This window comes from Lepus europaeus, chromosome 4 (assembly GCF_033115175.1).
Source record: "Lepus europaeus isolate LE1 chromosome 4, mLepTim1.pri, whole genome shotgun sequence".
Taxonomy (NCBI): domain Eukaryota; kingdom Metazoa; phylum Chordata; class Mammalia; order Lagomorpha; family Leporidae; genus Lepus; species Lepus europaeus.
Window position 1 is genome coordinate 64,467,152 of NC_084830.1, and position 144,179 is coordinate 64,611,330.

The 144,179-nt window shown below is 37.1% G+C and overlaps 1 protein-coding gene across 3 annotated transcripts; it reads right to left on the bottom strand.

Annotated features, from left to right (window-relative positions):
- Positions 1-2,354: 2,354 nt before the first annotated feature.
- Positions 2,355-95,029, bottom strand: PKIA (cAMP-dependent protein kinase inhibitor alpha). 3 transcript variants are annotated; one of them, XM_062189535.1, is made up of 4 exons: positions 94,974-95,029; positions 34,710-34,840; positions 8,298-8,475; positions 2,355-5,144 (listed from the first exon to the last, which is right to left on the bottom strand). In XM_062189535.1, exons 3-4 carry the CDS (start codon positions 8,446-8,448, stop codon positions 5,065-5,067), a joined length of 231 nt encoding a protein of 76 aa, XP_062045519.1. In that variant the 5' UTR covers positions 8,449-8,475; positions 34,710-34,840; positions 94,974-95,029; the 3' UTR covers positions 2,355-5,064. The 3 variants fall into 3 exon arrangements, with proteins under 3 accessions (XP_062045519.1, XP_062045521.1, XP_062045520.1); XM_062189537.1 differs by lacking the exon at positions 34,710-34,840 and having other exon boundaries at positions 94,974-95,027; XM_062189536.1 differs by lacking the exons at positions 34,710-34,840; positions 94,974-95,029 and adding an exon at positions 14,133-14,186.
- Between the last annotated feature and the right edge of the window lie 49,150 nt (positions 95,030-144,179).

The window sequence follows — 144,179 nt, forward strand, 5'->3', positions numbered from 1 at the left end:
TTGCTTTTTTGTTTTTTTTTTTAATTACAGTCATGACATGATCAGACTCATGCAGTAGAAAGATGCATCTGATTGCAAGATAGATGGGAAGATTGTTAGACAAGCAGGTCCTGAGCTGGCCATTGCATTGTGTTAGAAAAGCAGTTGAGTGGGTTGAACTACAGACAAAAAGAAATGGGAAATTTCAGGAAATAGTGAGGAATTAGAATAGATGGAATAAAAAACAAATTGGAGGAAGAGGGAAAAGTTAAGAGAATTTTAGGAATCTTGATTTAAGTTTGCTGGTAACCCATTGCTACCATTTTATGATGTCTATAGCATATGAGAAAAAGCAAATTTGGAAATGAAATCATATTGTGGATTTAGTGTTAGAATGTTTAAATTCAACGTGCTGTTGGGAAATCCAGGTTTAATTCTCCAATGGGGAGGGTGATCAGGATTAACTTGTGGGCTGGAGATGAGGATATGAGATTCAGCATTGTAAATGTGGTGGTTAATGCTATCAGAGTGGAAGAGGGAAGAGAAGGACTAGAGGGCAAAGGATAGAATCCCTAGGATTCATGATATGTGGTGGGATGGTAGAGAAGGAGGAGAGTGAAGAGTAATCAGAGAGAAAGGAACAACAAACAAATAAACTAATTAATTAAAACTTTTTTTGAAGAAAAGGAAAACAAATGAAGTTTAAAAATTTCCATGGTAAGCCAGGATAAATACCACTGAGTAAACTAATAAGACATGCATAAATTATCTGTTATATTTGTCAGTTGGAATTGGTATATTTGTTTATGTCTAATTCAGAGAATGCAATTGGAGTGGCATTTTGCTTATATATGACTAAGGTTGAGAATTAATGATATTATTGGCAGTCATGTCGAGTATAATGGAACACAGAACTATGTAACTATTATATATATATATAAAATTATATATAACTATATAAAGGATTATCTTGTCCACATATCTCTGGATGTCCAGTTTCCAGGTGGAATGCCCATATTTATGAAAAAATGAACATTGTAGGATCTGAGGATGTAGCAAACGAATGTAATGGGGAGATTGTAGTTACATAATAAAGACAGATCCATACATCATGGCAGGTTCTCATCCATAGAGAAAAATGACTTTCTCTTGGGATACATAGATTCCATAAAATTAACAGACCTCTTGTTAAGCTCAAAGAAAATTGTTTAAAAAACCTCAACAAAGGATGCTTCCTCTGTCCCCCAGGGACATGGGAAGAGAGCAAGCTGTATAGAATTTATATCTAAACTGATATTTCAAACAATGAATAAACATTATTATAAACTTTTTGCAGTCACCCAAAAGTAAGGAAAAGGAGGTGATTTGATTGATTGTAATTCTGCAAAGAATGTGTATGAATGTATCTCTGAATGTTAGGGGCTGATGTTGACTGGAGATTCTGATAAATGCCTGTCTTTCTCCTTATTGGACATTACCTTTCTGCAGGTAAGCAAGTAGGAAATAAATTTGTGATACTGGGGTCTACGATTTATGATGTGGGATGGTTCTGGTTGATAACATCCAGGAAATGGGCTACTAGAATGAAATAGAGGTGAAAATTAATGGAGTAAAACCTGGAAAAGGGGAACTGGAGCACTGGGTACCTCCACCACAGGATGGCTGAAGCTTTGGATTTCTCCTTTATTTTCTCCATCGCATTTACTAGCACCAAGTTTTAGTGTGTGTTCAATAAATACTCTTAATAGACTGTGAAAATTTCAGAAAAATTGTGTTGCTTTTAATATCAGTTATGTGAGCATGCAATGTTGCTAAATACATGTCATACAGGCTCACAAATGAGTTCAGAGACTGCCACTCTTAATTAAAGAACAATGTAGAGTCTATTAAGACATCATAAATTATAGATCCTTTCCTGTCTTTCCTGGAAAATTATACATTTCCTCCCTACTATTACTGTGGTGTCACTCAACAGTTTTGTTGTTCAGCAGTTACATTTGTTTACCCATTATTGATTCTCTATAATGGCAATATCATTATCTTCCAAAAGGGTGCATTACCATCATCTCTAAGTAAGAAGTACTACCTAAAAATTGGATGCTGCACTGTTACCTATTGGAAAATATTTTTATGAATTTACGAGAGCAGTACATTGGCATTAGATGCTTACAATTGATAAAGCTGATGAGTTTACACTTGTTGCAAATGAATCAAATAGCCAAAATCTTAATGTATTTTGTTAAATGAAAATAAGTAGAATAGAAGAAAAAGAGAAATATGAACCATGGTAAGTTTGTAGCTTCCCTAACAGAAAAATTTCTTCTGGAAGGTATAGTCTCCCAAATAAGAAATAATCAGATTCTTTTTTTGTTTTTTTAAAGTATACTGTCTATGATCTAGTCACATTTATATCATTATCCACCTAAGTACCTTGAGAAAGGCAATTTTTCTTTCTGGGCTCCAGTTTCCCTCTCTAAGATATGGAAGCTGAGCAAAGCCATCTCTGAAAGTTCCCAAAATTGCCTTTAATTCTATGGCAGTAAAGAGCTCCTTGGAGACAGACAAACATGGATTCAAATCTTAATTCCATCACTTTTATGTTTCTAAACTTGGAAAAATTATTCTTTACTGAGTGTTAATTTTCTAATCTGTGAAGTGGGATAACAATATCTCTTTAATTGATTTGCTAGAGAATTAAATGAGTATGTGCTACAAAGTGATTAGCATTGGCATTGGGATGGTAGTGGCATCCAGTGCCTATTATCAAACCAATGCCTTTGTTCTCTACCCTTTCTTTTCCTCCTTAAAAATTTAGATCCATGTGTATTATTGACTTGCAAGTACAAGATGTTAAAATAAAATTAGAAAGACTGTGAACTTTTGCTAAACAAAATTTATAAAATGTGGATGTATTGGAAAGTCAGTATTTACCTTCCAAGCTTGAGAATGCTTTCACAAATTTGACATTGCCTTCCCAGATTGGGATTGAATAAAGCAGACAAAGTAGCAGTAAGAGGTCAAACTAAATCAAAAGCTCCATACAAATTCACAATTTAGCACTATTTATGTATTCAAAGACAAGCATGGCACCACATGCATTAATATAGTATATCACATAGGAATATAAACCCTCCACATATACTCAGCACTGATTCTAAACTTTACAAAATCACAGGAAATCAGTTTAAAATTCCACAACTTTAAGGAAGATGAAAACTTTAGATTCACAAGAAAGCTATGGAGATAGTCATTGAGGATGTTGAAAAGTGGTTATATAGGCAGTATGTTTTAGATTGTCTAGGCCCCAGGAACATCTTTCCACATCTGTGAGTCTATTAGTAAGTAGATTTGCTTGGATTTTAGCTGGACATTTTGACCCTTTATGGGTTGGATAGAAGTCCTCTAAAATTTAATCTGTCCTCTTTCTGTTCTCAGAAAGACATTGCTAATTTTCTTCTCTAATACAGCTGTTTAAAAGTCAAATGAGACCAATATTCCTATCCCAGTAGTAGAAAAGTACTGTAAAGGGAGCTATGAGCAGACTTAGCTTCATCTTGTCTGTAAGTTTAAAGAAGAGTTGATTTCCTGGCAGAACCATATAGATCACCTGCTGAAATGCAGTTTCATCTGGAATTGTATCAAACCCGTGAAGGACAGCTAAGGGATTTCCTATTGTTGGCTTTTTGTCCAGTAATGCATGAACCATTGGCATACTACTGGTTCCTTATTTATTACAACTAACAAATGATTTCATAATACTGACCAGAGGGATTCCACAGCTCACGGCAACATTCCACACAAGTCTCATGATGTCAAAAAACAGCAGAGGCCACCAACAGTATCAATGAAGATTTTGTAAATTTCTAAGGATGGTAATTATTATTGTATCAGAATGCAATTCACACTAATTATTAATAAAAGTTTACAAACATTAAAAAGTGCATAATAACATTTGGATCTGTTAGGGCTGAAAAAAAAAAAAACATGAAAATCACAACACGAGGGCTTTACTTTTGTGATTGGTGTCCACATGATTGCAAGGAGATCATGTTCTCTGTCTGAGCCTGGTGGAGATGAGTTGTCTCTCAACTTTAAACAGGAACATACAGCATTTGAGAAATTTGTTTCCACAGAACAAAATATTTCTAGTTCGTAGCATCATCTAGGGTTTTCTTTTCTACCTTCCCAAATCTTTAAAATTCTCCTAATTAAAAATTAAAAATATTAGTTGAGAGACGTTTCTCCTCTTGGAAATAAAACAAAATTTACAAATTGAATTCTGCTCTGTGCAGACACTCAACAGATTGATTTTTGGTAAAATTCACATTAATGGATATTTTCAAATACCTGTGTAATAAAGCAAAGGAGTCTTAGGCTTAATCAATTCATCAGTATACAGTGATCAAAGAGAAAGATTATGGTTAAAAAAGTGTGTCCTATCCTGTGTACACCAACACACTATGAAAAATTAAAATAAAAATGCAGCCCTTTTAAAAATGAGTGGTATAAAAATTCACAGTAATGTACATAATTTTTTGTTTTTCATAAGCATTCAAAGAAGGGGGCAGTGCTGAGCATCTATATTGTACAATACAAAACAGTGTCAATAACACAGCAGTAACACACGGATACACAATGCTAAAAACAGTGCTTTCTGGATGGTTCATTTACTGGGTGAATACTTGAGCCAGAGATATAGAAACTCTGGGTTTCAACCAACCCTTTGCAATTAGACACAATTAAATCCTCTGACATTGTGAGGGGCCAGATGCTACAGGAAGAATCATCATCTAGGTCAGTGCTACTCTCTACAAGCATTTCATCATATGGTCAGGTGAAAGGATCCATCTGAAAATGATGTCCAAACACAAGCCACATGATTTCAACCATTGCTAATGACAGAGGTAGAGAAAAGTCTGTCTGCAGCCACAGCCTCTGCCCCCATTTTTAACATAATGAGCGGGCTCCTGGGATGCAGCACAGCCATTTTCTTTTTCCCCTTTTCACTCATGGAAACAAATGCATTCCAGCCATTCCTGGACATGTGAGACATTGTCAGGTGTTGCTGAAGGTCAAAGTGGGGCATTAGCTTTCAGATTTTGCTGCTTCCCCTTGGGCTTCCCCACTTTGTTCTGTTGAACTTCGCTGTGCATCTTCTTCACCTTCTGTAAGAGAAAATGAAAAAGAGGGTAAGGGCAAAATAAAAACTATCACTTTTATTACTGGATCTCAGTATCTTGAGCCTTACTCGGGAAGTCTAAAATCCTCATAGAGGCCATCAAGAAAATAGCTGAAGTTCTCAAGGTCTGGCTAATACTGATAACTTGGGACCTCATGAGCCTGGGATATCATGAACTTGGGACAAAATAACATTTTAATTTTCACAATTGTTAGTGATTAGCTATACTTTTGACAAATAGCTAGGAAATCTCATCACCAGTGTATAGTGTAACAGGTTACAGAAATCAGAAGTGTCTTTAATAGAAATCAGAAGTGAGAGAAATTATCTTTTTTTCTCTACCTTACTTGAAAAAATATTTTTAAATTGCATTTTCCATTATGTATAACATTTGATGATAAACAACTGACTACTCAGAGGTTATATTAGTTCAAATTAAAAGCAGTAGTGGAATATGAAGGACATATTGTAAGCTGAATAATCCCTTATCAAACAGTTACAATGGTGTCTCGTCTGACCTTAGAGAATATATGTACAGTTCCAATAATTCTACCCTTTACTAAGAACTACACCCTCAGCAGCAATCTTATCCACATAGCATACACTGAAACTGAACAATGCTTCTACTCTCTATTAGGTCACTTTATAAGAGAACAAGCTGTAGGCAATCCTTGACTCAAAAATTAAAAATTTTTCATTGCTATTTGGTTCCTAGGCAACCAATATGTCTTGGTGGAAAAAATATTTTAGGGTGTTGCAATAATAAATATTATACCAATATTTGCTAAGAGTTTGTTATCATAATTCCCATGGCTGGAAATAAATGGGTTGATATTTTTTCGGATCATAATGTTGAAAAACAGTACTCTTAACAAGTATACACCAGACATCTGACCATACTCCCAAAACAGGACATCTTTAGGAAGATTCAAAGCATTTCTTTCATATAAAAATCATATACTGTCCTAAAGAGGTTTCAAAGATATAAACAGGCATTATGTATTGTTTTCATGTACTGCTTTTATTATTAGAAAAATGATCAGGCTCCCAAGACGTGTAGAAGGTCTGATTCTGATATATGTGGATTACCATTCAGCAAGAATTTGTGAAATAGGAGAAGATCTTGGTAACTGAGGGAAAGGAGTCAAATTAGGGCAAATGTAAGACAGCAGAATATTTAAGGATGAGAGTGAATACATAAATACAAGATGAGGAATTGGACTCCAGTGGGGATTGGGATTTTCTAGGTATCTTGTGGCACTTCTTAGGGCTTAGATTTATGCTGCAAACAGAACTGTTGAGAAATAGAACTTGTTAACAAATCAAAAGGAAAACATGAGGCAGCAAAATTGTTGAGTATAAACTGAAATGAAACTGAAACTCAGGAGCTGCAAGAGGAAGCTCCTTCTAATTTTCAGGCAGCAATGTTAAATATGCTGTTTTACATTAGTGATTTTTTACATTTTAGACTTTCATATGGCGTAATTTTTATTTTAGTTATTTGTAAATTAGAATAACAGAGTCAATGCTATTTATATTTTGCCTACTTGTGAATTTTGATTGAAAGAGAAAATTTTTCAAAAGTCTAGAAGATGGCAATTAACATGAAGAAATGTTCAGAAAAGACATTTGGAAGCACAAAGATATCTGAATTAGTCTAAATTATTTAATTATAATATACTTAGTTAAAATATAAGATTATTTTATTTTTCATATTTATTAAAATGAAATATTAATTTATTATTTAGGTTATTGATAATAATTATATATTAAATATTTTCTCTAATGTAAGAAAGGTCTTGGGGCTAAGAATGCTCAACTTCAAGTAGAATGGAAAAAGAAGAAATTAAATTACACGATGAATTAAAAATATCCTAATATTAAAGATGAACAAAATTAATACAGGTTATTCAAAATAGCATATTAAGGTAAATTTTTTTTAGAAATCATATGAAAGTAATTAGCCAAGTTTCAAAGGCAGAATAAAATGTATATTTACCCATCCTATGTAATGAAATCAGAACAATTTCTTCTAATCTTTTTCAGAGCTACTTGGGAAGTGACTACTGACTATAACAAAAGAGAACAATGAATCCTGAAGGACAAATAGGTGCAAATATTTTAAAGTGGTGAGATTATAGTTTTATTATTAATTTGAATATTAAATTACCAATCTGTGACATATTGCCCTTTAGTCACCAAATAAAATGCATCCTTATGGTATTTTAAGGTAATGTGCTGGGTTTTTTCTATAATATACTTGTATATACACTCTGGTTCAATTTTCCAGTAAACTGAAGGGTTTGCCATAAAATTCTAATAGTGAAGATATATTGAATAGTTACTAGACAAGTCACACACTATGATAACTGTTTCTCACATATGTAACATTATGATTCCTTAATCATGAATTCTTTCTAGTTTTAAAGGTTATTTTTGCATAAGATTTTGAAGGGGAATGCATTCAACTGTGATAATTGTTAAAGCTACAGAAAAAAGAATTACAGGGGACTTACTCTAACACTCAGAAGGAAGATTGTCAAATATTTTAGAGTATAAAACTTGTTTTTGATTTTTACTAGTAAAGTCAGATTCCTTGAGTAAGAATTCCAGGCACAGTAAGAAGAGAAAAATTTCACAAATCATTTGTATCATGAAAGGAAAACTAAAAGACCTCTTTATCTGGAACTTATTTAACAGATTATTTTACCTCAATTCTCAATGCAATTAGTCCTAGAGACCAGTTTCTTCTGAAATGTTTCTTAGAATTAAGGTCCGTCAGACTCACCAGTGAAGCTTCTTTAATATTTACCCGTTAGACATTAGAAGTAACTAATATTGTCAAGAGTAGGAGCTCCAACTTAAATATTCTATATAAGCAATTTCAAAGCTCTTATAGTCATTAGGATTTAAAAAATCATTAAGGATTCAACATTTGAGTGGAAAACCCTATAAAGAGAATTCATTGAAAACAGAGTGGGAGTGATGAAGAGATTAGTCACAGACTTTCATCTGGCCCTATACTTTTTATAACTCTTGTCATGTGGTTACTTTCAAAGCTGGCTTTTTGTGCCTTGATCTTAGTGAAATGCTGCAAATCATTCTATGTTGATAGAGAAATGTGTGTCAAATGACTCACCTGTCTTGTTGATATCAAGACCTGCTAATTTCAAGGCTAATTCATTGCTGTTGCCACTTGCAGAGGAAACCAGGATATCATGTATTGCATTTCTTCTACCTGTTCTTCCTGAAGCAATGAAATCTGCATATGTAGTTTCCACATCAGTCATTGCTAACAAATATCCACATAGCAGGGACTACAAAAGAGAGAAAAATTAAAAGGTAAATATAATGGTAGTCAACAGTAAACATTTAACAAAGACATTTATTAAACTACTGGACTATGATATATTGCGAAACAATTGTCATCTTTACACATCCACCAAGCAAGTAGTGCTTTGATTCTTGTTCTAAGTATTTCTTGATTTTAATTTTTAATTATTTTTAGCAAATTCAATTCCTTTCCTTCCTCCCTCCTCCCTTTCTTCCCTCCACCTTCCTTCCTTCTCCATTTCTCTATTCTTTTTTTTAAGTTTTTGAGACAACATACTTTAAATTTACATTACAGTAAAAAGGCTTAATACTTCATTAAATAAAGGGACTGGTGCTGTGGCGCAGCAGGTTAAAGTCCTGGTCTGAAGTGCCAGCATCCCATGTGGGCACCGGTTCTAGTCCTGGCTGCTCCTCTTCCAATTCAGCTCACTGCTATGGCCTGGGATAGCAATAGGAGATGGCCCAAGTCCTTGGGCTCCTGTACTAATGTGGGAGACCCGGAAGAAGCTCTTGGTTCCTGGCTTCTGGCTTCCGATAGGCGCAGCTCCGGTCATTGTGGCCATCTGGGGAGTGAACCAGCAGATGGAAAACCTCTCTCTCTGTATCTACCTCTCTCTGTAACTCTATCTTTTGAATAAATAAAATAAATCTTTAAAATATAACTTCACCAAATAAGAAGTTTTACAAATAAATAGTAAAAATACCCTAGTTTAGCGGGAATATAGACAATGGCTATGAACAATCTGTGAATGGAAAAATGACCATTTCATCCATATATAGTAAATTTTAAAGTAATCACAGATCATTAAAACTATAGTAGTATAACATTCTTAACCATTGTTTTGACAAAGGTATAAAACAAAATTTTACAAATCTATATTTGCAGCATTAGTGATATATACAGATATTTCTTTTTTGTTTACTTTTAAATTCTAGCTCCCACATATAAAGGAGTACATGCAGTATTTGTCCTTCAGGGTCTGGCTTATTAATGTCAACATAATGTTCTCCAATTGTGTCCACTTAGCTGCAAATGGCAGAATTTCATTCTTTTTTTAAATAGCTGAATGGTATTTCATTGTGTATATACACCATATTTCCTTTATCCATTCATCTGATGATGGACACCTTGGTTGATTCCAAATTTTGGCTATTGTGAACAGTGCTGCTATAAAAATGGTGGTGCAGGTATCTCTGATTCATTGTATTCAGGTCTTTTGGGTGTATACCCAGTAGTGGGATTGCTGGATCATATGGCAAGTCTATTTCTAGCTTTTTAAGAAATCTCCACACTGTTTTCTACAGTGGCTGCACTAATATACATTCCCACAAACAGTGTACAAGTGTTCCCCTTTCTCCACACCCTTGCCAGCATTTGTTACTTTCTGCGTTTTGGATTTTAATGATTCTGACAAGGGTGAGGTGATATACCATTGTGGTTTTGATCTTCATTTCTCTGATGGCTAATGATGTTGAGCATTTTTTTTCATATGTTTGTTGGCCATTTGTATTTCTTCTTTTGAGAATTATCTATTGATGTCCTTTGCCCATTTCTCAACTGGATGTTTGTTGTTGAGTTTTTTAAGTTGCTGGTGTATTCAGGATATTAATCCTTTGTTAGGTGGTTTGCAAATATTTTTTCCATTCTATTGGATGTCTCTTCTCTCTATTGATTATTCCTCTTGTTGTGCAAAAGCTTCTGAGTTTGACATAGTTCCATTTCTTTAGTTTTGCTTTTATTGCCTGTACTTTGAGGACTTGTCCTAAGTATTTAGATCAAAGGTCAGGGCCTGACAGTAAATACTTAGGCTTGCAAGGTCATGAGGTCTCTGTTCAAAGTGCTCAACTCTTTCCTTGTAGTGCAGAAGCATCTGTGGGCAATATATTAGACAAATGTAATTAACTAACAAGCTTGATTTCCAGAAAGAAGCAGAGGGCCAGATTAAGCCTTCATGCTACATAATTTGTTCATATCTGGTTTAGATCATAAAATTATCTTTTTCTAATACCATTTTAGTCTCAACTCAAGAGGAAAGAACTTGGGGGTTGAGTAGAAATTATCTCTCCTAAGAATAAGCAGTGAGCAAATGCATTGTCTGCGAAAAGTCTAAGAATATTAATGACACTGACCAAAATCCAGTTATTCTCTGAACTGAAATTTTGAAATTAAATATTTGAATTTATAGTCAAAGAAGATGAGTTTTCCCAAATTTGATGACCCACATAAAGGCTTAAGGAAGAACAATATTTTCAAGGTGAAATATGAGACATGCATATTAACAAAAGACTACCAAATGCAAATCTTAAATTTCTTTTTCTATGTTTAAATTGGTAGCTTTCCCTGAAGGTCAAAGGAGGGATGGGTACTAAGATTTGAAATAATGGAGAATTTCTGTTGGGTTAATCTGTTTAAATAGCACTTCAAAATGATACACTTGCCCTCCTATCGCTAGCCTTTCCAATTACTTTTGACCACTGTTCAAAATTAAAAACACAGGGACAGGTGCTGTTTAATTATTTGGCCAGGCCATGTTGTTTTTATTTGATATATTCATTTTTCTTCCCCCCAAACATGGGGAAAGCTCCAACTAGTATTATTGCTGAATTTTATTTCCCAAATTTCTCCATGTCCCAATATATCTAAAACACTGCTATCAGAGTCACACTTTAGCTTCTCTCAAAGGTCTTCAAAGTCAAAGCCCACCCTGTAGAACACATTCTGAATGTTTTAGCATATCTTTTAGGATTTTCCACAATCTGGAAAGGTCCCATTTTTGCTGTCTTAATTTCAATCACTTGTCCTCATGCTTGTTCTGAGTACCCATGATGGTTTTTCAGAACTTCTCTGTTGTTGCCTTTGCTCACCTCTCTATTCCACCTGGAATGCCTTTCCCCAGTAATTTTGTTTATTGAAATGGATTTATCACTCAATATCCAACCAAACTTCATGTGCTGTTTTACCTCTCTTCCCTTCTCTTCAGTTAGCATGCCATGGGCCCTATTTCTGCCCGAAAAAGGGAACATACATTCTAAATAGAATTAACAATTATCTCTCCTCATAGACAGATTTTAGGCTCTGACAAGACAGGAACTGTGTTTTGCTAATATTACAATTACATACAATTCCTAGCAGAGTCCCCTTTACATAGTGCTAAATAAAAGATGTGATAAATAGAACTGACCATGAGGAAGAAATATGAGTCACTTTTCACAGTAGCTACAGAGAACTTCTCTGCTTCCTAATTATACTGAATTATCAAATCCTACAAGCTCATCTGTTCAGTTGAGAAGGTTTTATAGGTGAAGAATCTGAGGACTACAAAGCCCAGTTACACTTCTCAAATTCACATGATCAGTTAATCAGCATCCTGGAACTTGGACCTGTAATGTTCTTGTCTATTCTTTCTGCCGATCTGCTGCCTATCGGAGTAAGTTAGAGTTTAGATAAAGTTTTTGACCTTGGAATAATTCAATGCTATTTGTTGTGAAGACATTTTCATTATCTATATCACCATTAACTGACACAATATTTAGCTTCCATGTTACTTTAAAAAGGTTTGATTTGGACATGCACATTAGTTTGCCAAGTATCTTATAAATGTTTAAGGAAAGGTGAAGTTATAGTGATAAACTTTCTTCAATAATCGCTCTTTGTCTTTTCAAGGCTTTTAAAAAACACAACCACTAAAAAAAAAAAACAAAAAAACAAAAAAACAAAAAACAAAAAAACACAACCACTATTATTTCTTGGAGCAGTAAGAACAGCATTATGAAGTAGGAAACATATCCTTATTTTTCAGATGAAGATAATAATAGAGATTTTAAGTGACTGCTGAATAAAACACAGGTCATGACTTAATCCCAGGTATGTGGGTTTTACATAGAAGGCATTTAAAATAAAGGTCCGTGATTTTTGACATTATCATTTTCCTATGCAGGCTACCATAGTAATACATGCATGTGGGATTATCATCTAATTAACTTTGCTAGTGATACTTTTAAGGAAATTTGAAATATAAAGAACAAAGCAGAGAACAGTTGTGACATTTTTCATAAGAAGATACATACGATGTTCTTTATACTCTATATATGAGTATTTCAGATTGTTAACAGATCTTGGTGGCAATTCTACTTACATGAGGGAGTCACAAACTTACTTTGAATTGTTATTTGGTACACTCTGAAGTAATGGGCACAAGGAGACAGAAATAGGTTTATGAAGATTTAAATGTATGCTGTGCTCACCTTTAAAGTGTTCATAGTTAGGTTTCATTTGGATTGACTCAAAGACAGTATGACTGTTATAATCCAAAAGTTGTACCTATGAAATTTATATTTATTAAATAAAAGCTTTTTATAAAAAAGACAGTATGGAAAATTTTAAGATCTTATTACTATGAACTTGCCTTCCTCTTAAGTATTTTTGAAATCTGTTTGTTAAACTGATGTGCATCAATTTTATACCTTTAAAGTAACGTAGAAACTAAGTACTAGCTGTTCCATTACAGTAGCCATTATAATTATTAGTATACTAATAGCTATTATTATAAAAATAATACTTCATTTTTATTATGTTTCTTTCTTTCTCCAGGCAACAGATTTATTTACCAATAAAAAAACAATAGTTAACAAATGAACCACTCCAAATACATGAACGAAGGGAGAAATATGACTACATTAAAAATAAGGATAGTTTAATATTCATGATGAAAGGTTTTTAAAGTGAATTCTTGTTAGGTGCTCAAAAAGCAGTTATTTTTAAACACATGGTGGCTGTTTTCTCAGTCATGCCTTTGGACGCAGGTCTTCTATTTAGCAATATGACTACCAGGGATCTGAAAATATCTTTTACACCAAGTGCAACACTGTATAGATGACTTCTACTTTTACGTTGAAATCTGGACAACTGTCACCAAAAACTTATGTCTGACAGATATTCATTCCCTTCCCCCCTCAGAAAACAAAGACAAAATAAATGTTCAAAAAAGTCAAATAGATGTCAGCTGCGGCTAGAGCTTAAACAGAGTAGAAACTGGCACATATTTGGACCTTACAAAAATATTGTTAAAAAAAAAAAACCTGGAAAATGTATCAAAAGTAGGCTTTGATTCTTCACTAGAGTTTCCTGTTTATGTTCCTATAAGTGGAATTTTCTAGAAATGACAAAATAATAGCGTTCATAGGTAAAATAATACAATGATTTTTTGTGTGTAGTTATATAAAAGATTAACTTATATGACTATTCAGCCTGAGGGAGTGAGAAAAAAAAAGACATTTTATTGTTTAAATACCAAACTATTTGAAGTTAAATTAAACTTTATACCATAAATCTCTAAAAATTCAATCAAAATTCATGAATAAGAAATAAGTTTGCTCTTTGTTTTCCTCTTTCTTAAAAAAGCTTCCATTTTTCTTTCTTTAACAACAGAAGCAGTATGTTGGTGTTCTGAGAAGTCTTCCTTTCTATGAATTCCTTATCTGAGATTCATGATTCATGTTACTCTTTTCCTGGTTTACTCCTTTTATCTTTGCTAATATCACATGCACAACTTATTTAAAATAATAAACCAGAAAGTTTTACTCTAGTAGAATGTACAGATTTAAATAGATTTCATGAGGCTACAGAAAAGTATGTACTTACCTCTCCTAAATTAAGCAAATCAAAGTGTTCCTCATTGATGTATATCCTAGAAGAAGTTGGGCCTATGAAGCTGCTAAAATGATTTTTATAGTGACATTGAGTCATGAGCCAAATGGTGACTGGATAACATGCTAATTTTACTCCTGTAAATGGGGCACATGAAATGAGACTCACAGACTTGGAATAAAGAATGGAGAGAATGTCATCAGCGTGCACTGAAGACGTCTCTCTCCTATGAATCGTATGATTTCTTTTAAGTTTAAAAGATAAGAAAGAGAAAGAAAATTCTTCCTGTCCCAAGATTACACATGCAATTTTTTTTTACTTCCCAACTTTTACTTGACGAAATCGTAAAGTGTGTTAAAAGCTCTCAGGTAATTTACTATATGCTCGATCTAGCGCTCCTGAAATTTTTGGTCTCAGATATCTGTTACATTCTCAAAAATTATGAATTTTAATTTATGTGGAATAGCTGTATTAATATGTAACTCATAAGAAATGAAAAACTAAAAAAATTAAACTAATGCACTAAAAATAATAATTATGTGTTTATATAAATATTTTTAATGAAAATGAAATAAATTTTCTAAAATAAAGAAGTTCTTTTATTTTGTTTTAATTTGCAATTCTATGGTCTGAATTTTGCAAATATCTGGCTCAATAAAAGACATTTGGTTTCTTAAATCTGCTTTTGCATTCAATCCATCCAAATATGTTGCTTTAGTTGAAGTATATAAAGAAAATCTTGTCTCACACAGATTTTTGAAAATGAATAGAATTTTATTAACCTGTTTTCCCCAGTTAATTGTAGATTTTTCTTTCAATATGAAGTCTAAAACTATATCAGTATACTTTCCATACTTTTTTAAAATTATAATCTACGTTATCTATTTTGTAATTTGAATGGATGTTTTGCCTATACATATTTTATATATGCTAGGCATTGGTGATTTGGAAAATATTGGTTGACTAAGTTATGTAAATTTTCAAATAGCAAATTTCATTATTCAGTATCACATTTGTTAGTAACACTATCTATGTCTTTAGAAAGTCTTTAAGAATAGGGAAATTCACAATTTGACAGGAGCAAATAATAAGTCATCCAAAATTGTATTTTTTGCTCGAAAGTTCAGAAGTTGTCAAAAGCTATTGTTGGATTGTAGGGTTTTTCAAATGGGGAGACAGGACATGGGAACATCCATTCGAAGAGCGCCCCTCTGGATAGCTATGAGCCTCTATTTTTATTTAGAGGGTACCAGCAAGTGTACAAGCCGGCAGGCCTGTAGGCAAGGTTATACAACAATTTAAGGATTTGGGAAAAGGACTTCAGTCTGGTGGTCTAACATAGAGATTAGAGCTGTGTTGTAAATCTTCAGAGACAGGCCCATTTAGGTACCAATTCATGTCTATTAGCCCCCTACTGCTCCCACTGCCACATTCCTTTGGGGTGGGTGTGCCCATCCTAGGCCTTTTCTGGCATGAGTAGAAACTGAGGCCTTGCCTCTAATTTCAGGGAGGTGTGTCCCCTGAGAGGCATTTATGCAGCATCTCTACATTGGATTATGCCTCCCTCAAATTAGCAAACTCATTTAATTCATTTGCAAGAGGCTCCACTAAATGTCCTCATTTGAATGACTACAGTTTTCCTGTCAGTGTTCTTTCAAGTAAAAATGGTAATCTATGAAAAAAGTGTCTGGTTCAGCTCTCAGTCTCAAAACTGCTTAGCTAGAGACAACTATGTATTTGGGTATAAATATGCTTCAGGAAATTACCATGTCATCACACAGAATATTAAAGGTATATACTCAAGGGTTGAGATTCAAAAAAAATATTTTTACTTTCATCAGATAAAGCATAAGGATTATTAGGAGAGTTCAGTAGCAGTGACTTGATTATTGCAAAGGTGCCAGTAGTCTTCCCCACCATGCTTTTTCATCCTTAGTACAAAGAGCCATTTTTTCACGTGGACAACTTTTACACTGTTTTAGAAAACTCATAACTTGTTTAATTATATCATTATTTAATTTTTCCTCTCAAACTTTCTTTAGCCTAGACTAAGATGTTTCCCTTGCCCACACAATATTTAACAAATCAAGGCTTTAAAATGAAAAATCTTAGCCTATAAATGTTTTTTTTTTAGCCTATAAATGTTAATGAAGCCAGAAGGGCTCGCTGGCTTGCTCGCTCTCTCTCTCTCTCTCTCTCTCTCTCTCTCTCTCTCTGTTTTCACCGTCTATTTAGACAACAAGGGACCTTAAAACTACTCATAACTGTCTGCTCACTTATGGTTAACCCTTTATCATTCCAAATAATAGAATTTCTTTTTTTTTCCCCCATTATTCCTTAAATCTTATTTATAGCTTGTTTTCTTAGTCTCTGTGGAAAATCCTACCTAAACACTTTGTGGAGAAAATTAACATCATCCTACATAAGTTTCTTCAATTCCTCTTACTCTGTACACAAAGAAAGCTATCCATCTCTTTGTTCAAGAGTGCTTCTGCCCAGTATTATTACATGACTTGTGTTCTTGATTCTTATTTCCGCCCACACCTATTATTGTTCCTTTAATTCTGCCTCTTGTTTCTGGAGTTTCTTCTATTCCCTAGCTATTTCTCAAATGCTTATGAAATTGTCTACTTCTTCCCTGTTGTAAACTCTTTTAACTGTATATGTTCTTCATATACAGTCATCCTTTTTTTTTTTTTTCATTTATTCTCAAACCTACAGGAAACAAGGTAGATAATTTTTTTCCTGAGGTGTGGGGTTCCAGAGGTGGGTGGTGTGCAGCAGGCTAAGCCTCCGATTGGGACACCTAGCACTTTAGCTCCAGTCCAAGCCCCTGCCTCCCAACCCAGCTTCCTGCTAATGCTCATGTGAGGCAGCAGATGATGGCTCAAGTACTTGAGTCTCTGCCACCTCCCTGGGAGACCCAGATGGAGATCCTGGCTCCTGACTTCGGAATGACCCAGCCTTGGATGTTGCAGGCATTTAGGTGTGAGCCAGTTGATGGAGATCTCCTTCTCTCTCCTACTCTTTCTCTTGTTCTGCCTTTCAAATAAATAAAATGAACAAACATTTTTAAAAGAAGGTTTTCTACTGCAATGTTTTATTGTATTGTATTGTATTGTATTGTATTGTATTGTATTGTATTTTATTTTGACAGGCAGAGTTAGACAGTGAGAGAGACAGACAGAGAGAAAGGTCTTCCTTTCCGTTGGTTTAATTCCCTTTGTAGTTTGACTTACATATCTATCAATTTACCAGAATTGTTTTCTCAATGAAAAACTATTACAAAAACTAGCCCCCAAGTTCAACAGTCTTTTTACAATAGTCAGCCATTTCAAATTGTATACAGCATTTTATAATGTTGTTCCTTTCCCCTTGAAACAATCTTCTATTTTAACTACCAAAGATACTATTTCTTGTTTTCTTTTTACTTCATTTCTGCTTTCTATTTGTTTTAAAATGAGAGAGAGAGAAAGAGAGAGAGAGAGAGAGAGAGAATCTTCCATCCACTGGTTCATCCTCAAATGCTTGCAATAGCTGGGCTGGGATAGGCCAAAGTCAGGATCCCATAACTCAGTGGGATTGTCTCATGTAGGTGACAGAGAGCTAAGTATTTGAGTCATCACCTGCTGCCTCTCGTAGTGTGTATTAGCAGGAAATTAGAATTGGAAACAGAGATAGGACTTGAAGCAAGGCATTCTGATATGGAATGCAGATGTCTCAAGTAGCATCTTAACTGATGCACAAAATGACCACCCCACAGAGACATCATACTCTTTGGTTTCCCCATAATCTTCTTGCACTTCTGATGCATACCTATTTTCTTTGAAAGAATAGCTGTTATCTGGGGGCCGGCACCGTGGCACACTAGGTTAATCCTCTGTCTGTGGTGCCCGCATCCCATATGGGCGCCGAGTTCTAGTCCCAGTTGCCCCTCTTTCCGGTCCAGCTCTCAGCTGTGGCCTGGGATAGCAGTGTAAGATGGCCCAAGTCCTTGGGCCCCTGCACCCGTATGGGAGACCAGGAAAAAGCTCCTGGCTCCTGGCTCCTGGCTTTGGATTGGTGTAGCTCTGGCCGTTGCGGCCATTTGGAGAGTGAACCAACGGAAGGAAGACCTTTCTCTCTGTCTCTCTCTCTCTCACTGTAAACTCTACCTGTCCAAAAAAAAAAAAAAAAAAAAAAAAGAATAGCTATTATCTTTGTTTGTTCTTTATGTTCTGTTTTGTAATCCCATTTACCTCAAAAGCTTGAACTGTTACCTGTATATTGGTAACACTCAAATCTATAATTTTCAGCCCTGATAATTTTCTGAAGCATCTGAGAATTTTTACTGCTTATTCTACTATGGATGACCTTAAAATTCCAAATTAGGGTCAGACACTGTGGTGTAGCAGGTTAAAGCCCCCCCCTACAGTGCCGGCATCCCAAATGGGTGCCGGTTTGAGTCCTGGCTGCTCCACTTCCAGTCCAGCTCCCTGCTAATGCTCCTGGGAAAGCAGCAGAGGATAGCAAGTGCTTGGGCCTCTGCACCCACGTGGGAGACCCAGAAGATGCTCCTGGTTCCTGGGTTCGGATCAGCTCAGCTCTGGCCATTGTGGCCATTTGGGGAGTGAATCAGTGGATGGAAGACCTCTCTCTCTACCTCTCTCTGTAACTCTCTCTTTCAAATAAATAAAATAAATCTTTAAAAAAATTCCAAATTGAAGAAGTTTAAGCTAAAATCTCTTGCTCTCTGCATCTCTACTTCCACTCTCAAAAACTATTCATTCTCCTCATTATTTTGTTTATATTACCACTATTTTCTCAATCATCTACGACAGAAATTCAGAATTTATCTTCAATCACTTCATCTCACAAATTCTTCACATTCACACATTTTTCCAAACCTCATTGTTAAATTTCTTCCATTCAATGTTTCAAATATTCTTTATTTCCATTCTTTTTATGACCACTGTTTTATCATCTCTTTCTTGACTATTATAATTGTAGGCTAACTACTCACTCACACTTACCTGAACATATTCTTCACCTACTTACTCATTTATGTTACCACAGTAAACCTGATAGAGCCTAAATAGAATTTAAAAAAATCTTCAGTGGTTTCTTGGAATCCACAAAACATAGTTCGAAATTTTTGCACAACCTGTTGGGAGTTTGGAGCCAACCTAGTTAAGTATCCTCCTTTCCCACAATTGTTCTCCCATGCACACTGAGGTTCAGTCACAGTACCATATACAATATCCCTGCCTTTCAATTGTATTTTCATACTGTTTACTCTAATAGATGGCAACAAACATCTTTCTCTTCTTTCAGGCTCACCTTATAAGCCATTTCTTCTTCCCTGTATCTGGGTAGAATGAATCACTTCATTATAGTGCTTATTAATTCAGTTTTACATGAGAATTAATTGTTTTCAGTTGACAGCTCCTTATGATTCATTTTCCTTTCACTTTTAATACCATCACATTGCTTGACATGGAATTTTGAATGTTGCTCTTAGAGCCACTGGAAGATATCTTGAAGATTTATTCTTGATTGTCTTACTCCACATACTCATTTTTAAGTGATTTTTCTCCAGATCATAGAGTTGTTTTCAATAAAACTAAGCTGAGAAAGAATGCTATCTTATTTATATTAAGTCCATTTTCTGATCTAGTAAGATATTTCATCAATTTAAAGGAATAGAATATAATCATTTTCTTTAGCACACTTTTCAGTATATTCCCAATTATAACGTAAGATTAAAAAATGACAATAACACTAGAAATCACACTAGGATTCCTTGTAATCTATTCTGTTTTACTTAATGAAGGCTACATCTATTTAATATTTTTATCAAGTATATATATTACTAGAATAGCAAATTAATGCATGACATAATTTGTTCCATCTTCATGATAGGGCTTTTTACAGAATTTATTTAATATTTCAAAAGGCTTATAAATCACTTATCAGCTAACCTTTGAAATGCCCCTGCTGAAGCAGTCACTTAGCTGCAGAAGAACTGTTGATTGGCCAATGATAAGTAATACTACTTGCACACTACAGATGAAGAAACTAAAACAAAAGAAGTTGACTGACTGGACCAATGTCTTACATAGTCAGCAGTGGCACTAATGTCAGATGGGATCTGGACATATTCACATGAAAACCTCAATGGCATTAGGAGCCTGGGGATGCTAGTCTTCTCTGTGATATGATACTTTCTAAATTGTTTCTCTTACCTTCTCCCTTACTGGATGTCTATGAGTTCAAGGAAAAAGTTTTAACATCTATACCTTCTTATTTAGCTAAAACTTTTTTTCCTATCTCAAATAGTTTGCTTTTGAAAGGTTACTAGGGGCTGGCATTGCTGCATAGCAGGTTAAACTGCTGCCTGTGGCACCAGCATCCCATATGGATGCCAGTTCGAGCCCTGGCTCCTCCACTTTCAACCCAGCTCCCTGCTAATGTGCCTGGGGAAAGCAGCAGAGGATGGCCCAAGTCCTTGGGTCCCTGAATCCACATGGGAGACCAGGAGGAAGCTCCTGGCTCCTGGCTTCAGCCTGGCCCAACCTGAGCCACTGCAGCCATTTCGTGAGTGAATCTCTGTCTCTGTCTCTCTGTCTCTCTCTCTTTGTAGCTCTGACTTTCAAATAAATTAAAAAAAGGAAAGGTTTTTGGGGCTGGTGCTGTGGTATAGTGGGTTAAGCCGCTGCATGCAGGGCCAGCATCCCAGATGGGTGCTGATTTCAAGTCCTGGCTGCTCCACTTCCAGTCCAGCTCCCTGCTAATGCTCCTGGGAAAGCAGCAGAAGATGGTAAGTGCTTGGGCCTCTGCAGCCACGTGGGAGACCCAGAAGATGCTCCTGGTTCCTGGGTTCGGATCAGCTCAGCTCTGGTCATTGTGGCTATTTGGGGAGTGAACCAACAGATGGAAGACCCCCTCCCCCCTTTCTGCCTCTCTGTTACTCTTTCAAATAAATAAATAAATAAATCTTAAATAAAAGAATAATGAAACAGCTATTGTATAATGGCTTTATGATTTGTCATAGGACCAAATATTAAATATGTGCCAGATAGACTATGTAATTTACATTTCTTAACAACACTATCAAAATGTTAGTCTCATTATTTGAGTCTTTAGTTTAGAAACCTTAAGTCATGAAACTAGTAAGTAATTTAACCTCTTACCCACCCAACCAGTTACCATTTTCCAGCATTTAAAATTTTTTTTATTTATTTGACAGGCAGAGAGAAAGAAAGAGGAAAAAATATATCAATATAATGAGCTCTCCCATCTGGTTCACTCTCCAAATGCCCCTAACAGTTGGAGTTGGGTCAGGCTGAAGCTGGGAGAGCTCTCTCTCTCTCTCTCTCTCTCTCTCTCTCTCTCCTTTTAAAATAAATTTAAATAAATTTTTAAAAATGACTAAAAGAATTTATTATGGCAATGGAATTCCAGAGATGGGCAGCAGATGGTCTGGATATAGCCATAGCTAAGCTTATTCTACACAGAATAGAAGAGAAAATGTTTTATACTTTTACAAATCAGTGGGTAGGTGGGGGATTTGGACTCTGTTACAACACTCCTTATTATTCTTTAAGAAGAGTCCCCTTAGGCAGCTTGTTGATCCACCTGATCAGAAAGGCTCTGGAGGGCATTTAGACCTCATAGCTGGAGAGTGGAACCAGTTAGGCTGACAAGTGGTGATTTCCTTCTGTAAGAGAGTGAGAGTCAAAGTGGTCTCACTATGGCTTGCTGTTGCACAATAGTAAACACACATTCCTAGGATTATGAATTTGAGAAGAACCTGGATAAACATTTGATATCTGGAAAGAATAGTTCCAAATTATGAAAAAATTCCTGCAAAAACTGACATGAAAAACATGCTTAATTATTTCCAACACTAATATTAGTACAACATTTCGAATACAATGGCAATCAGCTTTCATATAGTCACCTATAAACTGCGTTTGACTTTGGTATATTTTATTTGATGAGATGTAGCATGGGGCTTCCGAAAGTGCAAATTGCCTAGGATGGAGCAGGGCCCTGTTCACAATGAAGCAGAAGGGACTTTAATAGGCAGGTTCGGGCTCTGAGACTGACAGAGCAGGGGTATATTAAAGAGAGCCATCTGGCTTAGGAGAGCTGGGAATTAGTGATTTAGAGAGCATGAAGGTAAAAAAAAATCCAAGGATGAGAATCCGGGATTACTTCTAGATTTCTCACTTTTAATACATGAGAAAATAGTGAATGCAAAAGGAACAGCAAAATAAGAAGTTTAAGGATATCACTTTAACATATTACAATGCTACACTTAAATTTGGTGATCTTTCTTGTTCTGAATGAGTAAAAATGCAAGAATTAAACACACACACATTTTGATGTATTAATATCTGCTCTTCTGCAAATATCTACTCCAATAGAAAGAATGCTTAAGTATTCCACATGTCTCTTTTCGGGCAAAGAGAAAAACAGTTGCTATGACCATGTTTAACATATTTTAAATATATGTGTCATCACTGCCAATTCAATCTGCTTTGCAAATTCTGGTTTTCTATGTAGTATTTATCATCTGCCTTAACTACTAAACTGTCATCGCTTGGCATTATAATTAATGTTTTTCACTATTATTTTATGTCCTGTTAGGATATATTTTATTCATTTTTATTAATAAAATAATAATAAATAATTTATCAATAGAATGCCCTTTAGAACAGTGGTGAATATTCTTCTCTGCTATTGTTCTACATTATTTCAAGGATTTTTCATACATTTGCTTTAAATCAGGCTTTCAAACTTTTGGACTATTTTTAAGTCAACAGGATAGGCTCTAGAGAGAAAAGGAAATTATGAACAAAGGTTATTGGAATTAAACAAATTTAAATGTAATTAAGAAAGTAATAGCTTGCCATTGAGAAATACATCCATATGTAATATATAATGCATATACATGCATCAAAATCAAAACAGCTTGAAAACGAGATAATCTATTCAAAAATATTTTAAAATATTAATGAGAAGGTGTGGTAGAATCAGTAAATTCATAAAATACAAAAATATTTGTAAAGTAAGCAATTGGTCAAGAGATAAGTTTTAATCTGGAAAATCATGACATTTTGAACTTTATGAAGAACACACTTTACTATGAGTGCTGAGTATTGTTACTATTGTCTGTTATTAGTACTGGAAATTAACATGATTTTATCCTGTAAAATATTCTAGAAACTATTTAAAAGGCTAAACATTGGGGTTGGTGATGGCCAACTAGTGGCCTGTGATGCTGGCATCCCATGTAGGCACTAGTTTGAGTCTTGGCTGTTCCACTTCTAAACCAGCTCCCTGCTAATGGACTGGGAAAGGAGTGGAAGATGGCCCAAATGCTTGGGCTCCTGGACCCATGTGGGAGACCCAGAAGAAGCTTTGGATTGCCCCAACTTCGGCTGTTGTGGCCATCTGGGGAGTGGACCAGTAGAAGGAAGACCTCTCTCTCTCCATAAATCTGCCTCTCAAACAAATAAATAAATCTTTAAAAAAATTCTAACTGTTGGTTTTAACAAATAAAAAGCAACTCAACTGATGTTGGAATGAACTAAGAAATGAAACTATGGCAAAATAGAGATTGCATTGATTATAGTATAAACTACTTGAGAATACAGAGTTTCTATTTTCCTACTCTGTGCTCCAAATTTCAGAAAGGGTTTTATGCACAGTGCAAGGTACAAAATAAATATTTAAAAATATTGAACTCATTATCTTGTTTTACAATTATTAATTTCTTTGGAACTTCTATAAGGTTTTTTATTTCAACATAATGAATTAATAATTTCTGTAAATAATTCCATGAAATGTTATGTCAACCAAGTTCATTTGAACAATAATTAGAAGTGGTACCCATCACGTCATGTCCTTAATTCATACAAACTCATAAATTTTTACAATAAAACCAAAGGCTCCATAAACACAGAATAAGCACTTGCCAAATGCTTCAAAAAAAAAACCAAAACCAGGTTTGAGACATTGTTGAATGCTGTATACTTGGTTATACTTCCAACCAAACACTTCATCTGAAGCAGTGTGTTCAATCTGGCTGCACATATATTTAACATGAGGTGAACTGTAATCTTACCAATACCTAGTCCCATGATCGAGTCTGATGTTTGTATACATGAAAATAATAACTTTTCAATTAACAGCTTTTTTCATTAGTTGCAAAAGGCAGCCCACTAATTTGCAAAATTTGATAGCAAATGTGTGTCTGCATATGCACACACCAAAATCTAAGCTGTTAAAAACTGGAACATGGTTAATTACAGCTATTGAATTGGATGTCATTTTTAAAAGATTTATTTATTATTTGAATGGCCAAGTTACAGAAAGAGAAGGAAGGAGGGAGAGAGAGAGCAAGAGAGAAAGAAAAAGAGAGTGACAGATCTTCCATCTGCTGGTTCACTCCCCAAATGACCACAGAGGCAGGGATTGTGCCAGGCCAAAGCCAAGAGCCAGGAGCATCATCCAGGTCTCCAATGTGGATTCAAGGGCCCAAGCACTGGGCCTTCTTCTGCTGCTTTCATAGGCACATTAGTAGGAAGCTTATTCGGGCTTGGAACCAGTGCCTTTATGGGAAGTCAATATCACAGGCTGTAGGTTAACCCACTGTACCACAATGCAAGCCCCAAGCTTGGATGTAATTTACCAACTTATTAAAATAAAAAAAACAAGCAAGGAAAATTAAGAAGACAATTTTTAATCAATTAATTAATTAATTTTTTATTTATTTGACAGAGTTAGATAGTGAGAGAGAGAGGCAGAGAGAAAGGTCTTCCTTCCGTTGGTTCACCCCCCAAATGGCTGCTATGTCCGGAACTATGCCGATCCGAAGCCAGGAGCCAGGTGCTTCCTCCTGGTCTCCCATGTGGGTGCAGGGCCCAAGCACTTGGGCCATTCTCCACTGCCCTCCCAGGCCACAGCAGAGAGCTGGACTGGAAGAGGAGCAACTGGGACAAGAACCCAGCGCCCATATGAGATGCCAGCACCACAGGTGGAAGATTAGCCAAGTGGGCCACGGCACCGGCCCGACAATTTTTAATTTATTAAAAATAGCAAGTCTTTAGAAATCTTAAGGAAATTAAAATGAGAAGGCAAAACATAAAAATCTGGGTGCTTTGTTTACTCCCTAGGCTATGGCAATACAAATAAGGAAGCTACCCCATAATTAAAGGAAGCTATAATGTATAATCGGTATCCAAACTTCATCTAACTTGCAAATCTTTGTTTTTATTTTCAATTTTGTTGCATTTAAATATTTTATCTTTTCTTTGGTCAAATTAATTTTTTTATTTAAAAGAATTCTTTGTTGACATATAATACTTACAATGCAGTACATATTTCTACAGATACCTACAGTGAACAAATCAGCCCATTCATTTTTTAAAATTAAATATTTGTTCTCTTCTGTCTTTCTCCTGTAAAGAATGACCCCAGGGAGAACATCTGATCTAGTCGTTATGCTCCTAGCTCAGACATCTGCATCCCAAATCAGAGTACCTGGGTACCAATTCCAACTCTGCTCACTATTCTAACTTCTTGCTAATGCACATCTTTGGGAGGCTGTGGTGATGGTTCAAATAGTTGGGTCCCTGACTGAGTTCCTTCCGGCTCCAGGCTTCAGCCTTGCAGGCAGCTGGGGAGTAAACAAGTGGATGGAGTCTCCCTCCCTCCATCTCAAATTTCCTAAAAAGCTTTTAAAGTCCTGTCAAAGTATATCAACTCTACTCCCCACCTCATTGTCACCAACATTTACATTTCTTCCTGTACAAGAGTGTGTTTCTGTACTTACTGTTATATAATAGCTTCACATTAAAAGACTATAAATACAGGGTCATTTAAAGAGAGAGAAAAAGAAATAACTCTCACAACATTTTAAGATACAGGAATAGCGTTTCAAAAGTGACTTTCAAGAATGTAAAATTAAAAAAAATGTTACAGCACATGCCTTCTTTCAGCTAATGTCATCCTTGAGAAGCAAAAGAGATGCAGCATGGAGGGAATATAAGGTTAAGGGCAATGAAAATAAGTTACTATTATAGTCTGTCATGTATCATATTCAAGGGAATTAGGAGACAGAGAGGTTTGAAAATCAAAATTATTATTTGCTTGCCATTTGTTGTTGGGCAAAATATTTCATTCTATTGGCTTAAATTTTCATGTCTCTGAAATGTGGGTTCTCAGTCTAAAGAAATAATTTAAATATTTTCTAAGTCTAAGGATCTCTGACCTTAGTGTCTGTGTGCCCTTTATAAATGCCAAGTATTCACAAAAGATAGCATTCTTCCAAAAGTCTTTGGAGAAAGGCTTCCTATATTTAGAAAGTCCATTGGTGCCCTGGGGTGTTCTCATGTCTTACTGCTATTTATAACCAAGTATAGGCCAGTAGGACAACAGATTTGTTTTAACTAATAATTTCCCGAGTTTCTGGAAGCTGAAGTGAAGTTTTTCATTATTTTCAGTGTCAGGAAATTGTTGAAAGCAAAGATTTTTAAAAATTCATTTACTTAATTGCTTAGGTTCCTGCTTCTGTTTGGCCATGAAGTTGTCTCCCTGCTTATTGCAGACCTCTTACAGGAAAACCATGTTCAGCTGTTGTGTGTTGCCAAATGTGTGTATTCCTTATGGCTTCTTTTAAATGACAATTTATTCCAATTCAAATGCAGATAGCAATATAAAGTCTTCAAAAATTCATTTTTTATTATGAATCTTGTGGCTTTTGTTTTATTTTACTGAGAAAACACTGTATTTGCAGCAAAACTGATACTTATAGGATTTTCTTTTTTTGTTTAAGATTTTTTTGTTTTAAATTTTAGCTCCCACATATAAAGGAGAACATGTGGAATTTGTCTTTCTGTGTCTGGCTTATTTCACTCAACATGATGTCCTCCAGTTAAAACCATTTTGATGCAAGTGATAGATTTCATTCTTTTATTTTAATACAGAGGAATTTACCAATTTGACAGGATTTTAACAAAGTAAAAAAAATTATTGAGAAAAAAGCCCACCAAAATCTCAAATAGAAATGAGATATTGCCAGAATTAGATGGTGTTAGTAATAAAGATTAATTATTACAAGTATACTAGAAGCTGGCTACCATTATAAACAACTTTAAATTATACTAGTTGCCCAGAGAAAGACTATCATTTAAGTGTAAGCTGTACTATTGGCAACCCTAATACTTAAGTGTTTCCCACAAACATATATACATATATATGGAGAAACATATATACATATATATATACATACATACATTTCTCCATGCGGGAGACCCGAATGAGGCTCCTGGTTCTTGGTTTATGTCTGGCACAGCTCTGGCTGTTGTGGAGATTTGGGGGAGTGAACCATCTGGTGGAAGATCCCATTCCCCATCTCTCCTTTTCTCTCTCATTCTCTCTCTCTCTCTCTGTAACTTTGACTTTCAAATAAATAAAATAAATCTTTAAAAATTTTATTTGAAAGAGAGAAATCGAGGCGGGGAAAGAGAGAGAGAGAGAGAGAAATTTTCCATCCACTGGTTCACTCCCTGAATGCTTGCAAAAGCCAGGGATACGTCAGCTTGAAGCTGGGGGCCAGGAACTCAATCCAGGTCTCCCACATAGTGGCAGGAAACCAAATGCTTGGGTCATCACTTGCTATCTCCGAGGATCATTGGCAGGAAGCTGGACTGGAAGTGCTGTGTAGTTGTACTTAATCCAGCACTCTGGTAAGAGATGTAGTCATCCAAAGCAGCATCTTAACCCACTCTGCTACAATGCCCACCTCAGAAACCTCTTCAATTTGATGTGTACTCAGAGATTCTTTGGTATTTTCCCATCATTCTCTATCTTTTTAGATCAATATTGTATTCTAGGATCATTTTATATTTTCCCTGCTCAAGTTTTGGAGTCAACTATGTCTTCAAAGGCCTCTCATTACTCTAATTGTAGAATGGTATTTAGAAACCAACTCTAAACACTAAGTAGGCTCATTTCTAATAAAGAGTAGCTACCCCAGACCCTCAGTACAGAGATGGGGTGGGGCTTGAGGGTGGTGCTGTTGCAAAGCAGCTAAGTCTGCCGCCTGCAGCACAGGTATCCCATGTGGGTGCTGGTTTGAGTACCGTGTGAATTCTGGTTTGAGTCCCAGCTGCTCCACTTCTTTTCCAGCTCTCTGCTGATATGCCTGGTAAAGCAGCAGCAGATGGTCCAAGTCTGTGGGCCCCTGCACGTATTTGGGAGACCCGGATGAAACTGCTGGCTCCTGGCTTTGGTCTGGCCCAGCCCTGGCTGTTGCGGCCATTTGGGGAGTGTACCAGTGGATGGAAGACTTTCTCTCTCTCTCTCTCTCTCTCTCTCTGTCTCTCTGTCTCTCTGCCTCTGCCTCTCCCTCTCCTCTGTGGCTGATTATCAAATAAAATTTTAAAAAATAGATTGGGGTATTACATATATTGTATATATAAAAATACGTATTTCAGTATACATATTGAAAACTATGAGCTCACCATAATATCAATAAACATCACATCATTAATATCATCCAAAACCACAGAGCTCATTCCAGTTCTTGTCTTTTGCTTATTATTTTTTTTTTAATTTGGAAGGCAGGATTGCAGAGAGAGAAGAAGATGCAAAGAAAAAGATCTTTTTAATATTTTTTAAAAGATTTATTTATTTATTTGAGAGGCAAAGTTATAGACAGAGAAAGGGAGAGACAGAGAGAGAGAGATCTTCCACCCACTGGTTCATTCCCAAAATGACTGCAACATGGCTGGGCCAGGCTGAAACCAGGAGTCATCAGGGCCCCAACCACTTGGGCCATCTTCTGCTGCTTTGCTAGGTGTATTATCAGAGAGCTGGATTGTAAATGGAGCAATCAGGACTCGAACCTGCACCTATATGGGATGCCAGCATCTCAGGTGGCAGCTTAACTCGCTATGCCACACCACTGGCCCCCTTTTCTATACTTAATCTCCCTCCTCAGACAGGGAGATACACTGATTACCATAATTTTTACTGTCCTTACTTATTGGATCAATACACATTTTAAACATATTCTTGTGCCCGCCACCTCCTATCCCATACAATGTTCTTCATACCTAGCACAGGGCATAACTCTGTATTGCATGGTTGCTGTGGCTACTTCTCGATATAAATGCAGTAAGACTTCAATATCTCAATTAGGCTCTTGTGTAGACCCCTTCCCTCCTTTCTTGTGTTCCGTTCCCAGTGCCAACCTGTTGTGGTTCCCTTTATGCCCATGTTCCCCATGGTGAAAAAGGCTCACTTGGCCTTATCTAATGGCTTTTGGACTAAATGGTTCAAGAAAGGAAGAGTCAAGAAGAGGATGAGGAAAGGGGAGTAGAAAAAGATGAAAAGAATTTTCTTTTTCTAAAGTATATTTGAAGAGGTTATTTACTTAGGAAATTATAAAGATATTATGAAGTATCAGTTGAAGAACTCAACCTAGATTATATATTATTTACATATCTGTGTATCTATTTATATGTCCTTTATCTATACATTTATCTGTATGAGAGCACTTCAGAAAGTTCATGGAAATGGAATTAAAAGATACGTTTATTGTGGTGCAGAAAATTTGAAGTCTATGCATAAGAGGAATCTTCAAAAAGTTTATGAAAAATGTGCATTATGAAAAAATTATACATTGATATCAATATTTTTGCAGTAAAATAAATGTTATCTCTTAATTCTATTTATTATGTGGTTTTGAAAACACACATGTACACTTAATTTGATGCTAGCAAAATATATGTAACAAAATATATGATATATATCTAGATATTTTAATACAGATACTTTATATAGTGTCACCTGGTAGATAACTATAGTCCATTTCTATGAAAAGATTTGCAAAATCCCCAGCTAAGAGCACTTGAGATTGTAGTTATACTGTTCTTATTCCTCTTTTGTCACTGAGCTTTTATGCCATCTATTGATCTTCAGTTGCACCCTTTTGTTGACCTGCAAATGCCATGCCTATCCCTTCTTTGTATCTGAGCAGATATGCTACAGTAGTGTCTCTCACAGGGCTGTATAAAAGCCAATGGCAGCAGAATCTAGTGAAGTGCAGGTGCCTAGGCCCATCCTGATTTTCTGTTGAGAATTTCTGTGGGTGGTAGTGGGTATCCAGACCTCACCTCAGGTGATTCTCATGCTTTTGGTATGGAAATGAAGATAAAACTCACTTTCTACAATGTCTCAATGTTCACTGTTTAAAACAGGCAGGTTTCACCAGTGGTAATTTTGTTGTTCTGGCTCTTTTGACTTTTTTATCTAACAATGAACAAAATGAAATGTAAATGCTTTCTGAGATCTTGATTGGAGGAATCTTATAGACAGATCTTTCAGAATTTGGGAAATTACAAATGCAAAGGGTTTGTGCTGAAAGAGCCTTTTAGAGAAAGAAAAATTCTGGAGGTGAGTGTGTGGGAGAGAGTTGTAAGTTTAGGGAGCAAGGCAGGAGAAACATGGAATAGGGCCATGTAGGACACAGAATGCAGTTTAATTTTTATTCTAAATGATAGCGGATTGTGAGCAATGATATTATCTGATTTATTTCTCTTTAGAAGATTATTTTTGCTACTGTACTGGTTATACTATAAATATTGGAGCAGTAGGGAAAGGAGGGAGATCAGGTGAAAAGCTGGGTCATGTTTTTGGTGAGGCAAACAATGATACTTGGAGTAGAACAGTGAGGTGCAGATGGTGAGAGGCAGATGGATTCAGGATAGATTATGAAGTTAGAGATGAAAAGAATTTATGATGATGAGGTGTAGGAATTGGCAGAGAGAATTTAGTAAAGAAAACAAGGTTTCTCATCTGAGCAATTGTATGAAAAATTACATATATATATATATATATATGTAGAGAGAGAGAGAGAGAGATAGTACAAATACATTAAAAAATGAATGTTGACTCTAAAACCAAGAGCAAAGTTACTTTGATGATGGGAGAAAGGTGGAACCAGACTAGAGCACAAGTGAAGGTTCAGCAGTCTCATTCTAATTCTGAATGTTGGTAGTATGTTTACAGATTATTCATTATCATGTGTCATAACTTTCATAGATTTGTCATAGTACTTTATGTGCATTAATTATGTAACAATATTTTAAAAAATCATCTAAGTAACAAATGTGATCCTTAGCAATTAATGATAAAAATGGGCATCCACTTCAAAATAAAATATATTTACTCATAACCTTTTGTATTATGAGGCCTTTCAACTACAAAATTCTTTCATTATTATATGAGGACCTTATGCTGTATAATAAAGCTTCCTATTTTAGGATAATTTCCCATATTTAGGTGATACTATTTCCTCATCTGTCTAGAAATTTTATTTTATTTATATTTTTTAGAAATTTTAAAAACAACTGATAATTTTATTTTCTGTTTCCAAGGGAATACAGGAAAAGAATAGAGCATGGGAGACAACCTCATAAATTGTTAATAAATACATACAAAGACAATTAGAATAGATAGCATCCTAGCTAGCTACTTAGAATTGTTATTAGTGAATACATCTGAGTATGACATGTGGATAAAAAATAAAATGCTCTAGTATGAGTACACTTCCTCCTATTTTGAAATAAGCATCATAGTGATATTTTAGAGCATTTCTTTACTGCTATATCTGGACGTGTGTGCATATAAGTATGTGTGTTAGTGTGTCTATGTGTTTTGGTTTGGTGTTGTGATAACTGCATCATGCTATACTTTACATTTCTTCCCTTAATGAAATGGCGTTTGTTCTTGGGAATGGAGAAGATAGCAAAGGCACTTTACAGAGAAGTAGCTGTAGCAGCATATGGCTATACTAACAGTGGAAAAAGTAAAAATAATGATTGTAGCAGCTAGTGATTCTGAAATTACCCATAACTATGCCATTTTTATATGACCTTAAAAGCCTGTTTTGCAAATAAAATAGTTTAGAAACTTACCTACTCCTGGCAGCTCTGCCAAGAGTTGGATCACTGGAAATGGACCTGCCCTGGAGTCGAAGGATGCCCAGGTCAGAGCCACAGATCTTATTGGCTCTAAGCTGAAAAGCCCTTCACTCAGCCCAACTTCCAAAGTGACCACTGCAGCTGAGGGGATGGTCAAGTAGGGTCAGCAACATTGCAGGCAGAACTATAAATTTCTTGTTAGAGACGCCACCTGCCTTTACCTGGCCAGCTCTCCTCCCAGGCCAGCCAAGTCATGAAAGTCAACAGAGTGCCTTCCCCTAGGAGGTTCACACCTCCCTTAGGATATACCCCATGTGAAGAGATAGGTAGGTCTGGGCCTCTTAACTTACAAGGCCTAAAGCCCACCAGATTATTATCAAGCCCCTTCTGTCAGGTTCTATTTGCCTCTCAATCAGAAAACTTCATTGTAGCTTAGACAGCACCTTTCTTAGCTCCTCTAATAATGACTCTGTCCTTTGTTCTAGGCCCTGTCTAGTGCACTTGGGCCTCATTCCTGTGTAATCATAACCTCTACTCTACCACCAATGGCTCTACTCCCAACCTGTGTGTACTGAGGGTCCTCTTCCCCACTTAATGCTGTTTAATTGTTCAAACCTGGTAAATGCCACTCTTAGGATCATTGGTTACTATCCTCATTCTGTCTTTTATGACCTTGTCTAAATATGATCAGAGTCGGCAAACTTGGAAGGCTTCCATAGCCTTGGCAACTCATGAAGACAGCCTAGGGTGGTTACTGGCGCCATAAACTAGAGTGTCAATTTGTTGGGTCAACAACAGGATCCACTGTGCACTTGCTCCTCATGTGGGATCTCTGTCCTTAATGTGCTGTACATTGTGATTTAATGCTATAACTAGTACTCAAACAGTATGTTTCACTTTGTGTTTCTATGTGGGTGCAAACTGTTGAAATCTTTATACTAAATTGATCTTCTGTATATAAAGAGAATTGAAAATGAATCTTGATGCAAATGGAAGGGGAGAGGGAGCGGGAGAGGGGAGGGTTGCGGGTGGGAGGGAAGTTATGGGGGGGGAAGCCATTGTAATCCATAAGCTGTACACTGGAAATTTATATTCATTAAATAAAAGTTAAAAAAAAAAGAAACTTACCTACTTTCTACTCATATTTTAGAAATTCAATAGTCAGTGTAATGTAGGAAATATGCTTAGAGGTAAATAATGATAAGCAAATTATAAAAATAAGTCTCCAACTGGAGAAATTGTAGGCTACATCAGTAGTCTGAGGTCCTGGCTTTAACATGAGCAATACCTCTGCCACAGACATTGATAAATATGCATCTAGGTTGGTCTTCTAATTGTCTTTAGGATCATGAAGACTCATTCATTCATTCAATAAATGTGACTGCTTACAGTTCATGTGTCAGTTACAGAAGTCTACACACTATTCTTGATCTTAGCCAAAAGGACGAGAAGTGATAGAAGTCAATACACCGATAGGGAGCAAGTGCTATACTAAACACTGAGCATACAACTGTAAATGAGAAAACTAGCTCCTGATTTCTACGTCATTATTGTCTTTTATCTTGCCATAAAATGGGATGTCCTTTCACCATAAGATTTAATCTCAAATTTTTTTTTTTTTTTTTTGGACAGGCAGAGTTAGACAGTGAGAGAGAGAGACAGAGAGAAAGGTCTTCCTCTTTGCCGTTGGTCCACCCTCCAATGGCCGCTGTGGCTGACGCGCAGTGTACGGTGCACTGTGCTGATCTGAAGCCAGGAGCCAGGTGCTTCTCCAGGTCTCCCATGCGGGTGCAGGGCCCAAGTACTTGGGCCATCCTCCACTGCACTCCTGGGCCATAGCAGAGAGCTGGACTGGAAGAGGAGCAACCGGGACAGAATCTGGCACCTCGACCGGGACTAGAAGCCGGTGTGCTGGTGCTGCAGGTGGAGGATTAGCCTATTGAGCCACAGCGCCAGCCTCTCAAATTTCAAATGAAAATTGTCAGTGGATTCTGACTTGTAAAGGTAAGTGAAAATAGGGCCTCTTCTTCACATGCCACACTTTCCTTTCTTTCATCATCTGCACTCACATGGATCATGCAAAGGGCTGGATAAAGAAGTGCCCCTAAAAAAAAAAAAAAAAAAAAAAAAGTGCCCCTAAAAAGAGCCAATCAATTTCCTCATACCATTTACTTGGACTGTTCCTCACTTTGAAAACTTGATGCCACAATGGCTCTTAATTTTGATAAGCAACTAGAGGCTCATGGGTTCACCTATGAAAATGATTTGTCTTAGAAGGAAGATACCAAAAGGGTTAATTTGCTGCTCCACATGCTTAACCTTCTGGGATCTCCACAGGCAAGGAGCTCATGAAGTGTGCTTAGTAACAATGAGCTAAAAATGGAAAAAAGCATAGTGCTGTTATTGTGTTCCTTCCCTCTAAGGCTTTGTCTGATAAACATCACAGCATCCAAGGGAATGATGAATAGCTTTCTTGTAGGGTAGGTTAGATAACCATCATTTCATCAAATAGTCATACCATATCATATCATATCCAGTTCTAACACTCTTAATTTGAAATGATTAAATGTGTGCATTTTAGTGCTCCTACCTGATTGGAAACCTTTTTGTCCTTAATTCATCGACTATATTGGATTTCTTTTTTCCTTAGAGATGATCTTCAGATTTTTATCAGACTTCACTTCATTGGGGGAAACCAGGACTTCCCAGAAAGTCAGGAAACTGAAATGGAGACACCAAGCAAAGGAAAATTGTCTGTACATAGAGTTTTCCTTTCTGACATTATCACAAGAGCACAAGTTGTATGTTGGGCTTTCAAGTCAAGCAGACTTCAACGCGAGGGCAAAAAGGGCATATTTCCTGTGCGTTTTTCTTAAAAATCACATCTAGTCTTAAAAAATCAACTAGACCACCTTTTGTTAGTTTTTACTTAGATCTTCAGGAAATTAACTTAACTAAACCAATTCATAAAATAAACACATGGACTTGTAGAAGGACACTTCACAACCATCTTTAATATGTTCTTAAGCTTTCATACACAAAAGTATTTGTGTGTATGTATGTGACAATTTTTTTGATTATGTGGTGGAGAGAGAGAAAAAATCTGTTGGTGATAATCAGTGATCTAGAAAGAGGAGCATTAGGACAAAGGGAGTGAATGAAGCAATAAAGTCCTGAGGTTGTGATTCCAAAATGATAATAACAGGCTTCTTAGTTACTAAGGAATTGGTCTTCTCCAACTGTAGTCACACCTGTGATAGGCCATCTGCCCACATAGACCACTTCATCATTAATGGAAAACAAGTGCACCATCTTTCCTTCTTTGTACCTATTGGCCATTGTTGTATAAATCATTTTTTTCTTTAAGGTCATGTTCTTTCCCCTTTGTCTGAAAACACTAGGATCCAGGAAGAGAGACGCATACTGAGCCATCATTTGGTAAATGTACCAGTGACGGTCTTATGAGGGAAATGTTTTGGGGATTATTTGAGGTTGTGTTTGCCCAAAAGCTGAACCTATGATAAGAATTTGAATGCAAAGTATTTATCTGGAGGGTCATCCCAGGAAACTCAGGATTCATGTGAACTGTGAATGGAAGCATGAAAGAAGTCAGTAGAGGTGCATCACCAACCAGGCTACCCTTCTGGTGAAGTATTGCTAGGCTTTCAGAGGAATTCTGTGAGATTCCGTAAAACTCTACTAGAGTTATCCCCCAATCAGTCCTTGAGAAAGCTTATGTGCTTATATCCCAAATTCCTGCTGTGGTTGGTTGAAAGCTATACCCAGATACATTAACTCTTGTTTTTTCTGGTCTGCCCTAAAGTAGAGAGCTATAGGTGAAAGAACAATTCTGTAAGTATGCACTGGAATGATGAGTGCTGGGGCGATTTGTGTGAAGAACTGACAGCCTGTGACACAGTGGCAGTGGGGTATTAATCATGGCTTTAAGTTCAAATGGATAATCTTAAATTCCTGAGTTAATGGTTTTCTTTTGATGTAATTAAGTATTGACATACCAATAACAATTCTCTCTATTAAATCATATTAAGGCCCTAAGCCCCTGATTTGCTAAAAATCTGTTAGAATATTTGATAGAATTCCATGGAATAATGAAAAACTATTAAGATTTCAAGTTGACCATTAACTCATTCATTCAACAAACATTTACCAAAAGCTAATGTATGCCACAGATTAAGCTAGACACCAGTGTAAATATCATTAAAATTATTATCCTGCCATCTAGAATTCATTCTATTGTGGCATCTAGATAAGTCATAATTACATCAAAAATGATTACAGGTGCCTGTTCTGTGGCAAGCAGATTAAAGCCCTGGCTTGCAGCGCCAGCATCCCATATAGTCTCCGGTTTGAGTCCAGGTTGCTTCACTACTGATCCAGCTTCCTGCTAATGTGCCTGGGGAAGCAGCAGAGGATGGCCTAAGTCCTTGGGTCCCAGCACTCATGTGGGAGACCCAGAGGAAGCTTCTGTCTCCTGGCTTCAGATCAGTTCAGCTCAGGCCATTACAACCATTTGGGGAGTGAATCAGAAGATGAAAGATCTATCTCTCTCTCTCTCTCTCTCTCTCTCTCTCTCTCTCTCCTTCTCTCTCTTTGTCTCTGCCTTTGTCTGTAACTCTTTCAAATAATAAATAAAACAAATCTTAAAAAAATGATTACAGAGTGAAATGAGAAGACACATATAGGACTTTAACTCACTCAATATGCCTGTAGTAAATGAAGACTATTAGTAGGTCCCTCTGCAGAATGCAATCCTCAAAATTAATTTGTAATGTGAAAGAGAAGTGAATTTTTTATAGTGGCAAGAAAAAGAATGGTTAAGGAACAAAACAGAAAGGAGTATCATATACAATGGGTATAAAATGTACTTAGAGGGATCTAAGAAAAGAAAACATGGAGAGGATAGTAGCAGCCAGCTAACTAATGGCTCACGTGTGTATTATAAGGATGTGGGATTTAGATCTACAGAAGACTGGAAGATTTTTTTTTTTTAATTGTAAACTTGACATTAGAAGGGAAGAAGAAAGAAAAGTTGATTTGCACAACATGATTCAGGTTTTTTTTTTTTTAATTTCTGATTTGTTTTAGAAAGATGATTTGGGAAATACTATTGGGGATTGTAGGAAAAGTGTGGTTAAAAATAAATCCCGGATACAAAACATTAGTTAATAGTCCATTAGTATAAGTCAAACAAGAAAATGGACATAAAGGGGGCCAGCACTGTGGCTCCTGGCCTGAAGTGCTGGCATCCCATATGGGCACTGGTTCAAGGCCCGATTGCTCCACTTCCAATCCAGCTCTCTGCTATGGCATGAGAAAGCAGTGGAAGATGGCTGGGGTCCTTGGGCCACTGCACACATGTGGGAGACCTGGGGGAAGCTCCTGGCTCCTGGCTTTGGATTGGCGCAGCTCCAGCCATTGCGGCCAATTGGGGAGTGAACTATAGGATGGAGGACCTCTCTCTCTCTCTCTCTCTCTCTCTCTCTCTGCCTCTTTTCTCTCTGTGTAACTCTGACTTTCAAATATAATAAATAAAATCTTTAAAAAAGAAAAAGAAAATGTATATAGAGTTCATGACTGATTGTTCTTCAGTACTTGAAAAATGTTATGACAACACGTCTAGCTTCCATAGCATCAGAACAGAAATTAACTATTATTAAAATCAGCATTTCTGGGACTGGCACCATGGGTTAAGCCACTGCCTGCCATGCCAACATCCCATATGGGCACTGGATCCAGTCCTGACTGCTCTACTTCTGATCCAGCTCCCTGTTATTGTATCTGCAAAATCAGTGGAGGTTGGCCCACGGATGGGCCCCTGCACCCACATGGGAGATTTGGATGAAACTCCTGGATCCTGGTTTTAGCCTACCCCAATTCTGGCTGTTGTGGCCATTTAGGGAGAGAATCAGCAGATGGGAGATCTCTCTCTCTCTCTCTCTCTCTCCCTCTGTCTCTGTAACTCTGCATTTCAAATAAATAATGAATAAATCTTTAATAAATCAACATTTCTATATGTAAAATGCATTATTTATCTCTATATTCCACATTTTTTTCTCTGTATTTTTCATTAATTTCATTATGCTATGTCTTGAAAAGGATATCTTTAATTACAGTGTTTAGAGTTTGCTCAAGTTGTTGAATCTGTAGGTTTATATCTTTTGCCAAATGTGGGACCTTTTCAGTAATTATTTTTCAAATACATTTTCAGTCTCACTTGATCTCTCTTTTCATTCTGAAATTTTGAAGAAAAGTTAGTCTTTTTAAAATTGTTCTACAATTTCCGGAGATCTTGTTCTACACACTAGGAAGTCTATTTTTTGCTGCAAAATTTGGTAAATTCTATTTTTTAAAAAGATTTATTTACTTAAAAGGTATATTTACACAAAGAGATGGAGAGACAAGAGAGAGAGAGAGAGAGATCTTCCATCTGCTGATTCACTCCCCAAATGGCTACAAGAGCTGGGGCTGGGCCAGGCCAAAGCCAGGAGCTTGGAATTTCATCTGGGTCTCCCATGTGGGTGCAGGGGCTCAAGGCTTTGAGCCATCTTCCATTGTATTCCCAGGTACATTAGAAAGGGAGCTGGATCAGAAGTGAAGCAGCCTGGAAACTTGAACCAATGTCCATATAGGATGCTGACATTGCAGGCAGCTTAACCTACTGTACCACAACGCCAACATCTGATAAATTCTATTGATTTGCACGGATTTTATACTACGTAATCTTCACCTTACTCAATGAGGTCTTTATTTTGAGCCTATCCATTGAGGTCTTTATTTTGATCATTTTAGTTTTCAGCTATCATTTCTGCTTGTTTTTATGTTTATAACTCCTATAATTTTTGCTTACATTTTATATTTTTTCATTCATTTCAGTAATTACATAATTATTTGTTGGAACATTTATGAGATAGTTTAATTAAAATCCTTTTCATATAATGCCACAGCTGATTTTTCTCAGTGTTGATATATATATAGATTGTCTTTTATCATTCATTTTGTGTTTTCCTGGCTCTTGGAAATGATGAGTAATTTTCAGTTATATTCTGAATGTTGTGACTATTATAGACATTGGATCCTATTTTTGTTTGTTTGTTTGTTTGTTTTTTAAAAGGAATTTTCCCTAGACTGAGGTTGGTGAAAACATACTTTTCACTGGGCTCTCCTGATACTACATGTGATACTGCCTCACGTGGCCTTTCTGCACACAGATGAGATGCAAGTTCAGTTCTCCATTTGGCTTTGCTTGACACCTTTCCAAAGAAAGTTGGGGTTACTCAGATCATCTTATTTCTTACGAGTCAGAGTAGAAACTCAGCTCCCTATAAGGCTTCCTGACCCCAGGAGAGGGAAAAGTGAAATGTCAACTGTCTTCCTTCCTACCACTTATTCCATTTATTTTTTGCAACGTTTGGGTAGAGCTTAGCTTCTTACTGCACCCTATTTACACCATGTATAGGGGAAAGTGGAATGTCAGTTAGCTCCAACTTGCATCGTAATGTAATTGATGTTAAGTAGAGCTGGAAGCTAAGTTTCCCGTTGGTCCCCATAACTGTGTTTGTGGAGCTTAGTGGTAACTAGCCCTTTATGGACTTGCCACTTTAAGTCTCCTTCCTCAGCAGGGGCTCAGCTCACCACTGGACCATGCTGAAACAACCCTGTTGGAGGAATCAGAGTGCTGACTGATTGTAAAGAGGGCAGAAGGGGGTGAGGTGGCAGATCAACTCTTCTCTTGATTTTGCTGAAAACAAAGGAACAGGATGCAATTGTTCATTAGTGTTTGGCTAGAGTAGTTCGTGTAATGACAATTTTCTGATGTCAGCAGCCCCTTTCCTCACACTTTGGCCAAAGAGAACATACTTTACTTGAAAATTTTTAAACTATGTCTGTTGGGGTGATGGATGAGAGGTTCCTGTTAGGGAGTCTGGAATATATGAGAAGCAATAACAAAATATGGAACTCACTGTTTTGTCATTTCTCTGAAGTTCCAAGGTTCTTAATAACTCTACCTTCTAATTTTTGACTTTCAGTGTCTCCTATTTTATTTTCTGTGTTAAGATCAAGATTTTAATTGTAAGTGGGAAGACTTGAAAGAAATGATGATACTCCATCTTGTCAGAACTGGAAACCTGGAGGTCAATTGATGTTAAAAAGTGGTGCTGGACATAAACAGAAGCTTGATAATATACACTATGCTCTTTAGGAATTATTCTGCTAGATAATGTGGATTCTCAAGGCTTAACACAATTGTTACAATCTGATTATTTGATTTTCACACTTAAGAGTCAAGTGTTCCTTGGAGTTGAAATTTAAGGTAAGCAAGAGAATAAGGCTAGAATGATCTGTGTAGTAATGAATTTAAGTTGAATACATCAATAAAAAACTCAAGCTTAGCTTAAAATAGATAATATGGCTAATACATGGATATTATCAATATCCATTTGTGTGCATATAATTAGTATATATGCACACATTTCTTTACTTAGTCATCTGAAAAGATTTAGAAGCAGTCACACCTAGCACCCAGATTGGTGTCTAGTACCATTCTCCAATAAAATGAATGAGACTTTCTTGGAGAAAATGTCAATTCTAGGACTAGGGTAGGAAATGTAAAAGATTAGTCTACACTATCTTTTAGTATTAGAAAATAGAAAGTTTCTTTAAAAAATGAGGTGACGTTGAGTGCCATGACAAAGTAGTACAGAAGTCAAATGAAAAGGCACTCAGCATAATGATTTAATTCCAAAAAGTACAATATGGAAATGGAAAAAAGGAATAACCTAACAGTGGACACACCTGACAACCATTACGTCAGCCTGATGACTAAGGCTGACATCAGCAGTCCTAAGTCATGTTGATAGAATGTACCCTGAAGTGATGTGACAAAATGGCTCTCATCTCTGTGGTCTTTCTCTTTAAAACATATAATCTCAATATTATCATGAGAAAAACATTGCATTCCAATGTGTGGCATCCTACAAAATTCCCTACTGGTAGTATTCAAAATCATCAAGTTCTTCAAAAATAAGGAAAGACTGAGAAATTGTTAAAACCAAGGGGAGCCCAAGGGATACAGTGACTAAATAGAATGTGGTAGCCTGCAGAAATCCTGGAGAATGAAAAGAACATTAGGTGGAAACTAAGGAAATACGACTGAAATATGGGCTGTACTGATTAAGCTTAATGATGATGTATCAGTATTAGTTCACTGACTATAACAAATGGAACAGAGTATGTTGTCAATAGTAAAGGAAGATGGGTATAATGCATATTGGAAATCTCTGAACTATCTTACTATCTTGTCAACTTTTCTGTAAGATTAAACCTATTCTGAAAAAGAAATCCTGTTTTAAAAAGTCAAGTGTCTTTTACACCACAGAAATAAAAAGAATCATCAGAAATTACTACAAGGACTTGTATGCCAGCAAACAGGGAAATCTATCAGAAATGGACAGATTCTTGGACACATACAACCTACCTAAATTGAGCCAGGAAGACATAGAAAACCTAAACAGACCCATAACTGAGACAGAAATTGAAACAGTAATAAAGGCCCTCCCAACAAAGAAAAGCCCAGGACCAGATGGATTCACTGCTGAGTTCTACCAGACATTTAGAGAAGAACTAACTCCAATTCTTCTCAAACTATTCAAAACAATCGAAAAAGAGGGAATCCTCCCAAATTCTTTCTATGAAGCCACCATCACCTTAATTCCTAAGCCAGAAAAAGATGCAACATTGAAAGAGAATTACAGACCAATATCCCTGATGAACATAGATGCAAAAATACTCAATAAAATTCTGGCCAATAGAATGCAACAACACATCAGAAAGATCATCCACCCAGACCAAGTGGGATTTATCCCTGGTATGCAGGGATGGTTCAACATTCGCAAAACAATCAACGTAATACACTACATTAACAGACTGCAGAAGAAAAACCATATGATTCTATCAATAGACGCAGAGAAAGCATTTGATAAAATACAACACCCTTTCCTGATGAAAACTCTAAGCAAGCTGGGTATGGAAGGAACATTCCTCAATACAATCAAAGCAATATATGAAAAACCCACAGCCAACATCCTATTAAATGGGGAAAAGTTGGAAGCATTTCCGCTGAGATCTGGTACCAGACAGGGATGCCCACTCTCACCACTGCTATTCAATATAGTTCTGGAAGTTTTGGCCAGAGCTATTAGGCAAGAAAAAGAAATTAAAGGGATACAAATTGGGAAGGACGAACTCAAACTATCCCTCTTTGCAGATGATATGATTCTTTATTTAGGGGACCCAAAGAACTCTACTAAGAGACTGCTGGAACTCATCGAAGAGTTTGGCAAAGTAGCAGGATATAAAATCAATGCGCAAAAATCAACAGCCTTTGTATACACAGGCAATGCCACGGCTGAGGAAGAACTTCTAAGATCAATCCCATTCACAATAGCTACAAAAACAATCAAATACCTTGGAATAAACTTAACCAAAGACGTTAAAGATCTCTACGATGAAAACTACAAAACCTTACAGAAAGAAATAGAAGAGGATACCAAAAAATGGAGAAATCTTCCATGCTCATGGATTGGAAGAATCAATATCATCAAAATATCTATTCTCCCAAAAGCAATTTATACATTTAATGCAATACCAATCAAGATACCAAAGACATTCTTCTCAGATCTGGAAAAAATGATGCTGAAATTCATATGGAGACACAGAAGACCTCGAATAGCCAAAGCAATCCTGTACAACAAAAACAAAGCCGGAGGCATCACAATACCTGATTTCAGGACATACTACAGGGCAGTTGTTATCAAAACAGCATGGTACTGGTACAGAAACAGATGGATAGACCAATGGAACAGAATAGAAACACCAGAAATCAATCCAAACATCTACAGCCAACTTACATTTGACCAAAGATCCAAATCTAATCCCTGGAATAAGGACAGTCTATTCAATAAATGGTGCTGGGAAAATTGGATTTCCACGTGCAGAAGCTTGAAGCAAGACCCGTACTTATCACCTTACACAAAAATTCACTCAACATGGATTAAAGACTTAAATCTACGACCTGAAACCATCAAATTATTAGAGAGCATTGGAGAAACCCTGTAAGATATAGGCACAGGCAAAGACTTCTTGGAAAATACTCCAGCAGCACAGGCAGTCAAAACCAAAATTAACATTTGGGATTGCATCAAATTGAGAAGTTTCTGTACTTCAAAAGAAACAGTCAGGAAAGTGAAGAGGAAACCAACAGAATGGGAAAAAATATTTGCAAACTATACTACAGATAAAGGGTTGATAACCAGAATCTACAAAGAAATCAAGAAAATCCACAACAACAAAACAAACAACCCACTTAAGAGATGGGCCAAGGACCTCAATAGACATTTTTCGAAAGAGGAAATCCAAATGGCCAACAGACACATGAAAAAATGTTCAAGATCACTAGCAATCAGAGAAATGTAAATCAAAAGCACAATGAGGTTCCATCTCACCCCGATGAGAATGGCTCACATTCAGATATCTACCAACAGCAGATGCTGGAGAGGATGTGGGGAAAAAGGGACACTAACCCACTGTTGGTGGGAATGCAAACTGGTTAAGCCACTATGGAAGTTTGTCTGGAGATTCCTCAGAAACCTGAACATAACCCTACCATACAACCCAGCCATCCCACTCCTTGGAATTTACCCAAAGGAAATTAATTTGGCAAATAAAAAAGCCATCTGCACATTAATGTTTATTGCAGCTCAATTCACAATAGCTAAGACCTGGAACCAACCCAAATGCCCATCAACAGTAAACTGGATAAAGAAATTATGGGATATGTACTCCATAGAATACTATACAGCAGTAAGAAACAACGAAACCCGGTCATTTGCAACAAGATGGAGCAATCTGGAAAACATCATGCTGAGTGAATTAAGCCAGTCCCAAAGAGACAAATATCATTTGTTTTCCCTGATCGGTGACAACTGAGCACCAAAGGGGAAACCTGTTGAAGTGAAATGAACACTATAAGAAACAATGACCTGATCAGCTCTTGTCCTGACTCTAGATGTACAATGTAATACTTTATCCTTTTTAGTATTTGTTATTGTTGTTGTTGTTGTTCTAGTACTAGTGGTTGAACTCTGTAATTAACACACAATTATTTTTAGGTGTTTAAATTTTAACTGAAAAGTGATCCCTGTTAAATTTAAGAATGGAAAAAGAGAGGGAGGAGATGTACAATTTGGGACATGCTCAATCGGACTTGCCGCAAATGGTGGAGTTAGAAATGTGCCAGGAAATTCCAACACAATCCCATCAAGGTGGCATGTACCAATGCCATCTCACTAGTCCAAGTGATCAATTTCAGCTCCCAATTGATGGCTCTGATAGGTCTAAGAGTCAAAGGGATCACACAAACAAGACAAGTGTCTGCTAATACTAACTGATAGAATCAGAAAGGGAGAGAAGGATCCAACATGGGAAGCGGGATACACAGCAGACTCATAGGATGGCAGATGTCCTAAACAACACTCTGGCCTCAGAATCAGCCCTTAAGGCATTCGGATCTGGCTGAAGAGCCCATGAGAGTATTGTAGGCATGGAAAGCCAAGATACCATGGAAAAAAAAAAAAAGACCTAAATGAAAGATCTCTGTGAGTGAGATCCCAGTGGAAACAACGGGGCCATCAAAGAAGGAGGTACCTTTCTCTGCAGGGAGGAGAGAACTTCCACTTTGACTATGACCCTATCGGAATAAGATCAAAGTCAGCGAACTCTAAAGGCTTCCATAGCCCTGACAACTCATGAATAGAGCCTAGGGAGATTACTGACGCCATGAACAGGAGTGTCAAATTGTTAAGTCAGCAACAGGAGTCACTGTGTACTTACACCCCATGTGGGATCTGTTCTTAATGTGTTGTCTAATGTGAAGTGATGCTATAACTAGTACTGAAACAGTATTTTTATACTTTGTGTTTCTGTGTGGGTACAAATTGATGAGGTCTTTACTAATTATATACTGAATTGATCTTCTGTATATAAAGATAATCGGAAATGAAAAAAAAACCTGGTGTTAAATTGGAAATGGCATAGAAAATTAATTAATTTTTAAAAAAATATCATGTAGGATCTCTGTCTTTAATCTGCTGTACACTGTTATATAATGCTATATATAACTAGTACTCCAACGGTAGTTTTTTCACTTTGTGTTGCTATATGGGGCAAACTGTTGAAATCTTTACCTAATATATACTAAACTGATCTTCTGTATATAAAGAGAATTGAAAATGAATCTTGATGTGAATGGGAGGGGAGAGGGAGGGGGAAGGGGGAGGGTTGCGGGTGGGAGGGAGGTTATGGGAGGGGGGAAGCCATTGTAACCCTTAAGCTGTAGTTTGGAAATTTATATTCATTAAATAAAAGTTTAATAAATGAAAAAAAAAAGTCAAGTGTCTTTTGTTTATATTTCTGTATTCCTTAATGAATGTTTAAATTTTCTTGACCTTGCTGATACTGATATAGAAAAAAACTAAACCCTAAAAGTGTTAATATGCAACCAATATGCAGTCCAATATGCAACCACTCTTGGTATCAACTTTTTTGGAAGAACCCACTGAATAAGTCACAGAAAACTCTCTTTAAATGCTGAATTCAAGCTCAGTGCTTCTTTTGATTTGATTAATGTGTGTGATGGGCCTGATTCCACTTTGGAGGCAACAATTCTCTTAAATATTGAGTATAAGCAATGTTTAATGAATGGCAAGATATTAATACAAGATACTGTATTAACTCTAGTGTATTTTACAATTTCAAAATAATATATTGTTATTTCAGTCTACAAATGTTTCATTATTACACATTTTCTACTCACCTTTTCACAGGGATATAATAATAATCAACTTAAATGGAAAACTGACTGGTTTGATGCTTGGTTGTCTTTGATACTAGTATGTGTGTTTCTTTTGCAAATTCTTTCATGGCAAAAAAAAAAAAACACAAAAACAAACAAACAAACAAAAAAAGTGCCAGCGTCGTGGCTCACTAGGCTAATCCTCCGCCTGTGGCGCCAGCATCCCGGGTTCTAGTCCCGGTCTGGGCGCCAGATTCTGTCCTGGTTGCTCCTCTTCCAATCCAGCTCTTTGCTGTGGCCCAGGAAGGCAGTGGAGGATGGCCCAGGTCCTTGGGCCCTGCACCCGCATGGGAGACCAGGAGGAAGCACCTGGCTCCTGGCTCCAGATCAGCACAGCACGCCAGCCATAGCAGCCACTTGGGGGGGTGACCCAATGGAAGGAAGACTCTTCTCTCTCTCTCTCTCTCACTGTCTAACTCTGCCTGTCAAAAAAACAAAACAAAAAAAATTCCTTCATGGAAAAAATTGATCTCCACAGGGGAGACTGTTGCCGCAGTCGATGCCTAAGAACTATATGGGATATAGCTTTATAACTAGACTTAGGAAGATCTTATTCACAGATACAATAGAAAAAGTTGCTTTGCTTTCTGTCTATTCAAAGGACACTCACCACAGTACTTTTTGTACTCAGGAAGTTTCCACAATTACAGACTATGTAATTGTAGGTCAACATTCTATCTTTATTGTGGCTAATTCACAGAGTTGTTATTAGTGCAAAATATAAAAATCATCAGAGAATTTTGTCTTAAACTTTAAAAATTATTAAATTAAGATATTCAATACATTTTTCTTTTGTGATCTTTTTCAAAACAGAGCAATTCTACCTATGCTGACTCTGGGCATGTAAGTGAGTCGGTCATTTTTCTTTTATTGTTTTTATCTCTTCCACCATATCATAGTTTATCATTCTCTCATGCCATCAAGTTTTATTAGTTAAATAATTACTTATTGGACATCTATGTAACGCAATCACAAAAGGCATAAATCTAATCTGGGTTGCACTGGACAGTAATAAACTCAGTTAAAAATCTCTGCTGATAGCAAACATAACTCAGTTTATAAGAAATTGTATTTCCTTATGGAGACTCACAGAGCCAGGAAAACACAAGAGCTAACAGTAATTGAAAGGTAATAAAATTATTAACCATATATTGAGTATCTGCTTTGTACCTGGCTCTGTAGAAGAAATCTATAAACATATCAGACAATCCTCAAGTAATCCTAAACTCTTTCAAGAGTTTGAAGACTGATATATTCAGAATCTCCATCTTACAGGAGAAAATTACAGTTTGTAGGTATTGTTTCTTGCTTAAAGTTATATGATGTAAAAGCAGCTGAACTAGAATTAGAATTTTAGAATTTATAGTGCCAGTCTGTGCTCTTAATCAAAATAAGTGAGTCTCTCTCTCTCTCTCGCTCTCTCTGTCTCTGTGTGTGTGCATGCTTTGTGTGTGTGTATGTGAGAAATAGGGAGAGAGAGGGAGAGAGACTTTAATAGAATATTTATGAGGCATGGCAAGAACACTAAATACTCTAAATACCAATAATTTCTTAACTATGCAAACAATTGTTTAACTTGAAAGGCTTCCAGAAGTTGAGTACAAATTTTACACTTACATAAGATGATTATAACAAAAGGCCAAAGATAAATTCAATAACTGAAGGGTTCTTAAAATATTGTATGAGTTTGTATCAGTATGGCTTCATAATCTGGATAATAGGAGACTTAAGAAATTGGTAGGTGCACCAGCAGATTCATTTGTTATCATTTTTGTGAAGGCCAATACAATGATGAAAATGAGAATGTGGAAAAGAATGGATAGCAATTTTAGGTAATTTACTCAACCTTTATTCCAGGAAAAATAAACAAAATATAATTTGAAATGAGTCTTTTAAAAACATGTCAGTGCACAATGGTCTTTTTCTACCACATAACTTGAAAACATGAACTGTTAAACCATTATTATCTTTCCTGATAATAGAATTGCATTTTGTCTTAAATGTCTTCTCTCAATCTTTTCTGCCTCTTCATATCTTATGCCTAGGTAGCTGGAGGAAAACCATGTGACTGTGGTAGTTAATATATATAAATATATTACTATAATTTTAATGATCTGTGATTATTTTAAAATTGGCTGCATGAGTGAAATAGACATCTCATTTTATTATTATTATTTTTTCTTTGACAGGTAGAGTTATAGACAGTGTGAGAGAGAGAGACAGAGAGAAATGTGTTCCTTCCGTTGGTTCACTCCCCAAATGGCCACTACTGCCGGCGCTGTGCCGATCTGAAGCCAGGAGCCAGGTGCTTCCTCCTGGTCTCCCATGTGGGTGCAGGGGCCCAAGCACTTGGGCCATCCTCCACTGCCCTTCCGGGCCACAGCAGAGAGCTGAATTGGAAGAGGAATGACCAGGACTAGAACCCAGTGCCCACATGGGATGCCGGTGCTGCAGGTGGAGGATTAACCAAGTGAGCCACGGCGCCGGGCCCTTATTATTGTTTGTAGCCCTTCTTCCCTCCCTCTTTCTTTCTTAGAATTATATTCTTAGAATTGTATCTATGAACTACATTGAATCTGTTCTTTTTATAGTAAATATCATGTTAACATGAAAAAACCATGTGACGGAAAATTGTTATCCCAATAAATTAGTGACTACCATCCAAATAGACTTTTTAGAAAGAATTATTTAATTTGAAAGCCAGAGTGACAGAGAAGGAGTGAGAGGAAGGGAGAGAAGGAGAGAGAGAACTTCCATCTGCTGGTTCACCAAATGGCCACATCTGGTGCAGTCAAAGCCAGGAGGAAGAACCTCCATCTGGGTCTCCCACATGATTGGCAGGAACCCAAGAACTTGAGCCATATTCCTCTGCTTTCCCAGGCACATTACCAGGGCACTGGATTAGAAGCAGAGCAGCTGGAACTCCAACTGACACTCCGATATGGGAATACCCACACCACTGGCAGCAGCTTGATCAGCTGCACCACTCACTGGTGATCAATAAGCACAAAGTCCTTGCCCTTAAGCAAATGCCCCAGATGATGGGAGACATGAGACAACAATAAAACAAATTTCATTTAATGAAAGAAATAAAATAGGATAATTGGATAGAAAGACACTAAAGAGGGACGTCTCTGTGAAAATGTAAGAAAGTGGGATTGGAAATGAAACTGAAACCATCGGAGGTAAATATAGCTAGGCAAGAAGGTTCAGCAAATACAAAGCAACAGACAGCTGTAACCTTGCTGCATTTCAAAGCTTGGAAAAGGAAAGTGTGGGGAACAAGATGGAAGCTGGGAAAGATGCTGGAGCTGGCGAGAGCACATGGTGCTTCTAAGTCTTGCAAATTAGTCTTTTCAGCATCTTCAATACATAGGCCAATTATATGATCCAATTTCTGCTATGATATGATTGCTTTGACAGTCTCGAACCATAAACAAAATGGCTGTGTGTTTATGAAGAGTGGATTGAGGATAATACATTTTAAAAAGCTTCACAGAGTCGTAAGTCACTGGTTCACTAGTTATTAATATTGGTTCCAACTATGCTGCATTAATATAAGTTTGATGATACTAGGATCTTGGGATATATTAAATTATAAAAAACACAACTTTTTTCAAGCTATCGTGACTTTTTAAATTCCCAGTCTTGTTCAGAGTTCAGGAATGTTATTTTATAACTGGGCTGGATGAGAGATTCAGAATAGAAAAAAGGTCTGACATTTGGTTTCTATCTATTCTCCCTTTCAATAGGAGCAATAATGGGTGTGTGGGGGTGATTATTCTGTTGGTGATGCATTGCTTAAATATTAGAACTAATTCAATGTGATAAATATTTGCTGAGAAACCTACATATGTTAAGTACATAGCTGAGAATAGGGATACACAGGAAATAATTACAAATGAAAAGAGTTGTTACTAATATGATTTAGATGCTATGCTAATGCTTAACATGCATTATCTCATGTTACGTTAATTCACACAGTAATCCTAGGAAGAAGCTAAATTTATTATTCCATTTTCTAGATGAGAGATTTGATGCTTTTAAAGGCTTTAACTGAGTTTTTGCAGTAAGGTTACGCAGCTAGTCAGGAGAGTAGGCAGAATTTGAATTCAGAAGAACTCAAGGTACTGCCAACTCTATTAACCAGCATGTTCTGCTGCCTGCAAGGTACAACTTTGGGTACAACTGAGTCTAAGAGTGCCTTACACAAACTGACCACATAGGAAGGTCTGGGTCACATGAGATGCACTTGGAGTAAAGAAGATTGTGAGGGAAGATCACAAAATATGCTTTGTTTCCTGAGGAGAAGCCACAGAAAGGAATTGGCCTAGGCCAGTGGCGTAAATTCATAACATGACATTGAGGAGCAAGAAGCATTGTTTCTTTTTCATCTTATAATTAGTAAACCACGTAATTTACAATATCAGAAAGAAATTATAGTATCATGGACAAGTTATAGACACATCTTAGCTTGAATCTTGGATATATATAAAGTGTACAGTATAACACTGACACCTAGATATAGTTAAATTGGTTTTTATTTCTCTTTAGCCTTGAAGCAAAATAGTTTTCCTAAATGTAAAATTTAGGAATGTCTTCAGAGAAACTATTTAAGGCCTTCTATCTCAGAGGAAAGAAAATTTTCAAAAGATGTACCAGCAGAACAAGTCCAGCCACAATCATTTTGTGAGATTTGTACTGATATACTAATCTTCCTTTTCTGTATTCATGCATTTTTCTGGAAGAAAAAAGGCTCATAGTGTCCATCTATTCTCAAAGAGATAAAGACCCACACTGATAAGATGGAAAGAACTTTGCCCTGGAATTAAATCAATTTTGGTTTTGCAACTTAATCTGTTTAGGTAGCATTCTTAATCTTTCTGAGCCTGTTTTCTAACTACAAATGGTGACAAAAAACACTATCACAGAGGAATGTGCTTAAATTAAATAGAGAATATCAAATCCTGTTTATCCTTCAAGACTGATGGAACATACCTAATACATATTAAGCAATCCAGGAATAGTCTCTCTCCTTGAAGAGGATGAAACATATTCTCATGTTCTCCATGGTTTTTCTTAGTCAAGGGCATAGTTAATTAAAATTATTTTTATTCTTTCACAGTCCATCTGCTTTCTCAATATATTCTCCTAGATGAATTAAGTCTCAATATTAGTAAGATTAATCACTTTGGCTATTACTATTCATATGCTTAAGATTTTTCTATGCACAGTAAATCATCCTTCAAAGAAACAGCTAAGCTGACTGTCAGATTTCAATGAGATATAAATATCTTAATTAGAATTAACTTTCAAAGAAGAGGAGAGCAATGATTCAAGACACAGATAGGAAAACCTTTTCTTTTCTGTACAAAATGTTATTGCTGTTTGTTTTGGTGGGGGAAAAAGACAGCTTTCAGTCAGTCTAATTTATACTTCATGATTAGTTTAAAAGAAAGTGTCACATAACTTTAGAGTGACAAATAAAACAGTTTTCTTTAAAGAATAATGCAGCTTTACAAATGTCCTTTTATGAAAGTAACAGAAGGAAGCAGTATTTTGCTTGCAAGTTCCCAATTCTGCTCTAGTTATAAAAGCTAATAACTAAATGCCAGTAAAATCATTATGCCTGATGTAGCAGTCAGGAAATGATTTGTGAATCCATAATAGAAAGTTACAAAAACAATAATCACAGAAGTCAAATGATGTCAAACATATGTAAATATATATATATATATACATATATATAGAATTATAAATGACCTTTGGAGACCAATTACAATATTCCTTAAGATTTGTGAGACTTATTTTTATTTAAATGTAGAACACAAAGATATATGAGCTAGGTAATCATGTTGGTACCATGATGAAACCAAAGAAGTTTTTGTGGATCATATAAATGATAGGAATGAATAAAAGTTTACCAGAAGAACTAATCAAATTATTAGAATTTCATTTCTACATTAGTATAAGTAAATCAAATTAGGTTTTCTTGACTACATTTATAATAACTACAGAAGAAAAAAATTACATTTTTGTTAAAGATGTTGTTGATTTGTTTTGCCAGAAAATAAAACACTAAAGCAGGCAGGATGGGGGGGGGGGGGCAGGTATCTGTGGATGGGGGAAAATTGCATCACAGTCTCTATCCACATGACATAGGCATTTAGTTTAGATTTTAAAGAGAACTTGAGATCAGTCATTTCAGCACATATACAAAACAGTCATGTTCCAACATGAAGAGATCAATAGATACCAGTTTATTTTTTTCTAAACTTCAGGAAGAAATCACCCTTCAGCTTTCCTTAAAACCTTATTTTTCCAGTTCTTTCTCAAGGGCTACTTGAGCAAGACTTAAGAAAACAATTCAGGGCGATCTCCTTGCCATGGTAACTTTTCAGTCTCCCCACCAGTGTCTGTCCCTTCTCTCTTAAAGAAAAAATCCAACCATCAGGTCAGGGACCTCTTCCCATTTCATTGCTGATAACTCTACGATGTTGATATTTTGACCGTGTTACAGCACTGATAGTACACACTCTCTAGGGCAGGTATATGTGATATTTAAGTGAAAGAATTCCCATGAAATATTTAACATAATTCTTAACACAGTATGAATATTTGGTACCTTGCACTATTACCACGTTATTCACATTAAGACTAATCTTTGCTGGTTCACATTACTTAATGATTTTGTTTCTTTAAACATACTCGTGTTCTTTGTCTACAACAGGAGAAAAGGAAATAAACATTTGTTGATTATCTGTGCTGAGAGGCAGTGCGTGGTAATGAATTAGTGGGACTCACTGCTGAAACTGACATGGGCTTGAATTCCATCCCTGCCCCTTACTTAAACCTATCTATACCTCAGTTTCTTTCCCATTATTGGAGCTAACAGATTTCTAGAACACTTTAGGCATAATAAATAACTAAAATAGCATTTTGATGCAGAAGAGGCTTTCATTATTTTATTTAATGCAAAATACTAGTTGATTGCATTTTGTTTAGAGACTCAAACAGTTCTGTTTCCCCTCACTTAAAATGAATGAACAATTGTACACAGCATTGGTTATTTGAGGTTTTTGCTCATACAAAACCAGTCAAAACCTAGAGTTGGCATAACTACCTTAGAAAAATTGTTAGAAAATAAAGAATTGTAGCCCTTTTTGTAATGCAGACTTTACCATCCTGGAGAAGGTCAAGCAACATTTTGATGTGGCCAAAATAAAACTATGTGCTTCCATAATGATGTTTCCACCAGGTTTTGGTTTGATTGGTATTGAAATTTCTGATATTCCCCATCACAGACAGTACTAGCTGCAAGGGAATTTTCATGTGAAGACTTTTAGTCACCTATCTGTTAAATGGGTGTGTTAATATCATTTCTAACAAGAGCATTAGGAAGATTGAGTAAGAAAACATAAATAAAGCCCTTTAGCACCTGAGAGCCAAATAATAAAACTTTCAGCTCTTTCTTTCCTTCTCTCCTCATTCCCTTGCTTGCCCTGAGTTCTCTTTTTGCTGCATGTCTCCAAAACTGAAATCATTTTAATGCATTTATTTATTCATTCTCATATAGCTTCTAGGAAAATAAAGCCTAATAAATTATTGAGAGAACAGTGCCAGTATCAATGTATTTTGATAAACTAATTTGTCCAGATATATAACTATTTGATTCTCCTTTTTCTACTAGTTTCTCTTATCCATATGCACAAATTGGGCCCTAAAAAATTACCTAAGGTGTTATTTGAGATATAATTATCTTTTGTAGTTTTTCCAAAACTAAAGTATACCTCTTCTTTAATACTCTCCAAAGGTGGCTTCTAATTACTTGTCATATTAATTAATTTTTCTTTGCTTTTCCTCAGATTATTATTATTTTTTGACAGACAGAGTGGATAGTGAGAGAGACAGAGAGAAAGGTCTTCTTTTTTGCCGCTGGTTCACCCTCCAATGGCCGCTGCGGCCAGCGTATCTCACTGATCCGAAGCCAGGAGCCAGGTGCTTCTCCTGGTCTCCCATGCGGGTGCAGGGCCCACGCACTTGGGCCATCCTCCACTGCCTTCCCAGGCCATAGCAGAGAGCTGGCCTGGAAGAGGGGCAACCGGGATAGAATCCGGTGCCCTGACCGGGACTAGAACCCGGTGTGCCGGCACCGCAAGGCAGAGGATTAGCCTGTTAAGCCACGGCGCCGGCCGCTTTTCCTCAGATTATAACAAGTATTATCTAATCCTAAAATTAGTGAAATAGGCTTTCTAAAATAAGGGAATTTGGGAGGAAAAAATGATGAAAGGGTGAGATACTCACATACAGTTGAAGCTTTGGCAGTAACAAAGCAAGTGAGATTAGAGTCACGTGTTGCCATTAATTGATCAACTAGAATAATTAGGCTCATCAACCGTAGAGAGCCACAGTAAAAATCTATTATTCCTTGGCTGGTGCTGCGGTTCACTTGGCTAATCTTCCGCCTGTGGGGCCGGCACCCTGGGTTCTAGTCCCAGTTGGGGCGCCAGATTCTGTCCCAGTTGCTCCTCTTCCAGTCCAGCTCTCTGCTGTGGCCAGGGAGTGCAGTGGAGGATGGCCCAAGTGGTTGGGTCCTGCACCCCATGGGAGACCAGGAGAAGTACCTGGCTCCTGGCTTCGGATTGGCACAGCGCACTGGCCATAGCGGCCATTTAGGGGGTGAACCAATGGAAGGAAGACCTTTTTCTCTGTCTTTCTCTCACTAACTCTGCCTGTCCAGAAAAAAAAAAAAAATCTATTATTCCTGCTAGCTTCTTCTGCTTATTAACAGCTTATTATCTTTCCTAGTCAGTGAAACTTAGTTTCAAATTTAAAAATATCAATATAAGATGTGGAGGTATATAAAGATTACAGTTTTCTTCATAAGTATAGTTTTATATCATATATCATCATAAGTTCATAGCACAACTATTTAGGAGAAAGGTTAAATGCATGTAAAGTACAATAATACTTTAAACTTCCAAATTAAGGATTGCTGACTATGCATTCATATACTTTTCTTTGTAGAATATTTTGGGGCCAGTTCTTTTTTATTTTGTTTTTAAAGCTGCTTTACTGTAGAGAAAGTCAGCATTCATATTCATATCATCAGGCAAAGAGCTGACTTATTTAGAATCATTCCGTGGATTTCTCCTTAAATACTGATAAAAAACACTTGCAATAAGAAAAATAAAATCCCAGTTTCGCTAAAGAATAGTAAACAGTGAAACGCTATAAAATTGCTATTTTTTAATTTTCCATGTACAATGATAAATAACTACTAAATACTGGTCTGTGGCAATAACAGAAAGTCTCTTTTGCTGTCTGATATTAAAAGAAAAATGTGTTTTAGTCAGGAGTAATTTCAAAGCAAATATTCTTTTGGGTACTAAATAAATACAAATGTGTAAGTAAATTAGTTTTAATTTACATAGCTGTTAAATGTAAAATAATAAAAATTAGCTCTTTTACTTTTACTCTGTATATGAAACAAAGATGAACTATGCTTTCTATTGTATTTTGGTTTTTGCTCATATATTGTGAACATTCTTTTTTTTTTTAATTTTTTTTTTTTTTTTTTGGACAGGCAGAGTGGATAGTGAGAGAGAGAGAGAGAGGAAGGTCTTCCTTTTTGCCGTTGGTTCACCCTCCAATGGCCGCTGCGGCCGGCGCATCTCGCTGATCCGAAGCCAGGAGCCAGGTGCTTCTCCTGGTCTCTCATGAGGGTGCAGGACCCAAAGACTTGGGCCATCCTCCACTGCCTTCCCGGGCCATAGCAGAGAGCTGGCCTGGAAGAGGGGCAACCGGGAAAGAATCCGGCGCCCCAACCGGGACTAGAACCCGGTGTGCCGGTGCCACAAGGCGGAGGATTAGCCTGTTAAGCCATGACGCCGGCCGTGAACATTCTTTTTCTAAAAGGAATTTATTAATACATTAGATTTTCAGGGTCACAGCAAATGCATGATAATTTTTACAATACAATTGTCATCAATTCTGATGTTCTACATGGAATCTGTCAGCATTTTCTTTTTTAAAAAACAGATTTATTTATTTGAAAGGCAGAATTACAAAGAGAGAGGGAGAGGAAGAGAGAGAGAGAGAGAGATCGATCTTCCAGCTGCTGATTCACACCAAAAAAAGCAACCACCCAGGCCAAAACCAGGAGCATGGAACCCCATCTGGGTCTTTCACATGGGTGGCAGGGGTCCAAGTAATTGGGCAATCCTTCACAGCTTTCTCAGGTACATTAGCAGGGAGCTGGATGGGAAGAGGAGCAAAGCAAAACAAACTGATGCCCGTATGAGATGCCCTCGTAACAGGCTGTGGCTTAACCCACTGAACCAAAATGTAGGCTCCTCTGTCAACTTTCGTTCTTTTCTTTCATTTTTTTTTTTTTTGACAGGCAGAGTTAGACAGTGAGAGAGAGACAAAGAGAAAGGTCTTCCTTCCATTGGCTCACCCCCCAAATGTCCGCTATGGCTGGCGTACTGTGCGGATCTGAAGCCAGAAGCCACCTCTGTCAACTTTCTTGACACCATCTGTTTGTATCCTTTCAGAGCAAACCCTTTGGAAACCCATGCTACTAAAAAAAAAAAAAAAAAAAAAAAAAAAAAAAAAAAAAAAAAAAAAAAGCCTTGAGAGACCTTTTAATAAAGACATCTCTTGATTTCATCCCTAAATTAACCTGATTTAGCAATACAGTGATGGGCATGTTTATAATTGTTTCTCAGTGTATTAATAACTCTAGTTTGTTTAAATGTCATTGCTTAGATGACAGAAGTGGTTTCTATGCAAATATACATGGACATCTTTTTGTTAGCTACTTTCCTTCTGTAATTTTACATTGAATTTTCCCTGTCATTCACCAATACCAATGTCACTAGATCCATCTCCTTTTCTCTGTGGGCTCTTCAATGTTCAGAAAACACTTGAACTGGTGCCCATATGGGATGCTGGCACTGCAGGCAGCGGCTTTACCTGCTACGCCACAGCACCAGCCCTGCAGGAAGGTTTTGATCCCTAAAAATATCTTCACACTTACTGACTGATGCTTGACAGACTCTCATCCCTTTTTCTGAGAATCTGATCCCTGTAGCTTAAATCTTTCTTTCCCACTGAAATTCAAATATCATTACTTTAGTATCTTAATCACTTTTCCCTCAGCCTGAATGATCCAAAAGCAAGTTTTAATGGCATGGAGGAGGGCAGAGAACTTGAGGGCATACGGTTTCTGTAGAGGGCATTAGGTAACAGAGAAGCTTCAGAAATAAATAGAATCAGAGGAGAAAGAAATTCAGAAAGTAGAACTTGATTAAACTCGGGCAAACGTTCCAGTTTTGCCTCAGGTCTAGTCTCATTAGAAAAGCAAATTCTGAAAGTGACTGCTATTCCAGTGTAAAAATTGGCCTAAAAAGCATAACCTATGAGTGCTTTGAGTCCTTACATGCTACCGAATGTATAGCAGAATTCAAACAGTGCAGAGAACAAAGATTCCCATAATCCTCAGCCATGCATCAATTGTAGAAAAAGAGCAGCAGATACTGGATTGTGGAAATCTGGTTCATCTTATTTTAAACTCTTATTTCCCACATTTGAAACTTTTTTTTTTCTTAACTGCGTTCCTTAAAAAAGACCACAGAGTGGGCACTTGACCTAGTGGTTAGTCATTTGAGATGTCTGCATTCCCTATTGGAGCGCCTTGGCTTTAGTCCCAGTGCTACTCCGAGGCAGCATGTGATGGTTTCAGGTAGTTGATTCCTGCCACCTACATGGCCATTGCAGCCATTCAAGGAATAATCAGCATTTGTAAGACTTTTCTGTCTCTGTTTTTCCCTTTGTGTCTCTCCATCATTCTGCCTTTCAAATAAATAAATGAACAAATCTTTTTTAAAAATAAGTTTATCCACTGGGAAAAATGTAACATTTTCAACTACAATGAATTATATACAGTTTATTGCCTATTTCTCCTAAATACTCTATTGTGTACTATATAATGTAAAATTTATATTAGTTATAACTAAATCTGATTCTGATGTCAAACATAAAAGCCTTTCTCGGGAAGTTGCTGAAATCTTTTGCTTAAAAATAAATCTCTGCTTTTTAAATATATTTATTTATTTGAAAGAGTTACACAGAGAGAGAAGGAGAGGCAGAGAGAAAGAGAGGTCTTCCACCTGCTGGTTCACTCCTCAATTGGCTGCAACGGTGGGAGCTGTGCTGATCCGAAACCAGGCCATAGAAGAAAGCTGGATTGGAAGTAGAGCAGCCAGTTCTAGAACTGGCACCCAAAATGGGATGCTAGCACTGCAGGCAGTGGCTTTACCCGCTGTACCACAGCACCGGCTCCAAGTCTCTGCTTTATATCACAGTTCTTGTATTAGTGGTATTTACCTTACCCAAGAGGTTATTTTTCTTCTGGTAAACTTCTAATAGGCCACTTCTTTGAATCATGGAAAGATAAAAATTTGGGAGAATTTCATATTTCTATTTTAAAATTTAAAATTTTCAATCAAAACTGCAAAGCCTTCATTAATGATTTCTGCAGTTTGCTATATATCTAAGACTACTTGTTTCTTAGGTCAACATTAAGTTCCTAGCTCTAAGTGCCTATGTCTCTCCTCTCATGTGTTTTCTGTCGAAGGCTTTCTCTTTAGAATCCTTAGTAGTAGAAGTGGTATTTGTGAGAAAGAGCATCTTCCCTATTATGCATTTTCGCTGTCAGAGATTACGGTTACTCATACAAACCCTGACCTGGCATCAACTGGTTGGATTAAAGATCAGTTCTTAACTTTCTTGTGATTAAAAATATTTCCACTGATCTCTCTTTGCAATAAACATGACACATAGAATCCAGAGTGAGTGTGTCCCATGGTTTTCTTCTTACTCATGATCTTAGACTTGTTGCTTCCAACACCTTTATAAGAGCACCATTTACCAAATGCTGGGTGCCAGGACTATTTGTTTATGTATTTATTTATTTTGCTGCTGTTGGTTTTCAATAGTCCAATGTCATTGGGAATCTCTTGAGGCTTTTTTTTTTTTTTTTTTTTTTTTGCTATACCTGTAAAGGATTTCTTCTCCCTTCTTTCCATCTGTGTGTTCTGCTGCCTAAACTTAAGATTTGTAAATAGTCCGCTGGGTTTATTTTGTTGGTTTATTTTTCCAAGATTTTTTTGTTGATCTTGTCTGACTAAGGATGACCTTTTGATGATGTTATAAAACTTCTCAAGGAAAGGAAAACAGATGTGCTTATCTAACTCCCTTCTAAAAAACTGGACAAAAAATCCAGTTTGTTTTAAAACAGAATGGCTTCAAATAAAGGGTTGTGGCACATTACATCTGCACCTGCACATTTTCAGCCTTCAGAAACTAAACACCAAATAACTCTGCAATACATAATCAAGCACAAAGAAAAGCCAGAAAGGAGCCAGTCATGATTTTTTTTTCCAAATACTCAAACAAGATTGGTGTGTAACCCTGCTACTTGTAATAGTTACATAAAGAGGACAAATAACCAATTCAATGACACTCTTTCATGAGAAAAAAGAATGAAATTACTTATTCCTAATGGACATGGACTGAGAATAGCTGGAAAAGATCTCGGGACTCTCATTTTTCAGTTGAAGAATAGGACGTCTACAATGATTGAGTGGCTCACTAAAGCCAGAGACAGGACTAGAACTAGACTTGGTGTTTTCTGCCTCCCTATCAAAAAACCTGAGGACATTCTTTGACTGAACTTTTTGTTTAGTTATGTGCATGTTACAAAGTGCCACTTCTATGTGTGCTATAGAAGGTCGTTCATGTTTAGCTATGAAATAAAGCTTAGAGAACAATTGTTAGGTTAAGAAACTCATTCTCCACCCCTGACATATTGTCTTTCACTAAGATTTAGTTCAATGAACTTGCCTTTTTAAAGTTTGAATCATTTTTCACCATTGTTCCCATCCAGGGTCCTGCTAAGGGTGCCTGATTCTGTTACTAAGCAACCTTGCAGTCTTGTTGGGACATGCTGATGAAATAACAATCACTTTAAATACACCTATTTGGATAACACTCCTTTAAGAATATCCTGATACTTTTGTCAAAGATGTCATACTGAGTTCTTCAGTTCAACTCAGTTCTGTAGTAATATAAATGAAAGAATAGTGTTTTACAGAAGATTGGAAAAATCCTGTCAGTGCACTGGAAGAGCACTAAACGTTATTACTCCTATATGCTGTTTTTGTTTGTTTCTGGAAAAGGTTATCATTTAAATGAAAAATCAAGGATTTCAAAGAAAAGTGAGGAAAACAGATATTCCTTTATTGGTCAGATTCCATTGTATATTCTCAATCCAAATTCTTGCCATATTATATTTTTTTATTTTTTTGACAGGCAGAATGGACAGTGAGAGAGAGAGAGACAGAGAGAAAGGTCTTCCTTTTACCTTTGGTTCACCCTCCAATGGCCGCTGCGGCCCGCACGCTGCGACAGGCGCACCATGCTGAGCCGAAGCCAGGAGCCAGGTGCTTCTCCTGGTCTCCCATGTGGGTGCAGGGCCCAAGCACGTGGGCCATTCTCCACTACACTCCCGGGCCACAGCAGAGAGCTGGACTGGAAGAGGGGCAACCGGGACAGAATCTGGCGCCCTGACCGGGTCTAGAACCCGGTGTGCCGGCGCTGCAGGCGGAGGATTAGCCTATTGAGCCATGGCGCCGGCCTGCCATATTATTTTTTAAAGTAAGCTCTATATTGGCCTAAAGTGGGTATTTGAATGTTATGAGGCTTTTAGAAAACACTAAATTGCTAATTACATAAACTCTCTCCACTCTGCTAGCTCTTGTTCCACATAATAGTCTCCTTTAAACAGTTTATTTAACCAGATAGGACTGGCACCAGCAGCCTTAATTTCTTCCTGTCCTGATATACTGGAATACCAACACTTTTCTAGCACATAATGGGAGCTAATGAATAGTATTTTCAATTCATATCTGAAAAAACAAAGAGATTGCTCACATAAACATATTTTTCAATGATAGTGGAATAAAAGAAAGAAATGTTTCATTACTGAAGAATCAGAGACTCTACCAAGTTCAAGAGAAGAGCCCTACTAATTTCCTCCTCACTGTCCACCCTAGGATTGCATTGCTGATGACTCTACCAACAGTCTCCTTCTGTTGACACTACCTTCTAAAGTTTTATAAATGACCCCAAATATTACCCATTTTCTATATAACCTTCCTTTTTTCTAGAATCCAGATTTCATTCATAGTTTGAGAATGATCTGTTCTTAGGGTATTATTTAATGTGTAAAATTGAAAGTTCTATTTAGTTTTTTCAAGTTTAATGGTGTGATGACTTGGGACCAAAAAAGATCAGCTATATGGCTACTCTGGAGGTCAATTCCTCACATGTAAAATGGAGTTTGTAAAGCTTTCCTCCCAGACTAAGGATTAAATTAGATAGGATAACATGGTGTCTACTATATAGCATACATGAAAGAAGAGCTCCTTGTTCTATTTTCATTTGATATGGCACACTTTTATTTTGTAGAATTTACTGGAAAAGTTAATATCTTCCAGAAATACATGACCTCCAATCATATTCCCTTAAAACATATATTTAACCAAACAAGGCTCTAAACTCTTTTGTTATTTCTCACATTACTATTCCCATATTTTTATTTCCTATCTCATTCTCTGAAATTCTTAGAGTTTGATTTATTTTAGCAAGCATTAACTGAATAATTATGAAGTGAAGGGTATTTCAGTAAGTCCTGACATTACAAATGTGAACAGCATCCCTGCACTCAGAAAGCTCTCAGTTTACTATTCAAAGTAACAAACAGACAAAAGAATTCCAAGTCAGCCTGATGAGTTTCATGATATTGGCAAATCTGTGCTTCCCAGAGAACACATAAATATACCATATAAACAAAATATCTAAATCAGAATCGGATGACAGGTGATCAGGGGATCTTCCTGTCTTCTCTAGACTTTTCTCTAGATACTTCTTTATTGATTGCATCATAATCAAATATGTATCTGTGCACATAATTTGGATTGAACAAGGTCTTAAAATTCCCCTCACCAACTTGACTGATTTAAAGTAGGTTTTCTCCTCCCCCTGACTACATGTTTTTTTAAGAGCATTTCCTTTAGAAAATTTGCAATACTAAATTCTTTCTCTGACCCTTTGAGATGTAAATCTGCCATGACCAAAGACTGTAGAATTTCCTCATGGACCCAGGAGCCATCGTTTTGAAATGTAATCACTAAGAAAGATTAACACCCCTCTAAGGCACCCTCCCTCCAGGTCTCTATGAGAGAGAAGAAACGTAACTTGGAAAGCACCAATTGATGGCCTAATTACAGTGACTCCACACGAATGTCCTGGAGAACTTTTCCACTAGGTCACTCCAGAATTTAAAAGCTCTCTTGACTTGTTTCAGGAGAGATGAGTTCAAGCTCTATCTTCTTTTGAAATCTTCTTGAATAAATCCTCCCATGTTGTTTAATTCTGTTCTTTGGCAGGATGCAGTTGAATTTTGTACAATGGCAAGAAATCAATTTTTGTCTAATATTCTACTCAATGATACCCAGCATTTTGTCAAATTTTTAAATTGTTGATTAAAATAAGCCCCTCCTGTCAATGTCTAAAGAGAATAATTTACTATAGTTCCAAACTCTTTTCACTAGTTATGAATGAAAGTTCAGAGTTAATCATCTCTTCATTGTGACTAGAATCATTTTCCCCAAAATATATTTCTTTTCACTTGTGGCACAAAATGTGCCTTTGTCTGAACAAAACTGTATGCATGCTAAAATAGTCATTCTTTCCAATAGCTTTATGCTTATTCTTTTTGTATTTCAGTGATTTTAGGAATTGTGAGCAAACTTGGAAGCAGTTCATCATGTTCATCATTTGCACATGACTCAATAAGGACTCTTCTCTCTGCTGTATTTTGAATAAAGTTCCTATAGGATTAATTTAGGCATCTGGCTTCATGGGAGATCTAAATTGAGAGAGAATTTCAGATGATTGCTGGTTTTACCCAGAACTATGAATTCTAACATTTGATAAAAATTTCCAAATCAATCTAAAAAATTATAAGTGATCATCAACAAACATTGAACAGAAAAATTTTCTGGAGATTATTGTATGTTAGGATAAATTTGAATATAGTTCTAACTTTAAAATATTTCCTTCATTTTGACAGCTCTTTATCATTATAAAATTTATAAAACCAATTTTATTTCTTTTCAATGTACATTCTTCTCATCCAAAATTTTTTTTCCTGAATTATGGGCATGTCATACAACACATGACACCTTAGAATTAAAGAAAGATGAGAATATTTTGAATATTTTCTCATGCTACCTGGAAAGTATGAGTTCAAAATATCTAACAGTTTTTTTTTTAAAAGATACCAATTATCTAAATTACACAAATACACACCCCCAAATACACTTTTATTGTTGGGGAACAGACTTATATTGGTGTAAATAAATGATAATTAACTTTAGTATTTTATTTTGTTTGACATAGAGAAATGTGGTTTTGATATTAAAATATATATCTTTTTAAAAATACAGTGGAGAATCATATAGCTATCTTACAATGCATGGAATTTTCCATTAAATGAGGCTTAGAATATACTTTAATACTTCAAGTAGTTGAATAGGGTACTTTATAATCATATCTTCACTTTTTTTCCCCCCGAGTTATTTATGGAGTTAGAGAGAGAGAAAGAGAGAGAGAAATTCCATCTTCATCACTCCCCAAATGGCCACAACAGCCAGGGCTGAGCCAAGGGGGAAGTTAGGAGCCTGGAATTTCATCCAGATCTCCCATGTCAGTGGCAGGGAATTCAGCCCTTGGGCCATCTTCTGCTGCTTTCCTGTGTGCATTAGCAGAGAGCTGGAATGGAAGTGGAGCAGCTGGGACTGGGGCCAGTGCCCATAGGAGACATCAGCATCACAGGAAGCAGCCTAACTCACCGTGTCACTATGCTGGCTCCGTCAACCTTCACTTTTATTACATATTGTGGATGCAGAATCTTTGATCAGAACATATTTCTTGCCTTAAGACAATGTTACTGTTGGAATTTTCAATAATCCTTTAATATATAATTCAATATAAAATGACTAAGATTTTCAGCAAAAGAATGCAGTCATAAACATGATTGTCTTCAAAAAGTTTATGGAAATGTATATTGTGAAAAAATCTTGCATAAATTTCAAAAATTTTGGCACCAAAGCAAACATCTTTTATTGAAATTTCCCATGAACTTTTTGAGGTTATCTTGTATTTGGATTTTATGGGCAGGCCTATTTCTCTCTAGTAAGTACTCATCTTTATTTACACATTCAAATTTGATATTTGTAAGAAAACGCAACTTTACTTGCCCTTTAATTCTTTATTCCTACAAAATACTTGGTAAATACACAGTAGTTCACCAAATATAAAGGTTAGATAGATAGATAGATCAGAATTTCATCCAAAGGCCAGTTTATCAATATTCAAAGTAATTTGTCCTGAATCCCAAATATATCAGTTTAGGAGCTAAATGTGCAAAAATCTACTACATACTGGATTACAAGAGCTGAAGTTTTTATTAACTTCATAGCACTGTGCATACCTGACTGGATCTTCATAGTCAGTTTTTTTGATTGACAAATGGTAAAGACCATACTTTAAATGCATTATTCTAATATTTGCAGGTGGAGAATTTTTAGTATGGCTTATTTTTAAAAGATTGTCTAGGGCAGGGTTATGTAAATCAAATTAGTGCAAACAAATCCTGGCTAGTCCCTCTCAGTCACTTTCCTAATTAAATTTCCAGGTTATTAATTACTCATCTTATGACTTTAAATTTAGAAAGTCATCAATTTAGCAACAAGTTTTCACATGACTCAATGCTGGAAGGATTTTACAGAATGATTTATGTTTTCTTCAATTGAAATATAGCTTGTTAAAATATACATTAACTTATTGTAAACATGTCATGTGTTCTACAATAGGAACATTTTTATATTCTGTTCCCTTGGGATATGTACAAAATTTTATAAATATTTTTAATTCCTTTTTTCTGGCTCAAGCTTCAATATGAGTGATGTTAAGTTATATAAAAAACTAAGCCTTAAGTCTTTAAATTATTTTTAACTCTTGCAAACAGCCTTTTATATGAAACAGCTACTCAAAGAGTATGGAACAAACAGCAGATTCTGTAAGTAGTTTTCAAAGAAACCAATTGTGGTTTCAGCCTGATTGAAAGACTGGCAGTTTTAGTGCAGTAGTTGCTGTATTGGACAAAGTGATGGATTTCATTCACTATTTAGGAAAACTTTACTGTGTAAAAAGAATCACCATGTGGCTTGTGGGCTGAGCCAGATTTTGTAAACGATAGCAAATCTGGGCCACTGTAAAAATCTAATGGTCAGTCTGAATACAAATTCAAACAGAATGAGATAAAATACATACATGATTTCAGCTAGCTTGGGCGCTGACAATATTTGTCATTTAGAATGGCAACTCAACTTAGTAAAAGAAGGAAATATGACAAATGGAATATTCCTGCTCCATGTAAGAAGTCACAGTGATTCCTATTAATGCTATCAGCATTTCCGTAAGCCTCTGTTTTGAGTAAATTATATATAGATTCACAGAACAGTGAAAATACATAATTGAGCATTCATAAAGAATCAGAAAATTATATTAAATATCTTGAGGAGAACTGAACTCTATTGATAATGGCAATTATACAATCACTATGGAAGTGAAATTATATGAATTATCATTAAATATATATGTCCATATGTGAAGAAAGAATAGGATCATATCATCATTGTGTTAATAAAAACTAAATAGTACACAACATGTACTAAGCCTCTATTAGATATTCTAACTTTTGCTATTAAGTTATGCCAATTTATCCCAATTTTCCAGCAAAGCTGTTTATCAAACTTCTTGTATATTATCCCACACTCTAACGGAACTATTTCAAAAGAGTTCTTGTTAGTCATCTCCATTAAAAAATACAAGCCATGCCTTTTCTATGAAATCTTTGGTGGTTGCTATGACAATGGTATTTCTATCTCAGCCCACAATTCATATTTTTCAGCTCTTACCCAAATTAACCTGGTTCTACTTGCTAGGTGTCATCTGATATTCCAAAAGATATGCCCATTGTTTTCTCCAAAGATTGGGATTAGGGAAACTTTACTAATGCTGAATTTAATTTTTTTAATCTGTGCACCCTTTTGTGGTTGTTTTCATTTTGCATTATCTTATCATATCTTTTAAAAACTATTCTTATTAATATAAAGGGAACAGATTTCATGTAGTTCGGATACAATTCCAAGAACATAAGGATACTTCTGTCCCTCCCTCCCTCCTCCTTTGTTTCTTTGTTTTTTCTTTTAATTTTTGTGATAACATACTTTCAATTTACATTATAATCATGGGCTTAATACTCCACTAACTATCATGCTCAGTAAATAAAAAGTAGAAAGACCAGTGTTTCACAGGAATATAACCAAGGGTTCTAAAAGATAATTAAATTAAAATATATCAATTTCACTTTTGTACATTCAGTTTGTTTGTGTGCTCTACACAGTAGGTACCACAAATCTGAGAAAATACATCATATTTGTCTTTTTGGGTCTGGCATATTTCACGAAGCATAATGGTTTCCAGTTGTATCCATTTTGTGCAAAAGTCAGGATTTCATTCTTTTTATGGCAGAGTAGCATTCCATTGTATACACACACACACACATCACATTTTCTTTATCCAATCATCAGTTGATGAACATCTGGGTTGATTTCATATCTTTCTACTGTGAGTTGAGCTGCTAAAAGGATGTATACTTCTACAAGGTTGAAATTATAATGAACACAGAGATGTACTTTGCTTCCCCAGTGTTTCCATATATTACAATTGGGGAGATTATTTAATATTAAGGAATATATGGGGGCTGACACTGTGGTGCAGCAGGCTAAATCCCTGGCCTGAAGTGCCAGCATCCCATATGAGTGCCAGTTCTATTCCTAGATGCTCCTCTTCTGATCCAGCTCTCTGCTATGGCCTGGGAAAGCAGTAGAAGATGGCCCAAATGCTTGGGCCCCTGCACCTGCGTGGTAGACCCGGTGGAAGCTCCTGGCTCCTGGCTTCGGAACAGAACAGCTCCAGCCATTGCCAGCCATCTGGGAAGTGAACCAGTGGATGGAAGACCTCTCTCTCTGCTTCTACCTCTCTCTCTGAAACTCTGTATTTCAAATAAATAAAATAAATTTTTAAAAAAATTTTAAAAAAGGAATATATGACATTAAGTGGATATAATCCAATTTAATTTAATTAGGTCCCTATTACTAGCTATTTAATTTGTATTCACTTTTTTCCTTATTATGTATAAATTCAGGAGTAACTTTTTTAAAAAATATTTTATTTATTTATTTGAGAGGCAGAGTTACAGAGAGAGGGAGAGACAGAGAGAGGTCTTCCATCCACTGGTTCACTTTCCAAATGGCCATAACGGCCAGAGCTGTGCCATTTTTAAAAGATTTATTTTATAAGATTTATTTATTTATTTATTAGAAAGGCAGAGTTTACGCAAAGAGAAGGAGATACAGAGAAAGAGATTTTCCATCCTCTGGTTCACTCCCCAAATGGCCACAACGGCAGGAGCTGGGCTGATCCAAAACCAGGAGCTAGGCATTTCTTCCAGGACTCCCATGGGGGGTGGGCAGGGGCCCACACACTTGGGTCATCTTCCACTGCTTTCCCAGGTGCATTAGCAGGGAGCTGGATTGGAAGTGGAACAGCCTGGTCTCAAGCTTAACACCATATGGGATGCTATCATTGCAGGTGGTGGCTTTACCTGCCTCATCACACACCAGCCTTCATGAGTAAAAATATATTTTTTTTCTTCTGAGTTGATTCTTCAGAATCCTTTAATGAGAATTATTTGGGGCAGAGGGTAGGGTATAGCAGGTAAAGCCACATGTGACACCAGCATCCCATATGAGTCTCAGCTGCACCACTTCTGATCCAGCTCCCTGCTAATGCACCTGTGAAAGCAGAAGATGACCCAAGTGCTTAGGCCTCTGCCACCCATGTGAGAGACCTGGATGGAGTTCCTGGCTCCTGGCTTCAGCCTGGTCCAGCCCTGGCCGCTACAGCCATTAGGGAGTGCCAACTAATGGAAGATCCTCTCTCTCTCTCTCTCTCTCTTTCTCTACCAGACATGGAGCCTCCTGCCCCATGTAATTCAGTCTTCAAATAAAAAAAGAATTAGACAGGTTTTTTTTTTCTTTGGTTTTGGTAGTATTTGTAAAAAGGTAAATTTGAATGTGTTGTGGCTTGGCACATCTTGTAGCCTGTAGTCTCCCTTGTCCTTTCTCATGCCACACGGCATAGTACATTACCTGAATGGTCCCTAGAAACATTTGTGCTTTTGACTCCTGGCTTACTGGATTGAAGGTATAAGTATTTTAATGACTTTCAGTTACTATTATTTAAATTTACCTTTAAAAAGAGATTTATTTATTTATTTGAATGGCAGAGATACAGAGAGAGGATGGAGAGAGATGAGAGAGAGAGAGAGAGAGAGAGAGAGAGAGAGAAATCTTCCATCCACTGGTTTACTCCTTAAATAGCTGTAATGACCAGGGCCATGCCAGGCTGAAGCCAGGAGCCAGGAGGTTCTTCTGGGTCTCCCACGTGGGTACAGGGGCTCAAGTACTTGCTGCTTTCCCAGGTGAATTAGTAGGGAGCTGGATTGGAAGTGGAGCAGCTGGGACTTGAACTGTCCCCATATGGGAGGCCGGCACTGCAGGCAGAGGCTTAACCTTCTATGCCATAGCACCAGCCCATATTATTTAACTTTTCAAAACCAGTGACACAATTTCTGTATCATCAACATGCATTCATTTCAGTGCTTTCTACATGTTAGGTACTGGGCAATGTTATAATACACTATGCCATAATAGAATCTAGAATTAGAGAACTCATGAGAAGCATAAAAAGCAATCTTTTCAGAAGTGGGTCAGTATTTAGAGAAAAAATAGAAGGCAGGTAAAGTATGGAGGCATGGGAGAATTCAAGGGAAAGAGAATACTACAATGACCTGGAAAAGACAGAGCAAAGCACATTCAAGACACTTATAATGTTATGAAAACAGAGTACGAGGGTAAGTGTTGAAAGATATGAATCTGTAAAAGTGAGATAGAGTGAGATTATTAGGTATTTGTTTGCCACAGGGTAGAATATAGTATGTATATGTAGCCTGTACATATAACAATATATAGCTATCAGTATGGGCCATTATAATTTCTGTCTAATTTAGTAGCTGTATAAACATATTATACAGTTAGTTTAGTGAAGTGGCTTTAATATGCATTTCATTTGAGAAAAACAATGCCCTGGCATAATCAGTAGCATCAAAAGCGACACAGAGAAAAAAAAAATACTCTTGCTTGAGAAGAGATTTGTGCCATTTGACAGTAGCACAGGCCTATATGTAGAAGAGGAGGTGATGGATCTGCAATAGGTTGAAACAATAGCAATGCCTGGAGAGCTAGGCTACTAAGTTCACTTTGGGTTTATTCATCAAGCAATAACATAACATAGTAACTTTGGCGCAAAACGTTGTAATGAAAGGAAATACCACTTGCCTTAATTAAAAAAAAATTCAGTATCCTGGTTTTAGCACTGGAAATCAATCTCCAGGGAGGTAATGGAGGAAAAATCACATCTATTTATGAGTTTTCTCATTTTGATTATCACTGCTGCCATCATGCCAGTCTATTGGCCTCCACTTTAATATGTGGGTCTTAGTGTGAATAAAACATAAACATCTTACTTTATTTTACATTTGTGAAATAATTTATAAAACAATAAAGCAGAATAATTGGCAAATGCAGAGAATGAGAGAAATATATAAGCTGATATATAAGAACAGGTTTATTATTATAAAAGATTGCTAGCCTAGAATCTGTGGAACTCTAGGTAGGGCTCCAAGTAGCTGTCAGTCCTGTGAAGTAATATGTAAAAATTGTGTGCTTTGGTATGGACTTTGTATGAAGGATATGATGGATAGTGGCCATTATCAATAGACAGAAATAAAATTCTTTGCAATTGTCTGCTAATGTAAGCCAAAGGCATAAGATGGGATAATTCAGCAGAAGCAACAATACAAGGGATCCTAACAGTTTGATCCAAGTGCATGAATCTCTGGGCTGAGTTAGTCAAGAGTAAATCTTAGAATATTTGGAATCAGGGCACTTACTCTAGTGTTTTTTATCCCTATGAAATCAGACTGGAAATTTTGTACCCTTTCATATGTATATATTATTATCTGAAAAGGCATTGGAAGTTTGCTGCCTTTTATTTCTGTTGCATATGCTCAACCATGTCTGTGTTGGGACTACTCCTTTCAGAAGGAGGAAATTACAGCGTTAGATCTAAGGCGTAAGTCAGCAGATAGATATGACCCTTTCATGAGTGAATATCCCAACACTCTATATTTTTATTAAGATTAACAAATAGGGGCTGGTGCTGTGGCATAGCAGGTTAAGCCGCCGCCTGTAGTGCTGGTATCCTATATGGGCGCTGGTTGGAGACCCAGCTGCTTCACTTCCAATCCAGCTCTCTACTATGGCCTGGGAAAGCATTAGAAGATGGACTAAGTCTTTGGTCCCCTGCACCCACATTTGAGACCCTGGAAGAAGCTCCTGGCTCCTGACTTTGGATCAGAACAGCTCCGGCTGTTGAGGCCAATTGAGAAATGAACCAACAGATGGAAGACCTCTCTCTCTGCCTCTCCTCTCTCTGTGTAACCCTGACTTTCAAATAAATAAATATTTTTTTAAAAAAAAAGATTAACAAATAGGTAAGAGATAGGGAGTAGACAGAACACAACTATAAGAGTGGAGAGTAAAAGTAATAGAATATAAATAATGGTTTGAGTGAGAATACAATAAAGGGTAGGAGCAAGAGAGAGATCTTGGTATTTGGTGTACACCATAGACTCTTCTATCGAGTTGTCTTTCAGTATTCGGAATACAAATACTTTAAAAATTGTCATTCTTTGAGGGGAAAATGTAACTAAAATATCAATTAGTGCCTATCATATAGTAGGGATACAAAGAATGTGGGAAAGAAGCAGACTAGTATAAAGAAACTATAAATTTTAGCATTAATCACACATTATTTTGCAGAACGGGTTGGAACTCAACTTTTATATTCCTAATAATTATGATGCTTTAATTTCAGATCATCCTGTACAGGTTTATTTGACTCCTAGTGATTGTGCTATGGAGTTTTGGCAGTTTGAATTTGGAGATGTGGAATATATATAAAGTTATGTAAAGGTGAAGATGACTGACTGAAGCTACAAAAATAATAGGAAGTTTGGAGAACTGTAGTTGGTCTTATTTAGGAAACTAGAAATTGGTAATGGTTTTGGCATAAACTGAGTGACTTAAACAGAGTCACTCAGTTTATGAATATTAAGTTCAAATAATGGCAGTGCTGTATTGTGCTGGATAAGAATCAAAAAATGACATAAGTGTAAGGAGAAGACTGGTTATTTTTATATGCATCAAAAAGAAAGATAATCTTTAGAGATGGTAGAAGGAATTTGAAAAAAAAATCCAAATTTCAAAATGTTAGTGATACAGAAAGCTATATATTTTGCTAGGAGCATGGAAATTTGAGTTAGTGAAAACTAGAATTAAAACATGGTTTTGTCATTTATCAGTTACCATTTTTCTGGACTAGCCAGAAAAAAAATGTAAACTATGGTGTAAATTAAGTCAAGGATGAGGAAACTAATGTGTTTATTTGAAGTAAAATTCAGTTGGCACTTTGCAATGCTTTAACAAAAGTTTACATTAAAATTTTCACATATTAGGGACCAGGGTTGTAGTGTAACAGATTAAGCTGTCACCTTCAATGCCTGCATCCCCTATGGGTGCCAGTTCTACTCCTGGCTGCTCCACTTCTGATCCAGCTCCCTGCTAATGTGCCTGGGAAAGCAGCAGAAGTTAGCTCAAGTTCTTGGGCCCCTGTACCCACAAGAGAGACCCAGATGAAGCTCCTGGCTCCTGGCTTGTGCCTGGCCAAACCCTGGGCATTACAGCCATTTGAGGAATGAAGCAGCAGATGGAAGATTCTCTCTCTCTCTTTCTCTCTCTCTCTCTCTCTTTAACTCTCCTTCTCTATGTCTCTGTAACTTTGCCTTTCAAGTAAATAAAATAAATCTTTTATTAGAAATTCATACATATTAATTTGTAAAATAATCAGAAAGCTTGCAATTTCTGAAATAATTAGAAGATTTGAATTAAAGAAATATTATATTTAACAAGAACATGCTATTGTTTAACTCAAGGGCCAGGGTTCAGTGAAATGCTTTTCCTGTCAAACTTCTCCTTCTAGTGGTTGGTGTAAATAAGGAAGTCTGTATTTGCCCCCTCATTTCCCTCAAACAATGATGAAACTCTTTGAAGACGATTTAACTTCATGGTTAAGATCATGACATTTGTATCATGGATCTTAGGACATGCCATTTGCTAACTGTTTAACTTTTGACAATTTACTTAAAATTTCTAGGTCTTTGTATCTTTGTAAAATATGGATAATATTCCTGAGAGTTAAGTGCCATTGCTAAATGTAATTGGTAATTATTGAAGACTCACTGCTAAATTTAATTGGTATAAAAATTGAAGGGCTCAATAAGGGGAGGACTAAACATATTATTTGTTTATTAGAAGGTATTTTTGTAGAGCAGATGATAATAGTAAATGGATTCATGTGGGTAATGGAGAGATGTTGAGGTTGGTTTGAGTGGAAACAGAATAGCTTCAAGCAGTTAACAGCTGGTTTACATTGTTGAGATGCAGCCCATAAATATATACAATCATTCATCAATTAAAATTAAGATTTTAAAAAATTTTCACGTATGTCTTGGTCAGGAATAGGAATGTTTAACAGGAAAGAAAGACCAGCAGTTGAGACTGGTGACTTCTTACTATTTTATTTCTTGGCTTTTAATTTGATACATTTTTCATTGTTTTAGAAAAGGAATAATCTCTCTAGTTTGTCACAAACCTCTCTCTTCTTTCTTGCCTTTGGCCTGGCTCCACTGGCTTAGACCAAGGGCATTTGAATGGGAAGGAATTTGTTTGGAATGCTTTGTGCACATAAGAGAATCTAAATAAGACCATCCAAAAGAGATGTGGATACCTTTCTGTCAGTTTGTGGGTCTATTTGTATAAGCCCATTTTGAGAAGTCAGCAAGAGCTTTGCTGATGGTGTTCTCACCCCTCACCCCCTTCCTAGGGGCAGGGACAGTAGCTACGACAGCAGTGAACCATCAGAGTGCGAGGCAACATCTGGTGCTTTCTGGGACTTGCCAGTATGATTTTTCACTTTCCTCCTAGCATTAGAGCTTTCAAAGAAGTGATTCATACCTTTTCATTGCTATATTCTTTCTGTCCAAGAATCTCCCACAGTCAAGACTGTGATTCATATATTTTTGCTTCATTTTCTTCTTTGTGATTGTAATTGCAAAAATGAAGAGAACTTGCTTCAGTCCTCTTTTTTCTTGACACCAATGAATGATTAAACTACTAATTGTTTTTTCTTTCTTTGTTACCTAACATCCCTTAAGAGATGAAATTGTGTGATGTGAAAGACAGAACTATTCTCTCATAAGATGGAGAAAAATGTTTGTGATATATATATATATATATATAGAGAGAGAGAGAGAGAGAGAGAGAGAGAGAGAGTGAGACACTCACATTTGAATTACATCATATATTATATCATAATATATGTTATATAATTTTTGATGGTTAAGATTTTTCTAATTTTATATCTTTAAATTTAAGCCCTCCAAGTAATACTTTCATCTTTATGAGCTCCATAAGATCCCTATCACACATTCTTTACTTTATCTTTTTATAACATTAAAAATTCAAAACACCATTCCTAGCTCAAGAACGGATTTGGCTTGTGAGTTATAGTTTTATTACTGCTACTCTGAAATACAAAATTCTGAGTTAAGAGAAAAATACAACAAATCTCATCATCAATTATTGATATAGATATCCTACACTTTCACGAAGTAAGAGAAAACAAGGACTATGATAAGAACACTTACTTACCCAAGTAATCTGAAGGGTACAGGTAAGTTGAGTACAACATTAATGAATAAATCAGACAAGTTTTTATCTACTAGTTTATGGCTCTGAGTCAACCCTTTTTGTTCTACACAACTGCCACTTCCTAAAGATAATTCCTTCTTTACATTGAACTAGATTCTCATTTTCACCTTTGATTTTGTCATCTGAGAAAGGAATTACTATGCTTAATTTCTCAGTCTATTATATGCTGCTTTCTTCTTTGATATAGCACAAATACTATAGTTCAAAAAAGATCTTTCTTTTTCTTGTTAATTGATTGCATCAGCCTTTTCCACTGCATGTTCTGTGCTACACTTCATCAACTTCAATTAGTTGATTTCTAAGTCTCTAAATACATCCTCTTGCTTTACATTACTCACTCACCTAATTTCTCTGAAATTTTTTGGCTATAATTTTTGCTTCAAATTTTTTCATATTTTAAAGTCCTGTGGTAATGGCATGAATAATTTACTAATAGATGTGAGAGAAGCAGATATAATCTCTTTGTGCCAGGGCAACCACTCTCATTCAACTCATTTTTACATTACTCAAAATGTCCAATTGTGCTGATCTTGGTTTATGTGCAGGATCTCTCTTTGGGATGGGGTCACTGTTATTTTCATACATGCAAGACTGTGCCACATATGCTACCATAATGTTACCAGAACTTCTCTAAATCCTGCCTCTCAGGCTATAAACATTAAACTTTTCCTTTCCTTTCCTTTTCCTTCTTTTTTTCTTCCCTCCTTTCCTCCTTCCTTCCCTCCCTCCTCCCCCCCTCCCCCCCCCCCCCCTTTCTTCCTTCCTTCCTTCCTTCTGGCCAGCACAGCTCTGTTGCAGCCAACTGGGGAGTGAATCAGTGGATGGAAGATCTCCTCTCTCTCTCTCTCAGCATCTCCTTCTCTCTGTGTGTAACTCTTTGAGATAAATAAATAAATCTTTAAAAAAAAAAGTTCAGTCAACTGATTCACTCCTCAAATGCTCACCATCGCCAGGGCTGAGAGGAATCAAAGACAGGAGTCACAGACTCAATCTAGGTTTTTCAGGTGCGTGGTAGGAACCCAATCACTTGAGCCATCATCATAGCCTTCCAGGTTCACTTGTGGAAAGTTGGAATAAGGAGATGGAGACAGGTATCAAGCCCAGGTACTCAGGTACAGGACCAGGGATCTTAATTAGCATCTTAACTTCAAGGCTAAACACCTCTCCTGCATAATTATTATTTTTGTTCAGAATTGCATTTTTTTAATCTAATGTTGTATGAAGAATATATATGATTTGAAAGTTGTATTTATTGCATATTTATAAAGAGAAAAGTATATACTCCTAATTTTGAATATACTGTAGGGTAAGTTGAGAAGTAAAAAACAATATGTAAATAATATGTAAAACATATTTACATTGTCTCTACAGATTTATGTGTTTGATCTTTTTTAAATAACAGAGAAGAATAATTACCATTACTGAGGAAGCCTAGAATAATGAGAGGTTAAATGACAAAACTTTGAATCTGAACTTAAAAGCTGGGAGGTAGTCATGTTCTATCTATCTTCCCTGCTACTCTCATTTTCCCTGCTAAGCACTCATTCACAGGAGGGCCCCTGACTTTCCATGGACACCTGGGAAGCAATGTTTATCTTCAGGTTGGGCAGTTGGGAGAGTTCAATCCTACTCCCCAAATAACCTTTCTTCAGTAGTGGATATTCACTACTGAACCACCACCCAGCAGCTAAAGCTTTTCCTGAGACCTTAGTAGAAGTGCAAAGCCTGAGGTCCCACCCACACTTACCTAAAGCAGTAAAGCCCTCCAAATAGTTCTGATTTACACTAAAGCTCGACACTGCTCCCATTCCTGAAAGTACCAAGAAAACACACACACACACATACACAGGAGTATACAAGGAAATAAATTCAAATAACTTTTTATATTGGGAATTTTCTGTGGTAATTTACAAATGATTAGAAGCAACCACCAATGGAAACACATCAAGAGGCATCAATCTTACATCATGGCAGTTCTCCTATAGTCTGATTTTTCACTTGATAGATCATTTCCTCATGAGGATGACTAACAGCAATTCAACACAAAATGCTCTTTGTATTTAAACAGGTTTTTTTTTTTGTCCTAAGATGTCAAAATGCTTGCCAAACAGTCAAAATGTAGCTCAGTAATTTTTTTCAAAGCATGGCAATAAATAGCTCACACCCACAATCACTTCTGTTTACTGGTGATTTCTTGTCAGGGAAAATTTAAGTGTCTTGGCTGTGTCTATAGGAAGTCAATGACTACGGGAGAAAACATCATTCATTTTGGTTTCCCAAGGGCTACAGTTGATGAATTACTTGCTGACTTCCATCATTATACCTCAAAGATAGATAATGATGCTCATCAAGGGCAAATCTCAAAGAATGTTTTTATAATTCCTTTGATTTAACCTGATTTTTGAAAAAATCACCTGGCCCAATCTACATTAATTATGGTATGAATGCTCTAACTCCCTGTTAGTCCTGGTTGCTTAGAAGCTATGCCACAGGAGGTGTAAGAATCAGACTCATTACTTTGGGGTCCCTCTGAGAGCCAAATCTGTGCCTTAATCATTTCCCTTAAAATTTATTTATTTATTTGAGAGGCAAAGAGAAAGAGGTAGGGGACTGGGTCACTGCTTGTAAAGGCAAAGGCCTACAGGCAGAGTTAGGAGCTGGGAACTCAATCCAGTTCTCCTGTGTGCATGACAGTAACCAAATCACTTGAGTCATCACTGCTGGCTCCCAGGGTCTGTACTAGCAGGAAGCTGTGCTCAGGAACCAGAGGCAGGTATGGAACTCAGGCACTCTGATATGGCATGCTGGCATCACAAACAGCAAACAGGCCACAGACACACACACACACACACTTAGTCATATTTGAATACCCAGTAATCAGCACTGTACCTGGACTAGTAAATGTGATCAGTAACTATTTCTTGAATGTATGGTGCATATTGTGGGTCAAGATACTTTTAGGGTTGAGAGCAGTCAAGTAAGACAAAAACAAAAACCAAACTATAGTCTCAACACCCAGTGCTAGACTGGATGCTGGTAACAAACTGATCTCACTCTCTGATCTTGCAAATGATGTTGTGATACCAAGATCTACTAACAAATGAACAAAATAACAATTCCAAAATTATACGTTTGATATGTTTTTGACTGGAATACTTCTTATCTACCTTTTCTCATGGTAAAAGTTCTGCCGGCACCGCAGCTCACTAGGCTAATCCTCCGCCTTGCGGGGCCAGCACACCGGGTTCTAGTCCCAGTTGGGGTGCCGGATTCTGTCCCGGTTGCCCCTCTTCCAGGCCACCTCTCTGATGTGGCCAGGAAGTGCAGTGGAGGATGGCCCAAGTGCTTGGGCCCTGCACCCCATGGGAGACCAGGAGAAGCACCTGGCTCCTGCCATCGGATCAGTCAGTGCGCCGGCCACAGCGCGCCAGCTGCGGCGGCCATTGGAGGGTGAACCAACGACAAAAAGGAAGACCTTTCTCTCTGTCTCTCTCTCTCTCTCACTATCCACTCTGCCTGTCAAAAAAAAAAAAAAAAGTTTGAACTCTACAATTCTTAAACAATATGCCAATTTTCCACTTCTAATGATAAAGTTTTAATACAGTTTTAAAGGCATGAAATAAAACTGACATGAACCAAAAATATCTTTATATTCCAAAATGATGAAGGTTAGTCTCTCAAAGTATTAGTGTTACCACATGCCATTAGTAAAAACTTTATTAAGAAATGGACTGTGAATTTGGATAATTACTGTCAATAAATTTTGGTTTGGTTTGAAAAACTAAAACTTTCTGTTTTCTTAAATTAAATCAGTTCAATGGAAGTGACTATACATCCTTAAACTTATAGTAGTACCTGTGTTCAATTTTTCCTGTTTTAAAAATAGCAAACATGCATATTAAACTGAGTTTGTATGTGTATGATTTCTGGTCCCTTTTTCTGTTTGAATTTTAATGTTATGTACACTTTGTCTTATCTGAAAATTAGAGTGTGGATGATATACTGTTCTACTACCAACAAGTAGTACAGTGAGTGACTGATACATAAGAAACACATAACATAAATCCTAAATTATCTTGCTTAAAATCCGTACTTGGCCAGTGCTGCGGCTCAATAGGCTAATCCTCTGCCTGCAGCGCAGGCATACTGGGTTCTAGTCTCGGTCAGGGTGCTGGATTCTGTCCCGGTTGCTCCTCTTCCAGGTCAGCTCTCTGCTGTGGCTCGGGAGTGCAGTGGAGGATGGCCCAAGTGCTTGGGCCCTGCACCCGCATGGGAGACCAGAAGAAGCACCTGGCTCCTGGCTTCGGATCAGCGGCGACCATTGGAGGGTGAACCAACGGTAAAAGGAAGACCTTTCTCTCTGTCTCTCTCTCTCACTGTCCACTCTTCCTGTCAAAAAAAAACCATACTTGTCCAAGTTTTAAGCTCAAGAAGACAGAAAGAGGTTCAAATTGCATAGGAATTTGTGAATAATCCAGAGTAAATGTTAAGTACAAATTATTGTTGATTTGGATACGGAAAATGTCTGAGATGTAGTATTGCTTCCTGATAACTGTGGGTTCAGAAGTGTGGTAAAGGCTCATTTAAAGCATGTCTGCATTTTATGAGTTACATGTATGCAGAAAGATGTTGAGTAGAGAGCATGCAAGGTTTGCTGCACTCCAAATAGAGCTTAACTCATCTTGAAGAACCATCATGTGAAAGAAGAGTCCATTATTCTGTTGGATTAAGGCCACCCTGGTGAAAGGAGTGAAAGAGGAAAGAGACTTAGGTCCTGGTTTTAAGATTATTCACTGCCCACAGGTAGTGGGCAAACAGAATGTGGGAACTGTTGCTCTATCTGTTTAAATTCATAACATGCCTCTGCAATAGTAAAATAGGACTCAGTGTTTAATTAAATCTCACCCATCAGAATAATTTCTTTCTTGGTGTAGCTAAGATGGCAATGGACAGAGACAAGTGTGGGGTGGGATGATGATGACTTTCTAATAAAAGCTCTAACTTTTCTTCAATTTTCCTATGATTTAAGTACTTTCAAAACCTTACTAAAATGTGTGGAGCTCTTAAAAAAAAGCTAAGAAGTAAAATTAAATAAGCTTAGATTGTTGAAGATGAAAAACTACCTGATAATCAATTTAAGGCAAGATAGAATCATTAGTATGAAAATTATTAGAATTCTATGTTTCAAAGATGAGATTGTGGGGCTGGCACTGTGGCGCAATGGGTAAAGCTGTCATATGCAGTGTAGGCTTCTCATACAGGTGCCAGTTGAGCCCTAGCTGCTCCATTTCCAATCCAGCTCCCTGCTAGTGCACCTGGGAAAGCAGAGGAGGATGACCCAAGGGCTAAATTAAATGAATGAAGAAAAAAATGCTATAGTAACTACTTCTTTAATTTTTCTTAAAAATCTTTATTTATTTATTTTACTGAATTTGAAACATGGAGAAGGGAAGAGGGAGAGGGAGAAAGACAGAGACAGACACACAGGGAGAGAGAGAGAGAGTTTGTCTACTGGTTGACTTGCTGATGGTTTCAACATTACAACATCCAGAACTGGGCCAAGGTAAAGACAGTTGCTCAGAATTCAACCTTAGTCTTCCAAGTTGTGGCAGGGGCCCAAGCATTTGCAGCATCTTCTGACGCCTCCCGGGAAGCAGTAGCAGAAAGGTGGATTAGCGGGGAGGGCGTCAGACTCAAACTGGCACCCCAGTATTGGATACAGAGCTCCCAAGTAGCTTAATCCTCTAAACCACAGCATCTTCCCTTTCATTTTATTTCTTTAACTGAAAACAAGCATCACCAATTCCTGTCATTACCTGTTGTCAATAAACAATCCAAAACCATGATATTATTTTTCAAAAGGCTCTGAATATTTGAAATGAAGGTAACTAAGAAACAGTAGAGCAGCAGATGATGGCTCAAGCTCTTGGGTCCCTGTCACTCACATAGGTGACCCAGATTGTTTTCTGCATTCCTGCATTCTACCTTTTGTGTGCATGTGGAGAGTAAACAAGCTGGTGGAAAATCTCTGTCTCTCTCCTAATATCTCTCCCCCTTTCAAATACATTTTTAAAAATAAAAAAAAATACTTTTTTTCAAATAGTAGATTTGATTTTATCAAGCTCAAGTAAAAGACTGAATTAATGAAATATGTGAAAACTGCAGAAAATTCATACAGAATCTCAAGTACTTAACAGCATACTTGAAAGTCAAATGACAGCAAATGACTAATTCTTAAATCAAGAATGCTTCACGAAAATTAAAAATATAAATGCTTTCTTTTTCTTGCTTTCTTGTAGGAGGTGAAAGAATACTAGTAGGTGTCAGACTATTTTAAAAAGCAGGTTATAGTGGTGATATTTCAGAGGCATAAAAAAAACTAAGGTCTTATAAATGAACTGTTCTAAATAGTTTTATGTTAAAAGAACTTTAGTAGAAATGCATTAAAATTATCCAATGTAGTTATAGGAACGAATTTTCTGTGAATTTTAGTTTATTTATTTGAAAGTTAGAGTTACAGAGGGGGAGAGGCAGAGGCATAGAGAGAGACAGAGATCTCCCATCTACTGGTTCACTTCCCAAATGGTTGCAATGGCCAGGGCTGGGACAGACCAGATGAAGACTTGGGCCATCTTCCTCTGTATTCCCAGGCCACTAACAGAGATCTGGATCAGAAGTTGAGCAGCCGCAGCCGGGACTCCAGCCAGCGCCCATATGATGTATGAACAGCACCATCCTACCCCCCTTATTTTCTTTAAAGATATATTTAAATTTTAGTTATCTTTTAACATGGCAGACTATATGGCAGTGTGTTACAACTAGGTTGCAAGTTGATAAAGTTCTAATATGGAACAAAAGAATTGCTGCTTAACTAAACCCAGAAATGTGTATGTGTATGTGTGTGTGTGTGTGTAAATAAAATTATATAGTCTCATGAATATCAGCATTATGTATATGCAATCGAGATTGGCACGTTATTTAATTCTGATATATCATAAGCATTGCCAATGTTGAGTAAACAATGCAATTGTTTAAGTAGGAGGCATGGGGCATTCAGAGTAAACAATAGACAAAAAGATACCCAAACTAGGACATGATGGGGAAAAAAAGGTTTCACTAAATTTAAACATTTATTTAAGACATCCATCTGTGAGTGAATGAAAGTAATCTGTACAAATCTTCCTGGTTCAGGCTGCAGTGAAGTTTGTAGGTGAATTTGTAATCAGCAGAACCAGGTCTATTTTCATTTTTCTGTTTACCATTTAAAATACATCTAGTTCCTACAGCATAGAGGAAAGCACTACATAAGCCACAGCAAGAAACAGATTTGGTTCTGGCCCTGTCATGTAATAACTGTGTACATGAAGTAAGTGGACAAATCACTAAACTTCATGAACTTCAATTTCCCTGCCTATAAAATGAGGATAATTCCTGTCCCTCCGCTGTTGGCATGGTTCAATGAGAGAGGATATAAAAATACTTTGAGAATTATATAATGCTGTCTAAATCAAAACTTGCGGCTATATAACTGCCACCATTAGTATTCTAGTTTACTATGAGAGGGAATGTTATTTGATGTAAGTGTAGAAAAAGTATTGCAATGTCCCATGTTGCAACAATATTTCCCCGACTTTCTCTCCTCATTCTCCAACAAAAGGGAAGAAAAATCTAACAAACAAACCTATTTATTCACAAAAAATAAGTCTCTATCCTGAAATGCTTGATTCAAATGCAAACCTTCCAAATTTGCAAGACCCTGGAAATTATGGCCTGAAACTCAGATGTAGCAGCATTTCTTATGTATTAGACAGTTTACTCCTCAAAGCAGGAAAGCTGATGGAAGGCTAAAAAAACTTATGCATAAACAATAATTAAATGAAAATACTAAAGGCTTTTGATTTGATCTGATACTATTTATAATATAGCAAGAATTAGGTTAGAGAGATTTTAAAAATATAAATTATAAAATTAGTATGTCATACATATAATAAACTGAAATAAATATATATTCATACTTACATATTAAAGAATCACTTCAAAATCTTTAAAATATACTTATAACTTTGAAAAATAAACTACCAGTGAAAAAATAAGTTTTCTTTGTTAAAATTTGAACTCTGTAAACAAGGATTCTTCATACTCTTCTCCAAGTACTTATCTATTCATTTAAAAGAAATCCATCTTTAAAGTAACTATTTTTTTCTTTTCCTCTTTCTTTCTTTCTTTCTTTCTTTCTTTCTTTCTTTCTTTCTTTCTTTCTTTCTTTCTTTCTTTCTTTCTTTCTTTCTTTCTTTCTTTCTTTCTTTCTTTCTTTCTTTCTTTCTTTCTTTCTTTCTTTCTTTCTTTCTTTCTTTCTTTCTTTCTTTCTTTCTTTCTTTCTTTCTTTCTTTCTTTCTTTCTTTCTTTCTTTCTTTCTTTCTTTCTTTCTTTCTTTCTTTCTTTCTTTCTCTTTCTTTTTTTGACAGGCAGAGTTAGACAGAGAGAAAGAGCCAGAGAGAAAGGTCTTCCTTCCGTTGGTTCACCTTCCAAATGGCCGCTATGGCCGGTGCTGCGCCAACCCGAAGCAAGGAGCCAGGTGCCTCCTGCTGGTCTCCCATGTGGGTGCAGGTGCCCAAACACTTGAGCCATCCTCCACTGCCTTCCAGGGGCACAGTGCAGAGTTGGACTGGAAGAGGAGCAACCGGGACTAGAACCCGGCTCCCATATGGGATGGCGGTGCCGCAGGTGGAGGATTAACCAAGTGAGCCACGGTGCCAGCCCAAAAATACATGCTTTTCAAGCCCTCAGAATTCTCATCATATTAACCCATGCAATGTGTACTAAACATGCAGCTTTTATAAGCATGAATTTCCAGTATTAGTTTTCACATCAAATGAAACTTTGTTGTTGATGACTACTAAAGGTGCTGCTGTTGATCAGCTAGAATCCGTACACCTAACGAACAAAGCACTGAATGTTAATGCCTCCTAGTCTCTGTAAAACCTTTGGGCTTTAAAAAAAATTAAAATTTATCACAGTTCAAAAAGATCTGTGGGATGTACATATAATGAAGTTACAGACTGGTTTTCTTTTTATGGAACTTAATGAGTTTGATTAATAATACGAAACTTTGCCAATAGTTACACATTGTTAGAAACCTATATGAGTGTTACTCAGATAATTAGCCAGATGATCAAAGATTGTTAATAGAGGAAGTGAGATAACACTTTTTTGTGTAAAGTATCCTCTCCCAAGAACTTGAACACTGTAATTGAGAGAAGAAAACACTGATCACTGCCCTAAGTAAGGAGGTATCCCCATTTTATATGGTATTTTTTTTTTTCGAAATCAATTCTTTCAACATCCTTAAGATTATTTCTGCTAATAAGTCATTGAAAAGAGCAATTAGACATGTGGCACTATTCAGAAAGATAATGGGATGCAGAATTAATAGCCAATTGACTTTTCCTAAGTCATCTAATCAACTACTTGAGGAATCAAAAATAGAAGCTAAGTCTAATACTCAAAACCACTGTAAGGTCACAGTCTGACCATCTTGCCTTTATGGTGGCCTTAATCTCTCCTAACACTGGCATTACCTGTATTGAGACATCATCCCAAGAGATTCAGTCATTTCAAGACTTAGTTTAAGACTTAGTTTACATGGGGAGAGGTAGGAAACACAGTTCATAAACACTTGGGAAAAGATTTGATAATGAGGTTTAGTTATAAAATGCCCATGAGAATAAAAGTGATAAAATTGGAAAACATTTATGCTTACAATATATATTACATATATTGCTATAAGCTCTCATTTCTATTAGCTTCTTTAACTTTCATAACAACCCTGTGATTTTCCTGTCTTAAATAATAGGAACAAATGCACGTAAGTTAACTTACAAAAGTCACACAGCAGTAAATAGTCAAAAGTGGAATTCAAAGCTCAAATTCATTTTCTGAAGGAAATGTTATGGATGTAAGTGGAACCAAAATTACCAAAAAAAAAAAGAAAACTAATAATAAACACAGAAAGAGAAGGGGGTGGCCCAATGATCAGCATACTTTGAATATAATGTTTACAGCTTGTGGACTGGTTTTGAAAATAACCAAAGGATGCCTGAGCACTCTAAGAACAAAATTACCACCAATGTGATAAAAAAAAAAACATTAATTTCATAGTCAGACATTTTGAGATCGATCTAATTACTTTGCTTTCATGACACTATAATGCCATTTTATTTCATTTTATATTATCTTTATTAGAAGGAGAAATTTAAATATTTAAACATTTTGCTGGAACTAGTTAGAGATTTTTATTTTTCTGAGATCACTAAGATAACAAATTTCATCCTTTTATACAATGATTTCTCTAGTGTCAGATTTAATATCTATGGTGAATTATTGACTTCACATAGTCCCATGAAGATGTTGTATATCTAGTAGTTCAAACCTATATACAGATGGAACTTACTGAGATTTTTACTTCCTCTATGATTGTGTTCTTCACAATTAATAAGATTAAAAAAGATAGAGATAAAAGAACTTCTGAATAACATTTTATTATTAAAATGTGTATCTTGCATTTTGAATTTTCTGAATTCAAATCTGTTATGGTTGAAGAAAGAATGGGAAAGTCGTGTTTTCCTGTCCTGGGTTTTCTGTGCATGGTTGTGTGAACTGCTTACTAGATACATCTCAAACTTTAATGGTTATCATCTCTAATTCCCACAGGGAATTATAAAATTTTTAAATTATAAAATTCATAAAACCTCAGAGGGAAATAGTATGTTTGAAAAGGAACAGGGAAGAACATAGTCAAATTCATAATTCATCCCATTGTGCATACAGAAAATATAATAAATTTATATAAAATATCAATTATTTTGTATCAAGCCAGTTTTCAAAAATAAATATTAATCAATTTTGCTGTTCAACATATTTTTATGTTCTTGAATTTTTTGCATCAAAATAATACCAGTTTACATTTTTTGAGTGATTACCATAGTTATGATCTCATAAATTCACTAAGGATTTTTACATTTATACAGCATATCAAATGCATTTATGAAGTATATCAAATACATTCAAAGCTCCTTCCTTGCTTTACAATACTGAGTAGTTTTCTAATATGGAGAAGATGAAAGAAATATCACTTAAATTTCTTTTCTATGGGATCCTCACTTATGTCTCAGTTAAGCATTATCAATGGAGACTCTCAGTAGGTACATTTTTATTTATCACAATACTCTTCAGTACTGATCATAGGTAATCTTAATAAATATGAGTAAGTACCAAATAGTTAAAAATACCAGCTCCATTTTCCATCTCAGATTGGCTCAGTGTATAAAGCACAAATTTGATGAAGGCACTTTCCCCAAGAACTACTCGGTGAGAAATTAATCTAGATTGCAATGATTTCTCACAGTTTATTTTTGTGTATAGTACTTTAAAAAGGCACTAAGTCTTTGTTTTTTAAAGATTTATTTATTTATTTGAAAGTCAGAGTTACAGAGAGAAGGAGAGACACAGAGAGAAAGAGAGGTCTTCCATCTAGTGGTTCACTTCCCAAATGGCCTTTGCCACAGTGCCAGCCCCAGCATTAAGTCTTTTCAGAATCTTTCATAAAAAGCTTTATTCTCTAGTGAACAAACCTTATTATATATATATATATATATGTACATATATCTATATGTCTACATATACATACAAATGTAATCTTTTTTCTGAAATTTTGATATCTGAGAGGTCTTCAAAATGTTCATGGAAGTTAGGTGCTTGCCATAGCAACAAATTCACTTGCAATACTTGCATCCTGTATTGGATTCCCACTTCTTAATGCACAACCTAGCAGGCAGAGAATGAGAGCTCCAGTACATGCGTTGCTGTCACCCACATGGGAAACCGGAATTAAGTTTGCAGTTCTCAGCTTTAGCCTGGCTTCATCCTGGCTGTTGTGGACATTTGGAGAGTGAACCAGCGGGTGTGAGAGATTCTCTCTCTCTCTCTCTCTCTCTGTCTCCCACCCTTCCCTCCCCCTACCTCCTTGCTCCCTCATTGCTTTCCAAATAAATAAGAATATTCCTACAGTTGAGGAGAATATATATTTAAAAAAAATTATGCGTGGTTATCATTTTCTTTACACCAAAATAGACTTTTCTTTTTTAAAAAAAAAAAAAAGATTTATTTACTTATTTATGTGAAAGTCAGAGTTACACAGAGAGAGGAGGGGCGGGGGGAGAGAGAGAGAGAGAGAGAGAGAGAGAGAGAATGAGGTCTTCCATCCGATGGTTCACTCCCTAATTGGCCGCAATGACTGGAGCTGCGCTGATTTGAAGCCAGGAGCCAGGAGCTTCCTCTCGGTCTCCCACACGGGTGCAGCGGCCCAAGGACTTGGGCCATCTTCCACTGCTTTCCCAGGCCACAGCAGAGAGCTGGACAGGAGGAAGTAGAGCAGCCTGGTCTACAACTGGCGTCCATATGGGATGCCAGTGCTTCAGGCCAAGGCATAAGCTGCTGCGCCACAGCGCTGGCCCTAGACTTTTCTTTTGATCCCATTTCCCCATGAAATTTTTCTGTAGTACACCCTATTACTATAGTTACTCTTTAATATTTGCTGGACTTTAAATATGAATTTGAATTTGGGTGAGATTGACAGATCATTCTCAGTAATTACATTAGGCCCTGCCAATTCAGATTCAATGTGATTTCTGCAAGTCCTAACAGGTAATGTTTTAAAATGGATAGAGGGTATTAACAGCCTGGCTCTTTCCACTGGACTTTAATTTTCAGAGAATCTGAGCATGTAAAATCATAGAGAGGAGAGGAAGCAATAGGATTAAAGATATTGCAACTTTTTCTATGAGTATTTGTTAAGTTCTACAATATGCAGCTGAAGGAATATAGCTGATTGTGGTGAAGTTTCTATAGCAATGACCAAAAATCAGATACTTCTACTTTTGGCCTCATATCCACTGTAGGACACTGTTTAAGCAGATATGATCATATTGTTGTTTATTCAGACAAAAGTCAGAATGTCTGTTTATAAAGTTCTTTGCAAAGAAGGTTTATCTAGACAGCATTAAAGACAACTGTAAAGAATAAGAGAAATGTTTAGGGGCCAGCACTGTGGCATAACCAGTAAAGCCATTGCCTGCAGTGCTGGCATTCAGTATGGGTGCCAGCTCAAGTCCTGGCTGCTCCACTTCTGATCTAGCTCTTTGCTATGGTCTGGGAAAGCAGTAGAAGATGGTTCAAGTCCTTGGGTCCCTGCACCTTCATGAAAGACCCTGGAGAAGCTTCTGGCTCCTGGCTTCAGCTCAGGCAGTTGAGGCCATTTGGGGAGTGAACCAGTGGATGGGAAGATCTCTCTCTCTCTCTCTCTTTCTCTCTCTCTCTCTCTCTCTGCCCATGCTTCTCTGTAACTCTGCCTTTCAAATAAATAAATAAGTCTTTAAAAAAAGAGTGAAACGTTTAATAATAATTCTTTTCAGCCAGTAAACCAAAGGAAAAGCACACCTTAAAATACTGTTGTGACATGTCTAGGATCAGGTGTATTGTGGACTCTGTCGATCCACTTAAAGATATGTTCTTGCAACCCTTCAGTTTGAAGTAGCTTTTAAAATATATGTCATACTACATATTACTTCATCCTTGCCCTTTTAGCATGTTTATGTCTAATTCAAGTAAAACATGAGGCAATCTCCAGCAAGTCTTCTGTTTCTCCTCTCTTGGACATTGCAATCGGGACAGTGTTTGGGGCACTTAAAAGTCTTACTAATTCTGTTTAATGCTTCACATAGTCCAAATGCTCTGTAGTTTAGCTTAAATAAGATACTCATTATTAAGGTTTAATGATTCTGTTTCAGGATACTAGTTAAAAAGAATGCACCACAGAAAAAGAAAAAAAATATGAAATAGAATGTTTACCATAATTTAGGTACATATATCTGAACTAAAAAGTTAACCAAATGTTGGATTAGACTAGGTACAAATGGCCCATTTCTAGAGTTTAAACAACAAAAACAATAAAAGTGTTGATGTCTTCACTTTTCTGCATTGTTGTTAAAAGTATTAACTGACATCCATGATGCACTTAGTAATAATTTGAAATGATAAAATGTGTGATTAAGAGACTGGACATCTTTCAATACTTGTGTATGATGTCCTCCATGAACTTGAAATGGAAGAAAGCGAGAATTTTTCCTTGCTCATGTTTTGTTAAATGAATGTCCTTATATTACTTGCATTCAATTTTAAGATGGTTTGAATTTATTCCATAACATACAGAAATATTATCTGTTGATGGTTATGATTTTTATGGTCAATATATATTCACATTATAAATTTTTGAGTATAATCTTTGATCCACAATACCACTCTATACCTCTCCCATCATCTTTCTAAAAGTAAAAGCACCAGGGTGGGTGTTTGGCCTAAAAGTTAAGATACTGGTTAAGAAACCTGAATCACACATCAGAATACCTGGGTTCTAAGTCCTTATTCTGTCTCCCCATTTCATCTGCTAATATGAACCTTGCTAATATGCCTGCTAATATGAACCCTGGGAGATAGCAGCAATTGCTGAGGTAATGGAATTCCTGCCATCCATGTGGGTAACATGGATTGAGTTCTCAGCTCCTGACTTTCACCTGACCCAGTCCCTGCTCTTGTGGGCCTTTGGGGAGTGTTCTCTCTCTCTCTCTCTCTCTCTTTCTGTGTTTCTCCAACAATAATAATCATTTTAAAAGTCCAAGCACCAACTTATAAAGACATATGTACCACTGTGTCCATTATACATATCTTGAAGACACAAAACAATTTTGAAATTAATATTTATCAAAATCTTGATGGAATAAATGATAGTACACTCACTGTACACATTATTAATGTCTATTAAACATATTATGGTAATGTTACATACTATATATATTTAATATAATAAAATGACAATATACTAAAATTCTTTTGCAACTAAGAATCTCACATACATAGAATACAATAGTATTCTTTCAAAAGGAATGCAAATCGTACATGCTACAATATTGCTGAAATGTCAAAGCATTATGCTTAGTGAAAGAAACTAGACACAAAATGAAAAATATTATATGATTATACCTATATGAGCTATCTGGTACAGGCAAATTCATAGGCACAGGAAATGTAATAGAGTTTACTAGGACGGGTTGAGAGGCATAATGCACAAAAGGTGATTGCTTAGTGGGTACAGAGTTTCTATTTGGGAAGAAGAGAAAATTTTGCAAATTGGCAGTAGTTATTGCTGCACTAAATTATGCATATATTTAAAACCAGAGAATTATACATTTAAAAATAGATAAAATGGTAAGCTCTGTACCATGACTATTATTTTACCACAATAAAATTTTTAAAGTTATGCACTATAAAATAAACTACAAATTTACCTTACATTGGGCATATTATGAAGTTTCCACAACATTTCACTTAGTTTAGGATTTTATACTCTTATCATCATATTCTGGGTACAAAAAAAGTGAACTTTTAGAATGTAAAAAAATCAACAGTTTAGGTCATCCTTTGGAGTTTTCTATCTCTCCACCTCTGTTTTTCTAGAGTAATGTTGTTCTTGTCACACCTGTTTGTATCCGTAAATATCTAAGAATTCTGTTACATTTTTATGCAGCAAAGAGGATTTGTGTCTGTTTTAGGCTGGTAATTGTTTTAGAATAAAGAGATGAATATGACATCCTTATTACTGCAGACACCAATAAACAAGAAAGAAATAGTAACTTTGACATAAGACTAAGGCCATCCCCAAAGAACTGAATATATTTCAAAGTGGTGTAGAGTAATTAACCACTGGCAATATTCTACCTATTCAGCACCATAATATTCTGTCTGAGAACTGTTTCTTTTCTTTTTTTTTTTTTTGTAAAAAAAATTAGTTTTAATTGGGAAACCCTAAATATGTTATTTGGACTGTGTAATGTTCAGTCACCCTTCTCTCTAGCACTTGCTTTCTAGTCATCTCAGATGTCTTTTTGCCATTGTGAGTGAAGGGTTCTCATTTCAGCAAAGAGAATAGAAGAACTTCTCATCAAGTACTAGAAAGAAGAACCTCACATCAAGTATAGGCTAATAAAAGATACATTTATTGTCAGAGTAGTTCCTAAAAAGCTAATTTTAACTGTTCCCTAAAAAGGGCTTTAGTGGATCTTAACCATCTACAATTGTGTACAAAATTGTGTGTGTGTGTGTGTATTTGGTGAGAGAATGCATGGTTTGTTGAATTATCAAAGGAGTTTACATTAACACCCAAAAGTTTAAAAATCTCCAGAAAGATTAATCACAAAACAATTTTAAAGTACTCTGATGCATCTGGCATTATGTTTTTATAGTGCTTTCCTTCAGTCTGTTAAACTTCAAAGAGCATCATTGTAATGTGGAAAAAAAACTCTGCCATTTACAGAGATTTCTGTCATTTGAATGACATCTCAGAAGCTAAGCTTTCTCAATGTGAAATTAGCATATAGCAGAAGCACTAAATTAGATAACATAGTTGCAAGTCACTAATAGAGTGCCTTGAAACAGCATAAGTGCTTATAGATGTAAGATGCTTATCTTGCTTAGAATGCAGCATCCTGAAAATAGGTACCATGTCTTTAAAGTTTTGTTATGCTTGCCATGCTTTTAATATATGTGATCTACTATACATTTAAGGGCAAGTATGTCCATTAATGTCTTTTTGATGAATGTGGTTATTTGAGTGTATATTACTATTTAGTACTCTATAAGGGCACTTAAAATAAAGTAAATTAGTACCTGCACATATGTTGAAAGCCTAATTTGTTGGGACTGGCACCTTGGAGCATGGAGGTTAATCCTCCGCCTGTGGCGCTGGCATCCCATATGGGTGCCGGTTCTTGTCCCAGTTGCTCCTCTTCCAGTCCAGCTCTCTGCTGTGGCCTGGGATAGCAGTAGAAGATCGCCGAAGTGCTTGGGCCCCTGCACCCGCATCGAACACCAGGAAGAAGCACCTGGCTCCTGGCTTCAGATGGGTGCAGCTCTGGCCATTGTGGCCATTTGGAGAGTGTACCAACAGAAGGAAGACCTTTCTCTCTCTCTCTCTCTCTCTCACTTACTGTCTGTAACTCTACCTGTCAAATAAATAAAATCTTAAAAAAAAAAAAAAAAGAAAGCCTAATTTGTTAGGTGAGTAGATACACACACCTGTGGACTAACTCATTTCTTCATTAAAATCAAATAGCTGAACACCTACTACAGTTACATGTAGCCAGGACTATATTATGAATTGAAGGTAATAAAATTTGTGCATCCTAGAACCTGTTCTCAAGGGCTAGGCTAGAAGAACAAACCATGTCCACATGAAAGGATAAACAAAGATAAAAAGTACTACAGTTACTTAGACCAGGGGAAAAACATGTCTGACTGGGAAAGGAAAATGGGTAGAGGGAAGGATTCATGTCTGAGGCAATGTCTGATGTTTCAACACAAAGACTGGGCCAAAGGACAAATGTAGACATACGGGCAGGACATCGTGAGGCATGATTTGGAAATAAAGACCAGTTAGTTGGGCTGTGTATGGCTTATCTGAAGGAGATTAGTGAGTATCGGTATCAAGAGATATCACAGTGCATGGTATGTGTTACTTATGATTAATATTTTAAACACAAACATTAACAAAAAAGAACATAGTTGAAAACTTATAAAGACAAATGAATAGGGTAGGATATTATAGAAATCTGTCAATTAAGCATTCATTGGCATCTTTCAAAATAAAATATTTTTCTACCCATCCTCAGTGGAAGAACTGGTTGATTATCAGTGTAATTTTTTCTTTATCCTTATCATTCCCATTTATTTTTTTCTTTTCCACTTTTCAAAATCTCAAGATAAGACTATTTCAATTGTAGCTAATAACAATAATGCAGCCAGAAAATGCTCCTTTGTAATGATAACACAACCTTGACTCCTAAATTTGTATTCTCTCAGTTGCTGATAACATTCATTGCCTGTGAGACACAAATTTTTTGTTTTGTTTTGCTTTGTTTTGTTAATGTGATTGGAAAGCAGTAGATAGGCTTCAATTCTACCTTGTCAAACCTAGGGAAGTGCCTGAGTTCATTTAGCATCTAATCACGCACATCACTCCATTTTTCATTCCTCCTTTATTTCTGAATACTAGTCGATTAATTTTTTCTTTCCTTGGGAAGCATTTAAATGAAAGGAAATAAAGTCATAAATCAATTTCAGTCATAAAATCATACCTCTGTTTCTGCTTCTGGCTCTGACTTTAGAAAAATTTTCCTGATTTTTGAAATCATTTAATCACAACAAGGTCCAAAGTCAGAATTCTCTTAAAATTTAATTGTCTCACTTAGTTGTCCCAAAATGCATACTGAATTTTCAAACTTGTGTTTTTTATTGTCAACGAGTTTTCTCCAATTCTAATCTGTAGACTTGGTGGGCCAATGTCACCTGTAAAATCCTTAGCAAGTATTAGAACAGCTTAGACAACTCCAGTCCCCTGATCCTGACTCCTTTTCTTGCCTAGAAATTGATTTTCTTCAGAAACCATGTAATAGACATTTTGAATTTCTGACCATTATTAGGATATTTTCATGTACTTCTCTTATACAGAAGGATGACTCTTAATGCTACGGAAATATTTATTGTACTTCTGCGATTAATAATACTAACTTGTATTTTATACACCTGGGCTAATTTTTTAAGAATATAATATATATATATATATATATAACATATAAATTGTATTAATATTTGTCAGTACTAATTCTTCAGAATAATGATTTTATGGTTATTTTAATACCAGAAAGGAATAGTGGTAGAATAGCAGATTTTGCTGTTGATGTTGTGCTTTGTGACTTCCTGTTGATGTGCCTGAACCAAAATTAGAGAATCTTGAAAATGTAGTATTTTAAATCCAAATCATGTCCAACATATAATAACGCCAACAAACAAACCAAATCAACACAACAGACAAAACTTGGCTCAAGATCCCCGTGGTCAGTTCCTAGAGTAGGCCACTGTGTCGTGGGCTTTGCTTCCTCCATCTCCTACACTGAAGGTGCCAACAAAGAAAATTCCAATCTCTTTAAGGTGTCTTTTATAAAAAGAGAATTTGTCATCAGAAAAGGAATAATAGTGTAGAACAGAATTAAAATGATTTTTCAAAGCCAGTATCTTTGTCTAAAAGCAATATTGAAAAGGGAAGGTAAGAAGAGGTAAATTTTATGGCTATAAACTCTGGCCCTTCTCATTGATTCTCTGTTCTAATTGGCTAAAATAAAATCGCATGGCTCTTGAGTCAGACTATCTCTCTAATTGCAAGTTTAAAGATAACAGATCTCCTTTTCAATAGACTATTGGCACACAGACATCTCACAATCTGGCTCACTGCAACTGTTCTCTGTTGGTGAAGTGGCATATTTGCAATCCTCGTAACAGCCATCTTAACCATTTCACAGCATATAATTCAAATGTACATCCCTAGGAGGCAACAAAGATAGGGACAGGGCTCAGTGGCAAGGGGTCTCTGGGGGTAAATCCTAGGGCAAGTGGATTGCAAATGGAGAGACAAACTTCAGGATGCTCAAGTAACCTCAGGCTTAGACTGGGCAGTCCCATTGGTTTTCTGATACCTTTAGAGAAAGCCTCCTGGGAAAGTCTTTTGAGGTTAGTGGGGAACACTAGGGCAAAGCACGCTGCTTGCTTTTTGGGAAGGACTCGCCCTAGATCCTAACAGCTGGTTGTCTCATGACCGAACAAACACACAAAAAGCATCAAGAGAAACTGGATAGGCTGTCATTCACCTTTTTTACTTCTACCTATATTTGTACTTAGGAAGCATCCTTCACACCCCAATAAACTGGTGGCTACAGGTCTACAATGAAGAGAGCTACAGGAAAGCATACTGGTGCTGTGCTAAAAGCAGGCTAATTCATCCCAGCTGTTTGGGAGAAGGACACAGGTAACAGTACCTAGACAGAAAACGGAAAAGGAAACCCTTCCTGAGGCAATGCCCTTTCTAGGTCCTTGACAAAATCAGTCATGGAATGAGGCGGTGGATAGGAGCCGACAAAAGTTGGCCTGTTGAAGGGCACTTCGGAAAAAGATCAATGAAAGCATTGACAGAGAAGATGATAAGCAAAGGAGAAGCGATGTCAAGTGCTGCTCCAGCGAAGCTGAACTCCAGGAGATAAGTTTCTCCTTCCATAGAGACTCTTTGTAAAGGTGCGGTATTGAAGCAGGTGTTCTGACATTGAGATGAGCACAGACCCAGTCTGATAATTGGGAAGAGACGGCATCATGGGAAACAGAGAGGGAAGATTTCAGATTACTCCTGACTGTTGCTAGGGACCTGCTGCTCCAAAGCTAGAAAATAGTCAAGTGCAGGTAGCAGGCAGAAAGGTAGCGGTGCAACTCAAATTATTTTGTATCTTGAATTGCCTTCACTGTCTAAGCAAACCTGGCATTGAAATGGTTGATCCTATTTTAAAGAGTCCAGAGGCTGAACGCCCTCTTTGTTTGCCCGGTAATCCTGCTCTTCCAATTTGCAGCACTTGCCTGATTAACATTTCAGTCCTAGTAGTTGCTCCTTTTCCCACCTCCGAATGCAGCAGGGCTGTCCCCCTTCTACCCTTTACAAACCCCATTATTATCGGAGCAGAAAGCACCGCGCAGTGTGGCCGGAGCTGTTAACCGCCCGGCTGCTTACCTTCCCCAGGAACCAGTCAGCGCACGTCCTGGGCGCCCGCTGCCCCGGGCAGTAGGCCAGCCGCGCAGGGCCGTGTGCGTGGTCAGCTCCGCGGGCCCCCACCCCAACCTGCCAGCTGCAGCTGCCGCTCCCGCCGCCCAGCTCCGGTCGCATGAAGTCATCCCCCGCCCCGGGCCGGATCGCCACATTCAGCGCCAGCCGCGGGGGGAAGAGGGACCTCTCCTGGCCGCGGGGAACGGAGCCTGGCGGCTGCCCACGACCCACACCGCCCGTCAGGGTTGTAGGTTTGTTTTCTATTAAGATTTTTACAGATGCAGTATCTCTGGATTGTGGACTGCGAGAGCAGAGCCAGAGAGACTTTCCTCTGCATGGCGTCCTTGCTCCAAGCGCTCCCCTGCCACTGCTGCTGCATGGACAGCTCCATTCGCCTGTGTGGGTTTCCCACCCTCTACATCTTCCTTATCAGTATTGTTCATTTTGCTAAATTCGAGAGCGGGGATTGTCTTTTAAGATCAACATACAAATACTCCGAACATATTTTAGATTGGCAATCAATCTTTCTAAGCTCCTTGTAGCGCGCTGCACCTCCTCTCCAACATACACACATGCAACACACAGGCAACCCGCTCACAATGGTGAAAGCTGGCACCTTTCGCCCTGCAGCCTACGTAACAGAACGGGGATCTCCCATAGGACTGGAGAAATGGGTCCGATCAGAGAAGGCATCCAAGGCAACAGAGAGAGGTCAGCCCAGGATTTTGTTGCAGTTCAGGAGTGCATCAGCTGACAAATATTCCCCCAACACCTTTTTCTCTCCCTTCCTCATTTTCGCCCCCAATCCCCTTCTGCCACCTAACTGGGCAGATTTCTATGGCGACAGCTATACCATTTGGAAAACAAGATGCAGAGTGCACATTATCTGAAGGCTATGTTTTATATTCCCCAAAGAATTTGCCTTAGGAAAGAAATAAGCACCTATGCATACAACCCCATTCTGGCCCTACTTAACTGGGCACAAGCTATTATTAACAAGGTGGTTCTTTCTCTCTTCTTCCCACCTCCCTCCTTTTGCTTCTTTCCAAAATGACTGACCATATCAATAGAGGGCTGGGTGTTTAAGGCAAAAAGAGTCTAGGACTTGCACTTTTTGTTGCTGAGCTAAAGTTTTTTACTCAGTTGTGGAGGCAGTTCAAATTAGAGAGGTTCTTTGCCATCAGTTCCATAGGGGTAGAGTACCCTCCTTTTACTTGCCTAGCAACTGGAATTATCCATATTAAATCCAAGCCATCTGCAGAAGGCTAGGTAAGCACCTTTGCTTAATGAAAGTTCCCATCCTCTGTCAATTCCAATTCCACAACTGGGAGTACTGAAGCCAAAACAGTTCCAAAAACAACTCAGTATCTGAGGCCTTAGAATGTATACTCTATGAATCTGGAAAGATCTAGTCCATCTCTGTGAACCATGCTTTCATAAAATTAGACCATTAACATTAGCATAGACCAAGGAATTCTTAATCTGCATCAAAACGGAGATTGTAAACAGAATTAAGGAATATGGAATTTGGGTGAGAAAATTTCACCTTTAGTTTCACCAAACTCTATTTGAAATTTAGCATTTAAAATGTCCTTTGAGTGTAAATTATGGGCAACACATTACAATAATATTAGAACCACCTGTGAATGTGCCACTAATAGAAATCACAGACAGTTCCCTACTGCAGTTTTTACAGCTATCACAAAAACTCTTACTGATATTGTAATTAAGCCATGACTCCTTTTTTGTTTTTCTTATTACACTATGTTTTTAGAATGGTTTTAAGTTGTGAAAAATTGTAGGTAATAGTTATCTTTATCTCATCCCCAATTTCCCATGTTATTAGCATTTTATGTTAGTATAGTATCTGTTACAGTCAGTGATCCAATATGGAAACATTGCCATTAACTAATGTCCAAAGTTTCATTAGGATTGCTTGGTTTTTGCCTAATGCCCTTCATTCTGTACCAGGCTCCCTCCCATCCACATTAAATTGAGTTGTTATGTCCCTGTAAGTTCCTCTTGGCTGTGGTAGTTTCTTAGAATTTTCTTGTTTTTCATGACCTTGACAGTCTTCCTGACTCAATTTTGGTAAATTGTATGTGTCCTGGAATCTATCCATTTCTTCTAGGTTTCTCAATTTGTTGGTATACAGCTCTTTTTAGTAATTCCTGATGATTCTTTTTATTTCTGTGGTATCTGTTGTTACATTTCCTTTTTCATCTCTGATTTTATGGATTTGAGTCTTCTCCCTCTTTATTTTGGTTAATTGGGCCTATAGTATATTAGTTTTGTTTATTTTTTCAAAAAGTCAGCTCTTCATTTCACTGATCTTTCATATGGTTTTTTGATTTTAATGTTTTATTTCTTATATATTTTAATTATTTCTTTCCTTCCAGTAATTTTTGGTTTGGTTTGTTGTTTTTCTAGGTCCTTGAAATGCATTGATAGCTTGTTTATTTGGTACCTTTCCAATTTCTTCCTGTAGGTACCAATTGCTATAAATTTCCCTAACACTGTTTTTGCTGTATCCCATAAGTTTTTATATGATGTATTGTCATCTTCATTCATTTCCAGAAATTGCTTGATTTCCCTTTTGATTTCTTCTGTGACCCACTGTTCATTCAGGAGCATACTATTCAGTCTCCATGTGTTTTGCATATGTTTTAGACATCCTTTTTTTAAAGATTTTATTTATTTATTTGAGAGGTACAATTACAGATAGAGAGAAGGAAAGACAGAGTTAAAGGTTTTCCATCTACTGGTTCACTCCCCAGATGGCTGCAATGGCCAGAGGTTGGCCAATCCAAAGCCAGAAGCTGCTGCGTGCAGGGGACCAAGCAATTGGGCCATCTTCTACTGCTTTTATAGGCCACAGCAGAGAGCTAAAACAGAAGAGGAGCAGCTGAGACATGAAGCAACATTCATACTGCATGTTGGCACCATAGGTGGAGGCTTAGCTTATTACAATGTACCATTGGCATACTCCTAGAGATTTTTGAGTTGTTGATTTCCAGCTTCTGTCCATTGTGCTAAGAAGATGCATGGTATGATTTCAGTTTTTCTTTTTCTTTTTTATTTGCTGAGACTTCCTTTATGGCCTACCATATGGTTTATCCTAGAGAAAATTTCATTCAGAATGAATGTGTATTCTGCAACTGTAGGATGAAAAGTTCTGTATATATCAGTTAGGTCCATTTGGTCCATAGTGTCAATTAGCTCTGTTGGCTTGTTGCTGTTTTCTGTGTAGTTGATCTGTCCATTGATGAAAATGGGTTGTTGATGTCGCCTGTTACTATTGTATTGGAGTCTATGTCTCCCTTTAGATCCATTAAAATTTCATTTAAATAGCCAGGCACCCTGTAATTGGGTGCATATCCATTTACTATAGTCACATCTTACTGTTGAATTTGTCTCTTAGTCATTACATAGTGCCCTTCTTTGTCTCTTTGTCTTTTTTTTTACAGTTTTTTCTTGTGTTAAAGTCTATTTTGTCTGATATTAGGATGGTTACACCTGACCATTTTTCATTTCTGTTAGCATGGACTATCTTTTTCCATCCTTTCACTTTCAGTCTGTGTGTATCTTTGTTGGTGAGATGTGTTTCTTGTAGGCAGCAAATAGATGGGTTTTATTTTTTAATCCATTCAGCCAGTCTGTATTTTTTAACTTGAGAGTTTAGGCTATTTACATGAAGGTTATAACTGATAAATAACAACTTGGCCCTGCCATTTTTCCATAAATATTCCTATTTTTTACTTTGGATTTTCTTTGTACTTTTACTAGTAGATTTTCTGCCTTCACCTTCTTTCATAATGATGACTATCTTTCTGTGTTTCTATGTGTAACACATCATTAAGCATATTTTGTAAGGTTGCATGAGTATTGACAAACTCTTTCATTTTGTTTGTTATGGAATGTCTTTATATTTCACCTTCATTCACGAAGGAGAGATTTGCTGGGTAGTATTCTTGGCTAATAATTTCTTTCTTTTAGGTTTTGAACTATGTCTCTCCATTCTCTCCTAGCCTGTAGAGTTTCTGATGAGAAGTCAGCTGTAAGTCTAATTGGAAATCCTCTGAAAATAATCTGGCATTTTTCTCGTGTAGGTTTTAGAATCTTTTTTTGTGTGCGTTTTACTTTTGAATGATTGACTACAATGTATCATGGTGATGATATTTTCTTATCATGTCTATTAGGAGTTCTATGTGCTTTTTGTAATTGGATGTCCCTTTCTTTCTCCAAACTGGGTAAGTTTTCTGTAATTATTTCACTAACTAGGCCTTCTAACTCATTCTATCATTCCACTGTGTTAGGAACTCCTAAGACCAATATGCTGGGTCATTTGGTAGTATCCCTTAAATCTGGAACACTATTTTTAATTTTTCTACTTTCTATTTCTATTTGGTCTGACTGAAAAATTTCCAAAGATTTGTCTTCTAGCTCAGATATTTCTTCTGACTCACTAAGTCTGTTGGTAAGGCTTTCCACCACATTTTTCATTTGATCTATTGAATTCTGCATTTCTAATATTTCATTTTGCTTTCTCTTTAAAATATCAATCTCATGGAAAAAAATTTTCATTCATGTCATGTATGAATTTCTTTACTTTGTGGATCTGTTTTTCATTGCTTCTGAGTAATCCTATGATTAATCTTTTGAATTCTGTTTCAAGCATTTCATCAATTTCTTCATCTTCACATTCTAATATTGAAGTGTTGTGTTCCTTTGGGGAAGGGGTCATGTTGTCTTCCTTATTCTTGTTTCTTGAATTTCTGTATTTGTGGAGATATTGTTGGTCTTTTCCTCTGATGGCTTTTATCTTTGAAGTATGCCTCTGTGGCTTAGTGGAATGTCTGCACTTTCAGTGAAAACCAGAGGTGTTGTGCTTGGTGTGTCCAGGGAGCTCTAGTCAGTGCTGCATGGTGGGACAAGTACCCAAGGTGACACTCAAGTTAGGCATGGTAGATCTCCTCTTGTTAATAGAAGGGAAGGTGGAATGATCACCTCTATTGGTGTAATTTTACCCTCACCTCCTCTCTTCAAGGTGATCAATGACCAGGTCTTAGCCCTCAATGGGTGCAATACTCAGTCTGTGCTACCATCTGAACCTTACACGGGGTCTATGCAGTCCTCACTGTGAGCACAGATCCTGCTGCCATGTCCCACCCCAGGCAATCAGGGAGCTCTGAGTATGTGGAGATGCAGCTACACCCTGTGTCCTCTAATTCAGTCACAGAGCCCCCACAGTCTCAGCACACATGTCTCCCACAGTCACAGGATAAAGAGGATCTGTTTTGCCCCACTAGCCTGTCCAGACTACATAGCAGTAGATGTTTCTAGAGCTTGCTCTCTGTGGGTGTTCTGCCTTGGTGGTTTGAGCCCCAGAGTTTATGGTGTGTTGGGAGGCTGGTGATGCCTCACAGCCCTACATGGGTGCCCAGCCCTCTGTCATTCCTCTCAGCCAGACTCAAAGTCAGTGGTGAACATGGATTTTCCCCTCTACTAGAATCTCTGGATCACACACATACAAAAGTGCCCCTGGACAAATGTTGCCTTCTCCCCACCAGCTGCATCGGAGCTGCTACTGCCACTACTGCTGAGAAGATGGCATCTTGTCACAGTCAGTTGATATGTGCATGCACAAGGGCTTCCATAGCTGCCCCTTGCGCCCCAAATGGCTACTTCCCTCTCTCAGCTGGTTGCTGGGTAGGAGACATGTGGTGAGAGAACTGTGTCCCTTTCTTTTACTGGGTCAGCAGGTACTCTATCCCCCAAAGGGGTCCAGGCTGAACTCACACAGTGCTCTCCTTGTGGCTATATTGCCAGTGGTATGGGCTGCTGCAGTCTGATCACGCCTCAGTCTCCAAAGCTGGTGCTTCCTCTAGCTTTTGGCTACAGGAGTCATGTGCTGTGTCCACGTTCATGTTGCATATCTGCACCTTGCACACAGATCAGTGGTATTCCTCTTTCTTCTGTAGAATTTCCACTGCAGTTTTCCCTCCAATTGGACCCTGAGAATGTACTTCCTACACTTTTTTTCTAAAAATTACTTATACCTAGCCTACTGCAGTATGCCATTCACTATTCTGCCGTCTTGGAATCTGTATCCATATTTCATTAATATTTTTATTATCATTAATTTGTTTTTAAAATATGTCATTAATTTGTTTTTAAAATATTTTGAGAACTGAGTTTTAAATTGGTAGTTTTGAAATTTAACATATTACATTTTATGTACTTAAAGTGTTTTTGGGGTACTGTTTCCCCAGTTGAATTTATTTCAAGTTCTTGTCTTAGCATAAGAGATGAATTCAAAGCAGAGACATAAATTACAAGAATTGGAACAGGATTTATTTGAAAAGTTTAAAAGATATAGTAAATATATAGTGGTGAATGTGGTGAACCTCATGAGGAGAATTGTACCCTACTCAGGTCTCCTCTTTATCAGGTAGGGAGTGCCGCCATATTTGAATATTTGAGCTTGGGTGGGATTCCTTGTGTGTGATGATCTCTGGAAAGTTTTCATGGCATCTTCAAGTGGAATTCTGCAACTTTGTCTTCATCATAGCATCTTCTCTAGGATGGAAGAGGCTCAGATACATCATGGGAAAATGGATGTGTCAAATTGGCATGGATGAGATTGGATTTTAGCAGTGCAGGGCTATGGCAAGCATATTGCTGGTAGCCAATTGGCTCCTCCTTCCTCACCAACTGCCTATTGAGTTTACATCAAAAGCATTATTTTGAGAGGAATTATTATGTAGGCTGTTCCAGAGTGTCAGAGTCAATGCTAAAAGGTTAGGATCCCAGCATAAAGGATGATTGTGAGGATATGAGATAATGTGGAATTGCTTGGTGCAGACATTTGGAGATCATAGTTAATAGAGTTATCCATGCCCACTTGGGCAGGCTTTAGTCTCCATTAAAGTTTAAGCACCTCAGAAGAGAGAATATGCTTGGTCTTGGCCTTATTAATTTATATTTTAGTTGAAGGGTATGCTAGGTATCGTGTGTTGTAGTTAAAGGGCCAAATAAAGGAGACAGAAGGTGAGAAAGTAAAGGGATCCAGAAGACTCTGTTGACTGAGCATTAGAGGTTGTGTAGTTGGACAGACTTGTGCTTGAATCCTTATATTCACAGTCTGATTTTGATGTTTTATATGAAGATGACAATTATTATACAGGTTTGTCCTGGGAGTGAAAGATGTTTTTTTCCTTCAATATGATTTGACTGAAGCAATAGAGATGTAGGTGTGGTGACTTGGGACAGTCCCAGAACATGTTTTTTTGTCTTCCTGGTATAGTTTCCATTGTGTCAAGTCAGACTTACCAGAGACATAGTTTGTCATAACAATGTAGACTCATCTATCACAATACTCTTTGTCAGATGCTTTTTATTCATGAAAAGGAATCGGTGTGAGGATTGTGTTAGGGAAAAGACAAAAACTAAAGACATTAAATGGCAGGATGTAAGTGCTTCAGATATTTGCCAGTTTCCACCAGGAAACTGGAAAGAAAGGAAACAGAAATAGGAAAATACCTTATGTCAACATTAAGTTTTAATCTTTCTTCTTGGACTTGACATCCACCATATGCCAGACAATTCAATTTAACAAGTAGGGTGCGATAAAAGAGATAATTTTTACTCCATCACTTTTTCACTGCACAATCTTATTTTATTTTAAACTAAACTTTGGATCTTAACTGTGAAATCTGCATGCTTCCTTTCTGATATTCTCAAATTTAAGATCAAATGGCCTTGTGATATATGTCTCAGCAAGGGGCAATGTGAATCCAGAGTCAGAGGCCCTGTGTGTCTGGAACTGTCAGCCTTTAGAAGCACTGTTTTGGGTCAAGGGAGTCCTTCCAGAAGGGGCTCATTTATATGCAAATATGCTATCAGGAAGGGTAACCTTGTATCTCATTAGCAGTCATTAACAATTTAGCAGAGATTAGCTTCTCAGATTCATTATTGAGAGTTGTCAGTGTGATTTGGTTCCAGCATCTGTCACCCCATTGAGTGCCAGGTCTCCTGCTCTCATCACTCCATGGGGGTCTGTCTAAAGCTGGGAACTTGATCTGTAAGAAATGAATTAGGTGCTTAGTGTGTGACAATAAATATTGTTTTGTGCATTTTTGACTTATGAGAAAGCGGAAGAGGATTTCTACAACAATGGCATTTTTTTGGTGGCTACTAGACTTAATCATGCTCTACAGAAGTCTTTGTGACAAAATAGCTACTCTTTTAAGGAGATCAGAACATACAAACAAATGTCATCCAGGGGCATCAAGGCTAGCACCAGAAACAGAGTTGAGTTCAAATAATCACAGTCAAGGAATCTCCTGTATTAACATGAAAGAACTGACACAGAGCACAAGAAAACTCTCACTTATATGAATATTGATATTAGATTTTGCAGAATATCAGCAATTATAACAAAATGGGACAATGAGACAAAGAGAAGTATGTTGGCTTTCTGTTGCTGCAGCAAAATTCTTAAGACAAACTACTTACAGAGGGAGGAGTTTTATTTCAATTTGTGGTTTTGGAGATTCACATAACAAGATCAAGTGGCCATATTGGTTCAGCTTCTGGCAAGGTCCTTTTGGCAGAGTCCTGAGGCCGAGTAACCCCTGATTTGAATCCCAGAAATTTGTTCTATCCATAATGAATGTTGTAGCCCATGAAGGAGCAGACGAGAAGGCAATTTTAGCATAGTTTGTTGGAAAAAGTGAAGAGACAGAAATTGCTACACCTGATGGAACATGTGGGCATCTCAATAATGGACTGAGAGGGCCGGCGCCATGTGTCACTTGGTTAATCCTCTGCCTTGCGGCACCAGCATCACATATAGGTGCCGGGTTCTAGTCTCGGTTGCTCCTCTTCCAGTCCAGCTCTCTGCTGTGGCCTGGAAAGGCAGTGGAGGATGGCCCAAGTGCTTGGGCCCTGCACCTGCATATGAGAGCAGGAAGAGGCACCTGGCTCCTGACTTCAGATCTGTGCAGCGCTGGTGGTGGCAGCCATTTTGGGAGTGAACCAACGGAAGGAATTTATCTCTCTCTCATTGCCTATAATTCTACCTGTCAAATAAAAAAAAAATAATGGACTAAGAGCCTATTCTTCACACAGACTGGGGTTTTATAGATAAGAGTATGGGTCCCCTATTTTTTCTTCCCTTCTCACTCTTCTGAGAAAGTCTGGGTGGGGGATTTTGGATGTGGAATTTCCCCAAGCAAACCCCTCCAGAAAATACAGGCCATCAGGGTTCTTGTCAACTGGGAGAAAAAAATGACTCCTTCAGTCCAGTATGGCAAGCTGTATCACTCCCTCAATTCAGTGAATTCCTTTTGATAAAGAACAGGTAAGGACACCTTGGGCTAGAGAAGACAGACAAGAGGCTGGGTCCTGCTTTCAGGACCTGTTTTTCTTATTCCATTGCATACAAATTTGTTTTCTTTAAAACTTCTCATTTTCAGGGCCAGCGCTGTGGTGCAGCAGGTTAACTCCCTGCTCTGAAGCACCGGCATCCCATATGGGTGCCAGTTCGAGACCTGGCTTCTCCACTTCAGATCCAGCTCTCTGCTATGGCCTGGGAAAGCAGTAAAGATAGCCCAGGTCCTTGGGCCCCTGCACCTATGTGGGAGACCCAGAGGAAACTCCTGGCTGGCTTCGGATCGGTGCAGTTCCGGCCGTTGCGACCAATTGGGAAGTGAACAATCGGATGGAAGACCTCTCTCTCTCTCTCTCTCTCTCTCTCTCTCTGTGACTCTGACATTCAAATAAATAAATAAATCTTTAAAACAAAGCAAACAAACAAACAAACCTTCTCATTTTCTTCAGCCCTTTTACACACGTAGGCTAATATCTACTTGGTTGCCTTAACAACAGTGTAGAGCTTCAAATGTCCAGTGGGAGTGCCTGGGAAGGAAGGATCATTTGGTAAGCCAGGAAGCAGAGAGAGTGATTGGCCCCACTAAGGCTTTATAACCAATCCTCTGCAAAAGCTACCTTTTGCGAGCATATTCTCAATAATCTACAGACCTCTCACTAAGCTTACCTGCCAAACACAATAATTGCAATAAATTTCCACCCTTTTGGCACTATTAACTTATGTGTTTTGTGTTTAAACTTCTGGGAGCTGTAGCCTATTCAAACCATAGCAGAAAGCAGCTGTTAAACAGAACAGAAACTAAAAATTTACCTTGTTTTTATCAGCAAGAAGTTGACATATAATACCAGTTCCACATAATACAGGTATTATGCTGTAACTGGATCTCTGCATTTAGTTGTAAAATGTATATTTACTTAAGTGAAATGCTTAGCAAATGGCATGTAATGCATTTAATAGTGGAGTGTGTAGTGTAAGTAATTTCAAATAAAAATCCTTTAAAAAAGTCATGATTATGAAATAAAGAGATAAAACAATTTGCTTAGTGATGCTCTTTACATCTTTTTCACCTCAAGTCTTTTTAAAATTATGATGAAGCAAATAAAACCTATTCAAGAAAAGTACACTTTAATGAAAACTTGTTATAATAAAGAGATTATTTTAAATAATCTTAACCTTTTAAATAATTCTTAACCTTTTCATGAATGGGGGACAGATATTACTTATTAAATACAATCCAGGCTAATATAAAAGTAAATTTAGTTTTGATTTAAAAATAAGTTTCAGTGAACTTATTTGGTCATTGCACAAACTGATACTCATTGATTCAGCAGCCATCTATGGAGTGCTCTGTACTAGTACTGCTGATCTTGGAGTGACAAAGTAAATCTTTCATTCATGGATGGATCTTATGTTCTGGTGTTAGATGACCAATAAATGTGGCATTTTATTTTGTGAAAAGGGCCAAGAGGAAGCAGACTAAGGATGTAAGCATTGGGGGGGGGGGGCAGTTGCATAGGGGGTACCTACATAGGCAGAGATTTGAAGTGTGAAAATAAGTCATATGAACATGATGAAGAAGAGATTCAGCACATGCAAGTGTCAGTGGGCATATACTTACCTATTTAAGAAACTAGAGGGTTAGTTTGTAATGCAATGATTAAAGCAGGGAAGTTGTTAGGAGATGAGGTTAGCAAATAAAGTGAGTGGAAGACAACTCAGAGCCTTTGAAGCAGTGCCTATTGGAGGGCTTAGAGGCTTGATTTAGACTAACTAAAATTGTGATTGTGATCAGCTCTTGATGAAGATGTGAAGTAGACTACTGGATAAACCAGTCTGAAATTCAGGGGAGAAGTCATAGAGGCAGATGAAAATTTATGAATCATCATGATATTTGAAAACTTTAGACCGAATGAAATTACTATGGAAGTAAGTGTAGGCAGGGAATATTTGGTAGGTGTTAGAAGACAAGCATTCTAGTTTTAGAAGACCCAGCAAAGGATAAGAAGAATTGAGTAGGGAAATAGGTGGAGTTGTCCTAGGATGAGCAAATTATAGTAAGGCCATCCTGAGTCTTGTCTTTCCATTTTGACCCCTGCATTTACTTGGAAGAACACTGAGCACCTGTCAGCCTACCTGGCGCCACTCTCTGGGGTCAAAAAGATAACTTCTATCATAAGACTTCCTGATAAGATTGGGAAGAAAAGTGGGATGCCTGAGGAGCTAGCTTCTAAGGCAATGTAAAGGAATGTTGTAGTACAAGGTCCTATCCTATCTCTCTACTAGAACACAAAATCTTACCGCCCTCCCACTCCCTGCTGCCTTGTGCTGAACAGTCTTGCTACATCACTCCATCACCCCTGGTATGGAAGCCCATATGTAAGTTGCTCTAATAAACTCTTGTATTCTTCTATGGAGCTTCCATCTTCATTCTTCCATCTCAGGATTCCTTCTCAGTCCAAGCGGCATTCCACATAGAAACAAAGTGGAGAAGATGTTAGAATGAAGAGATATGTAGAGGTAGGATAAGATGATAACTAGTATTTTTGTATAGGATATGACAACATGCAAATGACTAATAATCTTGATTAGAAATTTCTGTGCATTGGAGTGGACAAAAATGTAAATGAGAGGAAGGGAAGCAGAAATATTAAAATGAGTGAACATTTTTTATTAGTTTTGCTATAAAAAGAGAAGAACAATGAGCAAATAATTATAATGGGGCATGGAAATAGCAAAGCATTTTTTCTATTTGAGATAGGCATATTGGTATGCAGGTAGGACTATCTAGTAGAGAACAAATAGCTGATGATGCAGGAGAGAGGAGACATTGTAGAAAAGTTCTTGAGTAGGCACGAAGGGGTAGGTCAGGTGGAGCCAAACATTTCTTCCCCAAAGGAGGAAGAGGCGGAGTGGTATGCAGTTTCAGATAGACTCAAATATATTATAGGTTTGGTGACTGTAACTCTTTTTTTTTTTTTTTAATTTTTTTTTTTGACAGGCAGAGTTAGACAGTGAGAGAGAGAGAGACAGAAAGAGAAAGGTCTTTCTTTTTCCGTTGGTTCACCCCCCAAAGTGGCTGCTACGGCCGGCGCGCTGCACTGATCCGAAGCCAGGAGCCAAGTGCTTCCTCCTGGTCTCCCAAGTGGGTGCAGGGCCCAAGGACCTGGGCCATCCTCCACTGCACTCCCAGGCCACAGCAGAGAGCTGAACTGGAAGAGGAGCAACCAGGACAGAATCCGGCACCCCAACTGGGACCAGAACCAGGTGTGCCGGCGCCGCAGGCGGAGGATTAGCCTAGTGAGCCTCGGTGCCTGCCAACTGTAACTCTTTGAAATTTTGTTCTGATCCCATCCGCATTCCCACTGAAGTAAGAAGCAGCCAAGAATTTACAGTGAAAGAGATGAGAGATATGAAGAAAGTGAAGTTTTGAAATAGTTGCCTAGGAAAAGGAAAAGATAATTGACTCATACAGTTTCTCAATAAGCACCAGTGTGCACTTAGGGATAATGTGTCTATGAATTTAAAAGAAATCTGTTAGCAAGGTTGCTAGGTTTCCTTCAGCCACGTTTAGCTGGACCTAGGTGCCGAGTTGATGTAGGTTTCTGTTTCACTATAGTTGGCGTTTCGCATAGCCAATACAACTAAGAGTGATGGCCAAGTGAGTTCAGGGTGAATACAGCAGTGTGGACCATCGATTCTGATCTGTAGATACTGGGAACTGAGGAGTAACCATGAGCAGTAGTGTTAACATTTATTTCAATTCTATGAGTTGCAGAGGCTGAAAACTCTGACTCTCTTTAGACTACAAAGAAAACAACCAGACCCCCAGTGCTTCACTCTGTTATTCAGAGATTCTCCATCTTTCTTTTAACTGAATTGCTGCCTATAATTTCTTAACCCTTTAGTCAATAATCTCATCATAGTTGAGATATGAATTTTTGAAAAATTGTTCAGAAGTGTATTTTACAAAACTAGTTTTAGATTTTAAAGTTTCAGAGTAGACATAAGTATAACAGAACCAGCATGGTTTTCCAGACCTTTGCTTATCTTTAACAAGACATTTACCTGACATTTGTTATACCTGACTCAGCTGCATTTCCTATGGCACTAAAATAGGAATAGAAAGAAATTTTAAATATTTTTATCTTCAAAGAGCTACACTGGTATTAATTTTCTAATAAGGGCTTAATGTTACTGACTCCTCTTCCACTTTTTGCCTCAAATGAATCTAGTTTATTAGTTTCCCTCTGCTGTGCATGTGATGCATGTTCGCCCTCTTGTGGATAATTATGGAACTGTCTGTATGAATTTTGACTTATTTTTAGTAAGAGCAGGAAAACCCAGATATTGTAATCAGTTGAAATTATTTTTAACAAAACGTTATGCTTAAAAATAAAAGAGGTTCAATTTACTGGACAATCAACTCTCTATTAGTTCCTAAACTTCAGATTATGCTCAGGACCACGATTTAACTGAATTTGGAGGACAATACTCAGAGAAGTTAAAATTTTGAGATTCTTTTTAAATGTGAGAATACATAGTTTCAAGACAGATTGTCTTGCTCTTATTCATTTGCAGTTTAACTTACTTTGAGATTATCTAAATACAAATAGAGAAGAGCCTGCCTTTGGTGAATCTCCATTTGCTCTGTTTACATATATAATTATACAAATTGTGACAAAATCCATTTTTGGGACTGTGCACGCATCAGTGAGTCCGATCTTCCATTACAAATTTTCTACACCATATTAGAAAAAACGTCAGTGAACTTAAGTATTTACGACTTAGCTTCTAGATAGCTGGTAGTGTTATAGCAGTCATTTCCTCTTTTATTTAGTACTTCATTCATAAAAATGTCAATTGAGCTTTTTTATAAGCTTGGTACTATTTTAGTTTCTGGGAATAAGATCCAGTTTCTTTTCATAAAATAGTTACCATCTGAGTGAAGACAAAAATTATAATAAACTGCTATAAATTTCACTGCAGAATTTTGTACATGATATGAATGCAAACAATGTATTTTAACTTTATTCTAGAAAACTAGTTCAGAAAACCGTCATAGGAGAGGGGAGCTGAGTTGCCTTGGGATTTCTTCAACACATATGTGGGAGCCCAGGGTGAGAAGGCAAAAGCAGTTTAGTTTCAGAAAGCATATTTTGATTTTTTTGCCACCCATCCTTGTTAAGGACACAGTTTGGAAACGTCAGTGGTCCTGATTAAAGACAGCTGCTGAGATCACCATTATCATTGTCGTCATCACTGTTATCATGTAGTTAATTAATGAATAAATAATTATTGCCATGTGGCCAAAAAGCTTTTGGTTTGTAGTACCTAGTTGTTGTCATCCACCATATGAGTTTAATATGATAATTATTCTCATTTACTTATAAGAAAAAAACAAAGATTTAGACTAAATGACTGCCTCTAATTTGGTGTTGTACTTTCAATTCCATATCTTGAACCTCTGTTCCTTCCTGGCTAAGATTATTTGCCCATCCTAAGAACTGCAATATTGGTTCTATATAATAATCTCATAAAAAGTAAACTTACATAGTCTATTTTGATGTTTATGATATCAATTGGTAAATATGCTTTGAAGGAATACAATAAAAATGGATGATATAAATGATAAATATGTGAAAATTATGATATATAGCTATACTTTGAAAAAAAAAACAATTCTAAATGTCTAGCTTTTTAGTTCAGAGCAGGATACCACATTGTATCAGTGTTAGGCATCACCAATGGAATATCTCCCTCTATTTGGACACAGGACAATGAAAGGATGAATAAAAGATAAATTCCATTGCTTGCACACTCTGGAGAAGTATATACTACAATAACTCCTTAAGATGTTTTTCATTTTTTTTTAAGATTTATGTATTTTTAAAGATTTATTTATTTATTGAAAGGCAGAGTTACAGACAGGCAGAGGCAGGGAAAGAGAGAGAGGTCTTCCATCCACTGGTTTACTCCCCAGATAGCTGCAATGGCCTGAGCTGCACTGATCCGAAGCCAGGAGCCAAGAGCTTTTCCTGGGTCTCCCACATGGCTGCAGAAATCCAAGGACTTGAGCCATTTTGCACTGCTTTCCCAGGCCAAAGTAGAGCGATTCATCGGAAGCAGGAGCCACGACTTGGGACTGGTGCTCATATGGGATGCTGGCACTGCAAGCAGTGGCTTTACCCGATACACAACAGCGGTGGCCCTTAAGATAGACTGATTGATTGATTTGAAAGGCAGACTTACAGAGAAAGGGAGAGAGAGAGATAAAGAGAGAGAGAGGGAGAGAGAGAGGTCTTCCATCCATTAGTTCACTTCCTAAATGGCCTCATTGGCCAGGGCTGGGCTAGGCTGAAGCCAGGAACATGGAACTCCATCCCAGTCTCCCATGTGGGTGACAGGGGCCCAATGACGTGGACCATCCTATACTGCTTTCCCAGGTACATTAGGAGGGAGCTGTATCAGAATTGGGCAGCTGGGACTTGAACCAGTCCTCATCATGATTCTGGTGCTTCAAGCAGTGGCTTAACCTGCTGTACCACAACGCTGGCTCCAAAGATGAAATATTTTTGAGTTTTCATTTTGCTTGTCAATTATTGCATGAGAATTACTCACAGATCAGAAATTTTATGCTTGGATTTTCTATATATTCCAGTAAACAACTCTTTTCAAGTTTAAAATAAAACATTTAACAGGTGAATTATTATGCTTAAGATAATGACCAATGTTATAAAGTCACTGTAACCTAAAATATGTGAAAAATAACCAAGGAATCTTGGTTAAGGAATTAAATGGTGACTCTAAAATATATGAGGAGTTGTTTTATGAAAAAAGGATTTGGGGACCTGCACTAGATGTAGCAGGTGAAACAGCTTTTCTGTGATGCCACATTCCACTTAGGCACCTGTTCAAGTCCTGGTGGCTCCACTTCTGACCTAGTACTCTGCTTATGGCCTGGGAATGCAGCAAAAGATTGCCCACGTCCTTGGGTCCGAGCACCCACTTGGGAGAATTGGAAGAAGCTCCTGGTTCCTGGCTTCGGATCAGCCAAGCTCCGGCAGTTGCAGGAGTTGAACTAGCAGATGGAAGATTTCTCTCTCTCTCTCTCTCTCTCTCTTTCTTCCTCCTCCACCAGCCTCTTTCAAATAAATAAATTTAAAACCCAATCATTAAAAATTCAGCTGATTGTAGACCAATGGGCGGAGTTTAAGTAGATAACAATGATATTTTAACAATAATAACATTTCAACAATTAAATATAGTGAATTTCAAATTTATCTAAATATTTTAGCAGAAATTGAAGCTAAGAAGTTGGAAAAGTAAACTCTATGGAGCTTTACAATGAAAAATTGCTATGATTTTATGCTTTTTTCAACTCCTCATAAATTTGTGTAGCTCAGACATTTCAGTTACCATGACTCTTCATGATGTCTTCAAATGACCATGAAAAGCTGATTGTTTCCAGTGCTTTGCTTTATGCATGCTAGGACTGATCTTTAAATCTTATCTTCCCCATTCATTTAGTAATATGAGGTCACAAAACATTTCATAGAAGCATGCAATTAAAAGATAAGTTTATTTTGGTATAAAGCAATTTGAAATCAACATATACTCCTATTCTTAAATAAGATGCTTTTCATTTTAAGGAAATTAAAAAAAACTGTAGAAATTTCTAAATTAAATTTTTATTAAACAAATTTAATTGAGCAAAATACTTCAAACATAACATGAGTTTCTATATCGCCTTTACATAGCTTTTCCAAACGTTAGTATTTTATACAACCATTGTACATTTGTTGAATTAAAAATTTTGCATTGGTTTAGTAGTATTATCCAGTTTACACAGCATATTCAAATAATTTCTATTGTCCCTCTTATCCAGTTTGCATATCTACACAATATTCTCCTATCTAGGATAGTTCTACAGTCCTTCATCACTTCCAAGTGCATCCTAGGTAGCTATTTTGTCGAATTTGGTTAGTTTGGGTTTGTTTGCTATTTTCTTATGATTAAATTGAGGTTATGTATTACTTGACAAGAACACCTCAAAAGTCATGATACACCCTTCTTACTGTATCATATTGAGACATTCAAGAAATCTGAATGCCTCATTATTAGGTGATATTAAAATTAGTAACTTAGTTGTAATGATAGCTCAAAAATTGCTGTTGTATCCTTTGTACCAAAAGAATTTTCCTAGGGAGATAATTTGAGATTGTTCAGGTATTCTGTTTCTTGTTTCATTTCTCACATAATTTTAACATTCAGCAGTAATTCCCTTGGTGTTTCACAAATGGTTGTTAAGGGTGAGCTGTTCCTCATTACCTTTTAATTTAATTTTCCATGAACTTTAAAAAGTACTGTCATACACAGTATGTATTTTGGTGATTATTTTCATCAGGAAAAGTTTAAAAAACTTTGGTTGACATCTCTACAGTTATAGATGTAAGATGTCTAAAATGAAAACCTCAGTTACTTCTTCATCTAAACAGTACCACCATCTATGTCTCTTCTTATTGAATATTGTCATGAGCCTTATACTAACACAGTAAAACTCAGGAATAATCCTCACTCTTCTACTTTTCCTCATATTCCATATAGGATGCATCAGTGGCATTTATCTTCAATGTGAGTGTGTATGTATGTGTGTGCATGCAAGTATGTATGTGTGCACTTCCTATTTCTCTTCATACGGATCACCGTCACCTTAGTCTGTGCTGCCACATTTTCACTTGCGCTAACTGAACAAACTTGTGTGTGGCATCTCACATGGATGTAATCATTTCAGCTATCTCCTCAAAGCTATTTAATGGCTTGAACTTGTATCCAAAATCATGGATTCTAGCCCCATCAATCAGCCTGCCTGTATCTTCTGAGCATTTCTTTCACATTGTTCAATTATTTACCTAGATCTACTGTAAGATTTTGCTCTGCAGGAATTTGATTGCAGTTTCTTCTTGAAATTTTCTTATTTCTCTCTCTCTCTCTTTTTTTTTGATTTAACTGGGTTGCTTCTTATTCTTAATGTCACCTCCTCCTAGAAATCTAGTCTGCCACTTTTCTAAAATAGGCTGCTGTCCTTTTAGTCATTCTGTATCTACTCTGTTTCCTTCACAGCAGTAGTTCTAAGTAACAGAATATGGAGTGACAGATAACTTTATTTTTGGTATTACAATTTAGCATACATGGTACCAATGAGAATGTTATAAGCCAAGTGTAAGCTGTTCACTAACTTGAGGGGAAAATATCATATTACATATATGTGTGTGTGTATACATGTGTATATATATTTATTTACTTTAAGTTAGCTCAATCTCTTTTTTGCTAAATTTACCTGCAAATCAACATTGCTTTCTGTGGAAACCCTCTCTCCTGAACGACTCTAACAATGTCTCTGAATGGCCCTGGGCTTTCGTGCAGTTTTAGAAGGCAGCAGCCCAGCATTTACCTAAGTGTGACAAGCATAGGCTCTGGTTAGTTTCGTCTTGTTGCTTCTTGATACCACATTTGGTAGCTGTGAACAAATGGTATAACACATAAATTAGATGATGCTGGCCCATTGTTGATCCATATCCTTGTGCACTACATTGATCTTTAGGGGTATTTCTTATTCCTTGTTGAATTACCAAGATTCACTTGACTCTCATACTACAATTATTAATACTCAGGTTACTTATTCCCAGAGATCCATTGTCAATGGTGCCACTGATCTCAGAAATCAGAATTTTATGGATTTGCTCTTGTGAATCAATAACTTTGTACTATTTTTTGTTTGTTTGTTTTCTTAAGATCCATATCATCAGTCACTGGAAAACTTTATTTCTCACCATTTGAAACATACCTTCATGAAGGCTTTTTTTAAAAGTTATTTTATATAATTTAAAGTCAGAGTCACAGAGGGAGAGGGAGACACATACACACACACACACACGGAGAGAGAGATTGAGAGAGATCTATCATCTGCTGGTTCACTCCCCACATGGTCAAAATGGCCAGTGCTGGGCCAAGCTGAAGCCAAGAACAAATAGCTTCACTGGGTCTCCCATGTGGGTGGCAGGGGCCCAAACATTTGGGGCATTTTTGCTGCTTTCCCCAGGCCATAAGCAGGGAGCTGGATCAGAAGTGGAGCAGCTGGGATACCAATTGGTGCCCATATGGGATGCTGCATCGCAGGATGTGACTTTCCCTGCTAAGCTATAACACCAGTCCCCAGTGAAGGCTTCTAACTAGATCCTATCTAGAAGTTATTAAAAATTATGTTGCTAGGGGCTGGCGCTGTGGTACAGTGGACTAACGCCCTGGACTGAAGCACTGGCAACCCCTATGGGTGCCGGTTTGGGACCTCGTTGCTCTACTTGCTGTCCAGCTCTCTGCTGTGGCCTGGGACAGCAGTGGAAGATGGCCCAAGTCCTTGGGCCCCTGCACCCACGTGGAAGACCCAGAGAAAGTTCTTGGATCCTGGCTTTGGATCAGCGCAGCTCTGGCCATTGCGGCCAACTGGGGAGTGAACCGGCGGATGGAAGACCTCTATCTCTCTCTCTCTGCCTCTCCTCTCTGTGTAACTCTTTCAAGTAAAATAAGTAAATCTTTTAAAAAAAAGAAAAATACAAAAAACTATGTTTCTTTTTTGTAATTTTTGACAGGCAGAGTGGACAGTGAGAGAGAGAGAGAGAGAGACAGAGAGAAAGGTCTTCCTTTTACTGTCAGTTCACCCTCCAATGGCCGCTGCTGCCAGCGTGCTAAGGCCAGCGCACCGCGCTGATCCAAAGCCAGAAGCCAGGTGCTTCTCCTGGTCTCCCATGCAGGTGCAGGGCCCAAGGACTTGGGCTATCCTCTACTGCACTCCCGGGCTACAGCAGAGAGCTGGACTCGAAGAGGGGCAACCGGGACAGATTCCGGCACCCTGACCGGGACTAGAACCCGGTGTGCCGGCGCCGCAGGCAGAGGATTAGCCTATTGAGCTGCGGCACCGGCCCAAAAAACTATGTTTCTAAAATGCATTTTTAATATAGGAATTTAAAAATCACTTAGGGGGCCGTTGTTGTGGTGTAGCAAATTCAACTGCCACCTATGACACTGGCATTCCATACAGGCACTGGTTTGAGACCTGGCTACTCCACTTCCAATCCAGCTCCCTGTGTGCCTGGGGCTCTGCCACCCATGTGGTAGACCTAGAAGCAGCTCTGGGCTCCTGGCTTCATCCTGGCTCAGCCTCGGCTGTTATAGACATTTGGGTTGTGAACCAGAAGATGGTAGATTGATTTCTCTTTCTGTCCCCATCCCCCTACCCTGTATCTCTGGCTTTCAAATAAATAAAAAGTAAAATCTTTAAAAAATAAAGAAAGTCAGTCCAAACAGTAAGCAAAAAATGGGATAATATTGCAGTGCATGTGATGTAAAAAGCATAAACACATAAAATTTTAATATCTGGACATAAAATATGTTTGCAGTGTGCATATGTATATGTGTATGTTTATATATGATGTTTCCATCCTTATACATTTATAAATATCTGTGTACGTGATGAAAAACACAGCACATATTGTGGCTGTTGAAAGAAAATTTTTACTTTCTTCCTTTATTAATGTATACTAAATTATTTAAATGGAAGTGTTTTATAAATTTTCTGAAATGAACATAGTTTCTTCCATCAAAATACAGTATGTTTTAAGTATACTGAGCTTTCTTCATAATAAGAGGAAAACGGTAGTTTTTTTGTGCTGGAGACAACTGACTTCCCAGGTATTCAATGCTTGCACAGATGCACACTTGACCTTCTCTTTTCCTGCAACCTATTCCCGTTTTCATATTGCTCACACAACACACACACACAATCACAGCTGTTGTTTTAAATTTTGTCTTTGTTTTCCCTCTAACCCAGATATGAAAAAGGTAAGGAAATAGAGGCACACTAAAAAAGTTGTTTTAAAAGCAAAATAAATTTGAGTGTTATCCTTTTCCTCCAGGACGTTCTTTTAATACTATTATTATTAATGGCAATGCAGACAAGAAATTTTCCTTGTATATGAAAGTACAGAGATATAATCACTGGAAACTGAAATCAAACTTTCAAATTAAAATCCTATCCCTAATCATCAGCTGTGTACCATTGTGATTAAAAGCACAGGAATTAGAATTGGATAGATCTGGACTAGTCTCTCCTTGCTCCTCCATGACCTTAGGAAAGTGATTTTTCTCTCTGGGCTTCAATGTCTTCTTTTATGAAATACTCATATAACAGTACTAATATTCAGTGTTAATGAAAAAATGGATGTGAAAGATTATATCAGACACTTTTTAAAGTGACCAATTCACATTAATTGGTATTATAATTACATTTTTCTCTGCATGTAGGCATGTTTCCTTAATTTTGTCATTATGTAATATATAAGCACATGACCTTATAGGTGAGACTTAGGATTAGTTGTCTAACGTTAATAAAACAGTTAAAAATGTGTCTGAATATTATTTAATTTTCATTACCTGGCAGCAATTTATGCTTCATACCTATTATCACAAATGAAAACATCTTAGCAATGTTATCAAATGCATATTCAAAGCATTCTTGCTTTTTGTCTTTCACTTAACCTAAGTTCTAAGGAGGCTTTCTGATGTGAAGAATTAGCATTTTATACTAATTTAATAACTAACACTGCAGATGTTCTATTTTTATTATTAAATATTAGCTTTTTCCATGTACTTCCTAAAGTACACATTTTGGAATCCTTGGAATGAGACACACTATCCTTTGAGCGGGACATGCATAGACAGGCTCAGTGATGATGAAGTAGATAAGGCAGAAAAGAACAGAGAAAGCAGGGTTATTTCCTCTTTCAAAAAAGTGGAACAGTTTCAGCGCTTTCCATGGAGAAACTGAAGCATGCCATCTTTCTGAGATTTGAGAGAAAGCGATGACCTACATTTAAATATCTAGAGTATATCTTCTATTTTAAAAAGAACCCAGCTAATCATCTAGAGAGGAAGAAGAGGGTAAAATAGCCTGTGAACAAGTCTTTCTGTGGTGTTAAATGAAGCTTATTATAATGAACATCATGTATCTAATGAGTTTAAGAATTCCCCATGGAAAAACTCGTCTGTCCTTTACACAAAAAGAGGAGACAAAATGGGCTATTTGTATATAGCAGGATAACTCTAAGTTTCTAAATCATATTCATGCAACAGTCCTGATCAAATGTTACAATTTTTGTTATATATTTAATTGTATAAATGCATATAGTATATAGTTATATATGTACATAATGTCAAAAATGAATTGTATATGTATATAATGTCAAGATTTCTTTGATTTGGCTCCCTGAAGTGATACATTGGTTTTTCATTTCCAAATACTGAAGACAGTTATGTGTAATTGAGGTACAAAAAGTGATTATGACTATCATGTTACTCTTTTTTTTAAAGATTCATTTATTTATTTGAAAGGCAGGATTAGAGGGAGAGAGAAAGGGAGGTATTTTCCATCTGCTGTTTTACTCCTCAAATGGTCACAATGGCTGGGCTGGGCTAGGCCAAAGCCAGGAGCTAGGAGCTTCTAGAGTCTTGTATGAGGGCAGCAGGAGCATAAGTACTTGACCATGTTTTACTGCTTAGCCAGGCCCAGTAGCAGGGAGTTGGATTGGAACTGGAGCATCTGGGACTTGAACTGGCCCTCATACAGGATGCTGATGTCTCAGGAGAGAGCTTACCCAGTACACCACAATACTGACTCATATCATGATACTCTTGGGCTACTTAGAGGAATATTTGAAAATCAGTTTTTAAGATCCTGATTACTCACTCACTGAGCTTCTTCATAAAGTTCTTAATATTACTTATCACTAAAATGTCTCTTTTCTAAATATTGGGTGTGTTTCTATGATAATTAATTAGACTATAGTAATGTTTTTATAAGTTTAAGAATTAGAGTTTGATGTTCTTTAACATTATTGCCAAATATTTGTTCTAGAAAATGTTTCTGTAAACAATAGTTTTATTTTAAAAGCATGGGCTTTTTGAAGTTATGTTTTGAATAAATATTGTCAAATAGATTTGAAGACTGACTTATTTTCACTAATCCTGTTCCTAGTACTGTTCTCAAATCCTCCCTGTCAGGCTGAAAATCAAGGACTCTTTTTATGATACTGAAGAATAATATGTAGAAAATTTCATGGGATTAATGGACATTCTCTGAAAACCAAGAATCCCAAGGATTTTGTTTTGTAAGAAGCATCCAAACCTAGCAGTTGGTTCTCAGAACTCATTTTCCAGCCTATTTGACACAGTCTTACTCCCGGAGATACTCACTACCTGTGGCTTCAACACCGCCACCCTCTCTTAGCTTCACTCTGACTTCACTGATCATTCTTTCTGGGTCTCCTGTGTTGGATACTCCTCCTCTGCCAAGCATTCGACCTCTATCTGTCCAGGATCCCACCTTATGTAACTCATACTGTGTCCTCCAGAGTTGGTGATATTTTTTATGTTATAGCAAAATTGTTGGTAAAACTACTGTTTCTCACATTTTAAAGGGAAGCAATTGTACCACCTTAATGTAATTTCCTAATTGGAAGGGAATATCCAGAACGTTGTTGTATGTTGCTTTTTGGCTGTTTTCAACAAGCTCTTCAGGTGAGAGAGGAATTCAGACTAGAGCTAATGAACCTTCAAACAAAGATGAAAGGGAATATTGCTTTGATGAAAGAAGGAGCTATCTGCTTATGGCCTGTAATCTAAACTGATTGAAAGTATGATGTTAAGATTGTGCAAGTTACAAAAATTCCAGCAGTTTTGTTATCCGAAATAGAAGCAGTTACAAGACATGGTTGCATAGCAGTAAACTTTTCAGGAGATATGACTGTGGCCTCAAGTCTTTTTCAAGCATCTTCCTGTAAAAATGAAGGCAATGAAACAGAAGAGCCAGCAGGCTCCAAATACAAACAGAAGATAAGGAAATGGAAAGGCTATTTTCCTGGTTTGACCAGTTTATATTGTGTTATGCATGTTAAAATATTGCACTGTTTTCCATAATTATGTAAAAGCATTACATGTTAATCAAAAAATTAAAAATAAATAAGTTAAGGCAAGAATAAATCAGTGCCGTAGCAAAGGTAAGATTAAAAACAATACCTTACACCTATTTATTACTTCCTGTGCACAGCTTCAGTTACAATGAAAAGTTCTGTGCAGGATTTAACTGACTTTGCCTAACAGTAACTGTAACAGTCACAGTTCTCTAGAGAAACAAAACCAATAGGATATATGTCCTTGTCTAACTGTATATCTACATCTATATCTACTATTGCAATGGACTCATGTGATTATGGAGAGAAAGAAATTTCAAAATCTGCCATACACAAACTGGAAAACTAGGAACACTGGTGGTTTAATTAAATCTGAGATTGAAACCAAAGGCTTGAGAACCAAAAGTACCCTGTCCAAAGGCATTATAAGATCAATATTCTGATTCAAACTGAAGCAAGTTCACCCTCGCTCTGCCCTTTTGTTTTGTTCAGGCTCTCAAAGGATTGGATGATGCCTTCTCAAATTGTGAGGATGATCTTCTTCGTCTACTGACTCAAAACACTCATACAGAAACATCCTCAGGGTCACTAACATAATGTTTAACTAGCTATCTGGGTATCCATTGGCCCATCCCAGCTTGTATATAAAATTAACAATCACAGTACTTTACCATCCAAACATGTACTATGTATTTGTCTTTTCTGCCTTAGGAATTATCTAACTTCTTTGTATGAGACTCTTGTACGAACTCCCTCAACCTGAGATTGGGGTGACCTTCAACAGGTCAGCATCTCCACATGTTTACTGAGTGAAACGTTTTGAAAATAATTTCATGAGGCTCTTTAGAAAGTCTCATGTAAAGCCAACCATCTCCATGGTGATCCAATAAAACTATGTTCCTTCCTTCTCTATTCAATATCCAATCCTTCATGCCTCCTGTATCTTGAAAATGGACTCCTAAATAAACTATTTGCAGATAAGATAAACCTTGGGCTCTGTCTTGCATGTGGGAGAGACTTAAGTAAAACATCACTGTGTTTTAAAAATTATAAAATAAAAAAATAAGCAAAAATAAATAAATAAATTAAGTAAGTAATTAATAAGATTAACCAGAAAGAAGAGCAGGAAGTCTAGTAAAGAATAGAGAAAATACATTGTGAGAAAATTATTAGTCTCAGCCAGTCTGCTCTTCAGTCATTCAAACATCAAAGGTCATTCTAGGTACACATTTTCTTGAGACAGAATGGAATGAACGCAACACAGCTGTGTGTCTGTGTGTGTTAGGGCTGAAGAAATTTGTAGCTATGTGAGAACTTTGCATATGGTCACTGATATACATGAAACTAACTGGAAACCTCAGCTTTACCAAGTTTTGGAGGGACTCATATGCCTGACCTTAAACAATATTTGTTTCCTGAATTTGTACCAGAAAGAAATGGCTTGCAAAATCCTCTAAGAATACAGTTCTATTTATAGTGCATACCAAATATGACTGTGGAGAATAATGCACAAAAATTTCTTTGCACAGAACAGAACCAGCAATTTCTAGAATGGCTAACAAAGGAATTAAATCTACTTATCAGGAAGAGTATATTTACCCTCCGGCAGGATGTGATAATTGTTATGGAAATTTCCCAAATGTGAGCTCATATTGTATCTTTATTTCAAGAGCAGATAACTTTATAAAATTTATAAACTACCTATTCATAAAGAGGTACATTTTCAGAGGACGGAGTTACTAAGGGATCCTGAACTTCTTGCTGGAGGCACTACTATGATGGGGCTTGGTGATTGTTTCTCTTAGGAAGAGAGTAAAAATGTTCTTTAGAGGTAGAATGTATGGAATGCTCTTTGATGTTTGAATGACTTAAAGAGCGGACTGGCTGAGATTAACAGTCTTCCCACAGTATGTTTTCTCTATATTTTACTGGAATTCCTGACTTTCTGGTTTGTTTATTTATTTATTTATTTATGTTTGTTTGTTTACTGGTTTTTTATTTTACAATTTTTAAACATTTTTTTTTTTTTTTTGACAGGCAGAGTTAGACAGTGAGAGAGAGAAACAGAGAGAAAGGTCTTTCTTCCGTTGGTTCACCCCGCAAATGACCACTATGGCCAGCGCTGGGCCGATCCAAAGCCAGGAACCTGGTGCTTCCTCTTGGTCTCCTATGCGGGTGCAGGGCCCAAGCACCTGGGCCATCCTTCACTGCCTTCCCAGGCCACAGCAGAGAGCTGGACTGGAAGATGAGCAACCGGCACAGAATCCGGTGCCCTGGACAGGACTAGAACCCGGGGTGCTGGCGCCGCAGGCAGAGGATTAGCCTAGTGAGCCGCGGCGCCAGCCTAAACATTTTTTACACATTCATTTTAAATGGAAACATTATAATACATACAATTTTTTTTGAAAATGTATTAGTATCACAGAGTGAAGGATTCATGACAATGATCATAATAACATGGGAAAAGAGTGTATTTTCATTTATATGGTATGATTCAGTGAAATAGTATTTATAATTAAATATCTAATGATATGACATACACACATGTTTATATTATTTTTCTATATTAACTCCCATAAATAAGAGAAAATATAATATTTGCCTTTCAGGGAATTGCTAATTTGACCCAGATTCAAAAATACTTAGAATAAAGATACTTTGCATTGCACCTCTTCTTAGTTAGGGGTCTCCATATAACTATGTTCTGGCCTTAGTTTCATGAATGGAGGTGACTGTGTAAGTTCTAGATCATGTCCCAAAGCAAGACTCATGATCTTTCCTTGTTATTTCTTTCATTTTGGTATATGTAGTGTAGACATAAAACTGGAGAGTTATCTTAGATCATGAGAATTTGAACTATATCCTAAGGATGGAAGATTAAAAGACTGATACGGGCACCGGGTTCTAGTCCCGGTTGCTCCTCTTCCAGTCCAGCTCTCTGCTGTGACCCGGGAGGGCAGTGGAGGATGGCCCAAGTGCTTGGGCCCTTGCACCCGCATAGGAGACCAGGAGGAAGCACCTGGCTCCTGGCTTCAGATCGGCGTAGCTCTGGCCATAGTGGTCATTTGGGGGGTGAACAAATGGAAGGAAGATCTCTCTCTCTCTCTCTCTCACTATCTAACTCTACCTATCAAAATAATTAAAAAAAAAAAAGATTGATATGGGGTAGATGTGTAGTCTACTGCATACCACATCTGAGTACCTGGGCTTGATTTCCAGCTCTGGCTCCTGAGTCATTTCCTTCTAATAAAGACCATGGGATGCACTCCTGATGGCTCAAGTGTTGGATTCTTGTCACCCATGTGGGAAACCTGAATAGTGTTCCTAGCTTCAGAATTCAGCCAAGCTCAGTTCCAGCCCTTGTGGGCATTTGGGAAGTAAATCAGATGATGGAACTGCATCCTCTCAGTCTCTACCTCTCTCTTTGCCTCTCAAAAACAACAACAAAAAAGTGAAGTAGTCTCACTCTTGTTTAACACCAGAGTCACTGTACTAGCCTGGAGCTATCTGTATCTAAATGCTTAAGGAATGAGGAAACATGCCTTTCTTTGAAAATCATGCTATGTTGGGTCTTTGTTATATACAGATTACTTTATTAACACAGCTTGGACCCAGTGCTGTTTGCTGTGACAGGAAAAGCTATCTGGTACAGGCCTTCTAAGAGAAAGATATATTGCTTATAACAAGAACTACAAGACAGGTTTTTTTCTCTTCCTGTGAATTTTGTCATATCTGATTTGCTGATTGGAACTGCTACTGCCATCCTGCTCCACTGAAGTGTAATGCCATCATCGAAGTTTGTGACATCAGTCAGACATTTTAGAGGCAACTCTAGTTATTTCAAACAGAGGAAGATTTGATGAAATAAAGTATGAAGCCATTGGAGGGGCTGGAGTAATAAATAAAGAGGAAAACTAAACAAGAAAAAGCAAATAGAGCAAATGAGATCAGAATGCCACACTACCCTTGGGCTGAAACCCTTGAGCACACACTGGCCAGCCATGTGCGAAGGTGTTGCTGGGGCCACAAGAGTTGTAACACAAGAGCCTGTACACCTGACCATGGTGCTAAACCCTGAGAGAATGAAGATAAAGCTTGATATTTTCCATATTGGCCAAAGGTCCTCCATTGTCAACCATCAATGCTGCTGAAGCAAAAAAGCCGTGACAGAATAAACAAAATGTTTCCTCAGTGATGTAGTGTGGAGTTTCTAGTGTCCTGTGACATAGGACAGAGTACTAGAGGTGACAATAAATAAATAATTGGCTCAGTGTCAGAGGAAAGAAATGGAGAAAATCATGTTCTTTGATGACATTGTTAATCTGATATATCAACCAACTCAGAAGCCTACTGCATTTATAGAGAGAGAGAGAGAGAGGTCTTCCATCCGCTGGTTCACTCCCCAATCGGCCACAGTGGCTGGAGCTGTGCCGATCCGAAGCCAGGAGCCAGTAGCTTCCTCTGGGTCTCCCACGTGGGTGCAGGAGCCCAAGGACTTGGGCCATCTTCTACTGCTTTCCCAGGCTGTAGCAGAGAGCTGGATCTGAAGTGGAGCAGCTGGGTCTTGAACTGGCACCCATATGGGATGCCGGTACTTCAGGTCAGGGCATTAACCCGTTATGCCACAGTGCCGGCCCCTCCCTTTCTTTTCCCTGGATTAATACTTCAGTGTCATCCTAGGATGATTTTAGCATGTGTAAATGAATTTTATAATTAATGCATTTCTATACTTCTATGTTACGTGGTCACTCTAACAGACTTGGAACATTATAGGCACTCTAAAATACCAATTGAAATATTAAATATTAATGAATATTAAAAAATAAAAAGGTCAGGGCCGGTGCTGTGGCTCACTTGGTTAATCCTCTGCCTGCAGCGCCGGCATCCCATATGGGCGCTGGGTTCTAGTCCTGGTTGCTCCTCTTCCAGTCCAGCTCTCTGCTGTGGCCTGGGAAGGCAGTGGAGGATGGCCCAAGTGCTTGGGCTCCTGCACATGCATGGGAGACCAGGAGGAAGCACTTGGCTCATGGCTTTGGATCAGCGTAGCTCCAGCCGTGTGGCCATTTTGGGGGGTGAACCAATGGAAGGAAGATCTTTCTCTCTCTCTCTCTCACTCTATCTGTCAAATAAATTAATAAAATAAAATAAAATAAAATGGTCTACACTTCAATTTTTTTTTTTTTTGCCAGTACCAGGATGTTTGATTATAACTGCCCTGTAGTACATCTTTTAATCTGTTGTTGTGATGCTCAGGATCACTAGCCATCAGGGAAATGCGAATCAAAACCACAATGAGGTTTCACCTCACCCTAATTGGAATGGCTTTCATGCAGAAATCAACAAACAATAAATGCCAATGAAGATGTGGGGGGAAAGGCATCCTAATCCACTGTTGGTGGGAATGTAAACTGGTGCAGCCACTGTGGAAGACAGTATGGAGATACCTCACAAATCTGAATATAGACCTAGCATATGACCCAGCAAACCCACTCTTGGGAATTTACCACGACGAAATGAAATCATTAAGGAGTTATCTGTAGTCTCATGTTTATTACAGCTCAATTCACAATAGCTAAAATATGAAATCAACCCAGATGTCCATCAACTGAAGACTGGATATAGAAATTATGGTATATACACTATGGAATATTACTCAGTGGTTAAAAAAAAGAGAAATCCTATCTTTTGCAACAAAATGGATGCAACTGGAAACCATATTTTTATTGAAATAAGCCAGTCCTCAAAAGACAGATACCATATGTTTTCTCTGATCTGTGGTAACTAATAGAGTACCTAGAAGGTAAATTTCGAGATAAGATCATGACTTGAAGCCCTTGTCTCAACTGTTGAGGAACAGTGTTTTTTTCTTCATACTATTTGTTGAACTCTTAATGTAGGGTTACTCTTTTGAGTATAAAGTAATATATTAAATTATATACTACATACTAAGGTATGTACTAAAATAATAAACTAAAAATAGTTCTTTGTAAAAAGTACCACTATGTTCCTGAGTATGTATATAGGAAATACATGAAATTTCTATAACCTAAGTAAAATTAAAAAAGAAAGATAAAAGGGAATACATGAGAGAAGGTGATCTATTTTAATTTGCTTAACTGTAAAAAACATTTCACTATTCATATATATATATATAAACAGAATGTTGTACACCTTAAATATTTACAAAAATTTAGTCCTCATTGATGAAATAAAAATGTAAAGTCCTATTAGTTGACTACCACAGTCAGGTCTTTGAAGTACATTATGTGTTTTCACCATCATAACAAATTTTTAAGGTTGGAGGCTGGCGCTGTGGTGTAGCAGGTAAAGTTGCCGCTTGCAGCGCCCGCAGCCTATATGGACGCTGGTTCGAGACCTGGCTGCTCCACTTCCGATCCAGCTCTCTGCTGTGGCCTGGGAAAGCAGTGGAAGATGGCCCAAGTCCTTGGACTCCTGCACCCACGTGGGAGACCCAGAAGAAGCTCCTGACTTCTGGCTTCGGATCGGCCTAGCTCTGGCCATTGCGGCCAGTTGAGGAGTGAACCATCAACTGGAAGACCTCTCTCTCTCTCTCTCTCTCCTTGTCTCTCTCTGCCTCTCCTCTCTCTGTATAACTCTTTCAAATAAATAAATGAATCTTTAAAAAATTTTTTTGAGGTTGGAATGAATATAACCACCATTCTGTAGTCTCCCCTATTTTGATTTTAAGTACAGTCAAATATTTGTCTTCACTCTTTAAGAAAGAGAGAACACATTACAAGAATTTATTACAGCATATTTTTAGAATAGCCCTATTATTATTATTATTTTTTTGACAGGCAGAGTGGACAGTGAGAGAGAGACAGAGAGAAAGGTCTTCCTTTGCCGTTGGTTCACCCTCCAATGGCTGCCGCGGCCAGCACACTGCGCTGATCCAAAGGCAGGAGCCAGGTGCTTATCCTGGTCTCCCATGGGGTGCAGGGCCCAAGGACCTGGGCCATCCTCCAGAATAGCCCTATTATTATTATTAACACTATTACTATTTATCTCTTAAATGCTTAATTTATAAATTAAACTTTATTATAAGTGTATGTAAGTATAGGAAAATGTGAAGCTTTATGTGGCGTACAGCATCATCCATAGTTTCAGGCACCCACTGGAGGATTTTAGAATATATCCTCCCTGGCTAAAGGTGAATTATGAAAGTGAAATTAAAATAAGGTTATCCTGTCCAATGGATGTTTAACAAATTGCCTTGATTTAAATTATTTTATATTTATATTATTTTATATTCATATTATTTTATATTTATATTATTATATTATATTATATTTTATACTATATCATTATATTTTATATTTATACTATTTTATATTTATATTTATTTTCAATTATTTTTAATTTTTTGTATTGGGCAGAATTTATATGACTGTGCACATTGTTAAATATGCAGGAGTATTATACTTTGTGTATGTATATATTTATATTCTCCTATTGGAGTTTTATTTATTTTTAAAAAATTTTTATTTATTTTTCATTTTTTAACAGGCAGAGTGAGAGAGAGAGAGACAGAGAGAGAGAGACAGAGAGAGAAAGGTCTTCCTTCCATTGATTCACCCCCCAAATGGCCGCCACAGCCGGCGCACCATGCTGATTGGAAGCCATGAGCCAAGTGCTTCCTCCTGGTCTCCCATGCAGGTGCAGGGCCCAAGCACTTGAGCCATCCTCCACTGCCTTCCCAGGCCACAGCAGAGAGCTGGGATGGAAGAGGAGCAACTGGGACAGAATCTGGTGCCCCAACCGGCACTAGAACCTGGGGTGCCGGCGCCGCAGGTGGAGAATTAGCCAGGTGAGCAGTGGCACTGGCCACTGTTGGAGTTTTCTATTGACTATTCTCTTTAATTTATTTGCTTTTTGACTAATCCTAGAGGCATTTTCCTGTTCAATGTGAAACAATTAATAGAAAGTAAAACTCATAGCATTATTGTTGACAAAATACTCTTTACCATCTTTCAACTATCTTTTATTGTGCTGTTTTAAAATATGCTTATTTATATGAATGTTTGATTTAATTGCAAAAATTCAGATATGATATTAGGTGTTATTCCTACTTATTTTTAGGAGTGGTCACAATTTTATTTAGATGGATATGTGCACTGAAGAGCATGGAAAATTAATTTAGATTTTAAACTTACCGTACAAAGCTTATTTTTCTATGTCAAATCAGAATATGATTTTTAGAGACCAATCCTTCTTTATGTTTAAAAGGTTGTCAATAGAGTGGAAAAGCACAAATGCATTTGTCAATGAATTCTTCACAAGACACATGCTTACATCCTGAGGCAATATAAAAATTCATTGGTGTGTTGACAATAGTTGAATTAAATCTCTTGTTCATTGTTTTCCTGCCAAATTCACTGGACCACCAAAATAATGAAAAATTAAAATCAACAGTTGTATAAATCTTACTGACTCAAGTGATAATAATTCACATACTTTATCAAATTTCTTGTTATGCCCATAAGTACCCATAGTTTGGACATAATTTAAATTAATAGTAATGATTTTAAAATAGATTTGATGGGCCATCATTGTGGTGCAGCAGATGAAGCTGAGTCCTGTAACTCAAGCATCTCATGAGTGCCATTTGGGGCCTGGCTGCTCTGCTTCCATTCCAGTGCGCTGCTAATGCACCTGGGAAGGCAGCAGAAGACGGCCCAGGTGCTTGAGCTCCTGCACCCATGTGGGAGACCTCAGTGGAGTTCCAGGCTTCCAGATTGGACGGGCCCTGGGGAATGAACCAGTGGATGGATGATGAGGTCTTTCTGTCTCTCCTCTCTGTTACTCTCCTTTCAAATAAATAAAGTAAAATAAACCTTTACAAAGTAGAATTAGTATATTTGAAAAAATTAACTGCTTCTTGTCTGAGTAAGAAATATAAAGATACATAGAGGTACTTAGTATACCCACAAGCAACAAGATAATCAATAACAGTATGATTTTGCTGTTATGTGTTTTCCTCCAGCATGCACTATGTAGATAGATACCTGTTCATTATTTAGGCACAATGTATTCATATTCACAGTATCAGAATGGGTTTATAGAATTAATAAGAGAAAAAATTGAAAGGAATTAAAATGAGCTCTTAGCACTGAAAAATTAATAAAACTTTTATATTTCAAATAATGAAGTATAGAAAATTCATTCTAATTTATAACAAATAAATAAATAAAATATATGTAAATTTTTTATGAGTTCCACTTTATGGGAAAAATTTGGCCATACAGACTTTAAAATATTTGAGAGAATAATCTGACTATAGGTTCTCACAATATTATTTCAACATTGGTATGCTACTATTTATATTGATATTAATTTATTTTTAAAGGAAAAGACATTGAAGCTCAAAATATTTTTTCAATATTTTAACACCAAAACCTTATTAGGGAGTTCTCAGAGACATAGGCATATTTCAACATATTTTATTTTATTTACTTATTTTTTATGGTTCCTTTTAAAATTTTAAAAGGAATTTATTAATACATTAGATTCTCAGAGACATAAAAAATGCATGATGATTACTACAACACAATTTTCATCAGTTAATGTGATAGTAATACAAAGAAATAGATTCAATGTAGTTCGTAGGTACAATTCAAAGAATATGGTACTTCTTCCCTCTCTCTCTTCCCTATGTCCTTTCCTCCATCTTTCTCTCACTACCCTCCCTCCCTACCTCCCTCCTCCCTCTCTCTCTCTTTCTTTCTTCCTTTCTCTTTTTCTTCTTTCTTCTTTCCTTTTTTCCTCCCTCCCTTCCTCTTTCTCTCCCTCCTGCCTTCCTTTCTTCCTTGGCCAACCTCCATCTGTGTTTGCTATGTCTTATATAATTTTTATAGGACTTACGTATGTTCTATGCTCCAAATATTCTGTGTGTTGCATTTGGACTCACGAGTACTTTGAGAAGGCAATTTTGAACTAAGGAACCACAGGTTGAAAAAAAAAAAAAGATAGTTTCTCTAATTATTGACATTAAAAAAGAAATAAACATACTTTTCTTATAGCATAAGCCCATCGTACATTTTTGTTTTGAAATTTACTGTGGTAAAATGTATGTAACATGCAATTTGTCATTCAAATATATTTTTAAAAAACATTATTTTCATTTTATTCAAAAGAGGACGACAGGGGGCAGACAGGTTTTCCAGGGCAAGGCCAGGCTGAAGCCAGGAGTCAAGAATTCTATCAGGGTCTTCATGTGGGTAGCAGACATCTAAGTACTTGGACCATCTCCTGCTTCCTCTCATGGCGTGCTTTAGCAGGAACCTGAGTCACAGTCAGAGTACCTGGGAACTGAGCAGGCATTGATATGGCATAAGGTTGTTCCAAGCAGTGGCTTAACTGCTTTGACAAATGTCTACCCTCATTCCACCATTTTTAAGTCTATAATTCTGTAGAATTAATTAAATTCACAATTTTATGCAAGAATTACCTAAACACTTCCTAAACTTTTTTTTTTTTTTAAATCGCCCTTAGAAACTCTGTACCCATTAAGCAATAATTCTGTATTCTCCATCCTAGCAGGGCCTTGTAACCTCTAACCTATTTTCTGTCCTGGTGAATTTGGATGTCATATATGTATTGTAGAAGTCAAATTATATAATGTTTGCCTTTTAATGTCTGATTTAGTTCACCTGGAAGTGTTTTCAAGGTTTGCCAATGGTGTAGCATATAGCAGAACTTATTCCTTTTTGTGTTAGAATAATATTCCAATATATCTGTATACAATATTTTGTATATCTGTTCATTTGTTGATAGAGAGTTGACTTTGACTATTGTAATAATGCTACTGATCACCAAAATACAATATCTAAGTCCCTGTTTTCAACAGTTTGTAAGTGTAGCCTATGAGTGGGATTGCAGTATCAAGTGGTAATTCTATGTGAGCTTTTTAAAGAACTATCACACTATTGCTGCACCATTTTACATTCCCTCCAGGAATATGTGAAGGTCTTGATTTCTCCTAATCTTAACCAACAATTGTTATTTTTTCAGTTAAGAGTTGATACAGATATCCTAGAAAGTGTAAGGTGGGGGCCGGCGCCGTGGCTCAACAGGCTAATCCTCCGCCTTGCGGCGCCGGCACACCGGGTTCTAGTCCCGGTTGGGGCACCGATCCTGTCCCGGTTGCCCCTCTTCCAGGCCAGCTCTCTGCTGTGGCTAGGGAGTGCAGTGGAGGATGGCCCAAGTCCTTGGGTCCTGCACCCCATGGGAGACCAGGAGAAGCACCTGGCTCCTGCCATCGGAACAGCGCGGTGCCCCGGCCGCAGCGCGCTACCGCAGCGGCCATTGGAGGGTGAACCAACGGCAACAGGAAGACCTTTCTCTCTCTCTCTCTCTCTCACTGTCCACTCTGCCTGTCAAAAAAAAAAAAAAAAAAAAGAAAGTATAAGGTGGTATTTCATACTGGCATTTTATGTATGACTAATGATGTGGTTGTCCTCATGTGCTTACTGACACTTGCATATCTGGATAGATGTCTACTTAAAATTATTTACCTACTTTTTAAATAGAAATTATTTATATATTCTAAATATTGAATCTTTATTAGATATATTATATGCAAACATTTCTTCCTTTCTATAGATTGCCAAAAAGACTTTCTTAGTCATGTTTTTGATGAAAGTTTTAATTTTCAATTTTGATTAAGTGCAATTTATCCATTATTTTTAATTTTGATGAGTTCAAATTTATCTAATGCTTTCTTTTATTGTTTATTTCATTTTTGTCAAATTTAAGACTCCATGATAAAATCTGGGTTTATGAAGTTACTCCTATATTTTTAATTAATTATTTAATTAATTAGAAAGGGAGAGAGAAAGAAAGAGCAAGCAAGCACGGGGGCTTTCTTATCTGTTTGCTCAAATAATACTGAAACGTCAAAAATGGAGTCAAACTCCTTATTGCATGTACTTTGCTTATGACAATTAACTTGAAATCTATCTGTTTCCTTCACTGATGTAAAGTAATACAAGGGCCAGTACCAAATTGCTATTTCTGAATACCAAGCCCTAACTGTAGTGTGTGGCACAGAGTAGATCTTCAGTAATGTCAAACCCACTCATGAAGCAATTATATAATAGCTGAGATGTACTCATCCTAATAGCTGCAGTGGTTTTCAAGAAAATTTAGATGGGCTATTGAGAGGGGGCTAATAGAGAAATTCCACAGGAGAAGCTTTCATTACCAAATAAAAGTCTGGTGTGAAAGCATGAAAAATGTATCTATAGACCCAGGCAAATATATTTGTTTTGTCAAAGACATTTTTGAAACTCATGCAGAGCTGCTTTATAATATGTACTTTCCATGAACTTTTGGAAAAATCATATACATGTAAAAGGATTTTTTTAATAGGATGGAAGCTCAGAGGAAGTGTGCTGACTTGGGAATTGGGACACTCGAGATCTGACTCTACTTCTCTCACTAAAAAGGTGGGAGAGTCCATAAAAACAGCATTTAATTTCTTGGCTACTGTTTACTAATTGATGAAATGAAAAGGTTAGGATTGTTTCTAAAATATTTTGACATACTCAACTCCTGTGAATTTGGCTGCGTTTTGGGCTTTTGCTTATAATGAAAGAAGCAAAAAGACCTTGAGCTATTTAGGCCAAGTAAAAACATTTTACTGCGTTCAGGTATGAGTTGTTCTTATCACTGCTTCATGCTGGAACCTCCTCACGGGGTTAGAGAGGCTACAGTGACTTACAGATTTATCCTGTCTGGAAAGATTTACTACTGAATATTTTATGGATTTTTTTTTCAATTTAGGAAACCTGTTAAACTACATTATTACCCACTCAGAACTGGACAAACTATAAAAACTCAGGCTGAAAATAGAAACTTAGTATACTGAGAATTAATAACCTACATGGGAAAGAGACAACTTCACTAAGAAGGTCTTACTTCAAAATTATTGTAATATTTAAACAAAAACTTTAAAAATAAGCATCCATATTTACATACAAGTGTACATATGCATCGGCACACACACATTATAAGGTACAGTTCAATGAAATTTCAGAGTAATATCAGGGTCCTAGAAACTTCTGTCATGTTCTCTTCCAAATACCATGTTCCCCTGAACAGTAACTACTATTCTGGCCAATGAGTTTGTACTAAAGATCAATTTACATCTACCAATACACCCTTAACTTATTCATTTATTTTAAAAATGGCACACTTAGCAGATCTCAACTTAATTTCCTTTTCCTGGAGTTTGAATTTGTTTCCTAGATTCCTCTTACGTTTGTGTCCTGATAGATTTCAAATCCATGTCATCCTATTATTATATAATGTGATATGCAATGTTTACTACAAACCTATAGGTTATTTGTAATTACATCATTTTAGAACCCATATCATTAAGGTAAATTTCTGGGACCTGCCTCAATGTGCAAGACTGTGCTGTCTTACCCATCTGCACTAATCCTTATGAACCATAATAAAACATACTTTCTAAATAGATCACTGAGTTGTTTTCTAAGGGCTATTAAATCCTGAATATTTATGGAGAAAACCACAAAACCCATAGTCAACCTTAATTCATCTCCTTCAGATATTAGAGATTAAATTAGACCAACTAGAAAGGATAAGCTACATGTATATTACCAACTTATACATCATAACCCTTCCAGGGGCAATAGGTAGATATAGAAAACAGAAATAAACGCTCAATGGAGTGCTATGATGAGGGCCATTTGCAAATGAGATACCCAGACATGAAGCAATGGTTGGTTGAAGTGGTTTTGAGTGCAGGCTCATCCTGTAAGGCCCATGCCCTGTTGGCATGGGTGGGGCGACAGCACTCTGACAAGAAGCACCGGAGACCAGTTTCAGTAAACTTGTCCTCTTTATTAACGACCATGCACACCTTTTAAAGGGCAAGCAGAAGGGGAAAAGGTCTTGCAGAAGGGGTGTAGCTAATTCAAGGCAACACTAATTCTATAGGATAGAGCCGATAGTGGCGCCGCTATATGCTTCTCCAATCAGCTTGAAGGCTACATAAGCTACAATAGCTTTCCTGATGGGTCTGGGCCAGACCCAGGAGCAGCTTACCTGTTTGGCAGAAGGTGGGAGTGGGGGAAAAAATGTGCCAGGGCACCTGCCGCTTGCCAGCAGTCACGCTAACTGCATGAGCTAGGCAGGCAGTCTCATGGGATCACCCACTACTGAGAAACAGCATTGAACAAAGCTATAGATTGAAAAGGCAAGAAAAAATTTATCTTGGGTTCAGTTTACCTATGACTGATCATATTATTTAGTGTCCTTAAATTTTAGTAATAAACAATACATTTATAGAGTTAATCCCCTACAGAATCAGTGCAAACCAACCACTCAGCAAACAAGACACAATTGCAGATTTTCTTTTTGTCCATTCTAAGGCTTTGTTATTGTCTTGATGGCTGGAATTCATGCTGTTACTGCATATGTTTCGGCATGAAATACATGAAAGGAAAAGGAGAAACAATGAGGAACAAACAGAAAGAAAGAAAGGAGAACAAGATAAGATGGGTTGGGCAATAGAGTCAGTAGAAAAACAAGGAAATAGGGAAAAAAAAGCTGAATAGGAAAACAAAGCTGTCATATAAAAATGTGCAAACACACTGGAAGTAAAGAAATTTCGTTGTTTTTTGTGAAGTGTTTACTTTGCCATGAGAGACAAGTATTAGAGTTTGAAATAAAAGCAATCGAGTTAGGTGGCAAGAAATACATTTTGTGTCCCAGTTGTGACCACAGTTCTCAGCTTTCAAAAGAAAAACTATGTTAAAGTGTGGGCCATCTAAATGTCACTATTATACTAATCCTACAAAAAAAGTTGTTCTTGTGGGTGACTGTTGGCTGCACATCTCATAGAATACGTTTGAGTAGTCATCAAGCAAAGTAGAGTCAATGTGTTCAAAGGGACTCCTCACTATGAGGCAGAATGAAAGGCAATGCTAGCTGTTGTTCTTGCCTCTTCCAGGAAAAGATAATGTTTTGCTTGTTTTTTGTTTTCTTCGGTTATAGTAGGTCAACTTTAGTATCTGAGTTTGGGTAAGAGTGGTATAAATAAATAAGTATTGATTCGGTAGTAATTCTGCAGTAAAATTAATAGGGCTTTTATGGAGAATTCAGCAGACTGAGAATTTATGAAATTCACAGATTTTTGACTTGTGGAATAATTGTTATCATAAATTACTAAAATAGGAAACTATAGAAATGGATAAGGTGGAGAGAGAAAAAACTATGGATTTGATTTTAGATCTGTTTAATAAAGTGTTTCACTAGAGTGAAGGCATTGAAAAGTAGTTGATAGGTTTATGGAGCTAAGAGAACAAGTCTTTGCTAGAGGTATGAGTTTGCGGGTTATCAGTGTAAACAGAATTATTGAAATCATGAGGGTGGCTGATATCATGTAGGAGAAAGACTACAGGATAAAATGATGGCCTGGGACTGACACTGGACAAGCTCCAATATTTATTGATATGGTAGAGAAAGATGACAATGAAAAGAAGATGAAGAAGGGATATAGAAAAAATAGGAGGAAAATAAGAGAATTGGAAATGTTGAAAAAAGAAAAGGATACTTGTAAGAATAAGGGAGATGAAAATTAGTGGGTTTCTGAGTGTCTGTGATGGAAGACTGACTGAGAATAATCTATAGGGATCATTCACTTTAACAAGATCTCCTTTAATAGAATGAAAGACATTTAAACTAGGTTTGCAAACTTGAGTAGTGAGATTGATGTAGGATAAATTTGATTAGATCTGTGAGCTGGAAAACCACACCTTCACCATGCCCCCTGTGTGATCTCATGCCCCTACTTGACCCCACCCGTATGCCCACCTGCCAAACAGGCTATAAAACCACCTTCTTTGGGCATAAATTTTTGTTGCCCCATGCCTTGAGGCACCTGGCCTTCGGGCGTATTCCCTGCCTTGGCTTTGCTGCCCACTGCACATGATAAGCTGCTAGTAGGTTCTCATAACAAAAAGCTTGCTGCACGTGGCTCTTGGCCTACTTTCTGCTTGGTATGGATCTAGATTTCCCTTTCTCAGATACAGCCTTCACTCTCCTATGCATTTCTCTCATTGAATAAAAAGCTTGAAAAACTTGCCATGTTGTCTGGTCTATCTGAGCCGGTATTCAGAATTCTTCTCTGAATTCATGGCAAGAACCCACATAGCTTATTAATTTCAGAAATATTAATAAGCAATTTGGTTTCAAGGTGAAGGAAATAAAATGAATAATTTAGATGTTTGTGAAGGGTGAAGAATGGGATGGTGTCTGAAAGAGGGAATGAATGAAAAAGCAGTTCAATTGTTTTCAATATCAGATAGACCAAAGCATATTCAAAAATATACTGGATCTGGGAAGAATCTGGCAGAGAGTGAATGATTGAAAATATAGAACAAACAAGGGTTAGATGATGATGTTAGTGTCATCAGGGAACAAGAGGGAGAGAGATTCAAGCCACCCTCTGAATAATGTACTAGACGAAATACTTTTCCACTTTAAGGAGGCCTGTATAAAATGATTGACAAAGCTATGCAAAACCTAGGACAAGAAGGTTACCAGGCAAGTAGAGCAGCAAGTGAAATGCTCTTAAGGCTGGAACAAGTCTGATGCACTTTTGAGGGAAGTAAGAGATGGACAAAGAGGATTAAGTCAGGAGCGAGAGAGCAGTAGAAGATAAGTTTAGAGAACCAGGAATTGGTAGCAGATAAATTCAGTATAGTTGGACACCAGGACAATGGTGAATTTTTCAGATTTTATTCTAAGACTGATGGATAGTCATTGAAAGGTTTGAATAAAGGAGTGATATATTTTATTTTCCTTTTATAGAGATCACTCTGGTTCCTGTTTGAAGATTTGAATTCAAGGATGGAAATCACAAGAATCACTGGAAATATTGCTTTAGTCATGGTAAGAGATGAGGGTGGTTGAGACTACTGTAGTAATGAGTGAGGTGATGAGAAAATGTTGAGTAGCATTACATTTAGAAGACAGAATTACACTGCCTTATTCACTTGTCTTTATAGAAATACATATGATTTGTATTGTAAATTCTCAGAGGACAAGAGTTAAGAAATCATTACTTTTTATTCTACATGAAGTAACTAGATGACTTTGGGGTTGTAATAATATATAGACTATACCAAGACAATTAATACCTTTAGTATATTGAAAGTGTTATGCCCAGTTCAGGCGTCCCCAAAGACCACCAAGGAGCCAATACTGCTGTAAAGCACACGAGAGTTTTATTACAGGTCCCGGCCTGGTCTCTCGATCAACACCAACGCAGCGGGTCTGAATTGAGAGTCCTGACCCTTCAGTTAACAGGGTTTTTATAGGGTTTTCAGAGACATTCTATACATCATGGTACCATTTAGCAAATCATCTCATCCCGTGAGAAATTCAAAGGACATCTCTTAGAATTGATTAGTGCAGCCAGTGGCGGGAACGGACTACTAAAGGTGGTTGGACGGCTTTGGGGTTGATGCCTTTTGAATTGATTGGCCAAAGCATAGGGTCCGAGCTGCTGGGGTGTACGTGCTGAACTGCAGGGTCTCAGGTAGCTATCAATCACCTTATCTGCCCTGAGAAGACACCAGGAACTCTAGGTATTTCTCTGTTATCTGTTAATTGGCTGTTGCTAGGAGAGTTTATTGCAAGGGGAGTTCATTTATTTACTTCTGGCTTAGGGTTCAGGGCCTGGTCAGGCCCTAGTTACAAGATGGAGGCCTAATTTAAAATAGTTACACCTTGATCCAGGCTCAGGTCTCACAAAAGCAAGGACAGAGAAGTCTAGCTGGCTCCAGGGTAGTCAGTAAATGCGTATTGCTATCCTCGCCATGTGAAGGTGAATGGACACTATTTTGATCTCTTCTGTTTTGGAAGGTTGAAAAGAATACATTCATTGAATTATTGATCTTACATCAAATATCAGACACTGTGTTGTTTTGTTCCAATAAGAATGGCATAGCTACTTAACAGCTGTGACTAGAGTAAGGAATGATTAAGCTTAAAGTGGTATATTGCTAACTCTGTGTAGTCTACCTCAATTTTTCATAGGAAGGGGATTAATAACTCACACTCCTTTAAATTTTGAGAGCTTAAGTAAATGTCTGAAATTCTGTATAGGTACTGTATTGTTTGTGACTTATTATTTTTCGTGGAAGTGGCAAAGTTTTAGGGCCTTCCTGTTGGCCATTTCTAGTATCTCTTAATCCATATGCACGAGAACTGATGGGAAGGATAAGTCAGCTGGCATATTCTATTGACTCAGACCTGTAATCTGGGTGAGTTGATTTGATATATATTTGGAGACTATTATCCTTTTGCTTAATATTCTTGATTTGCTTTGTTACATGAAATTATAAAATAGTAAAATCTGTTTCTCATGTATCTTAGGGCCATGATGATTTATTCTTTACCCCAAAGAAGTCTACCAGGCCAGTGGTAATTGTATTCATATTGCCTCTAAGGACATGCAACCTCGGGACTTTCAACTAAAACATCTCTCATATTTATTTATATTAAAGAACTAGTTACATGGCAGAATCATTTCTTGGCAACTCTAGTATTAAAAGATATCTTGTACTGAGGAGATCTTTCATTACCTAGGGCCCCTTTCACTGTTCCTTTTTTTGCTCTAGTGAATGTAACAGTCTTTGGAACTTCCTGGTGATCATGGTCATGAGATAGATTTTCTGTTCTCATGGAATACATTTATTTTAATTCACCCAACATTTAAAATCCTTTGACATCTTTCTCAATTCTATGCCAAGGCAGTCGTATCATCTCATGTCATTTACTACATACGATCAACATGTTCAAACTTCAAGAACCCATGCCTGTTCTGTGTTACAACTCCAGGTTAAATTCAGAGATATGGAAGAGTGTGGTAATGCTTATAAACTCTCCACTATTTAGTTTACAATCTTTTACACTTGTTCAGCTTCTTATGTTATCTCCCTAGCTTCTGTCAATGTAGAAGTTATGAAACTCTTTCTTGAATAAACTACTTTTTCCCTATAGCAGAGAAAAGTATTTTCCTGCTGAGGCTAATGTAATGCTTGGCAACTCTGAAGGCAGCTAGCACGGATTAAGAAAGAATAAGCACAATTCAGTAAGGCATTGCATACTGTTAGGAATAAGGATATCTTCCTCTAGCAAGTGGGAAAGTTTTTCATGACAGAGAGATTTTCTATCCATTTGTTCACTCCCCAAACGCTTGCAACATCTGGGGGCTGAGCCAGGCTGAAAACAGGAGCCTGGAATAGGAGCCAGGAACTCAATCTGGGTCTCCCACATGAATTGCAGGTACTCAAGCACTGGAGCCATGACCTGCTTCTTTCCAGGATACGCATTAGCAGGAAGCTGTGTTGTGAGTATCTGAAGCAGTGTTTTAAACACTATGCCAAGTGCACGCCCCTAGGCTACAGGCCTTATATCTGCTGCTTAGGTCAAGACTTAAGGGTGTGGATAAGGTCAACAGGTACTTTGCTATGCATATCAATTTCATGTGGGTATAGTTGCCCTTGAACATTTACATTAGTCATTGCTCATGAAAACTAAATTTTTTAAATAAAATACGGTGCTCAGACCCTACCCCTAGATATTTTAAATTCATTGAATGAGAGTGATTCTTGGAGATGGGCATTTTTGAAATATACTTAGTGCATCTAGTGTACAATCACGACTAAGGAATTCTAATTTAGTTTATGAAATCATATCTTTCTACCATGCTTAACAAACCCACCTGAATATATAAAAAAATACTCTGAACTTAAAGGAATGAAATTGGGGTATGCAATTGCTTTGACATATAGGATTGCTTTGATGTTAAGAATGTTTTAGAAAAATATTTTTAGAGCATATGTCTTTTCTCATCTATCTTTTTTGTTGACAATCATAAAGATACAAGAAAGCTTCGAATAATTCCTGCAACATGTGTATTATTTTTAAAAACCGTGTGCATTTCAATTTTTTTCACCCAAATAAACTTATCTTTTAATTTCATTTTTCCACGAACTCTTGAGATACCTTCATATTTTGCTTGTGAATCACCATGGAAGAATTTAAACCTAAAGCACTGTTTTTCTAATGTGGTTATCAATTTTTTTTTTCTAAAAGCAATTACCATTAGGAGGAATTATACTGGTTAGACAACACTGGTAAATTCAAAAGGATTGCCACTGTTAAAGTCTGAAGTTAAAGATCATGGCATATGGAAGAAAAACTCAGGTCCCTCTTACTGTTGTTTTTATCAGTTTGCTTAAAAACTAACAATATAATGTAAAAACTTTATGCAATCTTCAAGTAAAGACAAGTTGATATTTTTAGGGGGTGATATTTTGAATTGGCAATATGTATCAACCATTACAGTTCTTTTCTTGGTAACATAAATACTTACTATTTTGATTTCCTTGGCAATGTATTGCATATGTACAGGTGACAGAACTAGGAATTTTAATATATATATGGTATTTCACATATCAGTTTAATATGTTTTAAATCTGGGAAGTATTTTTTTGCTCTTTGTGCTTCTGTTTCCCATTATGTAAAATTAGTCCAATATTGCCATTTGCCTCATAGAATTACTCTTAAAATTAAAAAAAATCACATATATAAAGGCAATAGAAGAATTATTAGTGTATAGTAAATAGTAAAAAATTATTATAGCCGTGATGATGATGTTAGTATTCATAGCCCATTTAATAAATAATTACATCTGGCTCTGAATCATTCAAAGCCACATATCTCCAAAATAGTAGAGTTAGGTTTCGAGCTCAGGTATTACTAATCTGGTCTTTGCTTTTTCCTGTTTTATGAAATAGGCTCTTTAGGTCCTTCCAAAGTTAGCATCTTGAAGCCCTAACCCCACAGTGAGACCATTCTTAGAGACTGGCTCTTTGGGAATTATTAGGGTTAGATGAGGTCTTGAAGGTAGAGTCCTATGTAGGACTTGTATCTTTATGAAAAGAGGCACCAAGAGAGCTTGTTCTTTCTTCCTGAACATGAAGCAACCAAGTAAAGACCAAAAAAAGCCTAGAGGGAGGAGGTGGCTGTCTGTAAGCAAGTAAGAGAGCCCTCTCGAGAATCTAATCATGCCTGCATCCTAGTCTTTGCACTTTTTGCCTCAAGACCCTGAGAAAATAAATTTATTTTGTGTAGGCCATCTAGGCTATGACATTTTGTTAGTGCAACCCAAACTGAAAATACACACTAATACACTCCAGTCTTCCCTTCCATTTCACTTGAGCTGATTGCCAAGTAATGTAATGAAGCTTTTTTTTTAAGATTTATTATATTTATTTGAAAGGCAGAGTTACAGAGAGAGGTAGAGACAGAGAGAGAGGTCTTCTATTTGCTGGTTCCCTCCCCAGATGGCTGCAATAGCCAGAGCTGCGCCATCTGAAGCCAGGAGTCAGGAGTTTCTTCCAGGTCTCCTACGTGGGTGCAGGGGCCCAAGGACTTGGGCCATCTTCTACTGCTTTCCCAGGCCATAGCAGAGAGCTGGATTGGAAGAGGAGCAACCAGGACTAGAACCAGCGCCCATATGGGATGCCAGCGCTTCAGGCCAGGGCTTTACCCCACTGTGCCACAGCGCCAGCCCAGTAGTGAAGCTTTAAAGATGAACAAAACTTTGCCAAATGGAAAGAGTTTGGTTTACAAGTGCAGGGCAAAATCAAAATAAGAATAAAGGAAATGTCTATGGAAAAGACCAGAGTGAATTATTCCATCTTGCATTAGCTTCAAATAGCTTGATTTTGTCAATAAAAATGGTTCATTTATGTTAATTTAATAAATAATTTGTTTCTCTTAAAAGTGTGCTACACTTCTATTTGCAACGGGGGTTATAGAAAAATTGAAAATCTTCCTTTTCTCTAATAAATTGGATTATATAACAGTATGGAGAATGAGTGAAATAAGACTTAATAGGCCAGCGCCGTGGCTTAACAGGCTAATCCTCTGCCTTGCGGCACCGGCACACCGGGTTCTAGTCCTGGTTGGGGCACCGGATTCTATCCCGGTTGCCCCTCTTCCAGGCCAGCTCTCTGCTATGGCCCGGGAGTGCAGTGGAGGATGGCCCAAGTCCTTGAGCCCTGCACCCGCATGGGAGACCAGGAGAAGCACCTGGCTCCTGGCTTTGGATCAGCGCGATGAGCCGGCCACAGCGGCCATTGGAGGGTGAACCAACGGCAAAAAGGAAGACCTTTCTCTCTGTCTCTCTCTCTCACTATCCACTCTGCCTGTCAAAAATAAAAATAAATAAATAAATAAAAAGAAAGAAAGCACAAGGTATTATTTCACCCTTCTTTAAAAAAAAATGACTTAATAAAACAAAATTATGCACGAGGGTTAAAATGGATGCTTCCTAATTTCTGAAGAAGGAAAAAAAAAAAGGACGACACAATAATTAGAAATGATTTCTTGTACTAAGAGTAAATGGAGGGGCCAAATGATTGGCAGAGTGGTTAGGATGCCACTTAGGACAGCTGCATCCATAGAGTCCCTGGGTTTGAGGCTCAGTTCTACTTCAGATCTAGTTTCATGATCACTTTCATGCTGGGAGGCAGTAGATGCTAAATCAAGTACTTGAGTTGCTGACACTCATATCAGATACCTGGATTGAGTTCAGGGCTTCTGCATTTGGTCTGACCCAGTCGAGGCTGTTGTAGGCATTTGGAGAATGAACCCACAGATGTGTGATCTGCCTGTCTTTCCGTCTGTGTCTCTCTCTCTGTTCCTCTGCATTTCAAATAAGATGAACATAATAAATAAAAATTTTAAAAAATGTAAATGGAGAACATGGAGATTTACTTACAAAAGAAAGGCCTGATGTTCCATTTCAGCTGTTTTATGAAGTCATATTAAATAAATAGATTTCTGTTGCTTTCTCCCTTGGAGAGAGGAGTTAGAAGACATGGTTAAATTTTTAAAATTTTCATTCATAATCTTATGGGTTTTCAAAAAGTGTTGTTTCTTTTTACTTTTTAAAAATTATCTTTTAGAGCATTGTTGATTAGCATGTAATATTCATACATTTTGTTGGGTATAGTGCAAACTTTAAACACATATACCTAATGTGAAGCAATCAAACCTGGCAATTAGCCTTTTCATATCCCTCCTTTTCTTCTTTCCCTCCCTCCCTCCTTTCTTCCTCCCTCCCTCCTTTCTTCCTCCCTCCCTATCCTTCCTTCCTTCCTTCCTACCTTCCTTCCTTCCTTCCTTCCTTCCTTCCTTCCTTTTTTTCTCCTTTCCTTTCTCTCTCTCTCTCTCTCTCTCTCTCTCTCTCTCTCTCTCTCTCCTTTCTTATTTGGAACTTAGTAGCTCCCATTTTCCAATTCTTTGTACAATATATCACATAGTTATGTTAAAAAATGACTTCTTATCTGATTTGTCTTCATTTTGCCTGGGTGGGACATAGAACTATATTCCATTCCTGTCTTCACTGTCATGTGCCCCAGTAAGTCTCTGTCAAATGAGATTTCATATAGTAAAGGCACAGTTAAGGACTGACCAGTATGAGTACTTTGTGTTTTTCTCTCACAGAAAGGATTGGAAAGTAGTTTATTCTCTTCTTATAAGAGCAGATAATCATCTTGTGATACAAAACAATAAGAGACAGGAAAAATGTTATTTATATCACTATTGGATGGTCATTATTTTGGATTAAATAGACTGGGACCTATGATCCCAGGTTTGTCCCCAATCTAAAAATTAGATTACTTAATGATGAACTGTCTGTCTGTTTTGGTAAAACTGGTTTTAGTTCTCTTGTTACCACTACTTAAAATCTTCTAAGATTTTATTATTGCTTTTCTGTACTTTCTTATTTTCCAAGTTTGCATTACTTGGATTGTAACTAACAGAATTTGAAGGTGAATATTACATAGATGGTCTTCTCTTAATTGTTTTTTATTTATACATGAGGACTTAATACTATATAATTGATATACAAATTGATATATAAATTTATTAATAACTTAATGAACTACCACGTTTTGTAAACACAGCTGCTACACTTAATCTTGAACTTACATGATTCACTCTATCATTTATTCGGCATCTTGTGAAAATTTGTTTCTCTTCATGTTTTGTAAATAATTGGTTTTGGAAACTTCTCATCCACCTAACAATGGATGTATTGCCAAGACATTGCATTCATACTGTTACAATGCACACATTGTAATCACTCTGAATTTTTGCATACTCTTATTGTTCAGATTTTCTAGTCTGACACTAATTTGTACTGAAAATTGAAAAGTGTTTTCTTTTTATCACAGTTTCAGGATAAAATATCAAAATTCAAACAACAAGTAACTAGGTATTGAAGTTTTTTTTTTAAGTAGCATATTGAAATAGGATGATAAATAGGGAATTTTTAGGGATATATCTGTCAAAATGAATAGTTATTTTATAATTAAAACTAAAAAGTATGGCTGAGATAAATGAAAGAGTATGTATATATATATATAAATGTATATGTATATATATAAATGTATATATATAAATGGATACATCTAGTATGTTAATGGAGAGGAAGAAACAATATAGCTAATAAATCAATTTTACCCAAATGGATCTATGTATTCAAGTCAATTCCAATTAAAATCCCAGCAGGCAATTTTTCTAAAGGGTTTAATATACTTGACTTCAAGACCTGTGAAGTTACAACAAATAAGATGGGATGGCTTTGGATCAAGTTAGACAAATAACTAACTGGAACAGAAT

Excerpts from the sequence above, each read along its gene's own strand:
- PKIA (XM_062189535.1), bottom strand. The coding sequence starts at position 8,448 with ATGACTGATGTGGAAACTACATATGCAGATTTCATTGCTTCAGGAAGA. Across the intron at positions 5,145-8,297 it reads TCTTGATATCAACAAGACAG|AAGGTGAAGAAGATGCACAG; the intron begins GTGAGTCATTTG and ends TTTCTCTTACAG.